This window comes from Numenius arquata, chromosome 1 (assembly GCF_964106895.1).
Source record: "Numenius arquata chromosome 1, bNumArq3.hap1.1, whole genome shotgun sequence".
Taxonomy (NCBI): Eukaryota; Metazoa; Chordata; class Aves; order Charadriiformes; family Scolopacidae; genus Numenius; species Numenius arquata.
In genome coordinates this window covers 56,467,531-56,611,709 of record NC_133576.1, presented here as the reverse complement: position 1 = coordinate 56,611,709, position 144,179 = coordinate 56,467,531, and the positions used below count along the sequence as shown (strand labels likewise).

The following is a 144,179-nucleotide window of genomic DNA, read 5'->3' as shown; positions in this document are numbered from 1 at the left end:
GTTGAGCAATTGCACTGCAGTACCTAAGAGAAATGTAATCCTCATGAAGGAGAAACATACCAAATATGTTTCCAAATTAATTTAAAGTTAAGATGTTGGTTGTGGGGTGAGAGAATACTGTGTGTATGCCAGTGCTAGCTATATATGGTACAGCTGTGATTGGAGCGCTAAAAAAAGTGGCATGTAAGTCAAGGTAACAACTGGACTAAATTCCAGAGGAGTAAGAGTTCTAGTGTGCAGCCATTGACTAACGCTAATGTTTCTAAAATACTGTAAACATGTCATACCTGAATTAAAATCTAAACACTATTAAATGTAGGTCCTTATGACCCTTCCCTTTTAGAACAGAAGGATTAGGTGAAAATAGGACTTGGTCCTTGGGTAGTGTGAAACAGATTAGTTAAATTGACAGATAATTAAGAATTATTTACCTGTATTTGTTATATGTTGAAAACTGTATCTCCTCCGTCAGCACTTTTGAGAATCAGTTCTTGGAAACAAGTAGTCTGAGCTTTTTGTTTAAAAATTTTGCTAAAATTATGGGACATCAAGTAAGCATAGTGTATGTGTTTTTAAATTGCCCTCATGCCTTCAAGGAGTTTAGGTAATAAAACATTGCGTGCCACAGTATAAATGACTTTAACCAACAGTTCAAAGATACTAAGTGAAGTAAATAAAATATATTAAATTTGGAAAGAGTGGCAAAATAGACGTGGTTTTAAAAATCCGTGCTGCACAAGGAGTTGTGCTGAGCATGACCTGAAACAATACTTTGAGTTCCATGAATGGGCCTATTTAATTGCCTTGTTTTGCATGTCTTATTTTAAGAGGTTTGTGAAACAAGTTGGAGAAATACAAATTGGAGCAAGATTTGAGAAAACAAATCTATAGCATGCTTGTGCCTTTTGGTAGAAACTGTAAAAGTGCTGGGCTGTATCTGAACTTGCTATGTGGTTTTGACCTTTGTTGCTTGGCTCTGTTCAGGGTGGTGCCTTTGTTCTTTCAGGCACCACTATTCATGTGCTGCTGTTTATACAGTTTTAAGGTAGAAAAGGGAGCGAGTTTTTTCTTTGACACGTTTGTAACAATTCTTTTATTTAAAGAGTATAACCACCGAGTAGTCCTTTTGCAAAATAATAAGCATGATTTTCCCCCTCTAATTATACAGTAATACTATAAACTGTCCCTGTATTGTATTCCTTGACCATTGACTTTCAGACAGGATTAAGACTATATGATGAATTACTGTTGAAGGGAAATTGTGGATTGTAGTCCTTTTTCTAGAGAACAAGCAGATCTTACAGGACCTGGCTAGGTTTTTTTTTGCTAGGACTTTGTCATTGATATTGTAATGTATATTTAGTGAATATTAACCACAGAACTGGGAGTTCTTTTCTAACGACTGTATTTGCAGTGAATGTTTAATAAGCAAATGTAACAAATGTTAGGAGTGGGATCTCCCAGCTGTTCTGTACCCAAATTCTCTGTGCAGAGAGAGGTTGAGATTTATTACCTAACTTTTCCTGGTTTGCAAAAGAGAATAACAATCCCAGCACGACAATGAAATAAAGTTGGAGTCCTGAATCCATCTAGTGTTCAAAAGTTTTTGTTTATCTGGAGGTTAGGTTACAATAATATTGTCTTCTGAAAAGGTAAAGCATTTCTTTTGTCACTGTGCTGTTTAGTAACGTAATTGTTAAAAATGGTTTCCTGTGAGAAGCAAGGTCTTAATTTTGGGCTCTTGTGAGCACCTCAAAATCTGAGCCGTCCTTTATATAAAATTCATTCAGGTGGAGGAAAAAAAAAGTTGGTTATTTAGTACAAGTTGTTCAGCTGCTTAATGCTTTGTTTTTTTGGTCACACATTTAACAGTTTTGTTCTTCTAATTAGGACACAAAAGTCCGCTATGATCTTGATAATATTTTTCTCTTGAAGGGTAAAGGCCTGATAGTAATTAAGTCATAATTGCATAAACTTCACATTTCTAGCTTTGCAGTTCAGTTGTACTCATGTATATGAGAAAATAAAACAAATTAAGTTAAAGAGTATCTCTTCTGTATAAAATATGCAGGTAGTGTATTCTTGGGTTTAAGTAGTAATTAACAAATGAGATGATTGAATGTGGAAGTATCAAGAGGGGAAGCATTGCTTGTGAGAACAGGGGAGGGCGGGGAAGTCTTTTGCTGTAGTACAGCTATAAACACATTTTGCAAATACTGTAATGCGGGAACAGCAGGCTAATTTGCTTTTTCAACAGTGGGAAATACATCTTTAAGCTGTCTGTAAAACAGAGTGTAAAAGCAGATCTCGCTAATCTCTGTAGTTCTTAAATTTTCCAGTATGGGTTATTCTGTTTGGTAGGCTTCTACAGTTCTGAAATTTTTTGGGGACTTCCGCAAACGTTGTGTTAGATTAGGGAGAGGAAGAAAAAAAGTCTTGTTTGGGAAAAAATGCTGGTGGAATATCAAGCCCAACACTTCTGTGTTTATTTTAGCAATAAAATTTAAGAACTTTGTGCTTAGATGCCAGTTGTGTGTTGTGTCAAGTTGAAATAGGAAAAAAAAGTCAGTCTGCACTGTGCATACATTCATTTTTGCTAGAGCAAAAAATACACATATAAATTTGATTCAATCCATTTGTGTTTCTCTGAAGTTTGAAGTTCTCTGTCACTTTGAAGCGAAACGTACCTCTATTTTTTTTAACTCTTAAATAGACTTGCATTGAGTTTGTAATACTCTATCAAATTAGATTCTGTGATTACATTCTTACGAATAATCCAATTGTATGATACAGAAATACTATGTGTATGGTTTATAAATGCAAAATGATCTTAAGGGAATTGTAATACTAAGAAAGTGTCTTTTGAAAATTATGGTGAACTATGTTTTATCAATTGAATGGGAAAAAAAAGACTGAAACGAGTTAACAAATTGTCTTTTATTCCTGCTGCTTTTTTGATAGTTGCCTTTAGATACTTGCAATATGCAGTCAAACTTTTTTTTTACTATTTTTGTTTAATGATGTGGATATGATAGCTTATCCCTAATGGTGACAGTAATAAAATACTGAACTAGAACAATTCCACAAAGTCCTATTTGCTGATATCCCAGAAAACACAGCTGCATGTGTTTTAAGAGTAAATCATATTTTGTGCATAGGTCTGTCCCAAAATAACTGGAAAAGCTGAAGCTCACTTTTTTGTTTCAGATGAGACTATAACGCATTGATCAGGTACTTTAAAAGAAGGAAACATGCAAGAATTCATTCACCTCTAGAAGACTGATATGTATATGTAAAATTGATACTACTTAATAGGCTCTGCTAGTGGATATTAGGTGTAGCAAGTTCTGCTTTGTTAGTGGTCTTCTACATATGGAAGCTCTACTGTTATTCTGCTGCGCTTCCCTGTGGCTAACAACTTAATATATGGTAGTATTATGAGATTTCTGTCATCAGCCTTTAAGATTTTTAATTCTGATTTTTATCAAGGTGTACTTCATAGGTGGGTCATACACATATGAACTCTTACTTTCTGTTACTTGCCTGAGAATAAAAATTCACTATTACTGCCTATAGGGTTTGCTTTACAGCATAAGATCATGTGTCAGTATCTTCAATATTAGTGCTTTACCAGTGTTTTTCTACAACTGGGTTCTGTATAATACTTGTTCACTCTGCATATTTAAGGCAGATAAAAGATACAGAAAAGATGTGTGTATTGTTTAGGACCTACTCTTTCTACAAGGCATAGATAGTTTATTTGGTGGTGAGTATAGGATTCTGTTGTTAATGCCACATGTTTGTGTGCTAATCGATGGAAATGCGTTGAAGGAGATCAGAAAATATTGAGAGTGGTAACTCCCTATTGTTCTATGTTTTTGTATCAGTTAAACAGTTACTTTTAAACCAGAAAGAATAAGTGTCTCTTCTTTTCATGAAGACTTCCATGTTTTGCTTACAATTTCTAAATATAAAACACTATTTCTAAAAGTTGAAATTAAAGCAATTTATTACAACTCATAATGAGTGTTGAGATGAATGTGTCAAGTGATCTAAACTTGTTGAAGTACTGAAAACACACCCTATTCAATTTCCATTCTAATTCCATTTAAACTGATAAAATAAATGAAGAAGCAAAGATCGACAAATAGGGCTGCTGCTGTGTACTAATGTGTTGTTAGTGGTAAGTGTTCCTTGCTTAAATGGGATATTACACTTCATAGCTATCAGATTGGTGTAAAAGAAGTGTATTTCAAAGGATGAAGGTCAAAGATAGTTACTGGGTTTTTGATATTACAAATCTGCAAAAACCAAATGGGCAAAATAATTTCTGAAGGCATTAAGCAGATAAGGGATGTTCTGTTTCTGTTGGTAAACTTAAATGAGAATTTAATGAGAATTTCACAATATTGAAATCTGTTCAATTTTGGAACAGTTGAGAGGAAGAAAGGGAATTCTTTTGACTTCAAATGCAATTCTACAAAAGTGTGCAGTGTGTGCTGTTTTCCCTTCTCTCTCTGTCCTGTTCAGCTCCCTTTTTGGAGTAAAAGTTTTAATTCATCAGTATAGCTGAATTGCTATGCTTAACAGCACTGGCTGATAAAATGAGAATAATCACTCCTGACTAGGTGCAGTCATAAGAACACAGATAAACTGTGACAACAGCTATAACTTAGTAACCTTTGAAATTTCTAGGTTCCAGTGTTCTTGTCGATGGATACCGCTTCACACTATTTTCAATATTCAGTGAAAGCAATCTGAAGATGTGGTAAAACTGGAGTGCTCTAATTGTTCTGTGCATCACCTGAGCTATTGCAGGTTAAGAATCCTATAGCCCTTTGTTAGTTTCTTTGGGATTCTAACCTTTTTTGCTGGCATTTGGGGGCAAGTCATTTAGGTTCTTCAAACAAGCTACGTGCTTTGTGGCCTTTTAATAATGAATGTGACATTTTTAGAAAAAATACTTTTAACATATGGCTGAATTATTATTCAGTGTTTTGGGATTAACTGTTGTGACTCTTGGTTACCTAAGGCAGTTTGGGTTTTAGCTCGTTCTGTTTCTTAGAGTTATATATAGGTTTTAAGTCCTCAAGTAACTACTGTAATCAATTGCCTTAGTCTGCTACAAACCAGTTTATCAAACTCCATCCAGTTACTTGTGTGTAAGGATGATAACATCAAGTATGAGCTAAACTAGTATTCACTTGCTAATCTGTATTTGGTAAATTATTCTTGTTTTAAATTACTCTTCTTGTAACAACTATGCTATTGTCACTATGGCATCAAATGGTGCCCTTTTAAGCTTTTGGGCTGTGTTGTTAAATAGGTGTTTCGTCAAAGTGCACAGAACAGGACTCTACTGAAAACTAAATCTGAGGAAGAGATTATCTGAACACGGTGAGGACAATGGGATGTTTTGGGATAATATTCGGGGTTGTCTTTACATGCTTGTAGCATTCTTATGCTATGGTCTGTATTCCCTTTTGGCTGTTGTTAGAAATCAGATACTGGATTTGCTAGACCTGTGGTCAAACAAGTGTAACTCTTTTTTAATGTTCTTGGAAGATTGGATCTTAGTAAGGATCAATTTTTTGAGGCAGATGACAATACTTCATATAGACTCGTATTATGTCATCAGTTCTACAAATCTTTGAATTACCTATGGTCTGTGGGTCTGACTAGTGTTAATGATCTACTTTTGGTTTAAAAAAAGATAAACCGTAGGAGCATCTAAAGATATCTAGAGAAGTTTCAGTAGCCTCCACCCCTTCTTTTAAAGGCACAGATCCTATGCTCATGAAAAACGCATAGCAATTTTTGAAAATGCTGCCTGTATTCTTGGTTGGGGAGGCTGGGGATGGATTTTTAAAAGATACTGAAAAATTTGGTGACCTAGATGTGTTGATTGGATCTTAGCTCCCTAGTCTGATTCTGTATTTAGCAGGTACTTTTTTAGCGTTACAAATAAGATTTTTACTTTCTTCATTTAAAATTTGACTTGGGAGCTGTGAGAATGCCTTTTGACTTGTGTAAAATACAGGGTGAGTCTCGAGGAAGGTGGAAGAACCACTACTAGAAGCAAATAGAGGAGGAAAAACTAACAATATCCTTCCCTAGTCATAAACTGGAAAGTGGGTAATAAGTAGGCATTTTATTTTATTTTTTCATTAAGATATTTGGAAGTACCTGTCTTAACTTTTGCTTAAGCAGCGAGTTTTATGCCTGGCTGTTCACTGCATGAATTACTGGTCTTATGATAATTTTGTTTTAAATGGGAAGATCCAGGTGTTTGTGCTCATCACTTCCAAATACTTGATTGATTGAGTGTGATAGCAAGACATTTTCCATTTTCTAATGGTGAGAAGTAGTGTATCTGCCTTCAAAAATTCCTCAAGGAATTCTAGATAAGGAATTCCTAACTGAAGTTGTTTATCTCTTAAATGATTTTTTTGCATACTGCATTAACTGCATTTATAGCATGGAATAAAGCAATGTGTTTTGGACAGATGAATAAATTGTGGGCAGATGATAATGTGAGGCTTTTACTGGTGCCTCTCTGCTTTTGCATAATTTTGTATTGTATCGGCACCAGGGTGCACTAAAATATTTTTTTCTAACACTGTCACCATTTAGAGGATGTCATCAGTAGATCACATTTTATTGTCAGGATGGAGGAATTTGAAGCTACTGAAAACTAAAGGAACTCTGAGAAAATGAGAGAATTTTTTAATCCATTCTGATGGATTAAATATTGTATGAAAGAGCCTCAAGTGGGTTAGAAGTGATTGTTTCAATGCTGGTTGTACTCAAACTGTGTACCTGGGAAGAGGATGACAAATAGTATCTATCTCCTGTTCTATATTGTTTTATTTGATGTAGTATTATGTGTCGCAAATAAGCACATGATGTCTTTGAATGGACATGCTTGCTTGGGGCTTTTTCTTCCCCGAGTGCCTCACTGTGGGGAAGTGGTGTTGAGTAGTTCTTTGATACGTGGACGTGATTTGGTAGCCTTTGAATTGGGCCTTGGCAGTCTAATTGTAGAAGGCAAAACAGAGTTAAGAAACTTAAAATCTCTTTTCTTAGAGCTATGTCTTTTACTGAGCCATGCTGTTGGTTCCAATATGCTGAAATGGGAGAGGGATATTAGAGAGAAGGGACCTTGTAAGCTAAGAGTTTTCTCTAGATTCCCAGCTTATTCAGTGTGGTGAGTAGGGGAGAGAATAGAAGCCAGTCATCCTTCCTTGATTATAGGAGGCTACCCTTTCTAATTTGTATGCTGGTACACTCCAGAGAAATCATAAGTACGCTTAGAGTTAAGCAATCAACGGAAAGGCAAAAATGTGGTGTTCTTGAGGCAATAGTCTGGCCGCTTAAGTAACTTCTTACTGAAACCTTTTCTCCTCTTCGGTTTTCCAAGTAGTAAACTTTTCCCCATCATTCTGCATCTCCACAGCAAATTAAAAAGACTAAAATCCGAAGGAGAACCTGCAATGATGACTCATTTTTACCTATTTGTTTCATGGTTTGATCAGTGTCCTGCTTGTAGGTCTGCGGTTTTTATAGCATTATATCTTAGTATTCTCTCAGTTAGACTCCAGAGTGTTCTGTCATGGCTTTTTAGACTTGACAGTCTTCTCTTTGTAATACGAAGTAGAGAATTTAAGCAGGTAATAAGTCACTTGCTATACAAATAAAATCACAAAGAGGGTATAATCCACTGGTGAGGCAAACACTGGTAACCTAGAATGTCTTGAACAGTCATTTCAGCCTGTGTGCAGCATCTTCAAGGGAAGTTAAAGTTCATCTTGTATCTCTGTTTTATTTTACGGTCCCGAAGGAAGATGGCACAGCTCCTATTGCTTCTTTGCGTATAGGAAGTTAGCCCAGTGAAATAATTGCATTCTTGGGGGCCTCTGATAGGGATTTTAAGTGAATAATCTGTTGCCTTAGTATTATTAGCATTTTGGTGATGGATCATTGAAACTATTTCAAAACAAGAGTTGCAATTGCTGATCCATCCCTGAAACAGTTCACCAAACTAACTGTTTCTGTTTTGGTATGCACAGCAGTATCAACTGCCCTGTACTACCCAGCATAACATATTTGTTTATTTAATGTACAGGGAATACAGAAGCAAAGGTATCTACGCTATCTCTTTTTTTTTTTAATAAGCTGTAAAGACATCATCTGAAAATTCCAGAGACACTTCACTTTGCACTGAAAGACAGAACAGGCAATTCACCTTTGGCAGAATAGGCATCTGAGCCAAGATTAGCAACATTAAGTTTAAGAACCATCTTAATTTAGGCACATCTGAAGGGACTGTGGATAACATAATGTTTAGAAAACTGCTAGCTGCCTTGAATTCTGGGCAGGAGCAAAGGAATATCTCAGGGCTAAGGAAGATTATGGCAAATGAAAATGTAGGCGTTAACCACAGACCAGGACACTATAGAAAAAAAAAAACAAAACAGGATAACATGAAGTTTTGCATTCCTCTTGTTGAATTTGGGAAATCCCTTCCTGTTGTTTTGTAATACCCTCAGACACATCATGCGCTATAGTTTGAGGTAACTCCAAAAGTGTCAAAGAATCACAGAGTAGATAAGGTTAGAAGGCACCTCTGGACATCCAGACCTCCTTCTCAAGCCCCATCAAGGGGGTTGTCCAAGGACTGTGTGTCCAGTCATGTTTTGAGTATCTCCAACGTAGAGACTCTGCAGCTTCTCGGAGCAGCCTGATGCAGTGTTCAGCCCTCCTCACTGTTAGAGTGTTTTCTTGTGCTCAGACAGAGCTTCCTTTGTGTCATTTCATGCCCCTTGCTGCTTCTACTCTCAGGGACACCTCCAAGAAGTATCTGATTTCATCATCTTTACACCCTCCCAGACACTTAAACATTGATAAGATCCCTCTCTGGTCACCTGTCCAAATTCCTTGGCACCCTAACGTAGTGTATAGAGAGTAGCAATGCCTGTTGACTCATAAAACCACCCTGAAGACTCAAGCGTTCCTGGAGTTACTGTTGCACCGTCTCAAGTTGAGGGTTCGTGTAGTTGCAATTCATACTGCCTCTTAAGTTTTTGATTTAAAACTTTGACTTTTCTGATTCTTAGATTTTTTTGAATTTATTATTAAAATTGCTCTAATTATTCTGTTTATGGATCTTTACTAAGAAGAGGTATTTTCAAAAGTGAAATTTCAAAATTCATTGAGTCATATTTATTAAAATAGGATATAAATACTTCAAAAATCCTGTAAGTCTTTCCAAATGACCTTGAAAAGTTATCTGCATCTATATGTCACTGAACTGGTTGCCATGCTTCATTTGGTTTGCAAATTTAAAGGAAAAAGGGTTTCTGTTCTCCAGCTTGCGAGATCAACCCTGTTAATTTTGCATGTATTCTGAAAGTGCTTTGAATGAATGAAGAGAACGTCTGAGCATTGTTTTTCTCTCAGCCCTAAGTGAGGTTCGCAGATATTCCTTATGCAGTTGTAAACAGTGTTGCTCAGCAGCTTGTAATCTGATCGCAAGACGCTACCCTATCCTTTTCAGTCTCACCAATACATGTTCAACCTGCAGCTGGTTAATTCTCTCTTCAGCGGTTCCTCTCTAATTCATTGGTAAACTCTGCTTATTGTCCATTTCCATGGATTAAGCTTCTGAATTAACAAAATGACAAGAGGAACATCACAATCTTACTGATATGATCATGATGATGAGAGCGAATGGGTTATTCTATGGCAGCATGCTCTTCATGCTGATTTTTCATCTCGGAGGTGTGAGCTGCTAAAGATTCTAGTCATGAACAAGCAGTGTTATTTTTGGTGAGATTGCCATGGTGATCAGGTAGGTTGTGGAGCACAGTGAAGAAATATCTTTTCTCAATTTATGAGCTTAAGAGAAAAGGGGAATTTGGGAACCCCCATTAAACTGAAGCTGTCAGGATTTTTCACGTCTTGCCAGTACCATTCTCCTGTTGTAAAAGCTGCAAGGAGCAGAGCACAGTAGCCCTGGTGTTATTCTGCCAGTATGAAATTGGCTGACTAATGCTTTCTAGCGTTTGAGTTTATGGAGTATACTTAGTTTGCAGGTGCTTGTGGTGCATGCCTGAGTAACTAGGTAACCTCAGTAGCCTTCTGCAAGTGTTGTGTCTTTTTTTATCACAGAACTCTCCAGCCACTGCTGGAATTGTCAGGTTTCTAAGTCAGTCTTTTATACCAGTTAACTGCCTCAGCCATTTCTACTGTCCCTCCTGAATGCACGCAGACAGAAAGAAGTAACACCTACTATTCTGATTGCAGTGTTGCGTTACGAATCTGTTTAGATGTCCATTTATTCTTGCAGTATTCTACTGTGTAATCCCTAAAGTAGGGGTTAAAGATGAATGGAACTGGATCATATGGGAAGGGATTTAATACAGCAAAAGAGCTTAATATGTATAGAAGCAATGAACTAGACTTAAGTGAGGCTGTGCTAGAGTTGCTGCGGGGGAATAACATTATGTATATTATAAAGCCGATTGTTATTGCTCTGTATAGGCAAGCTCAGCACCTGTGCTAGAGGCATAATCCTTCTAACAGTGGTTTGGTTTCTTATAATGAATGATATCCAAGTTAATGAGATCTTTATGTCTTCTCTCAAAAGTTTATAGTTTGGCCTCTAAAATGAGTATGTACAGTACTGAAATCAGTGAGGTGATTAAGTATTCTTATATATTGAGTTCTAAAGGTGAACATCATGCAGGAGCGGGACAATCTGTAGCTATTTTGAAGAAGATAGGTGATTATTTGGATCCCTCGATTTTTTATTTTTTTTTTCAGGGTGAGGCAATGTAGAGAAAAATATGAATGCTGAAGGATCTTCTATAAAAACTAGTATCTGGATGAAATGCAGGCTTGGTGCCCTTCTCCTTGGGTGCTCTGATGCAAACTGATTTGCCTACCAAATTGTAGCGGTCCAAGGAAATAGAACTAACAGAGATACCACTGCCGTACAGTTTGAGATACAAATGAAACTCAGGATTTTGCCAAAATTTGGGTTTGTGGAAAACAGTATTGCCAGTAATTAACTGGTATATAAGATCAAATATCTTTTGCTTCTCTCCAAGGCTTCCATTTCTAGTTGCAGTTTAACTAAGCTGCAAAACAGGTTCCATGATCTATATTTAAATAATATTTAACTGCTGAGGATGCTGGTCCCAAATACCAATCTTTAATTGGTTGTGTAACATTTCCCTCTTCACAGGAACACAAAGGTAGTTCCAAAGTTGAATTTGATAGCTTGAGGTTTTATAATTATAAGTAGAAATTCTAAATTTTATTAGGAAAATGTCATGATTATTAAACATTTCTTTGTAACTTGTTAATTTATTGTAGTGATACTCTTATGCAGTCCCTACTGACCACGTGGATACCATGAGTGATGCTAAGCCTTAAGAGAAATAGGTATTGTGAATGAACACTGAATCCTACTTTCTTGGCAGTTATATAAATCCAATTATCACTATTAATCTGCAGTGTTAATACAGGAAGCAGAATTTGTTAATACTTTTCATGGTAGTGAAATGTCATCATAGCATCACTCAGAAAGCAGTTTTGAAGGCTCTGATGAGAGTATGCTGGGTCTCTAGTTAGTAGAAAACAATATTAAAGACTTAATAGGTAGAGCTGTAGAGTTTTATTTTTCTTGTTGTGACAGGAAAAAAAAAAATCATGTAAGCATTTTAGAAAGCCCAAGTAATAAGAAGCTGTGACAAAAATAGATACAAATGGCTGGGGTTTTGAGGGGTTTTATCCCAGTTACCATTCTAGAAAATGCCAATTTTACTAATGAAACTTCTGCTCCCTTCAGGTAGTCCTGAAAATGACCTACTGAGTAAGAAACCGGCAGTCTTCAGCTTAAATTACATTCACATCTGTTTTAAGTCTGTATCAGTTTGCTGATCTAAGTTTTGTGGTAAAGAAATTATACCCATGCAATAACTAATGAATTGCAGTACCTCAGAAGGGAGCGGTTCCCCCACCTCATATGTATGATTTGACACACTTTCCGTGGGTAATTGCTTTTCATTTTGTAGCCCATTATCTCTCTTTTTTTTTTTTTCTCCTGTTGTGTTGAGCTTTTGTTTTGTTACAGTTCTCCTTTATTTCAGCCTTTCCTTTTTCACCAGCAGCAACTCATCTGTTCTTGATTGCAGGTCTCTCCCCTTTATTAGATCTAGCAGTAGTCTAGTATATCCATGATTCTGCATGACATGCTCTTTTGATTTAACCCCTGGTTTGTTTCATTTCACTAAGTGGAACTTCTGAAGAAGCCGTATTATGCAGGAAAGAAATGCTTGGGTAACTGATACAGGCTTCTTGATATGGTCTTAAACTTACAGAAGAAAGTTTAAGGAGTAAAAAAAACAAGAACAAAAACCCAGACAAAAACCCCAGAGCCTGATTCAGTGTTTGTGCAAAGGTGTGGGGTTTCTTAGTTCTTTGGTTTTTTTTTTTTGAGACCACTGGCTGCTCAGTGTATTATTTGCAGTTCTCAGGCTCATTTTAGGAACTATTTTTATTTTAAAGATCAAGCATATACATTTCAAGTAGTCTTTTGTTTATCTTGCAGTGTCAGTTGTATTTGTCACTAACAGTAAAGGAACCACCAGATCCACACTGTATATATGTTACTGAATCAATCCCTTTCTCTTTGTCTCAGATCTCTGCTCTAAATGGAACAAAGCCTTCATCAGTATCATGGTTATCAGCGTGAAATTTGCAAATTTGATAATTGAGTACTGTAACAGTACTTGTATCCTGTGATATATACAGGTTTGGAGATAAAATGTGAGATCTAGTAGTTTAGAATAGATGCTGACGTATATGGGAATTTCTAAGCTTAATAAAAAAAATATTCGATGTTTCTTTACCAAATGCACAAAAAAAAGGGAATTGAAACATCTAGTCTTACTAGGTTTTGGGGGGGTTTGGTGGTGTTTTTTTAGTAGACGGGTCTGGAACTACTATCTATAATTAAGGTTCCCAAAGTTTCCCCTTTAAGACCCAGCTTTTAAATTGCTTACAAGTTTTGCCAAGTGTGTCTGGGTTGGCTATTTTTTTTTCTTCTCTCCACCCTCCCTATTCTGGATGACTGCCTCAGCCTGATTATTTTATGGATTTGCATGTGGTTTGGTTCTAACTCTTATTTAATTAAAGCCAAAAGAGTTAATTGTTGAGAAAGAAGGTACTTCAGAAGAAAAAATTAAAAGGTTTCTTTTAAACACCTTCAGTGCTGTTACAATATTTAATAAGGAATGGAAGGGTCAAGTTTTCACAAATAATGGTAAAAGCCGGGCCAGAGTTCATACACTTAAAAATATAAATATATATATACACACATCTATATATAAAAGCCTGTTTGAATGTGCTTATTGCTGCTTGGAATTTAGCAGTTACTTGGATCCAAGGATGAAAAGCCTGAGGAGAGCAGAAAATTGATTGAACTTGATATGGAGACAGGGCTTAAGGTGCAGGTTAACTGTTGTGTATAGGATTTTTCTTAGATGATTTTCAGGAAATTTGGCTCTGGTGTAATAGCTTGCCTCTATTTGGGTAATTTTTATTTTTTTTTTAAATGAATGGGTGGAGGTCCAATATGGGTTTTCCAAATGTTTAAATAACTCACCATAAATGAAGAAAAGATAAACTTCCACTTTTTTGAATGCTGTAGAGTTTTTAAGCAAACAGAATGTGTCTGTTTTCTCAGAATGATTCATAATGCTTCAGTGTATTTATAATCTCCTATGAGTCTTAAATATTGAACTTAATGTAAGAATATTCTAGCTCAACTCCTAGAATAATGTTATCCCTTACACTAGGGAGGGAGGGATGGGTACTGCATGTTCATGATAGTTACCTTGTAGACATGTGTTCTTGTATAGATTTATGGGGATGCTGATCAATTGTTATGCTTTCTTTTTGCTTGCTCCAATTCACTCATCACTGTACCTTAATGATCTATCTTTAGTATCTGTAGGCACTGAATTAAACAGTACAGAGTAATGATACACCAGGTTTAAGTATGTGACATGACAAACACATCTGTAGCTGTTAAAACTAAGTGCATTTACTGCTTTTTAAAAAGTACTTCTGTCTTTCTCAATCTTTGTTCAAGCTAGTCAGTATTGCATTGGAACACAAACATTCAATTTTTTTTTAAACAACAGGTATGATTTTTATCATTGCTATTGTCATGCTACTGAAGAATATTTCATGCTACTAATTTGTTAATGCTACAGTGGAGACTTAGTCACTTCTGTTAGATACAGAGTTAGAAGACAATCTTGAATGAATTTATAATGTTGAAATATTGAATGTTAACCTAGGCTGGGTTAAGAGGAGATGTGTGAGAATCCATGTACTCTAGGTAGCTTGATCTGTGAATTGACTTTAGTCATATGAAGCTGGGATTGTCATCTAGCAAGAGAAAACAGTGGTAGGATTCTGTAAAAGCTTTGGTCTCTTCACTTGGAGTCATTGTATGAAAGTGCATTATTAATTTGACAACATAGGATCCAGATGGCAAAGCTATTCCTGAGTGTACCCTTGAGCCTGCTGTGATGGTCACTTAAAGGGAGAGCAAAACTTTTTTGGGAAAAAACATCTGCTATCTATCTTGATTGTGCAAAAGCTTCTGGACTAGAAAAAAATAAATAATTATAATAGATTTATTGCAAAGGAAAAAATATGGTTTCTTTAATAAATATGTATTTAAAAAAATAAAATAAATTAGTCTAAAAACCTATAGTAGAACAACTGCACTTTGAGCCTGGAGGAGTAGAGGTGGTAGAAATAGGGAATTGTGATCAAGTATGGATACTTGGGTTTGCTGACAATTTTATTTGGATCAGTAGCAGCTAGAATTGAGTATCTCATTGTATCCTAAAACATTTTATGATTGTCTCATGAATATTTGTGGACACTTATTTTTATTAGTTTTGGTTTTCAGTTCTCTGACCTTCTATAAACTCAAACAAAAAAGCCTAGTGTACTGTACAGGCTTCTATAACACTTACCTAAGGAAAAACAAATCCCTGCTCAAACACCATAAAACAATATTATTGTGTTTTACTCTTTCAAACACATGCTGGGCTTACCATGGTAGAGACTGTTTTAATGATGAGGCTGTGGCCAACTTCTGTTATCTTCTCTCTGAGTGGGCTGACCCCTGCAAGTACTGCTTTTACAAACCAACAAACTAAATTTTCTGTGTCTGCAAGGTTCATAAATTTTTGTTAGATTTTCTTCTTTGAATCAGAATGAGGGCTTTTTAGGTGGGGATTATTATTAATTTTTTTTACTTTTAGAAATAGATAACCCATAGGACTACATTATTTTTGATGCTACATGAAAGTTTTTCACATAGTAGAGCCCTGAATTACTTTAATTGGAAAATATGTTAGGGGGAGGGATAACAAAGGTGAAGATGTGAAAATAATTGATACCAAACTTACATAGATAATACTTAAACAACTTCACCTGAAGAATCTATGTTACATTAACTGAGAATTAATACTAATAAATAATCTTTGAAGTATCCTTAAAGTGACTGGAAGAGTAATGTGTAGATTTGAATCAAAACGCGCATAATCTGAAATCTGAGGGGAGTAATCAGTAGGGGATATATTCCTTCATATGTTTTCTCATATAAAAAGTTGGAATATTAAAAATTGTAAGGTCGTGAAACACTTTTTGCTTAGATGAAGTCAGCAAGGATATATTGATGTTCAGATGGAATCTGTTGCTGATATTATTTTACAGCTTTCTGCCTGCACTGTACTGGCCTGACAGCCATTACAGCAATCCAAAGCCAGTTATCCGTTTCATGTTTAATGAGATTTTGGGGAGATTTGATTGAAAAGATAATAGATACTCAAAAAATGGCATGTGTTTGCATATGGTGGTTTTATTTCCCCTTCTGTGTTTGAATTCAGTATTGCTTTTTTTTGTGAAGACTTTTTCTTTTTTAAAAGGCGTGCTGCATAAGTGTATGTATACTGAATACTTCTTTCCATTTATAGTATGTTAATGGTTTGAAAAATACAGTCAAACCTTTCGTAAGAGCAAAAATAAATGTTAAGCTGAGCAAAATTAATATCAGCAAAGCACCTCAACATAAAATACTGTGCTATTTTCAAGAAAAATAAAATATGTAGTATTATTGTATGACTAATGTCTAAAAATAAATACCATATGTCTTGCAAAATATCATCTGTTCTCTTGAAAAGAAACTTTGTCAATGCCTTTTGCTTACTGTACCTATTTAATGTAGTTGACTGTAGTCCCTCATTACAGTCATTGTTCTGGCTACTGATGATGTTATTTTAGAACACAATTCTTAAAAGTTCTTTTGTGTAGACAAAAATATTACCTTAAAAAAATGTTACTTTTTGGATCAAACAACATGAAAATACTAAAGGCAGATTATTTTTCTTGGGCCTGGAGAAAGTACAGGCTTAATAAAATCTTGCATGCAGAATTTCCAGTCATCCATTTCTGTTGTGGTTTATTCAGATGGATTGAGCTGTGAGTTCTATGGAAAACTTGCTAGCAATGGAGGAATACTTGAGAAAGCACCACACGATCTCAGGTGATCTTATTTGGTTATTCAATTCGTCTGGCCCTTACCTTCTCTTTCTGGAACATGTTTGTGGTGTACTGAGTTCATGTAAACAGGAGAAAGCAAGTAAGCACAGGGCTTTTCAAAATGGTAGTTTTGGGGATTGACAAGCACCTTTTCCTTTCTGCATCTTGATTTGCAGGCTTGTAGAGGTTCCCAGGTGACTACTGAGGTCTTACCTGAGTACAAAAAAGAAGCTAGTCAGCCAGAATGACACTAAAGAAAATAGATGAAATTCCGTTCCATTTCAGTTCACTGCAAAGAAGAAAAACTTGATTTTCCTTTAGATATTTTTCAAGACTAATTGAGTGTCATTAGAGAAGTTTTTAAGAGGAGGCGATGGAATGAAACTTAGAAGTACTTTCCTAGACTTCAGTTTTCTTAGCATAACAATATTGGAATAGGTTGGTGTGATATTGGGAGATAGTGCCAACAATTAAAAACTACCAAACAACGAAAAAAACACAGCAAACTTCAGGCAGTTGAATGAGCTTTTTTTTAAATGTAAATGTGTGAATACAAGAATATTCAGTATAGAAGCTCCGTTGAGACTGTTGAATAATTATCTGTTCATCCTTGAACTCTTAATGTTATTCTAGCTTGTCTTGTTAGAAATGTTCTGCAGCCCTAATAAGGATTATAGACTAAGTCCTGAGCAACCTGATTGAATGCCTTTGTCCTGCTTTGAGCAAGAGCAGCCCAGGCATCTCCTCTGGTCCCTTCCAGCCAGAGTTATTCTGTGATTCTGATCTGGTGCACCACCTCCTTCATAGCTCTGCTGCTCACTTCTGGAAACCAGTTGGTTTGTGTTTTTTTTTTTTTTTTTTCACAGGCTGGGTATCGTTATTGGTATGTCATCCAGACAAATGCTTCTTTATATATTCTCTCCTATTATTTTTCTTTATAACTATGTATACTATATAGTATGTATATATTTTTAGAAATATAGACATATGTATATAAAATTACATAGTGTATATATATGACAAGTGATGTGTTTCTGACTGCTGACATTTGGTTGATGTATCTAGAGCTTCTTGCATCTTTGCTTCTACTGTCTGACAAGTTATGTGGTGTCAAGAGTTTTCTTATATGAAAGCTGGTATTTTCAGCTTCGATTATGAGTGGTTATTGAATTGAATTACATGTTTTAAAGGTGAGGGTTTTTAATTAAGGCTGTACGTTTGAGTGTAGCTGGTTTACATGCTAATGCCAAATAACCTGAGTGTTGAAAGGCACGCTGATCTAAGTTACTTGTTGAAAGAGAAGCTCAGTGTAGGTGTAGCTTTTCTGGAAGCCAAGCCTTTAGCAAATGTTGATTCCTTCCTTCCAGCTGTAAAAACTCTTAGATAAGAGTTTTCTACTCTTTTCAGATGATGCGAGCGGTTGAAGCTCAGTACTGGGGTTACAAGCGTGAGCATAGATGCTTGTCTTACTCGTAGTGAAGATATCCTTGGCGGATTGACATCTCTGGTGTGGTCTCCTTTCTTTTCTTGTATCTACATGTGCACAGAACTAGAAAACTAGAAAGATTTTGCTGATTTGCTGTGGGGAAAATGTGTATCGCTGTCTAACTGAAATGGTGGATTGTTTTATGTTGTGGTCTAATATTGTAAGATTAGATTGGACAGTATCTCTAAAGGTGCTGTAAAACTCTACTACTGTTGTACTCCCACCACCCAAAACCTCTGTTTATATTTCACTTTTAAAGTAACTTTCTGGGAGGAATATTAAGATTTTATGGCTCCTCTGAGCTAGTCTTCTGAGCTTCGTTTTCCTTACTGCAGCAAATCTTTTTGACAAGGAGGTTGGAGGGCTAGTAGGGTGTTGGAACTGAGACCCCTCTTGTCTAATAAAAGGCAGTGGAGAGGACTAGCGTCTTGTGCTCTTATTTCCTGTTGTCTCGAGTTGCTATGTGAAATTGGTTGGTGTTAACTGAAGGCTTGTCAAGGTTTTGGCTTAATTTGTATGTGGAATTTAATAGACATTAGAACCTCTAGTGATGCAGCTGTGCTTTGCACTTCAGTTCTCTGTGGTCTTGTTACGGTTTGAGAAAACCCATAACAACTTACTGTTGTTTCCACGATTATTCTATAGCCCGATGACCCCTCCCCACCCAGAAAGGGGAATCGGGGAACACAAAGAAACACAAGGTTGAAATATAAATAGATTTAATAGAATAAAACTAAATAATTAACAACAATACTCAAGACTCAGTATTAATCCTGATAGTGATATAAGACATACAAGAATTATACTCAGCCAATTATATCAGTAGGAAGTTGTGCAGTCCCAGCAGTGGACAGCAAGCGTTGGATGCTGCGAGCACAACAGCTTCGGGAAGAAAGGAAGGCCTCGGGGGTCTGGCCACTGGGGCAAGGAGTTCTTTGGACTGCCGCCATCAAGGGAGAGAGAACCTACACAGCAAACTTTTCTAATTTATATTGAATGTGAGGTTCATGGTATGAAATAATCCTGTTGGCCAGCCTGGGTCAAATGCCTAGGCCTTGCTCCTCCTCGTCCCTGCACCTGGCAGGGCTTGAAAACACTGAAACCTTGAATCACTTATAGCCTAGCTGGCTATAAAGTAAATATTTTCATGAATTCATGAATTTCATGAACTTGCTGAGTTATGCGCAGAGTTGGTAACACGCTATGAGAAGATTTTTCTGAGGATGAAAAATAGTTGTCATTTCAAAAACTGATTTGGATTAGATCTACAAGAAAAATTGAAGAAGTAATCTTATAGTTCGTTTTTGTTTTTGTGTTTTTTTGTTTGTTTGGGTTTTTTTATTTGTACTTGAAGCTCTGAGTGAGGAGAAATGGTGTTTTGAGATCAACATGGTCATATACTTTGGGGAGAGTGGGTGCTGGGCTCCTTACTCTTCCAGTGGGTAGCTTGCTAGTGAGGATAGTGAATGCTATAGTTCTACAGCTGTGAATGAACTGGAACACACCACCAGTGGCTAATGCTTTATATTGTGGTGGCTGTGGTTTGTAGGCTTTTCCCAAGTAGTTTACATAATCTTATTATAAAGAGTATTTTCAATACTGGACAGATTTGACTTCTAATAGCAGTAGGTCTTCTGTAAAATATTCTTGATACCTTTAAATATTGTAAAGATGTTATTGAGGAAAATCTTAATTTTTAGTTTAGTGTAAATCTAGCATCACAAAGCTTATTTTTAACTAATTAGGTTAGAAATGAAAATAAATCAGACATTACGTATTAAAAGCATGTTTTCCTTGCCAAATTCAAGCTGGCACATTCTGTGTCCAAACAGTTTACATAAGCTAAGCTGGATACATTTAAATTGGACAAAGAACTGCTAAAAGGACATCAATTAAATTATATCTGGGGTTTTGTAAGAATTACATTTGCTTAGTGGGCACTTGAGTGTACCCCTGTTACAGCTGTGTTGTATTATGCCTAAACTTACAGTTTCTTAAATTCTTGAACTTTGAAAGTTTAATGCTTTGCCACTTTAATTGGATGCTTGAAACAGGGTTAAATACTACTCCTTTTCATTTTTACTAAACATTGATTTCAGCATGTTTGCTAAGGAAGCAGACACAAACAGCTTAACAAACAGGTTGAAGGAGAGCTCGCCTGTGTAGAGGGTGTGTGGGGAGGGGATTCCCCTTTTCTCCTGCAAAAGAAGAGGATGCAAACTATTTTTGATGGCACGGTGCATTTAAAAAGTGGGTGAAGATAAGAAATCTTCTGGTTTTGGAATTAAGTATTACAAAATCTCATTGCTTCAGGTTTTTGGGTGCAAATATATTTGTCTTCCTAATAATGACATTTGATATTCTCTTTTAAAATTATTACATTATTAATAAAACTATATACTGAACACAACCTTATTTAGAAAAAGTCCATCAGTATTTCTTTCAGCAGGCTTAAAATAGTTGCTTTTGTTTGCAGTGTGAAAATCTGTGAATCTTGGATGAAATATTTTGGGTGTATATGGTAGTGTGTGCTTCAGAATGCCTGAAGTTAACCACATTACATGTTCTATTTCTAGTGTTGCTTAGCTGCTACTGCTGCTTACAATATGAATTAGAAGTAAGATCATTGCATTTCACCACCACTAGAGCTAAGGGTACAAAATAATTTAAGTTCTCCGTTGGCCAAGTTCTCAGCTTGCCAAAGAACAAGTCTGTAATAGTTGGAAAATGTGCTGATGGATTCCCCCAACCCCCACTCACAATTAATTGAACTTCAAGAGCTAGAATATATTTCTGAAGTGAATTGAGAGCTTGTTATTGGAGCAGATTCAAGTACTATAAGGAGAAATTCTTCTAAGGGGAAAAAAAAAAAAAAAGAAAAAACAGGAGGCTTGCTTTTACATAAGTAAAAGAAAAGGGCTGATATACCTCCTCCTCACACCCCCAAACAAGATGAGAACGGTATTAGATTTTGCATCTCTGTTTTTAATTGCAAATTAATAAAAATGGCAGTATAATCTGCTTTCACATCTCAAGGCGATAATGACAGGCTTCATATTTTGAGAAATTGCCTCTTTTGGTGCTGGAGACAGTTGACATTTTCCTTACAGGTTTCTTCATAAAATTAAATATTGTTCTCCGATATACTGGGCAAATCTCTTACCTGCTACTTGGATTCTAGCAGATCATGGTGTGATCTGCATATCTGTAATTCATAAGATGCTATCTTTACAGTTTTGTAAATGTATCGTTTATTCAGGCTGAAGTGTTGCTTTATTTTACAAGTTTTTTCCATGTACAGCTTTCAGAAAGCAGTTGTCTATATCGGTCTTCCAGTACACAGGTGTGTGTGGGATCTGGTTTTCTCTTGGTTTTCTTGGTGCTTTTTTGTGTACTGAAAAAGTGTCATTTGTTACTGTAGTGGCTTAACCTTTTATATCAGATCTTCCAACCACGGAGGAAGATACCCATCAGACACTTTCTTCATTCTTACAGAGTTCAACTTGTGAACTTGCACTAAAAATATGCAATAAATTATCTCTTTCTTGCTTTGCCAACTTGGGATCTGTTTAAAAGTGCTAAAAAGAGTAAGCTTTGATTTGGAGGAAGCTTTTGGCTTATGTATGATTCATTTCTAGAAGGTAGAGTGGAAGAGGTGATCCAATTTATTCATATTCATTTTCAATATAGAAAAGTGATCATTTAACTGAAGTTCTAAAAAATAAATTTAATGGAAGGAAGAGTTTGGCCCCTGTCATTAGAAGTAGGTGCCTGTACGTATACATTTTCTGTGTGTGTATATATTTGTAGAGATAAAAAAGCCCATTAACTTTGTATGTCTGTATAGCTACTTGTAGGTGTATTTGCAAGGGGTTTTGGCTGTTGGTTTGCATGAGAACCAGTTACAAAACTTGCCAGTCATGTTTCTAGAAACAAACTGGCTAAACCCTCATTTTGTCAAGCTGGGTGAAGTGTAATCATGTTTTCCATCAAAAAAAAAAGTCCCAACCTAAGTACAATGTACTGTACTAGGGAGGTGGAGGGTTTGGGGGATTTTGAATGAGGGGACAAAGCAAATGAAAGAAAAGCATATTTAGATTAGAAACATTGTTTGGACTTAAAGCCCTGCGACTGCAAGAGGTGTCACATTATAACTTTTTCTTGTTGAATTTCTTGAAAAAGGCAAAGCTATTGTATACTCCTCCCAATGACAGCAGTGAGTGTCTTAAAAACTTAATCTATAAACCAGTTGATAATTTTTACTCCCTCTTTTTTTTTTCCTCCCTTGAATTAGCATGTTGGGCTGTTTTATTTTCCTCCTCCTGAAGTTAACTATTAGTTATCTTCCAGATCGAGAATACCTTTAAAATTTCTTATAAAATCTCCTGCAAGCAGGGTAAGGGAGAAGAATAACGCTGATCAGGTAACACTTGACTAAAATTTTGGAATTTTACTAAGTATGAAACTGTCATTACTCTTCATATTTTTTCTGTATACTGGCTTTCTGCAAAAAAAAAAAAAAAATAGTACATATCTGTAAGGTGACAATAACAAATTTCATGTCCATTTTACATTGCAGGCAGCTAATTAGATTTATTCTTTTAAAACAATAAGAAAGCATGGAGTGAATGTAGCCTATTTTTTAACCATTATTCAGTGTTAACAATGGAGAAGAGAAGGTGGCTTCTAAAGTTGGGTACTTAATGCAAATTCATTCTCTTGCATAAGCTACAGAGCAATAGAACATAACACTGTCATTAAAACTGACTCATAGCATTCAAGAGAAGGTGTGTTTCAAGCTTTAAAACTGCTCAGAGGATTACTGCAGTCTAGTAAATACCTTGCAGTGGGGAAAAAAGCACTTTATCTGTGATTTGTTGCAAAATGCTGTTGTGCAAATTGTCTTGAAAGTATTTTGCTTTTTAAAAAAATCTGAGCATGGCAGCAGAGAAATGGAGTTATTCTAAACTACTAAGTGTTTTGATCAGTTGAAAAATGAATGCAAATAGACTATGAAATGCATTTAACATCCATGTTTGAAATTCCAGCTCAGGATGGAGACTCTTACATTACTTGGTTGTCTTTCAACTGGGAGCAGGAGGGATGTCTCCTATACATTACAAAAATCTCTCTCAAGCAGCAGGTATTCAGCTCTGTAAATTGGTGTTTTGGTGAGTTGGGGTTGGTTTGGTTGAAGTTTTCTTGAGATACGAGCAGGTAGGAATAGGAAATGCATATCTAGCACCACAAGAGGCCTAAGTGTTAAACTTGTATTTAAATTGGTTTAGTATGCAGCCTCAGTAGCAAAGAAAATTATATCATCCAAAGAAGATGTCAAGAATTATTTCTGACTTTTTATCTGAGCAAATAGCATATCCCCCATTCTACCTGGGTTACAAAGAAAAATGGAAATTACTCTTCCAATGTTAGAAAGGCACAAAGAGAATGTTAGTGAAAAGGAATCATATGGTGCAGTTAAAACTGTAATCTTACACGTTGTCTCCCTACCTGTTGGGCAATGGCTTCTCTGGTTGCATGTGCTGGGTTGGGCATGGGGTCAGTTTGCTGCTGCTTTGTGGTGACTGCCTGTGGTGGATGATGAAATGTCTCGATATGCGCCTATTCAGTTCTGGTTTCTTGATTACCAGTATTTAGGCCTGTCATGATACGTATATGGTTTTGTACAACTTGTTTACTGCAAACGAGAGTCAGCTGTTGCATCTTTTTGCTTTGAAGAGTCTTTCACCTCGGAAGCTCCCTAGCAGCCCCCATCACTAGGTACAACTGAACTTCAGGAAGTTCTTTTTAATCCTGTGAGACATGGTATGCCCTATTACTGTTGCCAGCCCTTATTTTCTTAGGTTTTTTTTACTTTCCTTTTACAGGAAATAAATAATATTAGTTTGCCGGGAGAAGACTTCTGTGTTCAGATCTCCCAAATTACTTCTATTTCCCTTAGTGTTACAAGACTATTTGTAGAAGAAGTAACTAGATATATTAGAAACAGGAAAGTCAGTTATGCAAATATTGACTTTTGGGTGCTGTAAGTCTGTATTTTTTTTGTAAGCTAATATAAATCTCAAATCTCATGATGAGCACATTGCTCATGCCCGAAGCATCTTCTTAGATTTTTGTTTTCCTCTTTTCTATCATTCCAGAACTTCCCCGTATGCCAGCCTTTCACTGTCGTCTTCTGTGACTCCCTGGAGTAGCTTCCCCTCCTCCCTCACCCACCCTTTGTGCCCTTTGCCAGGGGCATTGCCTTTCTTCTTTTTTCCCTTTTCCTCCCCCCACACTCTCCACTCTATAATTAAACCAGAAGGCTCAAAGGACAGAGAAACACATGAAGGATGAAAATCAGGATTACGAGCTTTTTTTATTACCTTTACTTTGGTAGGCCTGCCAACATTGTTTACTGTTTAGATGCATCTCATTTTTCTCAAGACCTGTTTTTCAGGTCCTCTTTTGGGTCACTTACATATCCAGACATGCTTTTATTGCCATGGGAATCTTCCATGCAAGAAGCCGTCAGCATACCAGAGAGAAGCATTATGGGCACTTGTGAAACAGTCTGCCTGGGAGAAAGGCCACGCACCTGCCACTTCCTATTTATGTTTAAATATTTTTCCATTGATACATAACCTTCGAATCTGGATGATTCTTCACTTTAGATTATAGTGTATATATAGTGTATAGTTGTAAATACTAGTCTTTTTTTTTTTTTTTTTGAGGTAGCTTATGCCTTTCAGTAGGAAACTCTTCTCCTATTTACTTTAGAGATGTTTTTGCCAGAATAATAATGGTGACTAGGGCTGTGGGATTCTTTCATTGGGCTTTTATTTTAAATATCAAAGTTTTTGACAAAAAATACTAGTTAAGCATGGTTGTTTGGATACGTATATTTTGGTGGTATATTGGTGGTGGATGTATAGAACAAGTACAGGCTGCATGTGTGTTAAGGAAGTTTGTCTGAATGTTCATACTTTAGTTATGAGAATAGTTTTGATGTTATGTGAGATTTAAAGTATCTTTTCTTTTAACTATTAAATGGAACCACTAGGCTGAAATTGCAAGAGAAACTATTACTTTATTTTTTAGAGTCATTATGGAGGCTGGCATTGAAACAGTGTTGTTTAGTATTAAAAATAAAATTTACCACATCCTGTTCCCAGGCATGAATCAAATTGCCTCCTAATGTTTTTGAAGTTTTTTCCTGAGTCATCTGATGACTTTCATTTACCTCAAGAGTCATATTTTACCATAGCAATTCTGTTCATGCAAAGAACAGGTACCATAGCATGCTTTCAAACATTACATCTTTATAACTTATTTTAGAACAACACCCAGAGGCCTTCAACGTAGCAAAAACAGTTTCCTTATCAAAGAGCTTAACATCTAGTTAAAGACAAGACCCAAGAATGCATCTAGCAGTTGAAATAAACAGGAGAGGAAAAGTGAACATAGTAAGTGATTAAAAGTCTTTGCGATTAAGTTTCACAATAAGAGGTTTGGAGTATTTTAAGTTTGAGAAATAAAATAACAATTAGAACCTCATCTGTTCTAATGTAGAATTAGAGATACCAAGTTTAGAAATGGAAAAACATTTTTCCACTATAGCTTAAATTTGCAGTATAAGGTGAAAGGATACGCAGGAAGAAGTATTCTATGAATATCAGTAGTTTTCTCAAACTGTCTGTTTAAAGTCTCTCCAGTGCTCCAAGCCTGGTTGCAGGGTTCACATTCAGCCTTGATCCACCTCAATCCTCGAATAGTATGTATGGAATGGCAGACTAATAGCCTTTATAATTATGTTACTAGATCCTCAGTTTCCTTTCATTTTTATTGAAGGTAGTTTTTCTGCTTGTCTCCTTGTAGCAGAACTGCAATTTAAAACACAAAGGTGCCTCACGTGTTTCTTTCTGGGGCGGGCGGGGGAGAGGAAAGTTGTTTTAAATCCGCAGTCACTAGTTTTTATAATGTTTAAGCTACCAAACTCTGACCTATCCTGATTGTAGTGATTGTAGTAATTACATTTCATGCTGTATGGGATGAAAGTGAATATTTTGATCATTGAAGAGATTTTTGAGTATAAATATTCAAAAGCAGATAAAAATCAGAACAGCCCGTTTTCCCCACCACTACCCGGTTTCACTATAATTTCAACAGAACTTAAATTTTGTGTTTAGGTAAAACAAATGGTACATGAATGAATATGAATAAGTATTGCTCCCAGAGTATTTTTTCTTGGATACAGATGAACTCTTCATTAGTACCTATTCACTGATGCAGTTAGCAGTGGTGGAGATAAGCACATAATCTTGTGCAAAAGATAATATTCTGGTCTTCATTGCTTTTGCCTGACTCTAGTTTCAAGTTAATTTTTGTTGCTTTTAGATGAGATCACTAAGTTAAATTTGTGCATTTGTTTCTGTATTTTTTGTTTCATAGAATAGTTTGGGTTGGAGGGGACCTTTAAAGGTCGTCTGGTCCAACCCCCCTGCAATGAGCAGGGACATCTTCAACTATACCAGGCTGGGCGGAGTCCATCCAACCTGACCTTGAATGTTTCTAGGGATTGGGAACCACCTCACTGGGCAACCTGTGCCAGTGTTTCACCACCCTCATTGTAAAAAATTTCTTCCTTCTATCTGGTCTAAATCTATCCTCTTTTAGTGTTTTCTCCACTGGAAAGCTGTTTACATGTTTTGCAAATCGATTTGGTCACCTTAATATATCTTGTAAATATATTTGCAGTAATTTATGTAGCAGACTAAAGTTCCCCTACCTGAAGGTGTTCCAGGTGGCTCAGCATGAGGGCATCTGCCATAACACCACAAGCTGATTGCTGTGTTGCTTTACTTTCTCTGCAGTGGATTTGCACTGAACATAAAGTTTATTTCAGGATTTCCAGTTTAAAGTTCATGCTACAATTGCCCTTAGTACCTGATACATTGGTGGTGCTGCTGCTGTGGTGCTGCATTCCAGAAGACTCATCCTCATTCCAGAGTTTTCATCCTCTATTTCAAGGAAGCTTATGTTAATTCAGAGGAATTGAAGGGATTTTTTTTTTTCCTCTTTATCTGGAATGTGAATCTTTTTTTACTGACCTTCAGCTTATTATAATAGTCATAAGGTCTTAATGCAGTCTGAGCCACTTTGGAGATTAGTCTCCTTGACTTGGGTTTCACTTAAGTGATTTATTCACCTGTGTAACCTTTGTGGTTGGACTCGATGATCTCAAAGGTCCCTTCCAACCAAGAAGATTCCGTGATTCTGTAAGTTTAACGTTTTTTTTTTCAACTAGAAAATGTGGCAAAGCTCACCTTTTATTTAAATATGGTTAGTGTTCAGTTACTCTGATAATGGATGTCATAATAAAAAAAAAAACAACTATAAAGTGTGAAAATAAGCACATTCAAATATTTTCAGTATTAATTGTACTCACTGTTACCTCTGAAATCTGTAAAATATGAGGAAATATTTTGTAGTAGACTCGCACACATTGAAATAGTACCACTATCTTCAAATTCAGATAAAACTTCAAATGGAGAGATGTTTCTGTAGGTTTCAATTTCTTTGGGTTTTGTGAAGCAAGCTGCTTTGAGGTTGGTGGAGTTAGAGAGTCTTTTTTTAATTAAAGGAAGAAAAAAAAAAAGCAAACCCAAATAAAACAAAAAAGCCCCAACATTTCTCCCCAAAACCTCCACTGTACATTGTTTGCCCACCAGGTGGTTTAATCATTTGTAATGACTTTTGTGAAAGAAGAGTCGGTAATTAAAAGCATTTGAGTTGTTTCTTTAAATATGTTTCCTGCACATGTACTTGCATACTAATGTGAATTTAGTCTTGAAATGACCTGTCTTTGGGTGTTAAGACAGTTAGCTAGTAATTTAGTGGCTTCCTTTTGTCCTTTATTGAAAACTTTTGATGGCATTCTTTCCAAGGTTAACTTCGTAAAAGATAGATTGGTATTATTTAAATAAAATGCCTCTGGCTATTTGCCTGGAAAATGCATCAAGAAGAAATGATAAATAATTTTTATAGTGTAATTAGAATACAATTCTGCTCATTTGCATGTATTTATTTTCTTATCAATTTAGTATTAAATTGGGGGGGGGCTCTCCCTTCATATTTTTAGGTTTGTTCCATGTGTTTGGTATATCCTTTTAAAAAAACCAACTGATTTCTTGGTTGTTTTATTTTTTCTTTTTACATCAGATAGTGAACCAGTAATCTGTAGTTAATGATACGTTTGAAGACTACAAGGAAGAGTAGTCATTGTGGTTATTTTGATCTGCATTAGAATGCCCATAGAACGTAGTTTCAGTATTCATTTGCTATTTATAAATACTTTATATTCACCTTTACTTTTCTGTTCTTATGAGAAAGCTTCATCCCAGCCAAAGCCAGTGCAGAGAGGAACATCTGACTTGTGAATGTGAATGGGAGTTATTTTTAGAACAAGGAACAATGAAGACAAAACTGGGTTGGTTAGAGGGAGAAAGTTTGTCAGATTAGAAGAATTTCGGTCTTTTTTTGTTAGGAGAAAGTCTTTTTAAATCGCCAGTATGCTCTGTGTGTGCACATGTGAAAGATTTGGTGGCTAATCCAGTTAGGAAAAAAAGTCCTGTGATGCATTGCTAACTGGCCAGGTCTTCTGCATCTGTTGTTTTGTCTGCTGACAGCATGGCAGCAAAGGATTGCTGGTGCACAGTTAGTGGTTGCTGCTGTTGCGGAGAGGAAGCTAGCAGTGCACTTTTTGACAGTAGGTTGCCAGAGAATAGAGGGACCAGAGAGCATGATGGAAGAACTCAAGAGGCCCTTTCTTTCCACAAATACCCTGCTGAGCTCAAACTTTAGAGCAGTCCTTCAGTTGAATGGCTGCTCGGTGCTTCTGACATGTCCCCTTAAAGATAATATATTGTACTTTTCTTGGACAGGAACTCACTCCCTCTGTTCAAGGCTTTGAATGTGTTCTTTTTTATTGGGTGGTGGGTTTTTTTGGGGTAGTAAAGGAGGAAGACTTTTATGCTCAACACTTTTTTTTTTTTTTTCTTCTAAGCATGAATCTTCAAACACAAATTTGAGAATTGAGTCACAAAGGGAATCCTAATGTGTAACTCTTTGAAAATAGCTTTTTTTGGTAATTATTAAAAATGAAAAAACTATGCCTCTAATATTATTTTATACCCTGGGGGTTTAAAGGCCGTGGCAGATTGTCAAAGATAATATGGGGCTAAATAGTAAGCAGCATGACAAATGAATATAGTATATTACTGGAGACAAGTGTTCTGAGAAGAGAGAAGGAAAGATTAAAATGAAAGACCCAACTTCTAAGGAGACCACTACAAATATTGTGTCAGATAAAGAAATATTAGCTTCTTCCACAGGAAGATACTCTGTTATGAAATAAGACCTTCTTTTATCTAAAAGAAATTCTTATTTTTTTTTCCTTGCTTCCCTTTGCCTAACAGTATTTCAGTAAGCAGAAGTGTGCTTTTACTTCAACTACAAATGTTGGGTACTTCTGTTTGATAGAAGTGAACGTGTAAGTGTCAGGCTCCTTGTGCCAGATGAAACTGCAAAGGCTTTGAATTTAACCGGTTGCTGTTGAGTGTTATCCTCTGAACACTGGTTATTTTTCCTCAGAGCTGCTGCAGGTATAGTGAAGACCGCCCAGCATGCATAAGGACCAGCATAAACTGCGTAAGAAGCCTGTCACACCCACAATAGACATATTTGTTAAGGTTCTTATCAGAGAGAGAGACTAAAATGGAAGCAAAATTGTCTTTCCTGTCCTTCTGTTATGACTCATGGGAGCTGCTTTTGTGCTCAAAGCTTTGATAATCAGTCTGCTTATTTGTCACTGTGGTCTTAGAAGCATCCTGCTAAGCACCCACTCTTTTTGAGTTGGCCACAGCTGTTAGAGGAGTTCATAAATCCTGCGTTTTAACTCTGAGAAGTGAATTTAGTTCATATATCCAGGATGAGCTGAGTTTATTTTTGAATCTGTACTTGCCTACAAAAGGAAGAACACTCACAGAACAAGATAAAACAAACCAAATTGTTATTGGTGCCCTGGTCTTCAAGCTCAGTCTTCCTTTAGGAATTTAACCAAATACGTAACTTCAATAGCTGGTAGCTGATTCAACCCTTTTCCTAGTTGTGTGCTTGCTATGGGATGGGAACTTTGTTCACGTTCTTCTCCCCCTGTGCCCCTGGCCCTGCTGCCATGGAGGCATGCTGCCTTTTAGGCCAGTTATGCGACGGTAACTTCCCTTGATGTGTAACTCATTCAGATGGGTTTCCAAGTTTCATTTTATCAACAGCTATTTGGGTGGTGGCAGGGGAGGAGGAACAACAACTCCAAACCCCAACAACAGTAAAGTCAAGTTCCAGGACAATTAGCAATCTCAATAAAACCTTGCTGGAGCTGAATTTTAAAACTTGTGAGTTTGTGCAAGTAACCTTGGTGTTTTGCTTTTACATGATTTGTTCAAATTTGAGAGTTTTCTAAATTTTGTATTTATTTTCACCAGCTGTTCTTTTCACTCCTAATTATTTACTTTTTTTTTTATGAGCAAAGGAGGATAGATTGAAGCTTAGAGTATGAAAAATGGCTTGCTTAATTGCAAGTTCTTGTTTTTATTTATTCTTAAGCTTTTTCTTTTTCCAATTTCCACTTTGTGTGTTTCTTCATACTAGGAAATCTTGATGGCTCTTCCTTCAGAACCTTGTCCTGTTAGAAGTTCTACTGTCCTTCCATAACATGGAAAACCAGCAAGTGGTAGCTTTTTTCCAACGGCGGGAGTGAGACTTGCAAAACTTCACTAGCAATATGATTGTTTGGTTTTTTTTTTCTCAATTCTTAAAGTCAGAATATTACTACTAGCTTCTTTCTCACAGCTGTTAAAATACTGCGTTTGTTCTTCCTAATCTGTAATTCCTCATAATACTCCTGGTGCATTCTTCTGGATCAATAAATCCCAGAAAAAATTCTCCCATCTGTTTTCTTAACCCTGCCACTTGTATATTCTGCGATAGCACTGAATCAGGTGCTTGTAACTAACAAGAGTTTTCCAGGAGTAGAACTACATGTATAACGGGAAGGAGATAGATGCTGTAATAATGATACATCATGACTAATACAGGTGGTTAATGCTTCCTTTCATGTGTGTACCTTGTACGACAGAAGATGTGCCAGATTTTGGATTAATGCATAACCATCAAACACAGATACTTATATGGTATAAGTTCTTTACATCTGTTTACTGACCTGCTGTTTTGTTAGTGAACAGATGAAAAAGTACCCAGTCTCTAGAAATTCTTATTTGTATCTTCTCCATAAGTAAAAATAATAAATAAAAAGATTAAGTTTACTTCTTGCCTTAGGAGAGCAAGCAGGGTGTTTTACCTACTGGCAAGAAGCTTGTTTAAAAGCTAATGGATGACTTTGAAGTCAATTAGAAGTGTGTAACTGACTTCAGCAGGGTGCAAATTGCACTCTTTCTGTCTTGATATATGAAATGAAATGGATATTTGGCATACAATATACTGGTATGCAAATCTAACTGTATATTTTTAGAACAGTTTTGTTTCTCCAAATTTTGTGAAAACAAATGTCTACCTCAAGTTTTTTTTGTAATTCTCACTAAACATCTCTACCAAAATGTAACTATGTAAAAAGTGTTTTCCCCTTACCCCTGCCCAGCTATTGATGATTGTGAAATAACTAATAGGATTTTTATTTAGCACTGAGGCCTTGGAATGAGTGGTTAAGCTGGATACTTCTGTGTGGTGCTCCTGAATTCTTAATGGTCATGAAGGGAAAAGGAATTGGGAAAGAGCTACAGGTTTCCCCCACTGTTTTAATTTAAAGGCAAATGACCAGGTACCGTAATGCTGTGTTAGTCTGTATGTTCGTTCCCAGAATGTTTATACTGTTCTAGTTCTTACATATAAGCCTTACATGCTATTGCGAAACAACTACATTTGTATTAAAATCTCACAGTTATAATTCTGTATTAAGTAAAACTAATTTGTTCTTGTTCATTTCATGATGCTTCCTTTTGCTGAATTGGCTCTGCGTTTTGTAGAACGCCATGGTAACATTGAGACCATCTTGGAGATCTCTTAGTTTAATTCATAAGTTGTTGATGTGCTGTGAATCTGGCTGCCTCAGAAAGGCATGTTAGGAGAATGTGCTGTTTCCCTACTGAGAACCTTTGAGAGGTAAAGAATGGCCTTATTTCCTCTTCCGCAAGGGTTATCATTCTAGCCAGCAGGCAACTTACTAAAAAAGACCTACATGGTGCTCAGTGCAAAGAACAAAATTGTGGTTGCTATTAATAAGGTTTTCCTTCTTATTTCCAGTGTTCAGCTTGAAAGAATCCAGCTTGTCTTCACTAAGTTACAGAAAAATGTAATTCTTGCTATAGATAACTTTCTGGAAATTACTTTTTTGGTTAAAACTTCTAGATAATTTTTTTTTCCTAATTTTTATTATTACGGTTACTTACTCTGGCATTGGCAAGACTCTGTGTCATTCATCAAGTTTGAGTTGATGTTACCAGATTACCCGCAAGAACCGGTGATTTTAAAAACAGCCTTTACAAGGCCAGTGTCCTTCAAAAAGCAGAAAAATCCCAGAAAGTTCAGTGGATGCTGTTTGCTGCAGTGGGTGAGCAAGTATTTTTAGCAGTTTCTTTGCAATCATTCAGGAGCTTTTGAAGGCAAAGATCTCAAACAAGTACATGCTCTTTGTTTAAAGCTCAGATAGGTCTAGCTAGTCAGGAGTTCACTGATGTTGCAGAAGAGGACTAGTTTGAATTACTGCCCTGCTCAAGGAGATATCGCAAAAGAGCTGGGGCAAAAAGTGTTTGGGGTATGAATCCATACTACTGCTGCATGCCACTTGTCTTTTAGCTCTCCTTTTCATTTCAAGATTAGGTTCTCATAAAGTGCTCTCAGCAGAGCTGTGCACAAAGATGACTCAGGAGCTAGCACGGAAGAGATGGGTCACTCGAGTGCAGTTTTCTTTTGGGAGTCCCTTGTGTGTGCATCTGTATTACCTTTGCTGTCAGTCAAGATGCACTTCGGGGAGAATTCGAGAAGCTGATTATGTCTTTCTTTGGGCTGGTCAAAGTGCATCCCTGATGGTGAGTGAACATCGATAAGTAAGTTGACAGGCTTTTACCTTTAGGGAATTACATGTGAATGGTGCTCTAGGTGCCATGTGTCCAGGAGCACCAGTGTAACAAGCGGATCAGCTTTCTAAGGCTCTTACTTTTAATGAAATGAAATGAAAAGGGAAACTGCGTGATCTGTGGGGAAAGATGTAGTAGATTGTATTTCAGAAAGGAAGATCAGTTGCTTGCAAACCTGACTTTTACTTCTCAGTTAAAAAGCAGGATTGTGTACTGAATACACTTGCAGAAGTCTTAAAAATAGGAAAATTAAAATAGTAGATTACAAGCGGCAGGCCTGTATAGCTTTAAGAATATGAGAAATTTAGAAATTAAGAATGAGGGGAAGAGGAAATTGGATCTAAATTTCTTGTTGTGTTTCTGATACATTGTCTCATAAGCTTCTTCACTGTTTTGTCATAGATCCAAAAAGTATTGTGTACACTGTAAGGCAGAAAGACGATATATGGTAATAACATTAGCAGATAAGTAAACTAGAGACACTTGTCAATGACTAATGTTGGGAACTGGAGTAGCAGATTTGGTGATATTGAACAGTGCTAGTAGAAAACAGAATATATGTTTTCTGACTGTTCCTCTCTTTCCTGCAAGTATTTTTGCTTTTCTGAAGGTCTCTGTAGCCGTATTGCTGTCACTCAGCTGCAGTGTGGGCACAGCCAGCTGCGCCTGGGTGCCTGGCACCGGCCTGTTTCAGTAGAAAGCCGAAGCCGCTCAGTGCGGGCTCTGTTCTCATGCTGGTGGGTGCAGCTGCTTTTGCAGGAGCCCATTTATTAGTTCATCACTGTAACAAAAAAGCCTGGACAAACAGCACAAAGGCTTTTGTGAGAGGGAGGTGCCAAATGAGATAGGAGGAGAGTATATGGAAGGAAAAGGAAAGGGTATTTTAAACAATTCACAAGTGAAGAAAAAAATTAATTAAAACAGTAAGTTAAACCTCTGAAATAATCCACTAAGGAGTGGGTGACTTATTAAAAACCCCCAAAACCAACAACCCAAAACCAAACAAAAAATACTGACCATCCCTTTAATTCGGAAGTCACTGCTTTATTTTCAAAGCTTGTTTCCAAAATTCTGTGGTTGATTAACTCTGAAATTGCTTCTAAAATAACAATTCCCCCCCCAAATTGTCTCCCTGTGTCCTTTTGAAGCTAGTGTCATTGTGATTTCCCACCAGCCTTGAGTTGTCCTTTTTGTTAATGTGTGACTTGGTCAACACAGGGCTTTTGGCCAGCACCCCTAGCTTACAGTAAATTAGCAACACGACTTCCTGTTTGTGTGAGCTGAACCCAGTATTATTAGGTCACACTCACCCCTTGCATGTAAGTTAATGAAATTAATTCACTTCTATCATACTGTCTTGTTCTTGGAGCGCTGAACTGTGGAAGTGACATATTTCTGATTCATGGTGAAGCTATTTTAGCTTTTTTCCCATTTTTGAATGTGGGATGTATCCCTTTTATATTAGGGGGAAAAATGCAATCTGAATTAGCAAAACCAAGCTTTGGTGTGTTTAGTTTGTCAGACTTCTAAGATTATAGGAGAGATGTGGTGAGCTTAAAACAGATACAAAAAACTTTGTTCTTTTCCCTGTGTATAGTTGCTTGATTTGACAAATTGCTTCAGTGTTTGGGAAACATGGAAATGAAAAAAAACTTCTAAAATTTTTTTTTTTTCTGTTTATTACATTGCCATTAAATAAGCTGATCATGAAAATAATTTTCTAAATCTGATTGCTAGTCATTCTAGCACATCACTTCCTTTATTTTTTTAAACAATCAGAAAATAGTAGTAGAAGAACATTTTCTATTGTTTAGTGTTCTTTCTACCTTATCCTCTTTGTCATTAGAGTGGACAAATAATAAATTGACTAAACAGAACTTTTTATACCTAGCTGTCAACACGCACCAAACTGAGAACATAAGTAATTACAGGTGTATTTTTGCTCAATGAGGTAGTTCCTATCAACATTTCTGTTTGCTTCTGTCCTGACAAAAATAATTTTAAGTTAGTTATTATTGTAAAAGACATTTTTAGTATGGGATTGTAAGGACAGCTGTTCTGTCAGATATATGTTCTCAACAGCTAAGCTCTCTTGATCATAAAATGTAGAAGTAAATTAATTGTCTGTTATAATTGTGAGACAATACTGCTTTCTCTTACTGAAATAAAACAAAGTACTTAATTACATTATTTTTCTTCTTTCCCCAGAAAGCTACTGACTGCCTAGAAATAAAAAAGGGTTCAAGAAGTCTGGTTGATCAAGGTGGAATTTTTTTCTCCAAGAGCCTTTTCACAATTGCCTTTTGCAAAATCTTCAGAAGCTCCCTATTGTGCCATGTTTTGTGGCTTTCACCGTAAAAGGAATTTGTCTTGATGAAGATTCCTAACATTGGTAATGTGATGAATAAATTTGAGATCCTTGGGGTTGTAGGTGAAGGTAAGTAATACCTTAATAAAAAATCAATTAGAGTTTTATATAGATTTGACTTAGGCCTCTTGATGGTAATAAGTTTTCATTTGCAAAATAATACTTGTATGCAGATCTTAAGAATTATCATTTTATTCTCTTCAGCTCATTCTGGTTCTGTTCTCAGATGGAAGGAGGAGTTTGGAAGATAAAAGAAAAGGAAGAGAAATGCATCCGTTTTGAGGGTTTGGGGGTCTTTCGGTTTTTATTGTGTTTTGGTTTGTTTTGTTTTTTTAAGTTTGCTATATTGATTTCTCTTCAGTGATACTGGGAAAATGCAAGTTGCCAAAAATCTATGCAAGTATATTTAAACAAAAATATTTCAGCACTTTAAAATCCATTTACTTCCAAGCAATTTTTATAAAGTTGTTTCAGTGCACAGAAATTTGGTACAGTACCTGCATGTGCAAGTTCTGGATAATAATACTGGGAACAATATTATTTCTATAGCCAGGAGGTAACTGAGGACTGTTTATTTTGCTGCTCTTTTTTCTGCTTTGAGATGGTTTATCTCTTATCTTCTTTGTTTTAGGAGCCTATGGCGTTGTACTTAAATGCAGACACAAGGTAAGTAAATTGCTTTAAGTCAGAGGTAAATGGTTGGTATTTGGGTGAAACAGTGACTTTTGATAAGAACTGAGATGCTTTTCCTTGCAGTCAGTTATTCAGTTTTTTAATTACAATGCTGTCAGAGGAAATGGCTACATCTAGTACGAAACTTCATTTTTTTGTTGTTTAATATTTGTCTGAAATATATGAAGTATTATTGTTTCATTAATCTCAACTAAGAGGTTTAAAAAAAAAAAAGAGTTGTTTTGGAATGCAGTTTATGCTCAAGTAGTCTCAATTAGAATGTCAAATTAATTGGCAAATGCTGCTATTTAAGCACTTACCTGTCTGGCAGTGGGATCCATGTGGAATTTCTACAGCTGTTGGATAATCAAACTCCAGTAAGAAAGCACTGACTCGTATGCCTGTTGATTTTAATTTGGCAGAGGCAGAAATAAAAAAGGAAAGAAAAAAAATCTGTTTCAGACAAAAATGAAGTCTGGCAACCTGTCTACACTATTTTAACTTCTTTCTTACTTGGATGTATCTGAACTTGCTACTCATCAACAGGGAACTCTGACATGAACTACTCTGCTGTCTTTGGAGCTGCAGTTAGTCATATAACAAAATAACTTCTCTGAAGCAAAACATTTCAGAATCACAGAATGATTCATGGTTAGTGATCCAGAACATATAAATGTTTTTGTATGTAGTTCATACCTTTTTCTAGAAAAAGTTAACACCGTGCAGAGGGCCTGTGTTCCTGTGGTGGCTTTTAGCATGTACACAGAGGGACTTTTGCAGAGGACATAAAGTTATATGTGGAGTGGCTTACATTGTTATATTGATTTAAAGTTTAAAAAGGAAAAAAAAAAAAATAGAGCTTGGAAAGATCCTGTTTCAAGCTGTAGCCTTGTCGGGCTTGGCTTTGGTAAATTGGATTTTTGGGTAGTTACAGAATAATAATTCAGGGTGAATAGTTTGAGAGCACCTTGGGAGTGACAATACAGTTTATACTAGGCAGCTCTCTTCTTTCCGGAAGGTGACCTCACCAAGACTCAAAAAGTTTCTAGAATTTCCTGCATTGCTGAATGAAATTTAGGCTTTATATATCTTTAGTCATATCCTCATCCAAAATTGTTCAGTACTCTAAGAGTATAGTGTAATAGCAGGATAATGTTATCTGAGTTCCTATAAGAATACCTTTCGTATACCAGATGATGAGAAAGGAAAGACTTTCATTTTGCAGAGGGAAGGGCTTCTTCCTACAGCCTGTGTAAGGACACTATGAGGATCTAAATTTTTAGGTAATTGCACATTTTTTAATGCAACTTCAAGCTTAATCCAAACAACTGTATTGAAGTGGTATTTATTAAAACTTCTAGCAAGTGGCTTTACTAAATAAGACCTAGGGTTTCCAGTATTTGGAAACCTGAAGAAAAGATGGTGTATGTTGCTATTTTAAGCTTACTGATTTATGATTCTCCCTTAAAAAAAGCTGCACCCAACCTCTAAGAGCAGATGACTTTAGGGACTATCTGTTTTGCTAAAGAATAACTGTCTAAAAGTTAAACTTTGACATGCATCACTTTTCCCATCCTTCCGCTCACTGTTTGTCCTCTTAACTTTTTCCTTTTATGCTTTGGTGAAATATGTTGAGAGAGGCCTGTCCCCAGCTCTTTTGTAAGGCACTGCAAGTATTCAGAGCAGACAAGTCCTGCTTGTTGCCTAGATATAAATGGTTTGTTAAGAAAACATTTGATAACTGCCACAAGAGTTTAGTTCATGTGTAATTTATAGGCATCATAATAAATAGAATTATTTACCATTTCTACAATTTTGTTGGATCTAATTATTTTTTACTTGGCTTATTCCTTTTAAATATAGAGGAAAAGTTGCTATAAAGGAAGAGAGTTGGAGGGTCAGTATGAATTTGAGCTTGAAGATATGAAAAGATGCTGCCTGTTTGCTCCAGATTTTTGTTTACCTTAAGACAGAAAAGATCCAAATTATAGACAGAAATTTTAAGGCTCTGATATAAGGAGGGGAGACCTTATTTGTGTTTATAAGTACCTAAAGGGTGGGTTGAAGGATGATGGAGCCAGACTCTTTTCAATGGTTTCCAGCGATAGGACGAGGGGCAATGGGCACAAGCTGGAACATAGGAAGTTCCATTCAAATATGAAGAAAAACTTCTTTACGGTGAGGGTGGCAGAGCACTGGAACAGGCTGCCCAGGGAGGTTGTGGAGTCCCCTTCTCTAGAGATTTTCAAGACCTGCCTGGATGCAGTCCTGAGTAATGTACTCTGGGCAATCCTGCTTTAGCAGGGGAGTTGGACTAGATGATCTCTAGAGGTGCCTTCCAACTCTGACAATTCCATGATATTAATCATTGACTAGAATGAATGTAATAGAACTGAGGTTGTAAAGAAACACCCTTCTAATAGGAAGAGAAAGGGAGGAAGAAAAGGGGAGAAGATTCTAATTCCTGTGACATCAAAGATGTTATAAACTAAAAGGGTGGGTTTTAGGTGAGGCCTAAAACAGTCGATAGTTAGCTAAAAATGGGAATTTCTACCAAACCATGGTAACAAAGATTGTGCATTAAGCGAAGTTACTTGTATATAAAGGAAGAAAAGAACACATTGCAGGATGGTATATATAGTTCTCCTTGATCAAGAGCTGTTTTTTTAATATAGCCTTCCTACTTGTATAGGAAAACAGAGATTTAATTCACTTTCATGAAGTCTTAACAGAATTACCTGGAAATGCAAGGATATGTGTTTTTTTTATGTGGTTTGGCTGCTGATGGCATACTTTTTTTTATTATGGATGAAGAACTAAGAAGTTCTTCCACATGATCTGTCTCCAGGTAGCACAGTTGAACTTTGACTGTGTTACATAGTAAGCCTATTCAGCACTACATAAGTCTAGAAACAGCATAAGAACTAGATAGCGTTGCAGTATTTTTAATGTATGGTGTAGACCAGGCCATCCTCAGTCACGTTCCTTCAGCATGTACTGCTTTTCTTTTTGTGCAAAGCTAGCAATTACATCTAAGAATTTGAATGTAGAAGTACTTATATTCATCTTTATAGATAGTGGTAATATGCCAGGATCAAATTCTCAGCTGTTATAAGTCAATGTATCTCCAGTGTATTGGTGAGAGGGTAAATTTTGTGTGAAATAAGGAGCTGGCCCCTAATTACAACAGTTTTCGAACATATAATCCACTAGTGCTTCTGCAGCTTTGTACCCCAGTGCATTTCATTGGTATGTGTATATGGATTTAAATTGGAGAGAATGGCACAAGGAGCAAATACTTTGTCATTATTATATACGTTTTTTTCTTTGCCAAGGGAACATTATCAGAAAAGCTAAAGTAGCTCCTCTAGGTAGTGTATTTCAGTAAACTTTTTGTAATACTGTGAATTAAGGAGAGGTATTTATATCTGGTTTTGATCAGAGATAGACGCTAAGAGCATTATTGCTATTCAACATTTTAATGAGTGATCTGAAGTTAAATATGAAAGAACTGCTGTTAAAAGTTATGGAAAACAGACTGCAGTGGTAAGCCATATAAGATAATGCAGAGCATTTAGCATTACGTGGCAAGTGATTCAATTCAGGCAAAGCATATTTTAAATATTTATATTTCTTCATATACAATTGACATTCAAAATCAGAAGCTTCCAGCAAAATTTGAATTATACTAGGAGCATTTTGAGCACTCGGTTTTATCATTTCAACGTGAAGCTCTGAAGGCTGAGTAATGCATAGACTTTTTCCATTCTACTACCGATATACACACAAATGGTCATTTTGAGTCAGATGAGTTCAGCTAGTTCAGTATCTTAAAAGTGACTTTGTTAAAGGTAAACAACAGATTAAGAACACGGCAGGCATACTGTGATACTCCCCACAGTATTCATAGACTCTAATTGGTACAGTGCTACTGGAAAGTCATTAGGACCAGAATATGCTAGCACAGATTATGCCAGCAGTGTATTTTTTTTTTATTACCTTATCCTGTGCCTAAAGCCATCTGTCCTTTAAGTCTTCCACTTGCCTGTGTGTACTGTTTAAAGTATTAACTGATATTTTTGTGTACTATGTCAAGTATTCTGTCCTTATGCATTTTTTTATATACCATCAATTTACATTTAACTATACTTCCCCTAAAACAAGGTAAAAAGTACAGTGCCAAATCCTACCGACTTATGTCTAAGAACCATATTCTTTCATGGTTACTATTGCTATGTCATTGCCACCTCTATTTGGTTATGTCCCCAAATTTGTTGCTGATCTTTTTCTTTGATTTTTTTTTTTTTTTTTTTGTATGTAATCACAAGCAGCATTGCTAACTTTTGCTACCAATCCAGTGTGGTTTGTCTCTGTGGCAAGATTTTTTGATTTTAATCATTGCCAAGGGCAAATCTATGTGCAGCTTACCTTTGGAGGATTATTATGCCTAATGCGTCTGTTCTTCAGGTTAAAGCCCCAACTCGCTGATGTGGTTTTGTGCCAAAACTTGTGTGAAACACGTACAATGAACATGAGACATGCATTGAGCTTCTGAGGTAAATAGAGTGTGCCAGTAGTAAATGTTTGCAGTAGTCAGAGTTGATATCTGTCTTGAGTATTATGTGAGGAAAACAGAGCTACTAGGCAAGCTGTAGGGATGAAAATCATATTAACTCTTTAATAACTGTTTGTTTCAACTTCACCATTAGGCAATGAATAGCCTTTTGAATTCCTTACAGAAATCTTGTTTGAAATATTAGGTATATAGTATTTCTTTCATGGGCTTCCATACTTTGCCTCCTGGTGTTCCCTGGAGTGCAGCAATGAGAGGCAAGCTTGATTAGTGCTAGTTCACTTCAGTTCTTGCTTTTCTATACGTGTGTATAAATGACATACAATGAACATTTATAACTTTTTGCTATGCAGGGTAGATGCTGATGTAGTATTGAAAGAGTCTAAACTTTGATTATTTTTTTTTTTTATTGATGTGCTGTGACATTGTCTGTACCTGAACTTGAGCCTCTTCCATAGACCTCTCAGTTCCTTGTGGCAGGGTGGAACAGATAATCAGATTAGCATTATATATTAATGTTTTAAACGTCATTGATGTCAATGAAGTCCTGATTCATATTAAATCAAGTGGAAGATCCATATATGTACTGTTATTACTCCAAACTTCACATAGTTGTGAAGAATGGAGGGTAGAAATTAAGTTGCTGAGATCCCACAGATTGAGAAGACATCTGACTGTTTGGTCTCTCCTCCCCAAGGTGGGCTTTAATCTCTGTATTTCAAGATTGCTGCCTTTTATTTCTTCTCCATAAAGCCTTATTCCCAAGTTTCAGCTTTCCGCAGTGATTTTTTTAAAAAAGAGTTGTTTCATAAAGTATCTCTTAATAAAAAGCATTACAGCACTAATTCTGATGAAGCTGTGCAACTCTATAATGATTTACCTGCTCCAGTGGAAAAAAATTGTCTCTGTTTGGTGTTGTCCCAGTTTCACAGAAGTCTGAGTCCTGGGATTAACTAAAGTAAGCATTTGTTTTTCACACTTTTAAGGCTATATGGGATGAAAGGGTAAAGTAAGGTAGTCCCATGTCTCCTTTTAATTGCTTTTGTTGTGTTACGTTGTCTTCTGTCTGTTACTTTTGCTATAGATTTCTAAGGTATTCTGTATTTCAAGGATTTTTTTTTTTTTTTATATGAACTCTTGCTATCTTTTTTCAGTCACATGAAATGGTTTCTTTGAGATGACCTGGTCAGATTGTACAAAACATGCATTAAATTTAGTGTTTTTCATTATTCACACTGGTCAACCTGTCTATAGCCGGATCAATGGAACAGTGCTGCTCTGATGTCTGCAGTTGTGTTGTTTCCCTTTGAGTCTTTTGTGACAATCCAGAATGCTATATGAAACATCCCTTGTGTGACATTCTATTCCCTTACCTCCTTCTTTGTACTTGTTATGTTATGAATCCTGCTCAGATATGGGCAGTATTCGGTCTTCAAAATAAGCATTGCCTCCCTCCTTTCTTCGCAAAGGCTTATTTAGAAATGAAGGGCGCAGGGGAAAGATGAGAGAGAGCTTTCAGAGGGGTGAAACTAACTTGGTGTGGAGGGGGATAATAATATCTTATTTTTTCTCAGGTGTGTTGAATTTAAAGCAGTACAGTGTGAGGGTGTTACTTTTAGTGCCACAAATTGGGATGGTTTACATTGACTTGGCCATGGTATCACTGGGTAATGAAATTTCATGCAGCACAAAGCTGGGATGCAGAGATACCTGATGCTGCAGAAGATCTTCAAAACAAGAAAGGGGGAGGAAGCAAAACACTTATATACTTATATGTCACTTATATACTCTAGTAATGCAGGTAACTGAAGGAGGCGTAGGAGCCTGGGTTAAGAATAGGAACAGTGGTTCATCTTACCTTGGGAAGGATATGTGAAATGTATTACTGGTGGTTTTCCATTTAAATTAAGTCAAAGATAAGTAATTTGTTACAGTCACAGTATTTCACATCAGTATTTCTTTTAGTCACACAGCTTCTTCCAGTTTGTCACACTAATGTCTTTAGACTAACTGGACATCTGTGACACTTTTTCTTTTGTTTCTTATAGAAACTGTGTTTCTTTCTGATAGTCTTTTACATAATACGTTGCATGAATTTCCGCTATGGGTACTGGTTTGGCTAAGTGTAAAGTTGCTGCTTAGGCCACAAATAACACTTTTTCCTTGGAATATTGCCAATAAACAAATATGCTTTTTAGTAGTTGCTGCATATTCCCATCTGCAAACAGATTATATACTGTTACGCTTGTATTGATACAGGAATCATATTCAGACCTGCAGCAGTGTGTTCTGTGGCTGCCCCTAATGGCTCTTAATTGCAAGCAGCTTGTAGTCCTGTGTCTCATTCTAATGCACTTGTAAGTGAAATCTTATTTTCAAGTGTAGATATGATGAGCACACAAAGCAAGACTATCCATAGAAATTATTCTTTCTTGCAAAAAGTGGAAAATGTTATGCTGAAAATTAAAGTTTAAAAACATCACTACAGTATTTCTTAAAAGAAGCAGCAGAAGAAATTGAAATAGATGAGGATTTTAGACCTGATGTAGAGTCTTGGATCATTAGGAGAGTAGTGGTGTAAGCTAGGGAATTTATAGTTAATGCAAATTAATATATAGGAGAAGGAACAACATATGGCTAATTATAGGACTACATCTGTAGTAGTATGAACTTGCTTGAATATTGGATTACAATCTAGTCTTGTCATCGAATTGCAAATTACTGTGTAGCATAATTGATGCAAAGAAAATTGTACTTCTAAATTTTAGGCTAATTGTTTTCCTGTGAGGGAATCTTCTGGACGACTTAAACTATTGTAGGACATGTGAGCAGCTCTAAGAGCACTAGGTTAATCACTGATCTCTAGACACTCCATGTATTTAAACAAAGGTCAGTAAAATAGAGCACAGTCCAGTTTTTGAGAAGGTAATTAATGTAGATTATTAAATATACCACAGTAGAAATGGATCCAGATCATCTAGCTGGTTTTCAAAATTACTTGTAGAAGCCAACTTGATCTAAAATGTTTCTACACATTCAGGTGTCTTGAATGTACCAATTACATTAACTTATGTTCTTAATAGGTTTTGTGAATTTAAAACCTTTTGTTAAGTCAGGAGTTGTGGAAAAGGAACACTTGACAGTGTAGGTGAAATATTGACAACAGTAGCAAAAACTTTCCCAATGTTTCACTTTTTCTGAAAGGTCTAGGCTCTTCTTGGCACATGTATTTTTTTTATTTTTTTTATCAGTAAGGATTACAGTGTTTTTTTAAATAGTAAATTGTCCTTCTGAATGTCCTTGTTAAAGTACTTTAATTTTCCATGATTACTCAGTTCTGTGTAACTCCTAATTGTGGAATGCCCTTCTTAAAAGTCTAGAAAACATTCTATTCATTTTGAAAAAAATTTCCTGGAATATCTAACTTCAAGTATAGCAGTATTTACTTCTCATTCAAAGCCTGGATAACAATTGGGGCGAGGGGGAAGGAAAGTAGTGTCCATTTTTAACATTATAGCTGTTTAAAATGTGTACAGTTTCATACAAATAACTTAATAATTGCATTTAACATATCTGGTGTTTGATCTCAGCTAAAAGCTTAAGGGACTAGACAAGCCTGGCATCAGCTTATGGTGATCAAGAAATTTTGGATACAGTGGGAGGCCAGACTGAGCTGTAGAGCAGAGGCTGTTTTGTTAAGACTGCAGAGTGCTCAGTATTTCTTCAACTGATAGCAATTGTTACATGTTTGCACAGACCTGGAAGCATTCTTTATGCTATCTGTCCCTTATACATACATGACAATTCTGAAAGTCTCCAGGATATGTACTTTTGTTTTGCTGTATTTAGCTGCACCTGGACAATAAAATTCAGTGACTCTGCTGCTTGGTTTTATAAAGAATAGTGCAATTGCATGCTAGCTTCTCCTGTTCTAAAGGATATCTCTTTAAGCTTCTTCTAGTTTAATAGGAAAACCAAAACACCCTCTGGATTTGTAAAGTATTTGCATTTTTGTTGTATTATCCATGAATTATTTCAGTTTAGATTGCTAAATTAGACCAATCTTCATGCAAGACCCTTTTAAATCCTAATGCTTTACCACATAATTGCTTAATTTTGCGCATTATGAAAAAATCACTCACTTTACGGAATTCTGTTTTCATTTTTCCAGATGTGTAGCACAGTGAGGATTTGTTTCTGAACAGCACAGGTAACTCTGTTGGAAACAGAGATCAACATCGCTCTCTAGTTTATAGTTGCTTGCACCTTAAAAACTCTGATAAAGCATCTTCTGTTTCTTCCTCCATGTGAATACTAAATACTAATTTCTGTAGAGTACTGCAGCATAGAAAGGTTAGTATAACAAAATTCAGTGTAAATCTTCCAGAAGGTGAATATTTGAAGGATCTGAATTGGAATGATTGTACCTATCGATACCCATTCTTTCATGATTTCACTCACTCATACCCTCATGCCCACACCCTTACAAGTATAAAGGGTGTGTGTGTGCCTACCTGGGCAGTATCTCCAACGTGCAGGATGGAGGACAAGGGTAGCTAGCTGTCAAGTCCCAGCTACATCTCTGGAGTTCCTCTTGGTGGTGATGACAAACTAGTTCTTATGTCTTTTGTATATATTTTGTGTTTAGAAGTTGCCTGTTGCTATGGGATGGTCCTTAGCCTCAGTCTTGCTTATATCTACTTCCATGAGTCTGTTACTTTGTTTTCCTTATTTAGAATTTTTGTTTGAAATGTGTGTCTCTAATATGTTTCCCTGATGGGCTAACAGGAGAAAGGCTGGTATATATTGTAAGTTCAACCTTATTGCCATTCTGTTGCTGTTAGGATGAAGGATCCGCTCGCAAGTCAGCTGTGCTGCAACCTTCTGGGCTTGGCATAATGTTTTCCTCAATTTTACTATTGGAGCACCATCCTGGGAACAGTTTTCTCTGTTATCAGTAAAAATTTTTTTCAAAACTATTATGTTGTTTCTTCTCATGCTCGTGCATGCTTGTGTGCATAGTCTCTCAGTGCCTCCCCCAATATGCAATTCATACTCACCCTCATCTGCTACATACTTCTGCAGTAGAAATCAGGTGCAGAAATGCACCGCTGAAAAGTTTGGTTTTGTTATTTTTTCAGCTCTTAGTATAGAATTGCGCTATGTTATTGAACAGCTATCAGTTGACCATAAAATGGTTTGAGAGAGAAAGCTTAGTATGGGTGCTGCTGTATCACTTAATCTTTCAGTCCACAAACAGTCTTTATGATATTGAGAGAACTCCTTCCCAAATATGTGTTATGAAGCATATTTTTGCATACTGTTCTCATAACAGAAGATTACCACAGATTTCAGTGTGCTGAAAATTAATTGCGAAGTGGTTTTCTTAGACTTAACGTTGGCTGATCAAGGTTACCATCATGATCCATTTTCCATTTGGCTGTAGAGACTTCTTTTTTCTCATTGTGAGGTTTTCAGGTATAACAGACATAGATTACATTTATAAGTGTAATCATGCACAGAGGTGTGTAAAGATGAAATTCCATAGGACCAAAAAAACCTTCCTTGGCTGGTTAAACCTACCTCTTCTTCTGACAGTACACATCTTGACCAGGAGGCAAGCTATCTTCTTGAAATCAATTAACATTTCCAACAGGGATGGAGTAATGCCATGTTTATGCACAGAAATATGTTACAGGCAATGCCATCTGCAGAGTAAATCTGACTAGCTCCTTCTTCTACAGGATCAATAAATTTCCTGCGACTGTGTGAAAAATTCATCCAAGCAGTGCAAGTAGTGAGAACCTGGTGTCCTGTCATCCTCCCCATCCTCTCCCCACCCCCCACCCACCCCCATCAGAGCATCAGCTAGTGAAGAATGGTGTTAAGAAATGCATACAAGATTGTGTCTAGTGGAGTTGCAGCCTGGGTTCTTAACCTGCTCTAATTTTGTAAGTCTTTCATGCTTCCACTGTGATAGATGTTGCTGTAGTGCTAAGGAATCAAAACTATTTGGGGAGCAGAAGAAAATCAGTAGGAGCTTCACTAATGACCTCTAGGAAGGCTTAAGACAGACCAAATAACATCAATCCCATCAACTCTAGCAGGTTAAAAAAAAATTTAAAAAAAAGAGGGGTGGTATTTCTAGTTAAAAATTCTGGGGTGTAGTGCCCCCTTCATCTGGGTTCCCCAGATCACATAAAATAGAGACTGCAAACCAGATCTCTCAGATGACATCAATATTAGAGAAGCTAATCAAGGGAGATCAGCCTGTCTACAGTATTTCTCACTTTCTGTTCACTATGGTTCTCAATGAAATCAATAGTTTTAAATTTATGTTACTGAAGATTAGTTTCTGTTGCTTGACCAGCATCCTTTTAATTTCACATGTGTACATGTACAGAGCAGACACACACATACTTGTTTAGTTAATGGGTTACAGCAAGTGATCTCTTCTGGTCAGTTTTAGAGACTGATACTAGCCCATTCCTTCTGCTGCCTCTTAGCAGATTTTTATATGTACTAGCTGGTCCTTTTTATCTTTATGAATATGAGGAGAACTGAACACTTGTGCCTAGTATGAAATACAAATGACAATGATTCTCTTGTTTTATCAAAGTATTCAGCAGGAGTGTACAAGTCTTTAATCAAAATCTGAATAAAATCCTTGCAAGCAAAGTCTTGTGGTTATGTTTTCTCAGCTTTCACTCGTCTCTTCATCTGAAGATCATATTTCAAGAACTTTCTGAAAAATTATCCTCATTGCTAAAGCATCTTCTGTTTTTTCCCTAAGCGTGTTAGCTTGAAGGAAGGCAATCTTTTACCACTTCTAAGCTATTAAAAAAAAAAAAAAGGCGGGGGGGGAAGGAAGGGTCTATTTAATTTTGACAGCTCTATTTCTACAGTAAACAACAAGTCCCAGAATTTTTCAATGGGAGAACCATTTTCTGAAAAGATCTGGCCAGGAATCAAATTATGAGGGCATAGCTTATTCTTGCAAAGAATAAATCTGTGGAAAGATGGGAAAAAAAAAAAAAAAGGAATAATTAGGTCCAGGGAACTTTTTGTCCATGTATTTGTTGTTTTGTATAGGTTTTTTACTTCTTGATTTTCAGGTTAGGGTATGCTAGCAATTGACATTTTGCAAGGCCACCATTTCTTTTTTGAAGAGGTGGTGGTAGTTGACTATTTACACTGTACTACCTGAGTGAACCTGTGTGAGGAGATTAAATTTTTTTATTTTCTTTTTTTTTCAATGAGGATTTTACTTGGATTTAGAGGAGTTAATTATTCACTTGTTAACGTTCTTTTATATTACTCGTCACACAAAAAGCTTTGGCTATGTAATCTTTATGTAATATCATTTAAAAAAAAAAATAGTTTTCACATCCAGAATTCTGTTCTGATGAAACCAAGTCAGATTTAGTACATTTGAACACAAATGCTAGTCAACAAACTTGTTAGTGTTATTGTTTACGCTCTGTACCAGCAGAAGGCTTGCTACTATATCAGTTTACAAAGGACAGAAGGCAACCTTCTTCTGAGGAAGCTTTGTTTTTCATATCTGCATCTAGTTTAGACCAAGTACTGCAATGAAGCTCTAGGCTTACTTGTACACTTTTAGCTTTTGGATTTTTGCAGTAATCTTAAATGTTTTATATCCCCCTGATCAAATCTGAGCTAACAGTACTGTTGGTAAATATTAAAGAGAAATTTTACTAAGTAAAGTACTTGAAACCATGATTTCACAAAGAATCCTAAAGCTTTTCCAACTGTTACTTTTTCTGTCTGTTCCACTTTAATCTTTATAGTGCCTTGGAACTGAGAGAAATACAGCTCTAAGAGTTCAACAGATAATATATTTTCTAAATCTATATTTTTCTTATGACAATTTCTTATGACAATTCTTTGTGCATTTACCCAAGGATCTTATCTGAAATGTGCTCCTGGAAGCTTAATGTAAGGAAGGAGCTACTTTTAATGGGGCCTTCTTTGTAACTTATTTTAAGGTTTATTCTCACAGGTAGTACCTTCAATCATACCAGGAAAAGGAAATGCGAAGCTCATAGCATAGATATTTATAACTTTGTGAATATACTCACCAGAGAAAGTGTACTTTTTTTCTCTAATGTGCGGGTTAAAGAAGAAGGATGAGCTTCAGAAATTCTGATCTTGCTGCTGGCTATGCCAGATTGCTTTGTGGGATGTGAGAATTGACGCTGCACAGTTACGTTGGCAATGGAGATGTTCTTACTTCAGTAGCATAGTTGGGAATACTTTATTTGTATTTCTAGCTTGTGTATTACAAACACAATCCAATGGACAGTGATGAAATAGGGTAGCAGTGGAACTCAAAGAATACTAATACAGAGAAGGTAATATCTCTCTCTGAAGCTACTAGTGTTGATCACTATTTCTGAAATGTACCATAAAACCATGTGCATGCATGTAAGTTTGCGCATGTGTGGAAAAAATAAAACATATAGACAGAAGGATTACAAAGTCAAGTAACTTGGGTGGAATTAATCTCAACCACTGTTTCGGTGTGTAGGTGTTACATAACCAATCTCTCTAGTTTATATAAATTGAGAGAGTCCAACATCCAAAAAAGCAATTCATACCATCTGGAAATGGTTAAAATGGGTAACCTTCTGGCTGAGTCTTCTCTCCCTCCCCTGCTTTTACTAACTGTGGGGAAAGCCTTGACAACGCACATTGGATATGTAACTCTTAGCTGGCTAAAGCTAAATGAGATGGACTCTACCTTAGGAAATATATGAGGTTTTCTGTAGATGTATTGAGTCTTTTTCAACACAGAATATACTTGTTCTCAGTTTAAATTTAACTTTGGAGATTGCCGTTTCTATTTTAGACCTGGAGAAGGGCTTCAGTTTCTTTTGCATGCCCCAGTAGTTCTAATAAAAGAAATCTACCTTTCCCTCTCAAATACTGCCTTGCTTATATCCACGGTGATAAACTTTTTTGCACGTAATTTTCTAGACTTCTTAAATACAAAATTCATCATATAACACCATATGGATACCCACGCAGTTTTCACACAGCTGTCAGCTTCTAGTATTTGAGATGGTGTAGCTAGTAACCTGTTGCCTTCATCCCCCGTGCATACCAGAATGCCGTGGAATGAGACTCATCTGTGGTTTTAGTGGGTTTGCAGCTATTTCTGAATTCTCACCGTTCCTCTGCTTTAAGTAAAATGGAGTTACAGTAAAATTTTAGGTGTTCACAGATTCATTTGCTTATTTGTTATACTGGTTTTAATACTAACTTCTGAGTCCAGATGCCTTATCCCACTTCTCTCTTCCAGTCTGGTTTTCAGCCTGATTTTGTCTTCCTTCTTTTTCTAGTCTCTTTAGCCTAGGTACTCCCTGGCCATCAACTCTTCATTCTGTGCTTTTTTTATCCCCTCTCCCCTCATACTGTTTCCAGTGTTTGGGACAATAAACTTGGTAAGATCAAGACACTGTTTTCCTTCCCCTTTTTCCAAGAAGTATTTGTTTGTCATGTTTGGGCAAACTTTCACAGTGAACCTAAATTCTGAGTAATACCTTCTTTTTTTCTTTTTTCCAGGCTCAAAAGTGTATGTGTGTGTGCAAGATATAAAGTGGGATGTGTTAGGTAGTCTTATTGGTAGGGACAATTTTTGTTAGAATAGATTTTTTAAATCTTCCTAGAACTTGTGTGATGCTTAGGCTTTTTCTCCTTTTTGAGATACAAGAGAAAATATACTGATCTAGTCATGAGTCTTTGAATGCTGCAGAAACTGCCTGAAATAAGTTCACAAACTCACTTTCTCAATTTAGCTCCAAAACTGAAATTTCATCTGTAAAAGTGCTATTTTCATGAAGAGTTAGCTGCTGTTTCTTCATCACCTGTTAGTAGTAACAGAAGTCTTCCTTGGGTGAAGATTCCTTTATTTCCTCATGTATGCTCTGCTTCTCAGGTTAACTAAATTATCATGCAACTTGTGTAGAGGCAGCCCTCCTTTTCCTTTGACCTCTGCAACAGTGATCAGTAAAACCTGTATGTGTTTGAGGCATGAATCTTGCCTGCTGTCTTTTTTTTAAGCAGTTTGGATTGAATTTTAATCCTTAGTGCTATGCTATAAACAAGAGAAAAAAATCTCTGAAAGGAATGCAGTTTTAAATGTTTGGCAGAGCAAAATGGCAGTTTTCTTAAGAGACAAGAATTCCTCTCTTATTGTCCAAAGAATGCACTGTCTGTATAATCCTAGAGAAGAAAAGCCTTTCTTTCTCTGCAAACTTGAAAGTGGAAACTTTGAGAAGAAATGCAGTTATCCACTGAAACTTGTATCAATATACAGTCTGGAAAAAACTTCTTTTTAAAAAATAGCTAAATTGAAAGGGAAGTAGGAAAGAGCAGTGATTTAGGAATCTGTAAACCATCCTCCAGGCTGGTAGGGCAAGAGTCAGAAGTGAGGTGAACTGATCAATAAAACATCACTAAAAATGATCCTGCTCTATTGTAATGTTAAAACAATTTTTTTCTCTCCATAATACTGTTGTCTAATGGAAAAAGTAGCCAAAGAACTGAGGCTAGAAAATGCAGGTGGTGTTTCCTGTTCAAATTTATCATCCCTTCCCTAGAGAATAGCACAGCAATATTATCATTAAAGATCTTGAAGAAGTGAAAGGGATGTTTGTGAAGCTTAGTGTTACTTGAGGGAAAAGGAGATAGTATATGATGAGACGACATGGAATGGCAGATTCTTAGGGTTAGTGTAGACACCTGTGAAATGGTTCACAGCCAAATCGATCAACAACCTGAGACCAAATTACCAAAGGTGTTGGTTACATTCAGTAACATGTTTTACCTACTAAATTGCATGGACAAGACAGTGTTACCCTATTTTTTATGAGAACATTGTAGCTTGGGCTTTCCCCCAGATGTGGAAAACTTATCATTACTAATATATACTCTCTTTCAAACTAATGTGTTAAAACCAAAAATAAGCTCAACCCTGGCTCTTACTTCTGCTCCAGAACAGATCTGGAATGGCTGCTTGGTACCTGAATAGATAATTACCACCTCTGGTGGTTTCAGGCCCACTCCAGAATACAGAGGAGTTGTTGCTGCCATTTCTGCATCAGATGGAAAGTTACTTCGTGTAAGTCTACAGCATGGAAATGACAGTTGCTTCTGCTATTTTTAATTTTTTTTTTTTTTTACAGTCAGCACAATTTTTCTAAGACAATGGTAAACTGAGCAAACTAAACTTGGGAAATCCTATTCTAGCTTGCGCTCTAAAATGAAAATTTACTTAGTATTTAAAAATTGTTAAAATAGAATTAATACTGGAGGTTTTTGATGGATAGATACAAGCATTTCAGGAAAGATGGGCTCAAAAGACAAAGAGGAATGAGGTTTCCCTTTATATGAAGGAGTGTCTCAGATACACAGAAGTCTTTTCTGGGATGGATGACAGTGTAGTTGAGAGCCTGTGGTTCAGAATTAGAGGTGGGGCCAGAAACTGTGTCATTGTATTGGGACTTTTTTGTAGACCACCTGATCACGGTGAAGACATGAGCAAAAGCCTTCTTTAAACAGCTGATAAAGTTTCTGAATCACAGACCCTGGTTTTCATGGGGGACTTTAACTTCTCTGGCATCTGCTGGAAGGGCAACATGGTGGAATGTAAGTGGTACCAAAGATTTATGGAGGATGTCAGGGAAAATTTCTTGATACAGGTGGTGGAAGGACCATCCAGATTATAATAATTGGCTACAGTGGCTGTGAAATAATGGAGCATAGTATTGCGAGTAGATTGAGGGTGACAGAGCACTGGAACAGGCTGCCCAGGGAGGTTGTGGAGTCCCCTTCTTTGGAGATTTTCGAGACCCGCCTGGATGCAGTCCTGAGTAACATGCTCTAACATGCTCTGGGCAATCCTGCTTCGGCAGGGGAGTTGGACTAGATGATCTTTATGGTCCCTTCCAACTCTAAAAATTCAGTGAAATTCAGTGAAAAAAGTAACAGAGTACAGACCTCGAACGGAGAATTTTCAAGAAACAGGTAGGTGGGAGGCAGCTCTGAAAGGCAAGGGAAAGCTGGCAGTCCATTAACAGCATCCTCCAAGCACAAGAACGGTCTATCTCAGTGCTTAGGGAAAGCAAATAGACTTCTCAGGAGACAAAATTGGCTAAGCAGGAAGTTCATGATGGAGCTGCAGTGCAAAAACCCTGCATACAGGAGGCGAAAGCATAGATAAGCTACAAAGGAGGAATTTTAGAAACATTGTTTGAGTGGACCTGGGTGGCATCAGGAAAGCCAGAGCTAAGCTGGAGTTGAGTTTTGTAAGGGCAGCAAGAAGGGCTTCTGCTGCTACTTTGGTAGTGAAAGGCTGAACAAGGACAGTGTGGGCCCATTGCTGAGTAGGGCAGGCAATCTAGTGATAGCAGAGCCAAATAAAGTCTGAGGTGCTCAGTGTCTTCTTTGCCTTCGTCTTCAGCAAAATCTCTCAGGTCTCTATGCTTAGTGAAAGGGTTGAGGAAGAAGATGAATTACCAGCAGTGGGTAAGGATTGAGTTGGGAATTAGTCAAGACAACTAAGCCCATACAATTTAATAGGACAAGACAGGTGGCATCCAAAGGTACTGAGTCCTTGCAGCAGGACAGCTCTTGATTGTCCTTGGTAGGTTGTGGAGACTGGGGGAGGTACTTGATAAGAAGAGAAGGGACCAATATTTTTTTTAAATTAAAAGAAACAAACAAAAAAAACTCCACTCAAACTGGTATTACCCATGATCAGAATATCCAAATGTGCTTTCCATGCATTTCCAATACATGCTTAAGCTGAATATGTGCTTTGATTTGATTTTTTTTTTCATGTGCTGGTACACCTGGAAAGATGACACGATTAGGATACAAATTTAGGTATCTATGTGTGCACCTGTGCAAGTGTCTAAACTCCCACTGTAGTCAATGGAAATCTAGTCAAGGAATAGAGGAAAGTTCTATTCACGCTGCTTTGGGGGATGAAGGCTGCACTATAGTTGACTGAGCATAAGCTCCTACTGCTATTGGCGATACCTGGGATGCTATGCCTTACCTCTGGGATGCTATGCCTTATCTCTGGCATCTCCTCTAGGAGGTATTCATCTCTATAAATCCTCTGTCATTTCTGCCAATACTACATGAGTGTTGTAGAGATCTAGGGAATCTTAAACACTACTAGATGCCTGTGTTTAGGCTACTGAATCATGTCTTGACTGAGTGGTCAATTTAGAGCTCTTCAGCTCTGTTTGTTACAGTAGAAGCTTGAACATGCAGGTATCTGAATTTAGATGTCTTAATCTGAAAATGACTTCCACTTGAAGACTTTTGGCCTCAGGAACCTACTTGGCAAGTCTGCCTTTGATTCATAGTAGGTCTTGTTTTGCAGATTTAAAAAATGCCTGTCAGATTGCTGATAAGAAAAAAATCCAAAATTTGAAATATGAAAGTACCAGATAAAAAATAGATTGTTTCAGTTGCAGAAGGAAAGATTTAAAAATTAAAGCTTGAAGTTTAGCCAGTCATACTGAGACTATGTTGATGCTTAAAGATGGAATAATAACACTGAAGACTTTGATATTGATGCATGTTTAAAAAAAACCCAAACAAAAAACCAAACCCAAACAAAATAAAGCAAAGAAGTATTGGCCAATAAATTTTACCTACTCTTGAGTTACAAGGTGCCCAGGGAATGAGCATTACATTAGTAATAATAAAGAATAAAGAAATAAAATGTAATTATAAAAATCTTGCTGACCTTTGAATTTATGGATTCAGCATTATCTTCAGAGAAGCCGTAAGGGTCGTACAGGTTGACTTCCTCCTTTTTCACTTTGTTATCACTTGTATTCTGAGTGCCAAGATTATGCTGTAAGAAGTAATTAAATAATACTAGTATCTGTCCAATGCAGTATTATACTATTTATAAATAGCTTTATTTTGTTCTCAAATTTTTCACAATTTCCAGACTTAACAGGCAAAAATATCAAATTGAATTGGAAAAGGATTGGGGTACAAAACTGAAATGGCTATTATTACTTTTCAGAATCAGAAAAAACTTATAACCATTTACCGAATTTGGGTTCTGATTTACATCTAGGGTTGGGATTTAATAATACTTTCAAATTGTAAAATTATATAGGTTAGTGCTACAGTAAGATGAAATGAAGGATATATAATAAAAGAAAAATATGATATAATAATACTAGGTTACCATGAAAAGCCAGAATAGCTGTATTTACAGTATTTAAAAGCTACTTTTTATTCCAAATCTTTTACATTACACTATTGTACAAGTTCTTTGGGAATACTTACTTACCTCTTCGCTTGGAGAAAATTGTGAGTAAATATGAAAAACGCATTTGGAACAATGAAAGTTTCAATGCTAACCACTATCATCAGCCTAGTAGCTAGTAGAAAATACTGTATTTTAGGGTTGTAGGACTGTTTACATTCTAATGTTATAACCTTGGGTTAAAGAAACTGCTTATTCCCAATGTTCATGAAAAGCCAGCATTCAGCATAATGTAAAAGAGGATGCAGGGAGAATTTTCCCCGAGCTAACTTCAATCTAGAGAGATGAGCGCCCCTAGGCTTCCTTGGGAATCTAGGGAAGTTTCTTCTTCCATTTGCACAGAGGTGACTGAGAGCACCTTAACTTTAGTCATGCTCTGAATCACTCTGTGCACCTCTGCTGATCTGAAATGAAAGTGGGAGGGACTGGCCTGCAAGGTGAAGATTAGCCTTTGTAACTTTTGTGCAAAGTAGAGGCGTGGGTGGAAACCCATAAATTGGTACATTTCAAGTTTTTGAAGAATATAAAATGCATACGTTGTAATGCAAAATTCAGGTGTGCCTCCTAATAACTGCTCAAAGCAGAGTCAGCTACAGCAGGTTGCTCCAAATCTTGTCCTGGTGGGTTTTTAATATCTTCAAGGCTATTCAGAATACCCACAGGGAGGGGGACATTCAAGATTGGTTGAGAGGTGCCTTCCAGCCCCAACCATTCTGCAAGCCTGTAAACTTACTGCAGTCTGGAGAGCCTCTGCCACCAGCGGAGGGGGAACCCTTTGGTGAAGAAATTGAATCCATCACCTTGCACATCTCTTTTTGTCTACAGAGAGTATTCTAAGACACTGCAGTGGATTTTAAAAGTAATGTTGCAAAATTGCCAGCACCTAAAATTAGAAGTCTTGAGAAGACAGGAAGCTGTGTTCTGATCTGTTAGTATTGTCCAAATGTAGCAATGTTTTAAGGCAAAATGCAAATGGAGTCAGGACAGCGTTTGGGTGGTATCTTAAGGACCTGATTTACATGCATGTAACGATTCCTGTTACTTCTCAGAGCTTGCATTGAGAGGTAGCTTGGCCTAGGTTTAAAGACTTTTGTAATGACAAATGTTACATTTATGATATATTGGTCGATACTGATGACAGTGGTAATGTTTTATGTTCTTGTTTTGAGAGTAACTTTGAAAAAAATTTTTTTTTGTTTGTTTCATTTTAAGTGACCCATTAAAAATAAATGTTTTACTGTCTTGTCATGGTTTCATGAGCTTCTGTTGCCTCTGGGGATTGCTTAATGTTCTGTGATTTTTGCTGGAATTAAGATTATTGAAAAATCTATCCTAAACACTTAAATGTTGAAGAATATAATCATGCATATGCAAGTCAAACTGTACTACTTTGTTCAGAAGATGCATTAGCTGTGGGATATGTTTGGCAGAATTTTGTTAATTTTTTTTCCATGTGTCTTGGTTGTGACAAACTAAATTGTATGAATGTAATTATGAATCGGTAAGGATCAGATCACGGTTTCTTTCCTGCTTCTAGGTTATTTTTATAAAATGTAAATATCTATGAGTAGAGAATCCGATTGCTTTCACTTTTTCTAGCAGAAGTTGGGCATGCTTTTATCTTTAAGCCTCACGCTTGTACAAATGGAAAACATAAGCAAATCAAAGAACATGCAATACCACATCTTAATATGCTACTTGATAGATTAGCATATACCGCTGAGTGATGTACTAGATATTGCTGGAGCAGCACCGCCTGAGTAAAGGCAGCAACATTCCACTTCTCCATGGCTCGTTGTTGACTATCACTATCTCAGCTCATGTTTGTTGACTTTTATAAACACTTATTCTTTCAATTGCTTAAAAAAATCCATGCTTGAGATTCTTGTAGTCATACAGGGTGAGCCAGTAAAATTATAGCTGAATGATGTAACTTTCTAACTTATCTATTTTTCAAGAATCTTTTTGTGTACCTATGCTTTGTGTCAAATTTTCCTTGATATACAAAAGAAGGAGGGGAAAAAAATACTAACAGAAACCTTCAAAATAAAATAGGGACAAACATTTGAAGAGGTTGGTTTTGTTGGTTTTTTTATCACATGACATTTTCAAGAACATCATATAGTTTGGTAAGATATGTTTCTCTTTCCAGAGAAGAATGGTTATAATTCTAAGATGTTGAGTTATGTGGAGGATCACCTTTCTCCTTGAGTTCTCCCATCATTAACATCAAGGATTTTTCTAGAAAACAACAGAGAGACATTCCTGCACTGTTTTGGAAAAGCACTGTCATGGTGTATATATTATGTAGAGATAATGAAAAAATAGAGATACTTCTATCCTATAAATAAAACAAAATTAAATGCTTTCAAAACAGGGAGCATTTCTAGTTTGATACTGGTGACAGGAAATGCTAGGTGCTAAAATATTGTGAGGAAACCTGGGAGAGAAGTCTCTGAATGACTAGCAGAAGAGCTGTGAGAACTGGTCTGCTGCCACAAGCATACTCGCCTCTCGTCTGTGGCTAAGTGGACAGACAGTAAATCACGTTTTTTCTCCAGAGGCAATTTCCATGCATATTTTGAAGTACAGGAAAGGATTGAGTCCTAGCATGAAGTCATTCTCATCTCCAGGACTGGAGATATCTGTTCACAAGAAAAGGTTATCTCCTTCCTCCTCTCTCTCTCTATATATGTAAAACAAATGGAACAGACATGGATTAAGAAATTTTTGTCTTCCCTTTTCAAAGGTATTAGCAGGTTCGTACATGGAGGAGACCTATTTTACCCCATTTTAGACACATGTAATCATGGAGTCTGAATAATCAGTTTGTGTATGTCCTTTTGCACAAAATGTTTTCAATAATATTTATCTCTTGTTGCATACTTAACTGTAAAACAGTGCTTTTCCTATAGTTTTATAACATAGAATGTTTATAATATACATGCTGAATAAGCAGAGGTAGTACCAATGCTATGAGAGATTTGACTTGCATATTTGCAAATTGCCATTGCTACAGGATGTAAAGTGAAGTATTGAGGCCAGAAGTTTTTAGTAGAACAAGGTAATGAGATGCTTATTAATAAATGTAGCTGAGTGAAGTAAAACTTATAGCTAAGTGAACTCAAATTTTCATACTTCATGATATAAGCCAGTCGTTGAGATCAGAAAGGATATTCTGTGTTCCATAAAGACCACGGAATATTTAAGATTACTTGAGGTTTTTTCTTTCCTTGATATTCATTGAAGTCTCAAGCATTGAGTCAACTAGTAACAACTTATCTGCCTAGATCATACATTAATTGAATGTGAGAATTTTCTATTATAGGGGTTGGATACTGACCTATTGTCTAAGGAGGGTTTCTGCAATCAGACTGAACATTGTTTTCAGAGTTTCACTGTGTTTCAGAGCACAGTCTCAAAAAATCCTTTTGAAATGCAAAAAAAAAAAAAAAGATATTTTAGAGAATGACAATTCTATTTTGGAGAATTGCGCTTTGGCCTGGTTTTGAGGAGCAGAGAACCAGATCCACAGAAGAGGTCATATCTTCAAAAGGACTTTTAAGTAAAGCTTTAAGTAACAAAGTCTAAATTTGATTTGTAAAAAACCCTTCAGATTCTCACAGGAATCTGAATTTTCACTGTTGAATTCCCTCATTGCTCAAAGCTCAGCTTTTCTTTGTATCCCCAATTCTGTTCCATCTTCTCAGGGCTTCGCAATGTAGTGTCTGTTTGCTTTGCACCTAGCGCCTGTCAGTACTTTGAAAATTCAGGTTTAGCCTTCATCATCTGATGGCTCTAGCATCTGTCTCCTGATCCAGGAAGCATACTCTTACCACCCCTCCTACATGCCGCCTGAATTTGGTCCATACACAAAATGTATTCCATGTTTTCCAATCTCATTCTGCCCCATCCCTGGAAGTGTTCAAGGCCAGGCTGGATGGGGCTTTGAGCAACCTGCTCTAGTGGGAGGTGTCCCTGCCCATGGCAGGGGGGCTGGAACTCGATGATCTTTAAGGTCGCTTCCAACCTGAACCGTGCTATGATTCTTTTTAGTTTGTGTAAATTACAGTTATGTACAATGGCTGGTCAAAAGCTATGCCTGTTAGTTCATTCACAGTCTACATATGCTGGTTGTCTGCAACATCATAGAATGTATATGAGATTGAGTTCTTACTGCTTTATTCCCCCAAGGAGGACAAATTTGAGAAAACTTTTTGAAACTTTCTCATTTTAAAACTTGTGGTTTTCTGTAAAATTTGGTTGAAACTGGACATCTAGTTAAAAATTACTCATGATGATAGCAAACAGAGATAGACAAACAGGGCATTTCAGATGGATTCTTCCTTTGGAAACTAGTTTAAAACATGATTGATAAGGAGCTACTATTTTTTTATGTCACCTCATATAAACTTATTAGTTCATTTGGGGGGTTGGACTAGATGATCTCCAGTGGTCCCTTCCAACCCCATATCATTCTGTGATTCTTTTTAGATTCCTGTTCTGCCTAATGGAGCATTCTGAAACCCTACTGATTTGGAGGTGTTCCACATCATAGGGAAGTTACAGACTTTTTGACAAGCATGTACCTGATATTTAAAAATCTAGGCACAGTAATCTTCAGAGTCCCTGTATCCATTATAGCTTTGGCTTGACTGCTTCACCAGTAGCTGATTCCTAGAGAATACCATTTAGATAGGATGAGGGTCCTCCAAGAAACCTAGACAAGAAGGTCCCTCCCTAAGGAGGAATAAAATGTTACTAGTGTAACTCCTCAAAGCATCTATTGTCTAGTCTCATTTTGGTGGTGTTTCACTTCAGATTATTTACATACATTATATATATTACATAGATATTTTGTTGTGTTTTTTTTTTAAAACATCATTAATTAGTTTAATGAAATAATACAAGTGATAAAGCATTTCAAATTAAAATTTCTTAAATGTTATAGTATTTTGAACTGTTTGGATAACTTTTTCTTCCATATGTGTGTTGCTGAGGTCTTTATGTTCCTGTTCTTCATAGAGCCAGTCATGCTTTAAATACTGTGAATAGTCAAAATCCTGCAGGACATTTGATAACATCTCTTAATTAAGTCTTTGCAAAACTGTGACACAAAAGCTTTTAAAACTTAACTTCCAAAATAATCACATTCACTATACACATAAGGGACAGCAGCATATGGCAGAAAAGCCACATGGACTAGGTTTCTTGAATAGTGCAGAATCGCTGTCTGTGTGAGGCAACAGCTTCACTCCTATTTTTCTTTCGGTGTACTTAGCCATTACTTTGAGAATAAAAATACAGCTTTTCAGTGGTTGCTGAAACATCTGCAGATTTTTCTTTTCCTTCACGTGAAATAGGAATGTAGTGCTAATGGATAAATTTGGCTTATCTGCAAAGTAGTGTATGCACACTGTCTAAACATAGGCATGTTGCAGTCAGCAGAGGCTTTTGAGGGCAATTATGCTGTTCCTTTTCTGAAAAACCTTTCAAAGGCTTAATTAGCCAGAGCACCTAACAGTAGGTAGCAGAAGTCAAATAAGCTAAATTTACTTACCCTCTTAGCAGTCTTCCTTCATAGCGCTAGTAACGTTTACTATTTTTACTGGTTTTAGAGTTAATAAATATAACAATACTATAGCTTAGTAGTAACAATATAATTAGTAAAATAGTCTATTCTGTTTAGTTTATAGCATTCAATTTGTAAACTTCCTGAAACAAAAATATTTAGGAACTCTATTTGACATAAAAGCTATAGACAAGCCTTTCAGAATCACACTGAACCTGAAATGTGTATTATGTCCTCAATTCTGACATCCTTTTCTTTTCTGTTCTAAAAAAAATTAGTTGATCAAAGGGTAGTGCTTGGACCTTTATAGTATCTCAGTTGAATTTATATAAAGTATCAGCCTTCAGATTAGACCAGTGTATATGGAGGGTGGGTTTCAGTAGCAGAAAAGCAATGCAAGTCTTCTCTTAGTAGCATAGTTAGTAGCATATGCTGTTTCTGCTGAACTAAAGTCCTTCAATGCAAGGTAGATATAGTTGGGTCACTTAAATCATAACATAATGCTTCCATGTTTTTCTGACAGATGTTATGAGTAATGATTGAAAGATATTTATTTTTAAACATGCAAATCATACACACACATGTATATATGTATTTTTATAGTTGTTTGCAAACTGTTGATTTTTATTCATCAGTTGATGTTCATTTAAAAGCCTTAAAAGATACTATTCACTATGTACAGTAGTCTTTCCAGGTGCTTTTATTTTAATTGGGATCAGGTGTTTTACAGTTCATGTTTTATGACAATTTGAAGTGAAAATGGAGTAATGTTTGTGTTATTCAACACTCGGTTACGTACATGTCTTCAGGTATTCCAGAGGGGCCTCACTTTTTTTTATTGCTGTTCTTCAGTCCAGCCTTTATATGCTATTAATAGTGGGATATTTTAATTTTTTTAAAAACTGTGATGTTTGAAAAAGGTGTGTAAGCTAGATACAGCTTGTCAAGTAACTCAGGTAGCCTAATGCCCATCTGCTCACACGCCCTTACTCTGTGAGCTTTAAAGCTTCTTCCCCATCATGTTGCTAAAATTCAGGTGCTGCATCATTGTATGAACAGACGTGCACTAGTCATGTCAGGTTGGCTATATTTTGGCCATATGCTAAATGCGTTCGGGCTCACACAACGAGAGAAATGTCTTCATTTAAGAGAAAAATGTGACCTATCATCATCAGGTTTGATGAGAATAGAGAATGCTAGAGGAATGAAAAGGCAGGTAGGTGTTATCATCCATGACTGTATAATAAGCACAGATTAACACTTTCAAATGCAATTAGTGATTATGGTTTGGGATTGGCTTCCCTTAAGAGGACAACTATTTTTTTAAAGAGGCACAGAGAATTTACTTTCCTAAAATCGTATTCTTTGTGGATATTTGAACTTTGAAACCCAAAAACTTTTGGCAACGAAAATTACAGATCTCATTGTAAGACTTAGCTATGTGCCTGTACAGTATGTTTATTTCAGCCCACAAAGATAAGCACCCACACTTATGCTCTGGTCAGATAAAGGATTGTTTGGCTTTCAGAATAACTAAGTAGCAAGAGTCTCAGGATCAACTCTTCTGAAAATTTAATTGATATCTGGTATAAGGTATTTAAATATGAGGTTTTGGCATTTAACTTTGGCTTTTTCATACTAGGTTTCCTAATTGTGACATATCTGCTACATAAGGTTTTATATTGCATTCGGCCTGATCGCTGAGATATTTACCAGAATTTTAATTAATTTTGATTTGCATTATGAATTTTCTCTGAATGCTGTTTTTAATTTATCTGATGCTCGGGGTGGGGAGGGGGGGAAACAAGAGAAAACACACAATAGATCTTGCTCATTTCCCTTTCTTTGCTTTTGTTTTACAGGAGACACATGAAATTGTGGCTATCAAGAAATTCAAAGACAGCGAAGGTAACCTTTTGTGCTGCATAATCTTTCATGTCAATAACTACATTGTTAATCTCTGCAGTTAAAATAAGAAGTCTCATATATCAAGGCTTGATTTTAAAATGATAATTATTTATTAGCTCTGTGAATATTCAAGACACTTGATCCTTCATACCTGCCTAGGAACTGCATTATACTCTCCAACTAGATAACTGTTCTTGGTGCATCTCAATATCACCGAGATTGTGGTGCCATACATGGTAGTAAGATCTGCCACTTGGGAGACTGGATGTGATCATAAAATGGCAAAAACTCCTCTTGTAGTAGTGGCTAGCAGAGTCTTTGGGCTTTATCATCCTTCATCTGCGGGAGGGGATTTAAATGTTTGGGGGACTTGAAGGGGTAAATGGAGGAGACTGAGAGAAGTCTCTGTGAAGTTCAGAGGTACAAAGAGGAACTGGGGAGCTCTCAGGCACTCATGGGAGGATTTGAGGGATCTGGGTGGTGAGGCAGCAGCTCTGCCCTTCCTTCAGCAGGCTCTACTCTCCACAGGAAACTTGCTCTTTGCCCCCTCACAGCAGCCTCCCTGTACTCTCTGGTATTTCTGAGTTTGCTGAGAGAAGGAAGAGCTAACTCCCACAAGGCTTACTGTTGCTGGCAAAGTGGGTGGCAGAAGGCTGGACACATGGAAATTTTTGCCAGTGCTGCACACACCTATTCCTCATCCAGTAGTAATAAAACCAAAGATCTGTACAAAGCAAGACTGACTTTCTGACCTGCGCTTATTGGGGGACAGTGAATCCAACTATTCTATCACAGGCAAAACTGGCAATCGATCAGGAGAGCAACTGTCTACCTTGCGTACATCAGAACTAGCCCTGATCCCTAATGGGCTAGCACAAACAGAAGGAGAAGCCAAGTATGAAGTAATAAGAGGAGTCATCCCGGCGCGGTGCAGCTATGATTTGCTGTATACCAAAGCTTTAGCTAAAAGCTATGTGGTTTAAAGAAACAGCAGCCACTTTATTTTAGAAAAGTTTTCTTTTTGTTATTGTTGTAGGTGGCCATGGAGATGTAGTTGGTTACAAGGACTGTAATTTTCAGAGTCAGTTAGGCACAGCAGAGTCAAATTTGTGTCTGTTGTTTTATGCAGTGCAGACCCTTTGCTTTGCAGCTGATTTTGCCGGACACTTGAAGAATGTATTTGGTGAATCTTTCAGCTCTGCTATTCAGAGATCTGTTTTAAATCTCCATTAAAGAGTGTAAGAGGTAATTGTGGTGACCGTCTTGACCAGGTCATGATAGTACTTCAGAATTGGTTTTTGGAACTTAATATGGCTATTCAGTACAGATCCTGGGCAATGAATCTCAGTATTAAACCCTAAACAGGATTATTATGCTAGCTGGTCTACCAAAAAATGAAAACAAAAAATGTGACATTGCCATTAGGTATGGCTTTTCAGGAGTATTATCTAATATCAGTTTACATGAATGATGACTGCTTTTCTGAGTTGTAGCTTGTTGTTTACAAGTTTCTGGAAATAAGACAGAAGTTCTTTTGATGGATTTGATTCAGCCCATTTCACATCTGTCTCGTTAATATGGTAGTTCATTACAAATCTGAATACACTGTAATTGTTTCTATTGCCATTTTTGCTTCACTGAATTTTTGCTGTTTGACATATGCATGCTAAATACGCTGCAAAGAAAGTGTCTAGTTATGAAATTATGTAATCAGGCTGATGCAAGCCAACACCGAGCACTCAGTTTTAAAATGAAATGATTTAGATTGCTCTAAATTATATATTTTTTTAATCAAAACATTTGTGATGATAGTATTTTGTTTTCTTCTTCCCTCCTGCTACACTTCAATAATTTTTTTTTTCTCTGATGATAATTACATGTGTTTGCATGACCTGTGTTATTCTCTCTTCCCTGCAAACCTGTTTCTGCCTTTTGCTTGCTTGGAAAAACAATTTCTCTTCCTTGTTTCTTCTTCCTCTGTCTCTGACTGTTTTTGTGGTACATGACTTGCAAATGTGATTTAGCTTTGAATTCATGCGGTCATATTCCATTTAATATTCCTCGGTTGTGGATAACATTTCTAAGAGATTAAGAACCTTGCTTCTACATATGCATGGACAAATTTACTGAATTAATGGATTTCATTTTACTAAATGAAAAATAGAACCTAATATAATCTTGTTTACTTGACGTTTTGTGGTAGTATCCTCTAAAACCGTCAGTTCAGGGCCCCTTGATGATAAGCAGTGTACAAAGCTTTAGTAAAACACTCCACCTTTCATGAACAACTTTCAGACAACTGAATTGTCAAAACAACAGCAAAATCAGAGTGACTCCTCAGAATCAGTCTCAAGGTTTCGTTGAATCAATATTTGCTCTCCTGCTCTCTGTGGCCACTACAATGGTCTACACTGCTCAATTTCCATTAAAAGCCTTGTAGGGAAACTTACCAGGCTTACAGATATGTACTTTAGTCTTAAAATGTATCGTAGCTTTTGGAGAATAAAATTATTTTAGAATCAAATAGATTTCTTAGGCATTGTTCAAACATGAGCTTTGCATTCCAGTGTTTCTGCTGAGGACGTACTAACCTTGCCAGTACTTCATGTGGGTGACATATTTGAGGGGTGGAGGATGCGTCCGTACACATACATGCATATTTTTTGAAGCATATTAGTGCTCTTCATAATGAAAAAGATAGAAATGCAAATGATTTGTTTCTTACGATTTTTTCTGCTACTGAAAACCTAGATGGTAGTGATGGGAAGTCTGTGAGGGGTTGTATAAAGATAGCACAGTTCCCCAGTTACCTCTCTTCTGGTGCAGAAGCATCCAGGCAGCAGAGAGAGTCCACACCAGAAAATAAGCCTTCACTGAATTTCACTGAATTTTTTTTAAAGTTGGAAGGGACCGTATAGATCATCTAGTCCAATTCCCCTGCTGAAGCAGGATTGCTTAGAGAATGCTACTTTTTCGCTGTAATATCTAGAAACAGAGAATTTAATTATGGGTTCAAAGTAAAGATGTGTAACCCTTATTACTTGGGGGTTTTGTTTTGTTTTATAGTAAGTTTTACTCTGTCACTTTTACTTTGCGCTCTAGAAAATGAAGAAGTCAAAGAAACCACTTTACGAGAGCTTAAAATGCTTCGCACTTTGAAACAGGAGAACATAGTGGAGCTGAAGGAAGCCTTCAGAAGAAGAGGAAAATTATACTTAGTTTTTGAATATGTGGAAAAAGTGAGTTGAGTTTGTACTATCCTTGTCACAGTTAAATCATCAGTGTACTCAAAGTCTTTAAAATTACATTTATTTTTAGAAATTAAGCTATTTAAGCTTAAGCTCTATAAAGAGGAACAGCATAAACTTTAATACAATCTGAAATATTGTAATTGGACATTTATTGTGGAAAGCAACACTGATAACTTTACTATTGTTTTTACTTTGTGTGTTGATCTTTAAAAAAAGTAAAAATGCTTCCATATATGAACAAACTTGTTCAAATTGTGTAGATTGGAATATATATAATTTGCAGAAAAAATTCAATGCAGACTCTATAGTCCATTTAATTGTAAAGCTGATTAACTGTCTTGTGCTATATTGTATAATGAATCTTGACGTAGTCTTTCAAAACAAGATCATAGACTTTTGACCTTGGAACCTGTTTCAACTTTCTCCATCTTTCCTTGTTAAAAATAGGATTTGTTTGTATATTTCTGTAACAAGGCCACTATCAATAGTTGCTTAGAGGGATTTGGCAAAGATGACTGTCAATTATTTCCAATCCTGACCTCATTTGAAACAATTCCAAAATTTCCTTAGATTGGCCTACTACTGCCAAGCATCCTGGTCTGTTTCCAGAGAGAAACAACCTAGAAAGATTGGTCTTTCATTATTTTTGCAACCTTCATGGTAAAGGTAGACCTTCCCTCTATATTTTAACCATTTAACATTTCTTTGTGAAAATCATTCCATAGTATTCAGATACACATAGTAAAAATAAATGCAAGCTTAATTATATGTTATCTCTGTAGCTTTCATGAGATATTGTTCCTTTGATTGAAATTTTCATTTAATATCCTGCCAATGTGATGTTGTGTTCTAGCTGAGTGCTAGTCCTGTTCAGTCAATTGTCTCTTGTGTAAAGATTCCTCACCCTAGATACTGTGTCTCCTTTACCTCAGTTTACAATTTATTATGTTGTATAACTTTATTGCATAATGCGAGGTGACCTATATTTCCCCACAGTAGAAATCAGTTTTGTTTTCCACCAGCAGATCAGTAACTTCTTATGTGGTGGATCTTACTTAGATCTTAATATGCAAAGCTTGACTTGTTCCGCCCATGTTCCTTGTAATTGTTCCAGGCACATAGAATGTCTTTGATCACAAACCAACTTAGAACATACATTTAATTTTGTATTATAGTTGACTTGGCTAAGCTCGACACAGTTGTGGGTTGGAAGAGCAGCATAAGTAAAAGACATTTAATTGATCTGATAAGGTGTATACTTTAAAAATTGGTAATGTTGGTAAAAACACGAGGCTGCAATATCTAACATTATTTGCATCAGAATAAAAGAATATAGTGATAAAAGTAGACATCATGTATAGTCTGTGCCTAATGTAATTTCTATATTAGTGGTCACCTTTATTTTCAGTTAAACTTTGCAGTCTGTGAGTGTTTCCTGTTTTCAGATATGTCAAATAGTTTCCACAATAGTTTACACGAAGACCAGGATGATTTCTATATTTTTGGATGAGGGAAGAGTAGAAGGAATTAAACTAAATGTATTATACTAGGCTAATTTTTGTTTTAACTGGTGATGAGCACCTTGTGTCCTCTAGGGAATTTTAGCTCTGCAATACTCAAATCCAGATTACTTAAATTCACATTTAGTCTAATCTCCTTTATTCATCATCTCCTTAGTTAATGTCTTCATATAGGATTATGTCTCACTGTGCCGATGCTACTATTTTTGTTCGAACTTGTAATACTAACTTCTTGACTGACTTATCCAGATCCACAGGCTTCTATGTGGACAAGAGTCTAACTAAAATCAATATGGTTCCTTAACAGAAAATTCCTTTTCTTGGATCTGAAATGTATTTCTAAAGAAACTTACACTCAAGCACATAAGTTCTGGTATTTATTCACAGATTGCAAAACTTAGAAAAGTTTTCAAATATTATCAAAGTCTCCATTTGTTTTGTCTTATATTTCACTGAATTTCACTGAATTTTTTTAGAGTTGGAAGGGACCATATAGATCATCTAGTCCAACTCCCCTGCTGAAGCAGGATTGCTTAGAGAATGAGCAGGATTGCTTAGAGAATGGCAGGATTGCTTAGAGAATGAATTTGTGTTCATTAAAATATCTTACAAGAGAAACCTCAAAAATTTTATTACACAGCTAAAGAAAATGCTTGTCAAAGACAAGGTAAATTTATTTTAAATGAAATCTACAAATGCTCAAATCCATAATTAAATGAGTTGTGTAAGGCAATATAGGCAAATACTTATTTCTATTTCAGTATTCAGTAAATAAGACACCTCACTTCAAGTGAGCTGCTGCTGCCCATTATTCATTCAGGATTCAGAGTACAAACTCCATTGTACTTCTAATTGTGCAAAATTGGAGACATTTGCTAGCATAATGGGAATCTAAATGTCCTTTTTCAAAAAAGAAATTTACTAGTGTAAACAATTAGTTTATTTTCTTGTCTAGGTATATCCACAAAACAGTTAACGTGGCCATAGTTACAGTAGTGCAAATATGTCTAAGATCAATACAGCTGACACATAGCTATAGGATACTCCCTAGGTTACTTTTTATGCCCCTCTGAGGCATTTTTACATCTGTTACTTCATTTGCACTAACAGGCTTGTGTTGCTTTAACTATACCCATTCACATACAGACATGGTTTGTGATTAATCATAGCCCTGCTAGGTTAAAGCAGCAGAACTAGTTTTACAATGAAGAAAGCAGTATATTAAAGCACAGTTGGATACTTACAAAATGCTGCGCTCTTCTAAACTTTTCATACAGTCACACTGGCCTGGTGTTTCTCTTTAAGCAACTTTATGTAAGTAAATGATGTTTTAGAAATTTTAGGATAAGTGGATTGATGATTTTAAGGATTTGTGGTATATTTGTGATTCACCTTTAAGGATTATTGTCATCACATTTCTATAGACTGAAAACGGCTAGTAGTATGCTTATGATTAAAACATACTCCATGAATGTTAAATGACTGATTTTGCATAGCCGGGCTCACTGGCCTAAGTATGTTGCTTCAGGATGCTGAAAGCATGTTAACTTCTAGCAACTACAGTATAACTCTTTTAAATAACATCTTTTAAACATTTAGAATATGCTTGAATTGCTAGAAGAAATGCCAAATGGAGTTCCACCAGAAAAAGTGAAAAGCTATATCTACCAGCTAATTAAAGCAATTCATTGGTGCCATAAGAATGATATTGTTCATAGAGGTAAGTGTGTAGTTCTTCCCATGGAAATAAGCCCTGGGTAGGAATTTGCTTTCTAAAGGGAAAGATGTTACAGCTTGAAGTAATTTGCATTTAACATAAATGTAAGCAATTGCTTTATATCAACAGAAAAAAAAAAATCAGTAAATTTGGCTGGGTCTTAAGTCTGCTGCATGACTTCAGGTTGTTTTAAAAGTAAGTTCATCTACATACAAAGCTTGTTGTCCACCATCTTTGGAGTATGAATAAAGATTGTATCATATGCACAGCAAAGTGACACTGCTGTACAAACATTGCCAAAGGAAAAGGAATTTTTTTAAACATTTCATAGTGCTCAGTCATTTCACTTTTGAATCTGGTAATAGAATATTAGTAGAAAAATAACCCAGAAGTTAAAGCCTGGTCCCCTGTGTTTTACTCCTGCTTAAGGTGGTTCCTTCCAACTTCTGTGAGTTCAGCTCTGTATATTTACTGCCCCCCCTAAACATCAAGCTCTTAGGGTACATATCTTGACATGTGACTTTATCTAGTTTTATGTCTTTTATCCTGATTTAATAAAATTATATTTTGCTTTGTGGCTTTGCACAAGTAACATTTCTAATTAATGTTTCCAGTAACTTAAAATTCTCATACAATATGCTATTTGTATTTCAGACTGATCAAACAGAAGGAAAATACTTTGTAGTTTTTTATTTTTTATAATTTGAAAAATATACCATATTCAGATAGCGTGATATCCGTATTAGAATAAAAAAAATGGGCTTAAAACTAGAGAGCACACTTTTTCTAAACAAGTGGCAAGAGGTGATCAAGAAAATCATCATAACTGAAAATGTTGGGCACAGCACACTTAACATTTTATTGGTTAACTGAGTAATTAAATGTCAGTTCATTTTATTATTTTGCAATCTGCAGTATTCTGCATATTGGTTTGCTGCCCAGGAATACCTGTAAGCACCTTTTATCTTCCTGTGTTTTGTTGGGAAACACTTTAAAAGACTTCAAAAGGCAGAAAATTAATTCTGCGTGTTCACAGACTGAATTGCTGGAAGCTGTTTCAGCAGTGGCTTTTGCAACGCTTTGTTTATGATTGCATGAGTATCTCTAAACACATTATAATGAAATAATATTTGTTGACGAAGTTCAAAATTAAAATGAGAACCTAACAGTGGTTTTTTCCCCCTCTCTCACTCTGATACTCCAGATATCAAGCCAGAGAATCTCTTAATAAGCCACAATGATGTTCTGAAGCTATGTGACTTTGGTAAGTTAAATAGTTAAATGCCTACTTCTTACCTTTTTAAAGAAAATCTCTTGCAGTGGAGTTTTACCTTATGAGAATTCTACAGTGTGTACTGTTTAAAACCCATTTAGTGTCGGCTCTAAGGCTTTGAAGAATCAGCACACAAGCACAAGGCCCATGTGAGTAATCCCCAGAAGACAACAGGGTAGAGTGTACACTGTTCCAACAATCTGTATTTTTATTCTAAATGCTACATAAACACAGAATAAAATATTGTTCTCCCTAGAAATCTTACAGTTTGGCTTGGTAAATCAATTCTGTAGTGCTACCCAAGGGCACTTTTCAGTGAGAGCAGTTTGAAAGCTGCCATTTCAAACCTCTGCAATTTTGAATGAAAAGAAGAACTGCTAAAAAAATAGATTGAAGTAGTTTTTTAGGAACACAAAAAAGGCATTTTTCATTTGCAGTGCTGCTTATTTCTTTTAATCCTGAAGGCATTTTTGCTTAAGCATTCAGAAACAATAACCATTCTAGGAAAAGCCTTAGGAGATTTGGTCCATATGAGTGCTTTGAATTACGGGCAATTTATTCTGCAGTGTAAGGAACCACATAGCTCCTACAGAACACCAGGGTGCTGCTGCACGGTGCCCTTGATGCCTTCACCTTTTTGGTATCCACAGGCCTCCCATCAGCACCGCTGCGGCTCTGTCTGCGCCCAGGTTGTCCTGGCAGCGTTGCCCCTCTCCTGGGCAGCATCTTTCCCTTACCCCACGCTTATTTTGAGGGCCTTGCCCTGGGGTCGGAGGGGCCAGGGCTCTCCCAGCAGACACCTCATTCCCTCTCCACCCCTTTACCCCCTGCCCCAGATTTGGGTGGTCAGGGGACCCAGTTGCTGCCTTGTACAGAGATTAACAACCAATTAGCAGGCAACACCTGCCCCTGACCAACATGTGCTCTGATTGGGGCTAAAAGTATCGCAAGCAGGAACAGCCAATAGGGGCGTGAGTGGATCCTGATGGGAACTGGTCTTCCTTCCCCGGCCATGGGGAAGAGCCTTTGCTGGCCCTTGCCCACCCTCCCTCATTTTTTTGGGGTATGTCCCCCCTGAAAGTAACATTCACCATGGGAGTTGGCAGATGCCACCAGCTAACAAATTTTTGTGCATGCAAACTTTTGTTAACATCCTCTGTGCAGCAGTGTTACAGGAAAATAAGCAGACGGACAAATGGTACAATCACATTTTGGACAACAGTTTTCTCACTAGATAAAGATGATATGAATTCTTTGCACAGTGATGTTCTGCTTCATTGGCTTGCCCATGCCATACTCTCCAGGCGCATTCTCTTTTTGCTCTTGGAAAAGACATGCAATCACAATGTACTCATGATGCTCAGTACAACCTTAAGGAAGGCACAAACTAACTTATGGGAAATTCTGTTGTTCCTATTGTTCATGTGGGTTAGTTTGAATTTTGATCCATGTTTTAGATTTAGTTGGATTTAAAATTACAAGCAACCGATATAATTTGGGATCAATTTTAATTTTTTAGCCTTTTGCTAATTGACATTATTGCTAGTAGCTTAAGCTATTACTGTAAAATGTCTGTCAGAACAGGATTAGCCACAAGCATTTCCTGAACATGTACAGATTTGGATGTAATAATTTGATTTTTAACATGAAAAGGAGGTTGTAGCAAGGTTGGGTGTTGGTCTGTTTTCCCAAGTAACAAGCAATGGGAGGAGAGGAAACGGCCTCAAGTTGTGCCAGTGGAGATTTAGTTTGGATATTAGGAAAAATTTCTTCACCGAAGGGGCTGTCAAGCACTGGAACAGGCTGCCTAGGGAGGTGGTTGAATCACCGTCCCTGGAGCTATTTAAAAGACATGTAGATGTAGTGCTGAGGGATGTGGTTTAGTAGTAACTTGGCAGTGCTAGGTTTACAATTGGAATTGATGATCTTAAAGGTCTTTCCCAACCTAAATGATTCTATGATTCTGTGATTTCATGTCTGCTGTCTGCCTACCTAACTTAAATCATGTTTTGGAACGCAAGTACTTGTCACATATAGTACCACATTCCTCATGTGATAACAAATGCGAAGAAAAGGTTTGTTCATCCATCCCAATGCAAATATTGAAGTAATTGGGTGTTTCTGAATAGCCCAGTGGACAAAACAGTTTTAATAGAAAATTTCATAAATTTCTAACAAGATAGTTCTTCATAATCCTTGTGCCATGTGTTCTGTACATACTGTGCTAGATAAAAATGAGATTGAATGTGGTGCTTGCCTGGACACATGTTGTGTGGGTGTCATTTCTGCCAATAGAAGTGGAAAAAGAGAACCGTACAGAATGCCGATTACAGCAGAAGCATCTGACTGTTGGAAGTAGTTAGGCTTTCTGACTAGAGTGTTTGCTGTTTCAGCACCAGAGCTTCAAAATTACTTGTTTTAGCAATCTCTTAATCTCTGTATGATGCGTAAGCATAGAAATCGTGAAACACAGGACTGGAAAAGACCTCAAGAAATTCTCTAGTTCTTCCACCTACTCAAAGAAAGGATTAAGCATGTCTGTGTCATTCTTGACAGGTGTTTGCTTAGCTTATTCTTAAACTTCTGAATAATAGAGGTTCCCTAGTGTTTCTAGGCACGTATTTAAGTACTTGCATGTCATTAACATTAGAATGCTTTACTTTGTGTCTAACTTCAATTTGCCTTATTTCTTTATAAGAAAGCGACAACCTTCTTTTTTTCCTCACGCCTTTTTGTTTGACATCTCTCCTACCGTGTTCCGAGTTGTTTAAAGTCCTTTCTTGAAATCTCTTATTTTGCTTGTTCTCCCTCCTTGCATCATGATGCATTTGCAAACTCTATTGCTTTCATAGTTGCTCTTATCCAAATTGCCTTCTGTCTTCATGTTCTAATTTATTCCTTCTCACTGTTCGGAGTTTGGTCTAATCTTCTCCCTGCTTCTCTTATTTTTGTATCAAAAAATTCTTCTCAGTACTTCAGAACAATTTGGAGCAAGGAACAATAGGCTAACTGCACCATGACAAAAGAAAAGTAATTGTGCCCCTAGAAGGGTATTATGCTTTCGTGACTTAATAATCCTGTCATCGTTCACCATGGTGTCATAGAGTCAGAGCAGTAGCGAATCCGTGAAATGGTTTCTTACATCACCCAACAATATATAGATGACACTGAAGCCCATGATGATAATTCTTCTTTCTGTCTTGCCACGTCAAATCCGTGCTGCATCTAGTCTGTAAAGTTGGGGGCTGATTTTTCAGACTACGTTAGCTACTGATGATCTGTGGACATAGTAGCTGCTGACCAAGTTCTAGTAGACTGGCCTGGAGGGGAGGAATATGCACCCTTGACTTGTTGATTCTTCTCTTTCACATGGGCTCGTGGGCTGCCAGGCTTGTGCATTACCTTAGCACATGCGTTTATTTGCATTATGTGACATCTTCCCCCTGCCCTGTCTTGTTTGGGACTGACTTCCCACTGTTTGAGTGTCCCATTTCTTCAGTGTAGCTGCTGGTAATCTTCCCTCTCTTCCTTAAACATGTGAATGAATTCAGCCTTCCAATATCTGAAGGGAGCCTACAGGAGAGCCGGAGAGGGACTCTTTGTCAGGAAATGTAGTGACAGGACAAGGGGTAATGGTTTTAAATTGGAAGAGGGGAGATTTAGATTAGATATTAGGAGGAAATCCTTTACTGTGAGGGTGGTGAGGCACTGGAACAGGCTGCCCAGGGAAGTTGTGGATGCCCCATCCCTGGAAGTGTTTAAGGCCAGGCTGGATGGGGCTTTGAGCAACCTGGTCTAGTGGGAGGTGTCCCTGCCCATGGCAGGGGGGTTGGAACTCGATGATCTTTAAGGTCCCTTCCAACTGTAACCATTCTATGATTCTATGAATTTTTCACTCACAAGATTAATCAGATGTGTCATGCAATTTGAAACAGAAACAGAGCTGCCTAAGCAATTCTAAATATAGTAATGGTTAGAAATTTACCCAAATCCAATGTTACGTGTAATAAAAAATTCCTTTCCAGCTTTTCTTCAGCAACGTCAGTAATGTTCATTAGGCTTTATGAGAACAGACCAGAATTATTATTATTTTGGGACAACTTTGAAATGTCTGTTCCTCATCACATATGCCTTTTAGTTTACTAAGTCTTGATGGTAGAGGTATCTTGCAAAAAGTAACAGCTGTAACCTATGTCAGTAACAAATTTATCATTGTTTTCTCTCAAATCACTATTCTAATAATAATAATCTGCATCCAAACCTTTACTTAACTTGGAGTAAATTAGTGTTCCACAGGAGTGAGTGGGGCTAGGCTCCTTCACTAAGCTGCCAAATGACATATGCTTTCAGAATACTGAAAAAAAATCTTTAAAAAATTACAACCTTACAAACATAGTCGTGTGGGAAAAGCAATTTTGGCAGCTTCTGCATAAGAACTCAGATATGAAGAAAAATGACTATTGCATTTAAGTAGCACTTATTGATTCTGAAAATGAAATTGTGCCTTTATACCTCTGAGACACTTTGGAATTTTTATTCTTTCTTCATCATTCATGCTATAATGAAAAGACTTATAGTGATTTCACCGAAGTGAATTTTGGACAAAGTTTTAATGCCACATCCTAATAAGAAAGCATTTTGAAAATGTTTCTTCTGCATTTCAGTCCCAAAAATTTGTCTCAGTTTGAGCTTACACATCTGGAGTCTTGCTGCTGAGATCTGTCTGTCCTGTCTCACCTCATTATTAAACATTTGTTTGAAAACAGTAAGACACTTGATACTTTTCTGAAAACAGTGCCAGCATCTGCCCTAGAGTACTTCTACGTGAAGAATCCAGTAACATCATTACTGTGGTGCTCGGCTGGCTTTTTATAAGTGGAGGAGGATGAAAACAAAAATCTAAATTATTCCTACATCTGGGTTTTCCACTGTATACACTCTTTTCTCAGTCAGTGGTCACAATTGTTATGCCTTAGGACAGAAGTTTTGGTACAATTGCAGGTAAGTATACATTTTGGTTTTATTCTTAACAAAATGATGTGGAGGAGGAGGTTAATTTGGATGTGGCTTCTGATCCTAGTTCACAAGGAAGCCTTGTTACAAATGCAATCCTAAAGCAGATGGGAAGCTGACACGTGGAGTGAGCCAAATGCAGTTATAAAACAGTTTGGTTGCTCTGTGGTAGATACCTGCCTTTTGTAGTTTTGAAGAGATGACTTCGTTCCTTGCCAGGAGTGTCCTTAGATGAGAATAATACGTAGTTGCTTGACCAGTTTAAAAAATGGAATGCAGTCAGACTGTAGTAGTTAGGATCAGTGACTGGAAAGGTCCATTCCCCATGCATATGTTATGTTTCTAACGTTATGAATCTTCTTCCATGAACAGCATCTCAGTGAAAATCAGTGGCAATGGTTCAATAGCTTGCATAGCATAGTGACAGATAACTTTTATCAATCAGTTTTGATTATGGCAAAGCACCAAGAATAATCACAGCCTTCTGAGAAGAGTACACAAGTAAAGTAGTCATTAAAGTAGACATGCTGACTTTCACTGTTGTATCAATAAAAACTTATATTTCAGTAGACAAGCAATTTTTGTAGAAATTCTGCACTGGGGGTTGTAAACAATTTGCCTCGATTTAAATAGGTGTAATCTCTTACTGCCAAAATCAGTGGTGATATGCTTATTGTATTTAAAAGTTAAATTAAAAAAATAAAATATTATAATCTTCCACACTCTTTCTTTGACAGGCTTTGCTCGTAATCTCTCTGAAGGAAGCAATGCTAACTATACAGAATATGTGGCTACCAGATGGTACCGCTCACCTGAACTCTTGCTCGGGTAAGTACATTTTGTAGAGCTGCCATGACAAATCTTGACTGATTCTTAGCATTTTTTCAAGCACCTTTGGTAAGATTTACCGATGGAGAACTGTGGTTGATTTAAAGGGAAGATGTCAAGAGGCTTCCCAGTATTCATTAATTTTTGTTCATTTCCAGTAAGTTTGCATGAATCATTGACATGTTGACCTGTCTTGAGCTGAGCAGTGCTTAACTGATTAAAATATAAAGCTGAATTATCACAGATGTACTTCAGATTCCCACCCCTCATTCCCTTCAAAAGAGGTTTCCATGGTAGTCCTGTAGCCTGAAATGTTCCATCAGCCTTGTGGTGAATGTTGCATTGCAATGGCAATGCAGCCTTCACCACGTTACACTCCTTTTTCTCTTCATCCTTTGGATCAAAACTGTGATTTGGTTGTTTCCCAGCTACCCTTTACCAGCACTGCTGAAGTGGCTCAGAAGGATAGTGCTGGCTTTTTAACTAGTCAGGAAGAATTTATTGACGGAGGCTGTATGAATCATTTTAATAAAGCACTGAGAAGTTAGTGTTGGTAAGGAATTGGTAGCCACAGGATGAATCAAAGAAGTACTTGGTCACCCCTAAGATTCTTTAAGCAAAATGTTTCATGCTGCTGAGAAACAAGTCTTTCTTGGAAGCTTTGATTAATGCTGAACTAGACATTTCTTGAATAGGTAAGGCATTAGATAGTAATTGTTCTGTCAATAAAGTCATCCCTGTATTCCCAGAGCTGTGCTAATCTTAACCAAATTGGTATAGGCAGTTGCATTGTTATGTGCAGAATAGTATGTTAAAGTTGCCACTAAAAACCTCAAAGCTCAGTTTTTCGTATTTTGGAGTAAACAGATATTATTAAGCTTTCAGCAAAGTGTGTGTGTGTGTATGTAAGTGTAAAAAAAGACTTGGAAAGAAAGCACCGATTGTTGCCTTTTTAGTAACATAACATTTTAGTCTTTGTATGTAGTAGTAATGAGGATTTAAGAGGAAGAACATGAAAAGCTTGACAGAGGTAGTATTAGTCTGACTTGCCGTTTTCGAAACTGTTTTGTTACCAAAGGAAATTTAGCAGGAATCACTGGAATCGTTTGTAATTGACTAAATTTGTTTGATTAGCTTGTAGAGAAGGGGAGGGGGTACGTGTATTTAATGCACATGACTTCAACTTTGCTGGTGTATGTTTTTAATGCCAAGTTTTTCTGGCATAAAGTGATGTCTGTTTCTTGGCAATGCTGTTCTATTTCCCAGACACTCATCTTACCCATTCCCCCTTTTCCTTGAGTTTACCAGCATCTAATATTCAAAAGTCTTCACAGGATTATTAAATACATACATTTTAACAAATACAGTTTTACTTTCTCAATTTTTAAAATGTGTCCCAGAGAGGTTTCTGTTTTGCAGTAGAGTTCAAGACTTACATTTCAGGAGAGGAAAGAAATCACTGCCTAATTATTCACAAAACATCCAAAATCTACTCACTTTGGAGAGCCTCAGGTAACTGTTAGTGGAGTACTCTGTACCCTTTGATGACAAAATATTGCTAAAAGCCAGAAGATTATAAGGCATACCAAATTACTAGATGAAAACGTGTTTTGAAGAATCTAATTTGTGCAGGAATAGATTATAGTACTTCTGATTTGTGGTCTCTCAGTCCTGTAGGACTTATTTCATTTGTCCAGCCACATCAGTCTTGCATGTTTGCCTGTTGTGATCTGATGAGACTGCTCCTGATAATCAACAGGAGTCTTGAGGATGCCTTTTCAAACAAAAAAGTTGCCGTTTACTCTGCCACTGTCTTAAGAAATGGGTGTTTTGTGATTTGCTTCTGTTTGACTACAGAGGAAATAGTGGAAACTTCTTAAACTGTTATTCATCTTCCTTTGTTCTTGTGAGCAAGGAAAGGTAATGGTCCCTGGCTCAAAGGAGTTTTAGCCCATTCCTCAGTTGTAACCCTAGATTGTTCTCCAGTGCACCACCCTACAGCAGCCTTTTCCCCATTTCACATTTCAGTGAAGAAACATGCCTATTAAAGGGGTTGCAGATAAAGATGTGCTTGTTTTTCTGTCATAATAAAGAGGTAGGTTTTCTAGTTGCACTCTCACAAACTGTTTTGCTTGAGGAGCCTCAGTTTTTCAGTACAGGCACAGAATATCTTAAGAGCAAATCCTTGGCTCTGGAGTCTGTTCTCGTCTGTGCTGCCTTTTGCAGCGTGGAGAAAAACTTCCTTGGCTTTCAGACCTGACCTGATGTGTGGATTGGACTAGCAGCATCGCAGAAAGGACAACCATTGAGTCTCTAAGCAAATCCACAAGTAGACACTATGCAAGATTAGTGAGGGAATTATGAACCCACGGAGCTATTGTGGTAGTAGTACTTCAGGAGTTTTGGCATGCTCTGCTTTGCCACTGGTTATTCCTTGTCAGCAGTCAATTCTAATGGGGTAAACTGATTTTGTGATGATTGTTTGTGAAAGAACTGCAGTCTCACGTCAGATTCTGAAAAGAAATGGTTCTTGAAATTTTGGTGTCCTACTTCAGTTTTCCTAGCTACTGTTTGCTACTTGCACTAGGCATCTCAGTGGGCCTGTAGCTTCACTCAGGCTATTGTCCAGCTAGAAACACTTTCTCACCTGCACCTAAGTAAATCATCACAAGGGCGACAGGGTCCTCTGACCAAGCGTCCTCCCATAAAGTGAAGTAACTAATCATGAGTAATCCATGGGGAAAAGTCAGATTTTTTTTTTTTTTTTTTCTTTAGTCTGAGGGTGTTCTCTCTCTAAACATCTTTAATCATCATCATAAGGAAGGAGGGAAGGGAACAGATTTAGGATAGGATTTCTCACCTGCAACTCCGGGTGCTGTCTTATTCCAGAAATAGGCAAGCCAGCTGTAACTTAAAAATCTCTTGAAGCAGAGGTTGAGTTGTTGGATTACAAGTTTCAAAAAGAAGAGACTCAGTGAAATATGTTTTCAGTTTAGTCTTTGTTCCAGCCTTTATTCTTTTTATATACTTTTTCTTTGACATGAGGAGATTCTCCAGTCATTCTGCTCAAAGCATAAACATCCAAAAGAGATTCTTGGAATAAGTTGGATGTTTACAAGATTTTTTTTTTTGTACAAATTCACCAAGGAAGAACTCAAGCATACAGAAAAGGAGTTGCTTTGGTCTATAGTAGGAACAATGAAAAGCTGAAAGTATGTAATGCGTTAGCTTTTGCACAGTTGAGGTAGGCAGCTAAAAAGCTTGCTGAGAAACAGAACCTTAGAGTGAAAATCAGAAACTGTCCAAAAGGATTCTGTTTCTTCAATGTTCCTGCCTTTAGATTGAATGTTGCAATAGTCTACCACTCTCTTCTTATTATACAAACTGCCATTCTCTACATTCCGATTTTTCTGTCCTACATTTCTTACAAACCATCCTTAAGCCCATGATCTCCTGACTAGAGTATCCATATTGCCTCGTCTTCCAGTAAATACCCTTGCGTGTAGTCTCAAGAAAAGCTGGTATAGCCCATGCTGGTGTAACATTTGCACCACTAAGTTTTGTTTCTGATTAATTCCTTACACCTCTTCATTGCTAGCCTTGCTTCTTTTGTCATTAGCAGTTTAAAATACCAGGTGCCATCCTGCCCACCATACAACATTGTTTGCACACACATAGATCATCCATCAGAATTTCACCAAACCAGGAATTACTTATTTTATGATGCTTTCATTGCTTCCTCACCTGTGTTTTTTAAGAAATAGTTTTCAGGAGCATTCTGTTTTCTCTCCAATTAAAATTTCTCTGTGTGAATGCTGAAACAAAGATTTCTTATAATGTCTGTTCTCCCAGCGGCCAGACCCAGTATATCCCCCTTAATAGGACAATGGAAAAAGGAATGTAATGTGGAAATAGAGCACAGTCATTAATCCCTGGAGAGAAGAGTAGGTAGTGCTAGTTTAACTTGGAATGATAACTGCTTCACAGTCAGAAAGATTATACTTGTATGTAAGATTTTTCGCAAAGGTAACCAGATCCTTGAGGGTACTTGAGAATTCCTCTCCTGCCTTTTCAAGCAGTGATACAGTAGGCAATACAGAGCAGAAACAGAGGGCTTGGTATTTGAGATAGTTTCTTCAATATCAATTTTTATTTTGTGTTGCAAGGAAGCGGGCCGCGGGAAATACTGCCAATAAATTGGAACAGCTCAGTAAGAAGACAGTGCCAGTGGGTAAAACAACATTGTACATTCGCTTTACAGAGCCCCTTATGGAAAGGCTGTGGATATGTGGTCTGTAGGCTGTATCCTGGGAGAGCTGAGTGACGGGCAGCCCTTGTTTCCTGGCGAGAGTGAGATTGACCAACTCTTTACCATTCAGAAGGTGCTAGGCCCACTGCCAGCTGAGCAGATGAAGCTCTTCTACAGCAACCCACGCTTCCATGGCTTGCGGGTAAGAGAAAGCTTTGTTCTTTTTTTTTTTTTTTTTTTAATTTACTCATGCTGTATTCATATTATAGTCATTGTTGCCATGAAGGTTCTTTTCATTTACATGGTGCGTTGTCTATTGCGTGTATTTCTGTGTAAGTATAGGATAGTTAGGCATTCATAATTCAAAGTAAAATTCTGATTACACCAGTATTGCGTTTTATAAATATGTTCAACTTACTGTTAAAAGTTGATTAAAGATTTCATTTAATTTCTTTGACTTTTTTGGCATGCAAGTTAGCATTTATACCCAGTTTAGCATTGCCCTGCCAGGTTTGCTCTGTGAGGTTTAGTGGCATAGCTCTGTCAGTTCAGAGTGTGGAAAATTAATGCCTGCTGTCTTAAGGCTACTGTGTTGGAAAAATCTGGGCCATAGATGCCACTATCAAGGCAGAAGAGCTTTTGGCCTTATATTCCTGGGGAGTTTACATCAGCCATATAAGTAAAAAAACTCTTCCTACTGATACAGCATTGTTCCCCTTTCAGGGGTTTGCCAATATCATGTAACGACAGAGACTCACTAGTGTGGAGAAGCCGCTCATGTTGGGACATGCAATATGGCAAAATCCCAGAAGCCATATATAAGTAATATCTCTGTTCTCTTTAACAGTACCCAGTCATTGATTGTACTCATGTTTCCTTATAATTCAGATTTGGTTGTAATTTTTTATTAATGAATGTTGCTTAGAAAGTTGAATTTATGGGTTTGATAAGTGGTCTAAAATCGTTAGTGTAAAATCCTATGAAGAGACATACGAAGGTTTTAGGAGACCTGATTTGTGCTACAGACTCGAGATTTGAAAAGAGAAAATTTAGAGAATGAGAAAGGGAAAGAGGAGGAACCTAGTTGTCTTAAAGCATGTTAAAGGTTGCCATAAATTAGCTGCTGATGATAAGACAAGAAATAGTTGACTTAAGGTGTTAGGATAATTATTTTAGCTACAAGGATAGCTAAGTCCTAAGGGGTTTTGTTGAAGTTTGTAGACCCTCCATCAGTGGAGGGTTTAAAAAAAAACTATTAGGCAAGCATTTCTTGCAAGGTCCTATGTGTATTTGATGCTGTTTAGAACAGTGAGCTGGATGGGATTTTCTGTTTAAAAAAAAACTATACCCCTTTTCAGGAAAGTGATGATTTAAAAGTTGGAAGCAAAATAAACAGCCTCTTCAACATTATTTTACTGCTGTTCTAGTTGTGCAGTGTAATCTTATTTGGATAAATGCTCTGCAATGTCTTAGGATGAGAATGAACTATCTTTTGTAGCTTTAAAACAGAATGGACCTAATGTGATTAGCACAGGGTTCAGAATTATGAGTCTCTGTTCTCATCCTGGATCATGTTTTATTACTTGGCCTCAGACATGTTGCTGCTGCCTAGGCCCTATCTGTAAAGTCAGGATACTAATGATGACAACAATGATGAATGCCTTCTAATAGAGAGTAGTTTTTGTATGCTGAAGTAAAGTCTGAATGATGGCTTAAACATGAAAAATACTAAAGAAAATGTTGGTTTGAAATGTGATATTCATTAGTTCATTCATGGGAAAAATTTATTCCACGCTATAAAATAACATTAAAAGTACATTTTTTCTGAATGTAGTATAGTGCTTAATAGTGGAAAATCTCCTGTTGCATAGCAGGTAGAAGGTATGCTGTGATCATGCAAATTATTATTTACAAGCTGGATCTGGTGCTGGGTGTTCACAAGATAGAAACTAGCCCATAATGTGAAATTGTTTATCCATATGCTTAGGCTTTGTGAATTTCTACATTGCCATAACTGTGAGTAAATTCTGTGTGTAGCCCAGAGTTGAAAAAATTCTATTATGAACACTCCAGCACCGTGTGCACATGTATACAGATCCACTTTTGCATATTTTTTCCTCTTTTTTTCCTGTTAATTTCCTCCATGCATATATATATATATACACACACACAGAGTTTTTCTCACTCCTGAGGTTTAGATAGTGTTTAGTGATCTCTCTTCAGTCCTTTTGAAGCAGAAAAATTCCATAGTGTGTTGAAGGCCCAAGGAAATAAAATAATACGGTATCAGAAAGTACCAATAGGCTCATGCCTTCGTGGAAAATGTAAGCAGTAATGTATGGATGTAAATATTGTTCTACAAATAAGTTATAAATAGGCTGGAGAATTTGAATAATCCCAGTGAGTAGCCATCTCATATTACTGCTTTGCAGTAATTTTTCATGTTTCCCTGATTATTCCAGATGTAAAATTTTCTTTATGATGGTCACTCTACATGAAGGTAAGAATATTTTGCCATTCGGTTCATGTAAAAAGTGGAGGAAACAAGGAAGCCTTGGTTCACTTAAGTTACTGTCTAATATCAACATAAAAGACTTGGACTTAAAAAAATTCTCAATCATTAGGAAACCACTTCAAAAGAAGGCAATGTAAAAAGAAAAATACAGAGACTATTTAGGAACAAACACATTCAAACTAATGTTCTTTCATTTTCCTTCAAAGCTCACATAATGTAACTTATGAAAAGTAATGCCAGTACAAACGATGGGTAGTAATTCATAGTGGTCTAACACTTATACAGTGTGCATGCAGTGCATTTTGCTTCCCAATAAAATGCGTTTTTGGAAATGGTTATTTGTAGTGGGTTGCTCTTTAAAGCATAGGTTTGAAGCTAGTATTTAATCTGAGGAAGGTGAACATGTAAATATATGCACCTAACTGTAACGATCCTTACCTAGATGTGAGAGCTGAAAAATATACAAGTGAAAGTAAAGGAATAAAAGTCTTTAAGACTTCTATTCCTTGACATTTTAGACCAAACGTATAGTTCTGATATGCTTTTATACTGTAGCAAACTTCCACTTAAAATGTTTGTTTATCTTTGTGTTTATTTTTTGTTGCAGTTGTCTGCCTTAATCACTGACTTGAATTTTATTGTTTTCTTGTATTTTCAGTGATTTTTAACTATAATTCAGTAATTTATGTGGGTTTATTTTATGTATGACTTGAGCCCATTTAGACATACACTGATAGCTTTTAAGTACCAGTAGACGAGAACACTGCATGCTTCCTATTGTCAGTATTCTTGCTTTGATGTGTTAGCTTAGGAGGACTTTTTAGAAAATACATAGGATGTGGATGGGATCAAGCCAGGCTACAACTGAAACACTTGCATAGTATTAGGCAAATTCCACAACTCTGGGAACTGCTAACGAAGTGTCTGGATCTCAGTTGTGTCATTTTGGATAAACAAAATGACACAATAATGCCTATAGGCTGCCTGATTGTTGGTTTGGTTTGGTCTTTTCCAGAGGCTTCTCTGATATTCAAAGGCGTAATTTTCTCTAAAATCGGCATAAGTTGGATCCATGAGGTTTTTTATGCAAACACTGGCATATATGCTTAGGTTTTAAATTTGAAGTTACCTCACTGAAATCAGTTTATCTATTTGCTGTCAGTTTGACGCATGCCGCGGTCTGGAAATGGGTCACTGTTGTCCATTTCTTTTCAACTCATTATACTTGATGTTACGTTATAGCAATGAAATATTGAGCAAATCTTCTTTCATTTGATAAAAAGAAAAGATTCTGTCTTCATTTTATTTGACTACTGTCTTGTAAACAAGGCAAGCAAAAAACCCCAATTCTGTGCTTTGTTTTTTCTTTCAAATCATCCCTGCCTGTCCTGTTCTTCTTTCCAGACAGGACTAGTTTCAAATACTACCTTCATCGGGTTTTGTCTAGACACTGGTTGACAAAAGATGCCCTTCAGCAGGGTGCACTGCTTGTGATGGTGTTGCCAGTTCTTACTACAGCATGACCACAGGAGTAATCCTGAACTTCCTGAACTTTAAACCTTTGGGGTTTTGATGTTTTTAACTAAAAACATTTTGGAATTGTCTGTTAATCTTTGGTACTTAATTAGTACAGTATTTGCGCTCTCAAATTCTCTCAAAGCTATTTTTAATCCTTATTTTAAATATATATTACCTATGTTATTTCTTAATCTATTTTAAACCTCCCACCTCTTGTCAATCATAATGCCACAAAAACATTTATAAATCTAAGTTGTTATTACTCATTTGACAGAGGTTCCTGGTAGACTGCCCTACTAATCAAGAATACTTTCTTCGGCTGACTAGATGTGTATCGTACATCAACAGTTATTTGTTTCATTATAATGTTTCGTAACGTTTCATAAACCATGAACTTTTTCAGTGCATGTGATTCCCATTAATTACATGCCTTTATTTACTGTATAGTTTCTATTTTTTGAAACACTGTATTCACATAGACCATGTTTACATTCTCAGTATATTTATGCTATATTATTTTTACAGTTTCCAGCAGTCAATCATCCACAGTCTTTAGAGAGAAGATACTTGGGAATTTTAAGTGGTGTATTGCTTGATCTTATGAAGGTAGGAAAATATATGTTATTTTCTGACTGTAATATGTAGGGAAAGATGTTTGTTGTTTCCTAATATAATACGTCTTAAAAGCACTTGTGAACTTCCTTTTGAGATATTTTGATATCACCATTGTTTGTAGCAAGGCTTGATATTTCCTAGTAATCAGGAAGATATCCCTTGCACATGCCTGGAGAGTCTGTTCAAATTTGACTGGTTTGATAAACAATATGTAGTTCAGACAAAAGAATCACCATTGTTGGCAGCAATATGCATTCACACTGACATACATTCAGATGCACAGGTTGCCTTAGTAATGCTGGAGTATGAACTCTCAACCTGTAACAAATTTAGATAAATCCACAGAGTGTTAAACTAACCTGAGTTGTTCATTTGTTGTTGGATAAGCAGGAGGATGTGGACAGTTGTCAAAGACAAAGTAGACACACAGTAATTTTTATTTTTATTTTTATTTTACCTGAGCCCTTAATCCGCTTGCTATCACACACCTCTACACAGCATGCATGTTAAGTTAGTCTTCAGTCCTGTTTTGGAACAATTCAGCTAGTTAACCATGGCCAAACTAGGATATGGTTCTGAGATAATTTCTTACAGGGGATCAGGAGAAGCTGGCTCCCCTCAAAGTGGCCAAACACTGTAAAGCATTGTGCTGTGCATTTGTGCCATATTCCTGGGTATGCAACACATATTGTTGTCCTTATTATTGTACTATAAAAACATCACTGTTGTAAGCTGCAGTGCAATCCTCCCATTATTTCATCCACAGTAAGCTGAAAAGAAAAAGTCTTAGTGTCAAAAATTAGGTTTAGAATCACAGGGTACCACCTAAGAATTAAAGGCAATCTGGGGCAAATATGAAGTGTGGATATGGCTAATCAACTCTAAATGAGTTGTGTGGTCCCAAGCCCATCTGCACCAGTTGTCTTGGAAACCAGAGGTCGTCTGCTTTGGGGGTATACTTGGGTGTTTACTTGCTTTTAGCAGTATTGATGTAGCCAGCAGAAATCCACCAAATTTGCTCTACTCTTTTTTCTTTAATACAACCAGTTCAAATCCCTTTCATTTAATCTCCTTGCCTTATGAAGAAAGCCAGCATAGCTTTTATCTTGTTTTCATGGAGTCCACAAAATTAGATAACCTGGTGCATATAATTACTTGTTTTGGTATTATACATTCAGATAAACTTTTTTTCTGGCGTCATAGTTAGCTGTAGCTCAAGTTGTAGTAGCATATGTTACAGAACAGATATTTCAGGATCATTCTTCAGACTATTTTCACACCTGCTGGGGCAGGGTTTATTTTCATTTTATCCTAATTTTTATGTTATATCTCAAAGTCTTTTGTGTTCTTTCACTGTGATTTAAAAGTTACGAAGTTGTGAAATGAAACACTTGAATTTTAGGGAAACACACGTTTCCAAATAATTTCATTCCACTTTAAATAATTCTTTCAACTTTCCTGTGTGTGTTTCTCCCTACAAGGTGAGAAAGGTCAGGGATTCTGCAGAGGGGATATTTTGTGTTTGGCCTACATTACTTAATTCAGGAGTTGGAAAGTTGTTAAAAAATGAGCAAAAGACAACTAGAACAGAACAGAAAAGGTTCGTGGTTAAGTTGCATGCTACAAATGCTGCACATATTTTGCTGTATGTCTGTCTCTTCTCCAGATGCTGGACAGTCTGTCACATGTCCACACTTGGTCTGTTCCTCATTATCTGCATTCCCAGGGACCTCAAGTCTGATTACTAGATTAGTGAATAACCCACACTTCAGTTTATGTCAGCTAAAGTAGTGAGTTCTCGATATCTATTTAGAGAGTATTTCTGGACTAGATTAACGAAGAGACACACATTTGTCCCCGTTGCTCTGTTGCTCCTCTCCTCCCCTCTCCACAAATCATGCTGTTTTGCAAGTCTGCATTTGGGAGTTAGGAGCTGGTTTTGCATGTGATGACTTGGGCAAAAGAGACGTTGAGTATTTCAGTCTCTTTCATATCATTTGTCGTTCAGTTGGCTCCCCCATTCAGCAGCAGATATGCATTTTCTCTGAGCTTCTGTTTGCTACTAGAATACTTGTAGAACCCCTTCTTTTTACTCTTTATATTCTTCACTTGCCTTAGGTCCAGCTGGACTTCGGCCTTTTGAAGTGGCCTATCGTTTGTGCTAATGCAGTGCTTTTATATTCCTTTTTATCCTGGCCTTGACTCTACTTATAGACTCGTTTTGCATTTTTGTTCTGTACAAAACATAGGTTTTGTAATTGTTTATTTTGTATCATATGTGGTTTAATGCAACATGAAATTATTCTAGGAGTTACATTTAATTACAGAAACTCTGGAGATTAAAAAACTATTCCAGTAAAATTCTTTATTTTCTATGTATTTTTACTAATGAAAATACAGATACTAACATTTAAATCTTGGGATTTGTTTTCCAAAGAACTTACTGAAGTTAGATCCAGCCGATAGATATTTGACAGAACAATGTTTGAACCATCCTTCATTCCAAACCCAAAGACTCTTGGATCGCTGTGGAAGCTCACCTTCACGGTCAGCTAAGAGAAAACCTTACCATGTAGACAGCAACACCTTGTCTAACAGGTAAATGTAGTCGTGTCACTGTCATCACTGACATCTGCTCTGCCAATGAGTGAGTTGCTATCATGCTTACAACATCACCTTCAAGAAGAGAAAAGTTGTCATTTGACAATATAGGCACATTGAGCCATGTATACTGTTCCATGTTGCCTCACTGAATCAAGGAAGTAGACAGAGTTTTACTGTATTAAAGCTGAAGTTTTTGCTAACTTTCTGCATCAGGCTGAATGCTTCTTGAAAAGAAACCAAAGGCAACGTTCAAGCCATTTCTACATATGAAAAAGGAAAAATAAGTTGGCTTAACCATGTTAAAAAAATGTTAGCCTTTTTCTTGAACAACAGTAGGAATTTTGTGGCTTGGAAGATGCCTGAGATTCCAAAGTAATGCTTTTTTCTTTGGAATGCTACCACTACTGTACATGTGCAAATCTGTCTAATGTTTTGATATTTGAAAGTTCAAAATTCACACAGATTTTTAGCAGCTAGATGTCCTGAAAATTATGTGGGGTGATCATGTTCCAAATAGTGGATGAGCAGAATTTTGTCTGCATTTGCAGTTATGGATCAAGTCGAGTCTACTTGATCTTAAAGCAGAGTGTATTTGCTCAGTGACTGCCTTGCATGTAAATTGAGAGAAGCCACTTGATTTTAATGCATCAACAGCTAGGTTTACTGGTGGATAAAATGCTTCAGTACAAAAAGCCTCATGGTGTTCCTCTGACAAAAGCTTTCCTAAGGGTCGCCCTCTGAAGTATGCAGAATGATAGTGGCTTTTAATCCTAGACAAGTTTTTCTTTAGCTCTTTCTGTGAGATGCAAAAAATTACTCCTCATTTTAAGCTTTGTGATGATGACATTTACAATCTATACTTTTTGGGCAATAGACACCAAAAAGTTTTAGCTGCCCTAATAGATATTTAAGATAGAAGTTTTACCATTAGAGATGTGTTGTCGGAAAAGAAAGCCATGGGAAACTTCTTGTCTAATACAAAGGCTTGCCTAGCCGCTTGATTTAAAATTGCTAGGTACTTTATATCTCTATGTTTTTAAAAAAATATGCTACCTTTTAACTAAAAAATATTTCAAACTGCCATTAAAATTGCTAAATTTCTAGAAACTGTAATAAGGTACATAATTAGATCACTGAAAGTGGCTAGTACAAAAATCTTAAGTATAAAAATGGCTAGTATTATCCAATTATAATTAGCCACAAGATCAACAAAGGTACAGACTCATCTGTACAGTGAGCTCTTGCTTTAACCCTCATTAACATATCTGAGTTACATTATCATAGATTTGATACAGAAATAAGTTAACATTTTATAGCCAGCCTAGGTCCATCAAGGCTAATAAGTGCAGCTGCAGCACTGTTCAGTCTGCTGCTAGTTTGCAGTGCCAGCATAAGTCCAGAAGCAGAACTGGTTTTATGCCAGAAAACCCGAGATAATAAATCCTGCTCAAATAAATTCAGGCTGAGTGTTTGCAGAACCAATTCGTATCTCAGTCACCTAATCCCAAAACCAGGAGAGCTGGAAAGTAGAGTAGAGGTGAAGGACATCACCAAGTAGCTCTGCACCCAAGTCAGTCTGGTTGCAGAGCATCTTGGGTGCAGCTTTGGGGATGAGCTAGTGTGCTAAGAACTGGGATAGTGCCAAGTTCCACAAAAGCTGGAGTTCCTGTGGTAAACCTGGGTTTGGTCTTGCAGGACTTGCTCTGCTGCACTGAGCTTAGGCTTACTCCATCTGGATGTCTTTACCAGCACAATATCCTCTTTCCCTCTCATCTCTCCTCCCCTACCCCTCTAAATCAGACATAGATGGCCTGGAGCATTGATTGTATCGGATTTTTTTGACAAAGCTGACATACTTTATTGTTCCACCTTCACTTTGATATGCCAGGTGTATTTAAGATTTTTTCCAATGGTTATACAGCTAATTTTCATAATGTACTGCTTACATTATTGATGTGCACATATTTTACTCACACACATGCATAAATGTGTAAATATATGTTGGAATTTCTATGATTGGATTTTATATCTTTTTTTTTTTTTTATCAGCTAAATCCATTAACCAAAGCTGAGTTTGTTCATCAGGATATAACCAGCAAGAAACAACAATGTACCAACACTTGCACGTCTGTTATTTTAGTAGAGCTTCTGATGCCTAGTTGGCAGTATTTGATCTTAATGCAGTTAAATTTTGTGGTTTTAAATGGAAACTCCCTTCTGAAATGAATGTACTTTTGTTGAAGTTATTAATACCACATTACATATTCATGTATATTAATGCTTCTTTATGCATTTTGATGTAGAAATCAAGCCAGCAAAAGTTCTGCTTTGCAGTCACACCACAGATCAAACAGCAAGGATATCCAGACACTAGGGGTTGGCGGGCCAAGAGAAGAGGGTCTTCCAGCAAATGAAAGCTTTTTAAATGGAAACCTTCCTGGAGCTGCACATAGTCCAATGCATGCAAAAAAATCAAGCAACACACCTGGATCTGGCAACAAGGATCTAGCCAATAATAACATGCCACATCTCCTTAGCCCAAAGGAAACAAAGTCAAAAACAGAATTTGATTTTAACGTGGACCCCAAAAGTTCTGATGGTCCAGGCACAAAGTACCTGAAGTCTAACACTAGATCTCAGCAGAACCGGCACTCATTTATGGAAACTTCTCAGAACAAAACTGGGACACTGCAACCCGGCGATAAGCACAGTCGCCACAGCTATATCGATACTATCCCACAGTCTTCTAAGAGTCCTTCATATCGGACAAAGTCAAAGAGCCATGGGGTTCTGACAGACTCGAAATCCGTGGGCAACCTTTCTGAGGCCAGGGCCCAAGCTGCAGAACCAAACAGCAGTAGGTATTTTCCATCCAGCTGTATGGACTTGAACTCTCCTACCAGTCCAACTGCTCCCCGCCACGGTGATAACAGAACTTTGCTCAGTCCATCCGGGAGGAATAACCGCAGCGAGGGTACCCTGGATACCCGAAGACCATCGACAAGACACTCCAAAACAATGGAGGAGTTAAAACTGCCAGATCACATGGATGGAAGCCATTCCCACTCTCTGTCTGCTCCACACGAATCTTTTTCCTATGGTCTAGGTTATACCAGTCCTTTCTCTTCACAGCAGCGCCCTCATAGACACTCTATGTATGTGAGCCGGGACAGAGTGAGGTCAAAGGGCTCAGAGGGTGGCTTAAGCATAGGGCAAGGGATGGCAGCCAGAGCAAACAGCCTGCAACTGTTATCTCCACAGGTGCAGCATAAGTCACTCACAAGATCTGTTGGCTCGTCACGAGAAGACTGTACAGAAGATACTAATAGGGTTAGTTCAAAATATTGCTCTTATGCAAGGCTTGCCTTCCTCTCTTTACTTCATAGGGGACAGTCTCCTGCTTTCTCTCTTCTGCTTGTTTATTTGCAGTTATTTGTTTATTTGTGGTGTTGTAAGACAAGGGATGTTGGGGTTTTTTTCAGCAGGGCTAAATATTTAAAGTGCAAAATAAGAGGATATTTTAAAAATAATTTTTAACAATGGACTATGAATACCGTTCTCTTAAAGTGCTGAAATGTGAGAACAGAAAAATTTGTCTCTGAAGTTAAACTTTCATTACTAGTTCCTAGTCTTTGGTTGCATTGTCTGATGTAATTTTCATCATATTGTTTTGCTTAATTAACCTTCTCATGTGTGTTTTTATTTAGCTTTTCTTTTATGTCCTTCTGTTATGAATGCTAATATTAATTATTGAAGTGAGCTTTTCACTCGCTTATAGCAGGACATTATTGCTGAAATGCCATAATTTACTAGAGGAGTATAGAAACTTGCAATATTTCTCTTGGTTAGTATGATAAAAAACTAGGGTATTTTAGAGATTTTATGTTGGAGAAGCCACCGTAAATGGACTCCTTACAGTGATTACTGTCATTAGATACCTTGTTGTGTTTTAATGTGAGCATCATTTAATGAGTAGAGAAAGGGCCAGTTGGGTGTTGATTTACATTCTTTACACAACACTTCTGAATTATCTGATATTTTACACATTAGGTGTGTAAAGATGACTGCATTTGTCCCCAGATCTTTCTATTGCTACACCATTGATCCAAGTTGGAGCAAAACAGTGCAGAGACAAGTACAAAAATGAGTGTTTGTTTCTCTATGTGTACATTTGTGATAAAATGACTTCTAAGGAGAGAACATCTAGTTCAGATTTGTTGACAAATTGAGGGAAATCAAAGAGCTGCAAATATTATTTAAGGTCTAAAAATTATGCTTTTCTGTGAGAGACTAGAAAACTCTGCCTACTTAATTTATGTAAGAAATATGTGTGGCTGACTTGATATTGGTCTACAAGTACCATAAAAAAGTTTTCAGGTAGCTAGTGGTTGCCTCTTTAGTCCAGTAGGGGAAAAAAGGTATAATACGTTTTTTCTTACTTACCACATCTCCTTCATTCAGAATTATGTGTGTTCACACATGAGATCTCATCAAAAAAGGAGAAATACAATGTAATTTTAAAAAAAAAAGTTGCTTAGAAGGGATTACAGCAGCTCCATTTCAAAACCAGTTTTTTTTTTCCTTTGTGTAGTTGTTTTTCTCTCTCATACTCTTTGTTACTTATTCTTCAGAATGTTGCTGTAGAAGGCCAATAACACCAACATTTGAGTTTTTGATAAGAAAAGCTCATGCTGTTTTGTATTCTTCAGAGCTCTGGGATCTTTTTCTGCGTTATGTAGCAGACGTTAATTTGATATGTAATTTTAATTTTATTTCATATTATGTAAAGGCAGATTGTCTTTTGACAATTGGCTGACAATATTTTAAATAGAAAAGTTGATGTGTATCTTAATGCTTATGGTTTTGTTCATTTTGTTTTGGTTTGGAATGCATAATCATGAAGAACTTGCCTTTATCTCTTACGGTCAGCGTTTCTAAACTTTAAGCCTGCAATTAATGCTTTTAAATCTGTATTTCAACCATCAGAAGTCTGAAATGAAAAATACTCTTCTGAAAGGAATGGCAAGTCTCTAAATTCGCAAAGCTGTTTTTGTATGGTTATACTACTTTCAGTAACAAATCAGAATTAAATTCTCAATCTTATGCCTCATAAAGGCATTGTCACAAAGAAGTCATTCTTTGGCTTCTTCCTATCCCATTTTTTGTTGGGCCTTTTTTGCTACATTCTGCATTAGAAATCAGAAAATTTAACTTCCCTCAGGATTACTGAACTGAAAAAATCAGGGATAAGTGTTCTCAGAGATTCTTCATTGTTTTCCTGTTATTTTTTTTGTATTCGGTTCTGCTGGTTCTCTCTCGGTGCTTATATTTTCCATGTTTCTAGGTTCTTATTGATTTTCTTTTTAGCTCTACCAAGTCTTTTTAAAGAAAACCATTCTTACTTTTCTAGGCTTTAAAAAAAAAAAGAACAAAAGAAAAAAGATTCACATGCAGTGTTAGTTTTGGGGCTTTTTAAGTCTCAGTAAAACACTTGTTTTAAGGGTCCTTTTTATTTTAAATTAAACATACACAAAAGGGAGTAAGCAGAAGAAAATCAAGTACAAGTTGCTATTACTGTCTCATATTTGTAACATAACTGCTGACAAAGAAGAGGTATGTTAAACGAAGTAATTTAATCAAATGCTTCAGCCTCTTGTAAATTTTAGAAGAATCAAACTGTGATTTAAAGCATTGCTTTAGCTCCATTTCTTATCTTGGTACAGTTTCAAGGGTTGTTTAATCTGTGACAGTGAGGCCAGATCTTCATTAATAAAAGGCAAAATAGATTTTGCAAATCATTTATATACTGTATTGAAATTCTAATTTTTAATTCTGGTTGGTTTTTTTGTGATTTTTTTTTTTTTGGTTTTTTTCACCTTTGTCCTTCTTGGACATTCTAGATTTCAATTCATATAGGGGTTTCAGTACAGTGTCCTGTGGGGTCTTGTAGAGAACATTTAATTTTATCTGTTTACTCTGTACTGTGGGAAAAATTGCAGCATCTGGTTCATTTAAGAGTGGAGCTAAGTCATATTTGGTGGCAAATGACATGCATATATGGATGTTTCTAAGGGCACACTTGAGCTTTTGCTTGAAATACCTTCCAGGAAGTACTGTATTCAGAAAAACAGAGTAACTTAGAGGTAATAGTGGTGATATTATTTTTGCTGTCCTGTCTGAATTAACTATTTAGGTTATAGATTTCTAAGTTCACAGACTACCTCTTATTTTGCATACAGTAGATTTTGTGACTGTTGACACCTCTAGGTACTACTGTGAAACAGCCGATAAGAGATAGTGCTTTGGTGTTGCAAATAATCTGCATTTCCTGTTTGCTTTTTAAAATTTGCCACTAGTAGAGTGACCAGATTCCATCAGAATTTAATTTAACAAGGCCTCCAGTAAAAGATTCCTCCAGAGATGTTACAACTGTATTTCATTCATGGCAAAAATCTGAGGGTCTGAAACATGCTCAAATCATTAAAGTTACAACTAAAAGGAAAAAATTTGTTAATGCCATTTTGGAAAAAGCAAGCAAGCAGAAAACCCAAATAATTACTAATTACATAGTCTGTGATTTGATATTGGCAGTTATTAATAACATGAAAGGAAAATTGTGTGTGGTTAAGTTTGGGATTTCTTGCTTATGTATGTTGGTTAAAAACTGCAAATCAGTTTATAGTCTTTCATTTGAAATAGTTGATTCTTCTTTTGTTTAGGGTGGAGCATATCATGATCCACATACAGAAGATGGAGCATCTACTAAGGAAAATAGAATTCTGTATAATGACCCTGTTCCGAGAAGAGTTGGCAGCTTTTACAGAGGTAATTTTATGGTGGATCTTTCAAAATTAAACAAGAATTTTAACATGGAATATAAATTAAAAATTAAGTAGTGGAAATGGATACGGAGAACTAACATAAAGAACTAAAAAAGTTTATTGGAAAAAGAATTGTTGGCCTACTTTCAGAGACTGGGTTGATCTACTAGGTTGTATGCAGTAACTGTATTAGTATCACATTATCTATTTGCAAATGATAACTCACTTTGGAAAGTATATCCAGTGCAGTACCTCGTAAAGAACAAGATAATTTATCAGGGGGAGTTGAAAAAAAAAAAAACACCTATTACTGGAGTAAACATGTCTAATGTTTTTAATTCATATTTTGAATTCTTACTCACATTATATCTAAACACCTCTGTACTTGTAACACATTGACATACTTACTGATCTATTTCAGATACTGTGGTGCATGGAACTCTAATGCTAGTTTTTCATTGCTTGAAACCTATATTCATTTCTTTTGTTCTGACTTACTAAATATCAGGGTTTCCTACAAGTCAAAGCACACTTACATAATCCCAGTTCAGAATAAGTAATAACACAGGACTGTGTAGGTGCATATATATGTACATACGTATATGTGTGTGTGCACATACACACAGATAGATATTGTTCTATTATGGTACATGAAAGATGGTGATTTCTGAGCAGCTGCCTCATGGCTAAACCTGGGTAATCCTTTAGAAAAAGACAAGGATGATAAGAAGCTAATTACTGTCCTGCAAGTGTTAGGAGGCTTGTGGGGCTCTCCTGAACCTTAAGAAGTCCCAATCAGCTAAAATTCGATTATGAATCACCTAATAACCTTCAGTAGAGTCACAAATCTCCCTCTGATCCTCTTCAGATTGTTTAGTTGGCTGGTGACCTGATTTAGACATGTTAAAATCTACCAATCCTTGCAAGCGTCCCATTGAAATATTAAAACCTGTGAGCAATATTGAAGTTTGTACTGTTTTGAGCAGTGCTTTTGAGTATAAGGTTTTATAGCATGTGCAACAGAGAATACTTAAGAATCCTCAATCCTGAATTGCTTTTATTAATCCTTAAAACACTTGTAAAATTAGACATAGATTATCCTTCTTTTTTTATACATAGTAAAACAGAATTTCCAAGGAAGAATGACTTTCCATAAGTCGCGTGCTAAGGAAACTGTAGGTCTGGGGTTGCATTCAGTTCCTTATTATAAACTAGAGGTTTCTTCCTCTTTAATTATATCTGTGAAACTAATATATTTTAGTTCACAGACTTAATTATTGCATTTGAAAAATGATATTGTATCTAAATCATATACAGATAATAGTATATACAAAAGCTGTCGAAAGAAAAAGTTGCTATGAAAAAGTAAAATCATATTAATATAATTCTTCAATACTGACTTAATACAAAGGTTTTTAGCATGTACTACAGCTTGAACAAAAACTTACAGATTAAATTTTGATAAATAGTGTAATGTGATGCTGCAGTAGTGCTGCAACTGGTGTCTGATCAATTTTTAGTCCAGTGCAGGTATTTCTGGTGATCTTCATGATTCTAATAAACTTATGTTCTAGGCATGTATAACCTATTTTGAAAATCACAGTATGTCCATTTGAAAAATATATAATATCTGTCTTTGATCCTTTCATTTTTAGGGAGTAATATCTTACTTTTTCTTATATTAAAATCCAAAGTAATTTTTTTCACGATAGGTAGTATTTTTTTTTAAGGTATAATTGAAGACAAAGTGTAAGATATTTTGGGTCTTTAATAACAGTTTTCCAACCTTTTATTCTGTTTCCTGTTTTTAAATATCGATCGCACTTGTGGCTCCCTACAATGTTGTCAAATCTAATAACAACTTACCCAAGTTCTGATGATGGTCTCATTTTACAACTAACATTACCTTACAAGTATCACAAAACAACAGCTTTCCAGACTGTAAAAAAAAGTATGTTTTTTTTCAGTCATACATAAAGTACAACTGTGTGTTCACTGTCTTGTTTCTGTAAAAGAGGTAGAGAGGAAGCAGACAACTGAACTGTGATTTTTGGTAGAGATCGTTATACATTGTTTGCTGTTTCTCTGTTCAGTTCCATCTCCGCGTCCAGAGAGTACGTACATAGAAAATAATGTGTCAAACAGAGCCTCTGTGTTACCAGCAGACAGCAGCACGGTGGCAAACCACTCAAAGAGGCAAACCACCTTTGACACCTGGTGAGTTGTTATTTACACAGATGTGTAGAGAATGGCAGGAAAAAAAAAGTATTTTTAACAGGAGGGAAAACCCACCACTTTTTTTTTTTTTTCTTCAAAATTTGCAATTGTCTGTATGTGCTTAATTGCTTCCTCTGACTATACTGACACAGCATTGCATGTTTGCTGTCCCCTTTTGAGCAACAAGAAATACTTCATTACACCATCACACCGAATGCATTAAAGATTATATACTTTTGTCCAGACTTCCCTGATTTTTCTTTTCCCGCTATTAGTCTTTGGTTAAAGATAATACAAAGTGCTTTTGTGCATGTAGTATGGATAGCAAGGCCCTAGCTTCATCTGTGGATTCCAGAAGCATGAATTGTCAGACAAATGGAAAAAAATCAAAATGCATGTTTCCGTATATAACATAGGACTGTTTTAATGAAGAATATAATATTCGCCCTACAATGGGGACTGCTGCTCTTTTTGCTTATGCACCACAGAAGGAAATGAGTACGTTCTATGGGAAAATGGACTAAGCAACATCTTAATGGTGTATATTGATTTAAAAGATTAAAAGCATCACATGGCTCCATTATATAATATAGAACAATTAACTATGATTATGCTAATAGAATGGCAGCATATGCATAGTTTTGCAGGACTTAAAGGGAAATACCTTAATTTTTTTGCTCTGAGAGCTGTTCAGCTCTAAAATACTCTTAATCTTCTACTTTGTTCAATCACAATAAAGCACACTGAATAAAAATTAGCAAATGGAGCTTCAAAGGATTGGTGCAAGGAATGAACTTTATGTATTCACATCATTTCAACTATGCATCGTACCACTATCTGAAACACTGCTTTCTGAAAGTGCGATAAAATCATGCTATCTAAAGAACTGTTTCTGTGATTTGTTGATTTAATGTGTTTTCACATGAACAACCTGTGAATTATTTGCTTTAAAATGAAAGAGGGTGGAAGGGGTGGGGAAGAAAAACAACTGGTATTTCAGCTTGTGTTCAGGTTATATACCCTTGTCAGTAATAGAAAATGTTTACTCCAGAACCCTTGTCACCTGCTCTGATTAGAGTCTGCTTCCTGTCCTTCAGTAGCTCCATCTACATCCATTTTGTGGAAGTTAGCTGAGGAATCCGGTCTTTTATGTAAAAAGGTGGTACTTATGTTGTGACTTATGTGGCTAAAGAAGGTATTTATTCCTACTGTTGAACCCTATTTTGTTGTCGTTCATATCTGAATCTTTCTATCTTGCATATGACACAAGCCAACTGGAATCGTGTTTTGCTTTATATATAATTCAGCAATATATTACCTTTTATTATGTGGTCACTGCAAAGAAACATGTAATGTTATTTTAACTTGGAACTGAAATAATAGCATATGTTATTAGAGCTGGTTGGGAATTTTTTGACCAAGTATTTTTTTTGCTTATAATGCCAAATTATTGAAACCAAAACTTTTCAAAGGAACAGACTGATATCCACTAACCATTTCTTGGGAAGATTCTTCAGCTCCAGGATGGAATTGCCAGTCAAAACCAGAGATAAACTCAAAATAACACATATTCTGGGTTCAGCATTATTTTTTGGAATGTGAGGAACTCGAGTGCAGGGCCTTTGTTCTTCGTTATTTTAACCAGAGGCTTGAACCAAGATCTTAGATCTACCAAGTGAACGCCCTGAACCAGAAGTTAGAGATTATTCTGGAGCGCATTTTCTGTTTCCCTCAATATATTCTCTTGAAGCTGTTTCATCTTGTTGAAATGGTGAAAGGACCACAGAGATGCTGAGTATGGCCTAGTGAATAAAGCCCTTCATTAACTTTGAGACGGTTAAATTTAAGTCCTTACTCCAATTAATGTACTCAAATATTTTCACAAAGTGGAACAGCTCCTTTGAGAGAAGAACCCACAGAAGAATAAGCATTTCTTCTTGTGAAATGGGAGGAGTAGCAGTGTCCGCAACACCAAGTTACTGCTATTTTGGCATGCATTTCTCTTTCTCTTTGCTTTTCCTGCTCCCTATTTTCCTGAAATGTTTCCTGCCCAGCTCTACATGTTAACTCTGTGCAAGTTGTCCTGGCAATGGTCTAATGTTGTTGCAAAATTGTTCTGTGCCATAAATCAGCTTAATCAGATTCCTGAGTGATGTAGAGTCTATGTTCCTCTACTTAATTATCTGTATAGAAGTTGTGTATACACTTATGAAAATGTTGAAAGCTCTAACGGAATGTGATTCTGCTTACATCAATTTAATGATGAAGTAAATATTTGATGTTTGACTGACATACGTAACTGGTACATGACAATTCATCTTGAATTATGAGTGACATGTATTCCACCTGGACTTGCCACTACTGTAAAGTATTGCTTCTCTCATACTACTGCTCTGTGTTGCCTTTCTTCTGTCAAAGATTTTGTGAATGTTTGCTAGACTGAATTGTCACAGATGTTCCCTTGTCTTTGTGTGCATTTCTTCACTCTGTCCCCACTGCCCTGCCTCTAAAAATAAAGATGTTATAAACTCGACTTTTGTCATCAGGTTTTACTCTTAAATTACTAGATCATTTCTGAACTTCAGACAACTTGATTTGGAAAAAGGCAAATTTTTCATCCTTCTAGAAAATCTTCTTTTTGCCAGAGTTTAATTTCATGTAAATGACCTTGAACTTGCTCGATTTTTCCTTTTTGATACAAGAGTATCAGATTATTCTCTTTCACTTGTGTGAGCTTTGTCTTGAGCTGGGCAAAAGCAGTAGGTATAGGCAAGATGCTTAACCTTATTCTGCCAGTGTGTCAAAATGTTGGCCTGAGTTATCTTTAACATTGTTATAGTTCTAAATTTCTCTTTGGAATAACCTTCAACTTGCAGTACTTTATCTCGCTTTGTTTTGGAAGTGTTTGCATTGAATGCTTACAAGGTATCTGGGGGCTTCTGGAAAGCTTTGTTGTTTAGATCTTTTATGTCCATTTAAATGTATTCTTTCTATGACATGTTTTCTCTAGCATGTGCCATACATTCCTGCAAAAATAATAAGAAGAGGAAATAGATAATATTTATTTTTGTATGTATATACGCGACACACAAAAATGCAAAAAAAGAACATCCTATTCTTAGGAGTGTCAAAGGCTTACAGTTATCTATCTACCTGTAATTTTCAAGACTCCAAAATAATACAGTATTTTGTAAACATGACATGATTAGGTATTCATATTGCTGTATCAGTGTAACAGTGTAGTCACACTTAATGTTCCTGAAACTAGAAGGTTACCGATATCTGAGCAAGCTAGTTTAAAGCTTGTTCAGCTGTGTGTGCAGTACAACTGTTGCTGCATTGTAAATACTTTCCAGTTCCATTACAGAATTCTTGAATTTGTCCAAAAAAGTCAGGAAATTACAAATTTGTGACTTGCAAGCTTAAAAATCACCTGTGTTACACTGGTTGAGGCTTTAGGAATCTGCTTTGCACAGCTTGAAGATGTTCACTTTCCTAATGGTGTAGCTTTCTCGCTGGCGTTTCCTGCACAAGACACTTGCATGTGCATTGTCATCCAATGTGTTTGCATCTGAGCCTCCCTACCAGTCTTTGCTAGTAACCAGTGCCTCTTCCCTGACCCTTCCCCAGCCATCAGTGTTCTTGTTTTGTACTAAAAATTAGATGATACAGTCTAATGTCATTTGCAAGGAAGCTTTCCAGAATTTATAGTCATCAATATTCTGTCCAAAAAAATAAGCCTACTGAAGTATATGCTTTATAAGTTTATGAAACCAACCACTTCCAAATTGTTATTGTTACTGGTGTTGAATGATACCCGGGTGGGAGAAGAGGGGAGTGGGTGTAAAATGTATTTGTGTATATATACATTATCTGTGTGTGTGTCCCCCGACACATACATATGTGTATACTTTTTTTAGCGATGCCATAACCTCAGGCGATCTAGTGGCTTTCCTGGCTTCTGGGTGGTATTCTGTATATAAAATAATAGATCTGGGGTTTATTCCGGTTAATAAATCCTCCTTTTCCACATGAAAAAAATGATACTTGCAGCTCCAAACAAAGTTCAGATTTCATCTCTGATGTTTAAGCTTTCAGTGCCAGGCTTTTAGAACAAGAAGTTTTACCATGGGCTTCAGTTTGTGGGGTTGAGATTCTTACCTTAAGTAAACCATCTATTTGAGGTGCTTCACTAATTTCTGACATTTTTTTACCTTCATTTATGATAACTCTATAACTGCCAAGGTTTTTACTTTAAGCAAAACCAAGAACTAACTTGGAGAGTTCATGTTTCTTTATTTATCTCCTGAAAAAAACTTCAGACATTTCAGTAACTCCTTCATTAGACAAAAATCCTTACTTGTGTAATTGTGAGCAGTTCAGTAAAGGGAGTAGTATACTGGCAGTTAAAGAGGATTTTCAAGCCAGGCTGCCTGCTGAGATTAGGGTTGCCGAAGAATAACTGAAACAAGCATGAAGAACTGCCTCCCCAAAAGAGCTGTCTGCAATACAAATCTCTCTATGGCAGCATGAATGCAGCATGCTTCATATTTATTCTTTTTAGTTAATATTAAAGCACATCACCTTGCTTGCCTCATGCATGTTTGCTGCTGTACCTCATTGTACCTGCAGGAAGTTGGATACCTTTCCTGCCCAGGGGCAATAAATGCTAGTGATAAATCACAGAATTTTTGTTTATACCTATGCCTTCTCCAAATGTCTCAGACCAGAAAAACCGATGTGATCTCCATTTTGTGTCCTAAACATGCAAAAGGCACACAAAGATAAAATAACAAAGAACAACACGTTTTGCCTCTGGTTGCTGCTTGAGGGTGAGCTCTCTGAGTGGGGGCTCTTCTCTAGGGCTCATCTTACTTGCTAGTAAAAGAGATGCTGCATAACAGATTCTGGTGTAACCGTTTGCTTTCAAGAGCTGGGAGCTTTATGCAAAATACCAAGATAATTGCAGTTACATTGTAAGAGTTCAGTATTGAGTACCTATACCATACAGATTTTTTTCTGATAATCCTAATTTTTTCCTGTACAGTCCATTGTCTGAAAATAATCTTTCGGGATGCCTAAAATATCCCAGCATTTCATTTCATCGATCAAAATGTTCTGCTCTATTTTTACTCAGTACAAAATCCTGGTGTTGAAGCTTCCTGCTATAATGCTATATATGTTCGCTCTCTTCACATAATGAGCATGTGTTTTGAAGCAGTTGCTTTTCAAGGTCAATGCTTTTTCAGACAACTATACTGCAATATGAGTCATAGGAGTTAATGACATAAACCAGTCGGTATAAAACCACTGGCTTTTGGGTAAGCAGCAATTGAAAATGAGCAGACTTCTCAGCCCCTCATTTTTATTCTCTGTCTGGTCACTATAGTCATAAAGAGGAAATGATGGTACAGAATTTCACTTCTCCCCTCTCTGCTCATCTGCTTTAGGAAGCAGTTTTCTCATCCAGGTTCACTGGGCCAAAGAAAAGAATTTACACATGAGTGAATCTCTGTCTAAAAATCTGGCAAAAATTGTCCTAAGCTCTATTCTGAAGATTAAGTTCACCTTTGAAAATACAGCATCTCAATTTTGGAATAGACTTTGGAACAGAAAAGCCATAGCCAGATGTTGAAAGATTTTAAGGGAAAATATAGAGTAACCACATGGGGAACTTCCTTATGATCCAATGCTGGTTCCTCAGTGGGTAGCATAGTCGCTGGGTTGGTAATTTGTACCTGGGCTGTGGTTTGGTGTACGTTTGCAGATATGGATGCACAGTAGCTCCTTTGGGGAAAGCTCGAAAGATTCTCAGCCCCATTCACGGGACTTTCAGAATACAAGCAGGATACTTGGGGAGCATGGTTTTCTCCAAGTTTTTTAACAAATTAAGTAAAAATCATTTAGTAAAATAATTTGGTAGGTGTTTTGTCTGGGTTAAGTCAGTCTCGGTAGTTCACCAAATCTGTAAAGCTGTCAGCAGTCTTTACCCTGGGCTTTCCCCTTGGTGCTTTAAGTGATTAATACAAGACTGCCACTGCTGTTACACAGTGGTACCAAATACAGGGATGTGACAGAAACAGGGATCCTTAGCAATCCAGTATATTTAAAATATGTCTTATAAATGTAATTAGTATATTGAACTAAAGATTTTTCTTTCCTGTAGCATTGTAATTTTCACATTAAATCTATGTTTTTGTGCACTCGAATGTGTTCCCTAGATCTAAGTTTCAAAAATCTAAATTAGGAAAATTTCCACCATCCGCTCTGCCTATAAATCTTTTTCTAAGCTCATTCTCTTAATTGACAGTTGCACTTTATTACAGCATTTAAACACTGCATGCATTTCTACTTAGGACCAGGTAGCATTTCAAGCTTGAGGTGGTTTTGTGTTCCTGCAGTTGAGGAATTGACGAAACCACCTATCAAGTGAAAATACTAATCAATAAGGAGGATGACTCCAGTGATTCCTACCCCAGTTATGTGTTTCACATTTGCTTGGGAAAAAATATCAGCTTGGCATGTAGTAGCAGCTGAATCACCAGCTGATAGCATAGCATTTAAAGCCAGAATTAGAAGCCAAAGATAAGTATAGCAGACAGCTAAGTGTTGCTACATTACAGTTACTCCAAGAAAAGCTGCTCCTGTTCGTCATCCAGAATCCTTAGAACTGTTGCTTTCCTTCAGGTTTTCATTTAGACAGTGGAATAATTTCATTTTCGTTTTCGTACAACTTAAGACTGAGAAAGGACTATTAAATCACCCAGTATGATTTTTCTGTATGTTTGTTGCCCTAAAATGTCAACTGTTCTCTGGGCTCCACGCTCAGTAACATACCTGACTAATGTGTATCTCCCAGAAAAGCATGTGGTCCTGATTTGAAATGTCAAAGATGGGAAATCCACTTTCATTAAAGAATTTGTTCTGGCAGTCAATGATTCCAATTGCTAAAATCAGTGCCTTATTTCTAATATGATGTCTCTGGCTTCATCATCCACCTACTTGTTCTTGTTAAGTCTTTGCCCTTTACTTTAAAGACCCTTCTAGTAGTCTGTAATTTATTCCTGGATAAGTACTTGTGCGCCACAGTCAAGGAAACAAAATGTTGGGGCTGGTTTGGCTGGTTTTTAACATACTAAAGAGATAGAAATCTCTGACTCTTTTAATGTAGGACATTCTTTCTCTCTCTGCAATTATTTCTGTGACACTTCCCTGCATCATTTCCAATTTTCAAACTATTCTAAAGGGCACTAGAACTACATTGTTATGTCTCACCAATGTCCTACATAAACCATCTTTTTATCCCATATCAGTACTTCACATACCTAGTTTACTGTGTATACTTAAGGTAACATGTTATTTGTCAGCTGTAGTTAATTCAGCTGTGTAGACAAGTTACAAGGTGGAAATTCGGTCTTCAGGCAAGTCACCTATCCCACTTTCGGGTCATCTTCTTTTGCCAGCACTGTCTCACCCAAGCATAACAAACTAACTGAAGTTTTTAAGTTGAAATGGACAACAGTAGATCCCCAGATTCCCTGGTGATAAATTTGGAACCATGTCAGCAAAGGTCAGGAAGTTGATTGAAATTGGTTCTCTCTGGTGAACTTTGCAACTCCCGGCTCTCCAGCGAGCAGTGGATAAACTGGACCTGTGCTTTTATACCGCATCACCATTTGTATGTTCTCTCAAATATGATTTTCATTTTTCTAAAAGACTTTGTGTGTGATATTTTGGATTGAATATTAAATTCTGGCTTAAAGAAAACCACACAAAAGACACGCATGCTTTCCTTTTCCCTAAATAACTATTCACTGGTTTGAGCTAATCATTTTACCCTAACACTGTGTTCCTCCTACCCCATTTAATAAGACTATTTGTCTAGCATTTGTATAGTAACCCTTGAACCAATGAATGCTAAAACGTTAAGATTTTTTTTTGCTTTAATCAATAATTTGCATTATTTTGCATAAGATCTCATTATGACACAAAATTTACATAATATCAAAATAAAATCTCTCTTACAATACCTTATTTCATGTTTAGGAAAAGTCCTGAAAATCTTAACAGTCATTCAGAACAGCTCAAGGAGAAGGAAAAGCAAGGTTTTTTCAGGGCAATAAAAAAGAAAAAGAAGAAAGCTCAAACTGTAAGTATGCGGTATTTCTAAAAGAAAATGTTTATTGCTTTTGATTTATACCATTTTAATATGCTAGGTTAGTACAGTACCTTTGTATTATTTGTGATCATGCCCGCATGTATCTATTTGTTCTTTTATTTTTTCCATTATATGAAAGTCAAATTCTTTCCCTGCTCAGGGTTTATTTATGTGCCTTTTCAAATATTTCTTCACCTGCTAGTCCTGTGCATCTTTGTTTTCATTCAGATGCTTTGAGAGCCAGTTTTGGTGCAAGTTTTAAGCTGATGTTGCAGCAAATTCTTTTGCAGGATATTGAGATACCATTCCAAGACTAGCAAATGCATTATTGTGTGTCCTCAGAGCTTGAATAATTTCAGACACCTGTGAGGAGGAGATCAAACTGTTATAAATAAGAATTCTTTCCAGGTTTTTTTCACGGCAGTGTCTTGATAAGAGCCTCTGTCTTCTTGCTATACCCTGTGGGAATAAGGATGATGTGTCCTAACCATTCTTAACATTATACATTTTACTGGAGGAATGGATTGTGGCTTTTGTTATTGTTATTTAATATAAGACTTTGGTGTCTTACACATTTTTACATTTTCATCTAGTTTATGGGAGGGAGAAAGAACTTTCTTTTATCAGAGGGTAGGGGTATATTAACATTTCACAAAGTTTTAGAATGGAAATCTCCCTAAGAACTGAAGTAACCTAAATGTCATCTCAACTTATTCTTGAATGACAGTTCTGGAAACAGTAAAATCTTTAAAATTCCTTTTCTGTGAAGCTCCAATGTTTCTCTAAGTGTAACTGCGGTTATAGTTTTGAAGGTTCTCAGAATGGATTAAGCCACCCTACTGGTGAAGGGAAGTAATTAAATCAAAATATCTACTGTCATAGAGTGAGGTGGCATGACTGGATGCTGGTGGAGGGCAGATCTGTTAAAAACCAGGGAAAGGAGTGATAAGCAGACAATTATTTTTTTTTATAGTGTCTTTGAACTGTATGGAACATGTGCATGTGTGTGTTAACTGGCACTCAAAAATGCACCTTGCCTTCCTGCTGGGCAGGTTTTAGAGAAGTGACATCTACCTCTCCTTCCTGAATTTGTTGATCCTCATGGCTGTACCCAGTTCAAATATGGTAATTTGCATTACACAGCTGAACAAAATGTCTAGATTATAACTCTGCCATTATTTGATATCAAAATGTCCATGAAAGGATAGCACATTTAAGGCCATTGGTTCCAGTGATGCATTTTCCAAAAAAAAAAAGTATTAAATGTGCACTGTTCTAGTCTACTCCGATTCCAGCCACTCAGACGTGGTGGCAGGGAACACTTTAAAAGCCCAGTGGATAGATGGTGTATCAACTGCTTCCAGAATAAAATGTGTGAAGGAAATACAGACTGGATTGTGTGGCGTTTCAAAATTCAGCACTTTCTGAAACATCTAAATCACAAGTACCTTGATCTATAGCTACCAAAAACATCACTGATTACAAGACAGGACAGATTTATACATAATCCTTACTCTTCTTCTTAAGAGTGAGAAAAAAAGGATGGAGAGGGAGGGGAAAGAGGTTTTGCATAAGGGAAAATTATGTTGGTAGCTAGGGTTAGTATCTCACAGGAAGATGAATGTTAGTGAAATAAGGTAGTGATAAAACTCTTGCATCCTCAGCTAGAAATTTGCTGACATCAACTTAATTTTTGGACCCAACCAGAGACTGAAAAACCCCTTTTCATTTCTACTTGCAGCTGTTTAACAAGACAGTATCCAGGGATAGACTGTACACACCGATGTGTGTAGAAGTGTCTGGTTCAGACACTGTTCTTTGTTCTTCGTCTGTTAGTTGAGGACAGCCACCTAACAAACATTGGGATGTTCATTAGCATCTCCCAGCACAAACAAAAATTATTACCTCCATTTCAGCGCCAAGTCTGACTTCAGTACCAAAAGCTAACAGCACTGTAATACTAGCTTTTCAACTACATGAATAATGTTTTCTCTGAATTCATATTAAAAATCTAACAGATAGCTTGTGACTACCTAAGTTTTTTTCTCAGGCTTATAATTCTTCTAGAGTCCTAGAAGTACGAAATTCCACTTACTTACTCTAACACAGACTTCCTGCGGCAAATAACAAACTACACCTGAGAACTGTCACAACACTGAGAAGTGCATCATAGCTAGCTACTATTTATTTCTGATATCCTTTAGCAAGTCTCATTTTGCTGGTGCTCATCATAAGAGTCATAAAAGATACCTGAAGTTGGATTGAAGACATCTTCTTAATAATGTAATTCTCAAAATATCTAATAGCCCAGAACTGATCCCAATTCCTGACACTTCCTCCTGCAGAGTTGTTCCTATTAATCATTCTCCCCAGAGTTCTCCGGGGGCAGTTCCTCATGGGATAATAATCATTACTGCCTGCTGTGGAAATTCTTCGTGATATTGTTTTTGCAGAGCTGTTCTTATCCATTTTCCTTTTCATCTTGTTTGAAGTCTTTCAATAACGTAGCAAAAGGTTTTGATGATTGCTAGAGTCACATTTTTTCTGTCATCTGCCACCAAACAATTTGATATCCATGAGGGTTGCGCACAGTGTCAATAGGCACTATTTTCAGAGGAGCCTGAGTTTTGCAGGTATTGGCACATACTGCAAGCTGTGGGTCTGAAGAAATCATCTGTTTTGGAATAAACAGTTGCAGGTGACCATTTCTCCTAGCAATGCTTTGATGCCTTTTTAGTTTACTGAACTTCACACAGGAAATTCTTCTGACTGTAAAGTTCTTAAACAAGCTATGCTAATTTGTGACTCTGTCCTTCATTAACTTGGATGGAATCTAGCAACTGAGAAAGCTGTTTGAAAACCCTCCCTGTTGGTAGTGCATCCATCATTGTCTTTAGTTATATAATCGTTATATTGTATTATAAATTTTTCTTTTGGTGGGCAGAATAATGCTAGACACAGGACATGTATCCTATGCTTGTTTGTACCTGAGCAGGGGAGATACAGACCCATTCATAATCTTAATGCTAGATAGTTCCGTTTGTTGTTTGTGCATCCATTGGTATGCTCTTTGGTTGTATTATAGAAATTAAAACAAAACAGCCAGTACCCTTGCAGTTATACATGAAGTTGTTGAAGGCATATTTTTGTCAGAACTGAAATAATTCATCTTGGAGCCCTCGCTTTTTTTACAAGTTAAAAATAGAATACTTTTATTTCTTCTAGAGGTAGCTATCAACTGCTCATCCTGGAACCGATTGCTATTAGTGTATCTTTGATATTTTATTTATATAAAAATAAGAAATGTCATACCCCTCTAGGTCATTGTCATAAGTAACAAATGATTGCCAGAATTACGGGATTTGATCCACAACTCAGTAAAGTCAACAAGACCTACCATTGTTTCCAAAGGGCTTTGAAACACACTCTGCATTCCTAATGAACATGGGTATAAGAATAGGTGTACTGATCTTTTACATGCTTTGTATGCATTGAGTTCCTTGAATTTTTTCCATATGCTTTTTTCGTTCAATCACTTTTGTATTTCCCCAAAGCAAATTATAGGATTGGTACCATATATTGTCAGAATTTAAAAAAAAAAAAAAAAATAAAGAGAAGTAATATAGTAAGGACAGATCTCTTGAATTGAAATACTATGCATTTAGTTTTTGTATCTTATATTGCAGACAGACTCAACCAACGGGGAGAATCCAAGCATCAAGAAATCCCTCTTTCCTCTTTTTAATTCAAAGAATAATTTAAAGCATAGTTCTTCTTTGAAAAAGCTTCCTGTAGTCACTCTACCCATGGTATTAATTTTTAAGTACAGTAGCACTGTAAAATGCTCCAGTAAACTTGTTTTACTGACTACAGCAGCATGTGTTTTATTTTCATGGGATCACTTTCTCTTCATGCCAGTTAAGTATCTTGGGCCAGTTCAATAAATTTAAGCAAAATTGGCAGTCTGTTGAAATAGATTGTGCCTAAAAAATATGGTTTCAATATTTGATATACTGAAAATGTAACATACGCAGTTCCAGAGAGAATGAGCCCTGGGACTAATACTAAAGGAGGAAAATAGCGGTGAAATCATGTATGTTTAATTTTAAACTGTTTCATTCTATTTCAATCAGGAAAAAAATTAACCTGATTTCTTTTGTAGCTGTATTGGAAATACGTTTGTTTTTTTTTATGCAAACTGCTTCTTTATATATAAATGTAGTTAATTAAATATTAACAACAGATTATCTGAAAACTAAATTTTAGCTCATGCTTCTGCTGTATTTTTGTTTGTCCTGATCGTTCATGATAAAAGACAGCTTGCATTAAAAATAGGTTAAATTTTAACTGTCCTTTTTTGACTTATATGTAGAGTTTTATCTCAAGAATTCTCAGTTTTAAATTATTCTTCTGCCATAAATTTTGTTGGATTTTCAGCTTGTTTTGGGGGGGAGGTTGGGGAGTTTCTTAATTTTTGCTTTACTTTGGGATATTTGTGGAGGAGGAGAAAGACGGGGAAAAGAAAAGGTTTCATTTTGTGATGGCAAAATCAGCCAGACATCAGTTTAGAGAGATTTTGGTCTGCTTCACTCAAGAACAAATTTATAGAACTGATCCATGGTCTTAACTGCAGTATGGAATGCTTTTTAAATGAAGATGAGGCTCAACAATTTTTAATTTTTTTTTTATTTTTTGAAGCCTTGTTTAACTGCTCTCTCTTACAGCAAATAACACTAACAGCATGCGAATGCTTTAAGGGCTAAGGGTATAGCAAATCTGCATGATATCCACAGCCACTTGCTCTTACTCTGGGGAAAAATATGAAAAGGTCATTGCAATTCTGCTGCAGTAATGGGCTTTACTTGCATTCTGTAATTAACTGGGGGAAATGATTTACAGCTGTTCTTAAGAATATATTAGGAAACCAATATTTAATATTTTGTTGCAGATGCCTAGCACTGATGGTCAGGATCTCTTGGCACTACAGAAAGCCATTCATTCCTCTAATCACCAGAGTGGCAGGCAGAAGGATTGGCATCCTGAGAAGATGACAGAAATCCAGCCACATGTAAGTGGCATTATCAATTCCCTGTATTTTAACATCACTGAGGTATCTTGACAGCTTTTTCTCTGGTGAACAGAAAAATTGCATTTGACGTTATTTCCCAACCTCTCCATTCTCCACTCACTGAATGTAAAAAATCACGTGCCTGCAGTCCTGCATAATTCTTTGAAAATCTAGACATGAATGACAAGGAGAAGAAGAGAGACTAAACGTCCCTGTGTCAATCTTTGAGCCTTTCAAAATATTGGTTATGTTTTTGTATTAGAGGCAAGCAACATTTCGGTGCATGTCTATGGTAGCTATGCAGCACTGTAGGAAAGCCCTCAAGTTAGCTCTGCATGGAAAGGTGCATCCTGAAGACACACTGCTACTTGACACATTTGGTATTTGATGGGGCCACCAGAGCATTGTGACCACGTTACAGTGTGGCTGTGCCTCAGCTGGCGCAGACTGCTGTTTAAGCAGGCTACATTACTGGAACATAGCACTGCACAACTTTATTTTCTCCGGTTCTAAAACCAGCTTGGGAGGCAAGCTTTGGGAGGGAGCTTCAGTGCCATGCTCTGTTGCCATTACAACATTGAAAGCTGAAGAACAGGGTTTTTTGCAGCTGCAGTGTTTGAAGAAACAAGTTGCTCTGTAAGCTGGGGAGTTTAATGAGGCTGTTTTCATACCACTATGTGTACTCGGGCTTCTCCAGTTCTTGCTACCCATGTCTTCATTTTCCTTCAGCCTGCTCACCAGTTAAAGAAGCTGTGAGGGACTAGAGTAGCTTATCACCCAGCTTGCCAGCAAACAAAATACCCCACTGCTGAGTTCTACCAGTCCTTATTTCAGTGCAGATGGTTACCCAAGACTTTCTCTAACCCCCAAATGACGTTCACACAATTTTTAGGAACTTTGTATTTCTGATACCTGTGCTTCAGAAAATGTGGCAGAGGTTTTAAAGTTAATAGCAGGAGCAGTGACAGGTGGACAGCTCGTGCAATTGTCTGTGCCTTTTCATAGGAAACAAGGTTAAAAGAGTCAATGGGAACTTTTTGCATACTCATAGCTTGGAATTAAATATTTCAAATCAATACAAACTAAAAGTGAAGAAGTCCTGTGAAGTTCAAGATGTTCCATTTAGGATATGACAGTTTTATTATAAGAAGTGTGGTATGATGGAGAGCAGAAGGTCAAGTGCTTTTCCCCGTGTCTTTCAGAGCCAGCCATTAAAATCTCTTCGAAAGCTCTTACACCTCTCCTCTTCAAATCATCCTGTCCCTGCCGAGCCTCGCTTCCAGCCCTTACCAAGTCAGCCAGCCAAAGCTTCTTTTTCTGAAGTGCGAATTCACCCCATGAGTCAAAGCTCCGGCAGCGGCGGCAGCAACGTGCGGCAAGAGCCTCAGCCGAAAAGCAGGCCAACGCTGCAGATAGCGAGCCAGCTGGAACCTACCTGGCACGTCGCCCCGGTGAACAGGAACGCGAGCGATGGGCCTCCCTACTCGGACCAGCTGCCTTCCAAGAGCGGACAGAACGGGCACACGTACAACCGAACAAACCGATCACGAATGCCAAATCTGAATGATTTAAAAGAGACAGCCTTGTAATTGCACTCCAGACAATAGGCCAGTTCGGGTGGAGATCAGCGTAGGGGAGTGGTGGTGGTTCTGGTGATGGTAAGACTGCATTTTCAGCTTTATAAAGGTGTGCAATATGTACATGTGGAGCTATGCTGTTTGGCACCACAGTGAGAGTCAGGGATTATACAGTATAACCAGTTGAATGATGAATTACCAGTCATCAGAAATGTTGCTGGATGCCAGGCAGAGTGTGCCGGTCAGGGAGAAAAATGCATTGCCGTTTTCTCTCACTTACATTCCAGCTTAGCGCACATCTCTGTCTGAAAGCGGGGAGACTTCTGGTATGTATTGGCACTTATAAGGGTGAAAACATTCATGTCTAGACCTATGCCCTTACTACATTTTTTGCTGCCTAGTTAAAACAGTGGGGTTTATGTGATAAAAGTGTATCCCAGTTAAGGGTTTAAAGTTAAATTGTATGTCTTAAATTTGTTTTTTAAACTTCCATATTTGATAGGATTTGTAATATTTATTTATGATGACCTAATATCGTACTGTTATAATCATATCTTTTATGTTATAATGTAAAGTTATTTTGAGCTGTTTGAAACATTGTGAAGCAGTGCAACAGCTACAGTAGTTTCTATAAAAAACTAACAGTGACATTTATATATTGCATCAGGAGTATTTTATTCTATATATAAATATATATAAATGGAAAATAACTGTCTGTTTTTTAAATATACTCATTTAAAAGAAAAGTATTGTTATGACACTATCTGCCATATTTTTATACATTTGTGATATAAAGTGCAGTATTATACTTCTAATAAAAGGAAGTTGAATGTGGATATAAATGTGACTGTAACAGTATGAATCTTGCTCAGCTATGAGAGCCCGGTATTATAGGCATTATTGGTAACAAACAAAAGACAACATTCAATTCCAAGCTTTATTATGGGCTATTTTGTTGGAAGTATTGGCTAAATGTAAGAGACTGCAGAACTGTACAGTAATGTAAATGTGGTATGTTCTCCCCTGTGTCCTTAGCTTTCCTAGTAATATCGATGGGATTTCTGCATCTGCATCAAGAGCACAGAGCCCCAGTACCAAATTTTTGTTTCTTCTAAAGAGATAAAGTGCCCCGTGACTACAAGCTAAAGCAGGTGCTCTTCCACTTAATAGCAGGGGTGAAAACCAAAGAAACACAGCATGAATTGCAAGTGAAATGCCAAACTTACGCATAGCATGGCACTGCAGATCATGGTATAAGCTTTTATGCATATGTGTATTTTACATCTTGTTTAGCAATCTATTAACTAATAAGATAAACACTGTATTTAAATTTAAACTACTCTTGCACTTTTTATTATACTTCAGGATGTGTTTAAAGCTACAAATCTGATATTTGGATATTGAGGGAGAAGGTTGCCATGCAACTTAATTTCTCCTTAGGTCTTACTATCCAAATATTCCCATACACAGTTCAGTTACCAGTCTCAGCAAAATACTAGATCTTGGGTTCCAGTCTCCTGTACAAGATTGTTAAAACTGCCTTTACGTTGGTGAATGTCGAGTGTAGCAAATACACAACCCGATTCCTCTGTTGCTACCAGCAAAGTATATCAAAGGTGAGCCAGTAGGAGTCAAAAGAGTTATGCCAGTCTAAAGTTTGTGCAATAAGAGGAGAGTCAGGCCTGTAGTGTCAGAACAATACAATCTTTCCTTTTTAAACACATTAGTTCAACTCTCTCATTACTCTGCAGCATAGTTCGTTTTCTAGATGCTGTCCTCATAAGACACTTGTACTTGCAAATACGTTGTCTTTTCCAAAATGAGATTAACCTGAATGTAAATTCGATGATTTAGCCATATACGTAGTTAACAGAAGCAGCAGCCAGGCAGTAAGAGCTGAACTTCCTATTTGGATAACAATGCAAACTGGGCGTGCTGTCCAGCCCCTCTCGAGTCATACCAAAGTTCTAACAATGGCAAATTTGGCACCACTACTCTAAAAATATTTGTCAGAAAGTCCATTATGGAAGGATGTTGCATTAGGTTTGTCCAGGGCAAAAAGTAATTGTCAAAATTGTCAATTGCCTGCAAGAAATGTGCATGTGATTTTCTATAGATACATATGATATAGGATACCTAGATATATATGATATATACTGTGTTGATATGTCATATATATAGCATATATAATTAGAGCAGACATGAAATGGTATTCAGTTTTTGATGAGTTCAGTGGGCATCCAGGAAAGACATTGTGATATTTACTAGTCATCACTGTCAGAGTTTAGCAGCATATTTTAGCAATGTCTTTTGGATTCACCAGTTGGTCACAACTAGGTTAGTCCCGTTCTCTGCTTTGAAATGGGCTGATGCCACTGAAATCCCTCGCAAAAGCAGTGTCCAAGGGCTCTAAGCTCTAAGTGGGGCTCTAAGCAGTACGATTTGAATGTCTCCAAGGGAGCGTTCAGACAGGACTCTTCTGTACTTAGTGGATATGTATCCTTTTGCCTCTGCAAGACTTTTAGCTTGCTGGTAAGAGCTTCACGCTGGGGATGATGATGCTGGGCTGCCTGTGGCTGTTCTGATTTCTAGCAAGGAAAAATGTTTCCAAAGGATTTTCTGTCTCAGTACCCATTAAATTAAATCAGGGTAATCTCTGACTGTACATATAGCTGTTTAAAGTAGTTAGCAAAGCTTCAAGGGTGACCCAAGGAATGTTCAAGTATTTGGTGGCCCATATTTACAGAAAATTGTTTCTACTTCATACTGCATTTTCTTCTCACATTCAACAAACCGTAGTAGATTTCAGTTGAATACTAAATTGTGTTGAACGTATGTAGTATTTTCTTCCTTCTGTTGGAAAGAACTTCCAGCAGCTTGGCCAGCTGGTGCTGGGAAAAAATTGTGTATTTTTAACCTGGTCTAACTTCCCAATATTTAGAATATTGCTAATGTAATTTTGCCAAGGCTTCCAAAGGAGTCTTATTATAGTGACTGAGATTTGCTGACTCAATAAAGGGGAAGAGAATTACAGAGCAAACAATTTTGTAAGTGTGAGCTTTCCTCTTCACTGGTCTGTGAGTCTTGTGCTACATGTTCTATAGAGTTACTTAGTATAAAGTATCGTAGTTAAACTGCATTTTATTCTTTGGCAATCTGTTTTGCCTTATGGCGTCGTTAATGATGTGAATAGAAAAGAAACTAAGTTTCAGAAATGAATTATAGTCATTTTGCAGAATTTAAGCTGCCTAAACTTGTCTGTGTTTTCACTATAGCTCTTGAGCTGTTGTTAACTGAAAAGAAGCACCTTAAGCTCATCTTAACTGAAATTGTATATGTGTTTAAGCTGTCCTTTAGAACGGCCATGTAAATGTATTAACTTGAAACAACATGTTTTTTCAACTGACCTGACCACAGAGAACAGTCCCTTAGAGTTATTTTAATGCTTTTTGTTCCATTCATCGCAGTCCAAGATTCATTGCTCCTCTGAGAGGTTGCCAGCACGGAGCACCAGGCAGAGGTCTTGGCAGGAAGTCAGTGATCCCAAATTGAATCCTTTCTTCCTAAAACATTCCCCATCCCACAGGGCTTGGGGCTGACACCAAGCTTTCATTTCTGACACCGTCAGACCCACCTAAATGTGTGGGTCCTGACACCACTCTATTTACAGATACTCACTCCTTTAGATAAATATTAAAGCAGGCTTCAAACTTCTGAACTTACAAGACACCCTCAAGTCATCCTTAGGCTTGTTGCCTTTCTCTGCTACACCAACTTGTTTCTGGGAGCAAAGCTGGAGTGATTCTTCAAGAAGCAGCATCCTGTGATAGGCTTTTGGCCATACCTTGACATTGCGGTTAGGTCTCTTAACAGATGAATCTTACAGGTTTAAAAAGCTACATCCCTACTTCATTTCCTTTTTTCTTCAGAAGCTGCTGTTGCCATGAGCTGAGTAGACTCCTGTGTTCACCCAGAAAAAGCTATGACTTCTTAACAATTCAGTGCTGTAGACCTCCCTTAAAGGAATGGGAACACAGATTATATAGTTCTGAAAGCACTGTCGTGATCTCTTCAGCTAAGGCAAAACCCAGGCGCTTTTGAGGGGAGCCAAGCTCGAGAAGCGTTTGGCGTTTTTATTCATGTTTCAGCTTTCTGTTGTCTTATAATGATTTGGTAGTGAGACATGCTTCAAAAATACCTGCATGTAATTAATTCTGTATGTGTTGAACACTGTCAGAGTAGAGCTGGGAGAATATTTGAATCCCAGTTGCACATAGAGTATGAAAAGGATAGCCATATAAAATATACTGCAAATTGTGGGGTGGCAATGAATGTTTATTTTTTTCCATTCCAGCTAACATACATAATATATCTATTAATGGGATTATATCATGACCCATGCATCTGGGCTGTTGTTCTTGTAAGTAGGCCCACCATTCAAAATAGGATGGGAGCGTCACAGAGGATGATTGGAAAGGTGAAGTGCCCTATTTAACTGTTTTTAAATGACCTTCAAATCAGGACACTATTTAAGAACAGGTGCCTTTCCCTACACAGCTCTCTAATGGTGTCATGATATTAACCATTCATTAACTGGGTTTGTAGTGAATGAGGAGAAAAGCCATTTAACTTCTGGCCTTTGTTCAAAAGGGAGCGATTTGTGTAAACCCTTCCTTTTAATACAACACAGCCTGGCAGGTCTAGATGTTGACTCCTTTTTCAAAGGGTCAAACAGCAGCAGTGCATCAATGCTCAGGCTCATCAGGCAAGTGAAGGCTTGTGCACATCACTTGGTTCAGGTGTTATACTGAAACAAGTTTTTTCATTCTGCAATCTTGAAGCAAATTTCATGAAAATTAAGCAAAGCAAATTTTATAGGAGATCCTCTTTCAATTGGAAGACAAAAGCTGTGGTAGGTCATCTGTTCTCTCAGTGGACTGTCTTAACAGCTACTGCGTGAGGCAGCATAGGTAAATCTGATTGATTAGGTCTGAATTTTACTTGCTCCAAGGTCTGCTTGGATGCTTATTTGTTACCTTGTGTACAGCCAATTGTTTGGTGCAAAAGTTGGCTTTATTTGACACACTAAGTGGAAGGTGCATGAGAAGTGCGAGAGGAGCAGCCCTGCTATGTTTTGATGCTTTCGTTCCCCCAAATTAGATTGCTTCTCAGGCTCTTTTAGAATGTAACTCAAAATATGCAGCCAGGAAAAAGCGACTCTTAAGATGTGGGCCAAGGGTCTGAACATGGAATTTGTGACTTAGGCTAAGAGTGACTCTACACATCTCTTGTCTTCTCTGCAAGTCAATCTACCTCCTCTCTCTTGCAGAATGGGGTCAAGGTTTGGTTTGTTTGTTCTGAGTTTATTATTAACTCCAAATTTTGAAGAGACATATAAAAAGATTCTTCCTCTAGGTACTGTTAGCAACCAAGTAATAAAATCTTGATGGGCCTTCATCTGATATACTTCTGAAACCTCCAAGCCATCTGAGCTCTCCCTCTAAAATCCCAATGCCATCCTTTGCACTGCTTTGCAGTCTTCCCTTGCCCTTCCCCTTGTGGTTCTCAAATATTGCAGTTGCCTTGTTCTTCGTTGTTTCTCTAGTGCAGATTATCAGGGAGTTAGAGGCCTTATCTACTACTCCACCCTGTTTGCTGTTTTATTCAAACAGCTATCCTTAGACTTGCTCAGGATTTTCTTCACTTTAATTTTCCATTTCATCTGGGTGACACACCTTCCCTCGTTGTGCCCCCACCAAGACACGCTGCCTACCAGGCGCTTTGTTCCACCAAGTCTCTGTGTTCACAGGGCATTGTTTCTCTGGATCCGTCCTGAGTTCTGAGAAATGCAAGGTGGCATCTTCATTGTACAGGCGTAGAAATGCATTGTGAAGTGACTGCTTTCCTAGAGCTTTCCGTTAGCAACGTTAAAGCATGTTCATAGCACAAGATGGAAGCCGCTATTCAAGTTTCCTATAGGATGTGAACCTCTTGGTGTAAACTTCTTGACATGTAAATCCAATGGCAGAGCTTTTAACTGTTTAGTAACAAGGCAAAACTTTAAGTGTAGGTAACTATCTTGATTTTCCTTTTCTTCTTACTTTTTTTTTTTTTGCTAGTGCACATCTTAGACTTGTACTACTGAAGGATATGTCTAAGCGAAAGGAGTAACATCCATATACATTTGGGTTATATGGAACAATAAGCTAAAATCTTCCATGAAACCATAATTTTGTTGGAAACTCTATGCAGGCATTTTAAAATCTGGTTAATCTGCTGAAGACTTCCAGGACTGCTTAGATCTCCACTGTGAAATGCTGAATTCTGAATTTATGTCATATGGGAGAAGGAAGGAAGGACGAGGTTGAGATAAATGTGATCTTTTTCACAATTTGCCAGTACAGACTATTCCAAAAATAACAGGCTGGGGAGGTAGCTTTCAAAACTTCTAAATTTATGGATAAGATTCCCCAATGTTTTTTAACAGCTACTAGAAATCTAATGCGCACAAACTTCTAAATCTACCATGCTTTCTGTTGTGGAAGGGATGTGATGTGGTGTTAACCTTTTTAATCCTGGAATACAAATTGATTTTAAAATGTGTTGAATATTTAAGGATGACTTCATGCAAGTTAATAAACCATTTGTAAAGTGTTTGTATACAACCCTTTGTATCATGTTGTTGGTACACCTTACCAAATTTTTTTTGGGCATGTATTCCATTCTTAACTTCTGTACAATTTCTATTGTTGCTGTAAATATTCTAAAAGAGAAAAAAAAAAATCCTGTGGTAACCTTAATTATCAGCATGGAAATGGTTAATTTTTACTGAGCACAATGTATTTTTGAATGGGCCTTCCAAAATATGTCTTTAATAAAAATGCAAATTTTGCACTAGAACACTGGCATTGGTCAACGATTCATCTTATTTCTGACACGTCTCCTCCAGAGCCTCCCCATACATCAGCGTGGCTCAGATGAGCAGGACGGGCCAGAACCACAACAGGGCTCCTCTGCCTGACAGGTCCTTGCTCTCTCACCGTCTGAGAAGCCAGTTTGTATCTGTCCACAAGCCTAACATTTCCACAGCAGCATGGACAAAATAGCTCTGAAGCACCTTGTTGCCCACCGTTCCTGTCATCTGATTGCAGGCACTGGGGGATTTTCTTCCTGTCAGGTCAAAAATCTCTTTTGTTCTCTTTTCTGAACAGCATCAACCCATCAATCCCCTCAGCAGGCACTACCTAGAAATTAAAAGACCCTGAAAGTTTCCAGCCCTGAAATTCTCTTTGCTGCAGAAGGGGATCCACCATTTGGGTAGCATGTTGGCATTTCAGCCAGCACACAAGCTGAAACTCTTGTAGGCAAACGTTCAGGTGTCAGCAGTACAGTTTTTGATGGGTTCCTCTTTAATGTGTCCTGGCCATGACTTTTTTTTGTTATTGTGTGCAGCTTTAAAAAACTTTTAAATATTTCTCTGCTGGTCCCTCATTCTTCAGGGTAATTGGAAACAAACTGAGGAGCAGGGACCACTTTTCCTTGGCCTCCCTTCTTTTCCTTTCCTCTCCAGCATCAGACTTGCTGGAAAACAGGACTTGCAGTCTGTTCACATCATTCCAAAACAACCACCTGATGGGTCGTGCCACAGCCACAGCTACTGTGAGACCAGGCTGTTGCCTGATGCCTTCACGGAGCTGTGCCCATCACCTCCCAGACTGGCCTGAGCTTGTGGCTTTTGCTTCCCCCAGGACAAGTGGCCCAGCATCTAAACAGTCCTAGGCAGAAATGCATTTGAAATGCCTGTTCCCTTGAGGCACCTGGCACTCTGTGGACTTGATTTTACTCCTACAACCTCGCTTTGCTCTTATTCTTTCAATGATCTCATTATAGTGACGCCCAGGCACTCAGTGCCCTTTTCTGTGCTCCTTGCAGGGCTCTACAAAATGAAGTGGCCACCTCCTTGAAGACGTCAGGCACCTCACCTCAGTAGCCCCAGTGCAGTCAGCGTTGGTCCCCCATGGGATGGGGAGCAGAGCGGGTGTGAGCATTTTTCTCTGACAGCTGTGAAGGGATAATTCCTGCATGTACCCATTAAGAGAAAGGGGCTGTTGATTTACAAATGGTAAGGCCTGAGGCAATCCCTTATCATATAGTTTAGGTTGGGCAAGTTTGACTTCTCAGCACAGTTCCCTCACTTCTCTCCGTAAGTATCCCAGACTAAAAATTCATGTCACAAAGTGGAAGGCAGCTCTTGGTCCTGCCTCCTGTTTCAAACCGTGTTTGCAAAGCCATGTGTTGGTCTCCCTACCTCTGTAGGTAAGGACCTGCAGGATTTTCACTCTTAGAAGATGCTTTTTCAGCACTGCTTTGCATCATCTCCTGCAGCCTCAGTTGCTGGCTCAGTTCTGATTAATTGTCAGTGGAGGCATCTGTGCTGGTAAATTAGAATGATATTGATATGCTAGGAGAAGTTAGACTTGATGAGGAAAACCTTTCTATTTTTGTAATTGTATTTTGGCTGGGTTTATCCTGCTTTCATAGTGCCTTAGGTCACACTATTTCTCCAACATGCTGCGTTTTTGCAGAGGTGGAAGTCAAGTGCAATTCTGAAAGCATTTTAGGACCACTTAATTAATTAAGCCTCTCAGCACCCCTCTTTTTAGATAAGAGGCAGAGGTTAAGTGAATTTCCAAAGGTCGATTAGCAAGCGAGCTAGAATCAGAACAGAAACTCCCTCTTTAGCAGGAACCATTTAGACATCGCAGATGAAAGCCAGAAGTAGGTCCCTTCTCCGTGCAAGCTGGAGAGGTGAACTGCAGGGAAAGGACAGGGCAAGGCAAGAAGCAAATGAACTGTGAAATTCAGTGTATGCCAGATAGTTCCACCTTATTTATCGCTGTACATTTCAATCTGGAAAAAGGGTCTAGTGATTTCTTTGAAGCTGGGAGGCTGGAAGAGGGATAGCACAAGTCCCTTCTACCTAGACAGTCTTCTCTTCCTCCAGGGCTTTATTATATCCCATGCGTAGGATCAGTCATGTGAAGATACATAATTTAGTGTGCTGCCTTGGTGTACAATGGCATGTGGTCCATCCACTCAGACTGTGGATTAAGCTTGCTGCAGGGTGCCTTTCCAAAGCCAGACAATTTGCAAAACCTTGGACTGTGCATGGGAGCTCTTCACAGGCCAGTCACAGCCAAGGCTGGTGGTTACAGTCAAGATTAACTCCTTTGGGGTGCTGTAGATAATCATCGGCTGGTGCCCAGTCTGTCCTTTCACCCCTCCAACCCCATCCCACCACTCCTCTGTTGTGCAACAGAACAACAGCACCAAGCCTAGTCACCATCCACCAGGACGTGGAGCAGAGCTACCTGTGCTGCTTTTGGGCAAGGGACAGCAGTGTGATAACGTGATGGCAACTGTGGCCAGGGACTGGAAATGCTTCAGCTTTCAGTGTAGGTGTTACTAACACAAGAGCTCTGACTGCTGGTGGACAGCCCTTGTCTCCCTGTTGTTTTATGTGCAGGGCCTCCAGGAGGATGGTGACGTAGTAACAGCCATTTCAGAAGGTGGGGCTTGGTCTTTTCTACATCTCCATAGACTTCAGACTGTTGGGTGTAGTGGAACAGAAGCTTTCAGATTTGCCAGAACAGCATGTTTTCCTGACAGTTGTTGTCTCTATATACAGGAAAAAACAAGGCAGAAACATCTGCCCCCCTGAATGAATAAAATGTGACGAATTGCACAGACATCTGAAGGCTTTTCTCATGTTTTTGGTTACATCTCACTTGGTTTTAGCTGCATCTCATCTCCTGCCCTGCACACCACACATTTACTTCTCTGCCCATAGGGGTAAGAAGAGAGCACGAGAGGCAGATGCCCTGCCTTGGTGCCGCTGTCTTTGTGCCTCTCCTCCCTCCACTGAGGCAGTTCAGGTGCCGATGCCACGACTCTTTGGGATGGATGCATGGACTGCTGAAAAAAAGGGAAAAGGCCTCTGGTGCCTGCCAGGTTTCTGCTGCAGACGCATGGGAAGCCAAACAGTGACTTCTGCCCCAGAGCGCCCCACAACCCTCCCACACGGGAGCTGCAGGGTCCATGGTTCCTTCCTGGGGCGTGCTGGGTTCCAGCTCCTGGGCCACAAGCCATAACACCCGGGCAGTCTCCCTGGGGAGATGGGTACACCATCACAGCTGCCACACACCCCAAATTCCTCAGGCACTCAGCACCCGCTTGGGAACGGGCTATGGAGATTGAGACAGTAAATGAGAATGAGTCCCTGTTCCTGTGCCCAAACACCCACGGGGAGTGATGTGTCCTGGGCTGCCAAGGATGTGGCAGGGCAAAACTGGAGAGGACATGGAGGGGGGTTCGGCCACCCAGTGCACCAGGGACTGATGCCTGTCCCAAAAACAGCCACAGCAGCTCAGGCCAGGGTGATCTGACACAAGGGGAAGTGAGGTGATTTGAGAGTGTGAGATACAGGTGGGGCCTTCATACTGGGGACTGGCCAGATCTGCCCCTGATCCTGTCTCAGGGATGGCAACGACTGGCAGTAGAAACATGAGGGTGAGATCTGCCGTGGTGCGAGAACCCTCCTTGGCCCCAGTGGGGCAGAGAGGGGTTGCTCAGGCATGTGGACAAATAATTAAGCACAGACCTGCCCTCCCCAAGAGAGCCCAAGCCCTGCCTTTGGGTGCTATCTGCATTTGCTTTGGCCTCCACAGCACGCCATGACAATGATTTCCCCAAACATCCAGGGAGGGCCAGAAGCACCACATCTCATGGGATCAAAGCCATGGCCATGAACCATCTCGACTTGCCCAATATGTGCCCCATAAAGACCCATCAGCTTCACAGCAGGGTTTAGCTTTATCACCAAGTGTGGTGCAAAGCAACGTTTTATTCAAGACAGCCCTTCCCTTTGCTGCTGGACATTTACACCACAGGACCATGGCCGCAGCAGGTGTCAGTGGTGAGGTGGAGTGGCTGCGCAAGTGGACATCTACCCCCAGCGACGGCACTCAGCCACACTTGCCCAGACACTCGAGGAGCTCCATGCGGATGGCGATGCGCACGTGCCAGCCCAGCGGGATGAGGCGGATGTAGCGGGCCACGATGGGCGGCCGCAGCAGGTTCTGCACCGAGGACGAGCGGTCCGAGTTGCCATAGAAAACCTGGGGAGAGAGGTGTGGGTGGGCGGTTAGGGGGCTGGAAATCCTGCCCCATGAGTTTGGGGTGTTTGTGCAGAGCAGAGGAGGAGGGTCCCTCTCCCCCAACCCCAAAATAAAAACTTGAAAAATATCAGGACACAGATAATTTTTGTCACACTGTGTGGATTTTCTGAGTAAGTCCCTTTCCTCCCACCATTCCTCCACTTTTTCTAGTTAGGCTAGATTTAATTTCATCCTGTTTTCTCTCATTCACCTTCTTCCAGCAAGGCTCTATGTGTTCAAAGTCAGCATGACTGGCCTTCACTGTTTGAAGTTCACAAGTTAGGCCCCCAGACACGCAAATATAGAAAAAAAAATGTATTTGGGGACCCCTTCCTGCAGCCATGCTGCCATGTCTCCTACTGCCATGACCTGTTTTTCGGGTAATGCTCAGCATCTCCTCAGGGCTGCAGGAACCCTGCAAAGCCATCAGAGCCTCCCATGCTGAGATGGGGCCATCCCCATAGATGGACACTGAGGATGCCTAGAAGGCAGCAGCTGTGGCATCCCTCAGCCCAGCTGGGCCGCATGGGGGGCACAGGCACCACTGTAGGGTCCCCCCAATGCAATTTTTTGCTTCAAAGAAGTCACTAAGAAGTACAGCATGAAAACAGCTCAGTGGGTAGTGACTTAAGGAGTTCAGAATTTTGTCTCAGGGTTTTTTCTGTATCAGCATTGTGCCTGGACTTAAGGCAAAAGGAGGAGTCCCCATTTTGCAGTGTCCAGACACGGCTGAGGTTGTTTGGTCCCAGCCAAGAAAGGAGTTTTATCATGGAGGACCCACTTCCCCTGCGATGCCAGCTAATACCTCCATCCTGCCGAGTTCATTCTATACGCCACCATCATCATTAGCAACAAAATGCATTTTATCCTTCTGTGGGCTGGTCAGCATGGCACTTGTTCTTACCACAGAATGGGGGAACATCCTCCTCCATGCCCCTAGATATGGGGTGAGTGCTGGGCTCCATCCACCCTGCTGCTCCCACAGGAACCCCTCTTGGGGCACCTCCCTGCTGAGACCCGATGTTTTCATATCACCAAATGTGGCCCCCTCCTCCCATCAGTGGCCAAAGTGAAAAGTCCACCAACCCGGTTGTTCCCGGTCTGATCCTTGTAGTAAACCCAGTTGAGGTTTTCATCGGTGCGGTACTGCACGCTGTACTTGGTCATCCACTCATCAGCATCGCAGCGCCCTTGCGTCAGGATCCCTGAGATCACCTTCACCTCCTTCAGGTCGATCTGCAGCCACTGCCCATTGTCCTGGTACTTGGAGAGCCATGCGCACCTGGGGGGACACCGCCGGCCCCACTACATCTTCCATGGCTGCCCTCCCATCCTGCCCCTCCTGCCCCTCCTGCCCCCAGGCTGCTGGGGGACCTCCAGTCTCCCACACCCACCCGCCCATGAGACCCCTCAGGGAGGCATTTTTGGACTCACCCGAAGCCTTGGCCATTGAGGCGGGCCTTGTTGGCTGTCCAGGAGGAGTACCAGCCCGTGTACTGCTCAGGGTTGGAGCAGCTTATCTGGTCAGGGGTGACGGCGCCAGACTCGAAGCCCAGGGGCTTGTGGTAGGGGCATTCTGCAGAACAAGGGAAACAACATGCTCCCATAAGGCCACGAGTGGCTGGCTTTGTTTCCTGGTTGTGATTTCATGCTCACTGTCAACACCCTCTGTGGCTTTGCTGCTCCCTGTCCTCCCTGTCCCAGGATGCTGGGGAAGCTCTTAAACCTGGACCACAACCCCTGCAGTATTTGCTTCCCAGGAGCCATGGGACATCTTCATTTCTAACTCTTCTCTTGTATGAATTTCTGACTCTTCTCTCACTCAAACTTCCTGAACCCGTGCTGCCTGCAGTATTTTTGGGGGGAAGGTTTTATTTAGATGTTGCAGTTCGAATCACCTTCTCTCAAGCACCTGGAAGCAGATCCAGACTGGATCCATTGACCTGTATACAGCCTTCAGGCTGTCAGCCTTTGCGTGGTCCTTGAGAAATGCCTGGCACAGCTTTTCTTGCTGGGCCTTATCTCCTTCCACTTCTCCATTCCCTTTTCTTGATTTATAGCTATGCCTGCATGGAAAAATTGACGAGCCTGCTCTGATCATCCCTCCACAAGCACCCTCAGATCTTCTGCATTTTCTGCTATGGAGACTATCTTTGTATCTGGAGATGGTCTTATGGAAATTTTGGGATTTGTCTTATGGAAAACCTGTGGGTACTCTGATGCCAGTGAGGTGTGGTGCTTGGCCCTGCCGTAGGCTCAGGGACCTCCATCTGAGATTTTTGCATTCAGACCTTCAGGCTACCAAACGTGACTCCACAGCTGTCTTCTGCAACAGCAAGGGAAGTTCAGCAAAACTCTCACTGGCTGCAAAACCACTAGGGGCAGAAATACTCAATCACCGTTAAAACTTTCTGTGGTGGGTCCTCACACAGTACTGTGGAAGGCAAGCCTTTGGTGATGCCTGCATGCCACCTGGACTTAGTTGGGGGTTTTTTGGGTTAAGATCATATTTTTATGTGAGCAAGTTATCACTGTGTACCCAGATACACATAAAGAAGGTGCTCACAAGCGTCAGATGGGAATTGCCTGGGCAAACATCTATATCATGGGCAGCTTTTTTCTAATTCTGCAGCCTGCACGTGTGGTCTCCCAAGGGCGACTCTGTCACATTTTCCAGTTCAGTATAGTTCATTCCATGGGTTTCAGCAATAAAGGAGCAAGCAAAGCTCTGTGCAGCTTCACATGTGGGTAGGACATTTCCTCACTTTAGCCATGCCTGACCAACAGTGTGATGTCTTGTGTTAAACGTGATGCACCCCGCATGGGGACTATCAGCAGGTGCCCAGGGCCCAGCGTGACCACGGCCTCCCTGGTGCAACGCCCCAGCACTGCGATGGCATGGTCGATGTCTCATTAGCAAGCTCTACTAGGTCGATATCGTGTGCATCAATATCTCATTAACATACCTTGTTCAGCTGGTACCTCATTAACATGTTTTTCCCCATGAAAACACATAGCCACTGTCCCACCTTCCTCCAGGCACGGAAACATCCCACTTTTCCACCACATTAAAAACCCTTCCTCCCCTCGTGCAAGAGGGGGCCAGGCTGGTGTGGCCCCACATGTTTACTACTCAGCAGGCTTACCTCGAACAACATGTAACTTTACTTTTAGCAACACTAATCCACAGACCACACAATCATAATGCAATTAGCAGGTCACCTTCTGGCGTGTCCGGCTGTGCCCTGCACAGACAGGGACCAGCAAAAGAGATGCCCGGAGTCCACCTGGCCAAACCAGCTAAGCCATTTAATGCCATTACTGCCAACCTGGAGAAAACTCGTGCAGGGGTTGTGAGGCCAACTGCTCCCCTCTGGCCATGCCAGAGACAGCACTGCAACACCTCAGCATGGCTGCTCTGCAAACCGTCCCCGAGCAGCGGAACCGCCAGGCCACACTGCTGTGACTGGGCTGGGGGAGGAGAATGCAAAGCCCCCCCAGCCTGGGGAGAGAGACAGCTGGGAGACATGGTGACAACATTCTTTAGTCAAGGAAGATGCCTTCATTACTCAGCTACATAATGCTAATGCATGAGAGCACCCCTCACACCTAACATGGCCAGGAAAACTAGAGCTGTTCGTCTCACGCATGTGCCCCTCAGCAATGGACAGATTAACCAAACCTGCCATGTCTTCTTTCCTTCCTTTCCCTTTCAAAGGGCAATGGTTTTAAATGGAAAGAAGGTAGGTTTAGATTGGACATAAGGAAGAAATCTTTTACAATGAGGACAGTGAGCCACTGGAGCAGGTTACCCAAAGAAGCTGTGGATGCCCTGTCACTGGAATTGTTCAAGGTCCGGTTGGACAGGGCTTTGAGCAACCTGGTCCTTGCCCACGGCAGGAAAGTTGGACTAGATGATCTTCAAAGGTCCCTTTCAACACAAACCATGCTGTGATTCTGTGATTCCTTGACACAAGCGACAGCAGGGCAATACCAGGCTGTAGCAAGGCTTCAGATGTAGAATTGTATGCTGTTAAGGTTAAACAGCAAGAAAACATGCAATAAGACCAGGCTGGCACCCCATGCATAGGTGCTGATAGGGAGCCACTATGAGAAGAAGAACTTCCAAAGGGGTTGGTTGGGGATGTCTGCTGGGCCAGCTGTGACTCAGCATTGCTATGAGACTCAGCATTGCTATGAGGCTCTGCAGTGCATGTGAGTGTGCTGATGCTGCTCCTTGCACATGACACCAGGGCTGCAGGAAGCAGGGGGATCCTACCTGGCGACTTGGAGTGGGCAGTAATCTCCATTTGTCCAAAATACAGCTCCATGCAAAGCGATAGAGTTAGAGGTGGAGGATGTGCGTGTGTAGGGTGGGGAACCTTCCAAATGGAGAGAGGCTCAGACAAGGATACAAGGACTGCAGGGACCTGCCCATCACAGGTGGGCTTCATGATGATGCTGTGACCAAAAGAGTCGTGGTGGCCAGCCCTTTGAAAGGGATTGTTGAGCTTGGGCAGGGCCAGCTCAGACTCATGTTTTGTATAGTGCATATGGGTTTCTTTCATACGAGACTAGAGGGAAACCCTCACAACAAGAGATATAAAGTGTAATTTCTGGAGCTCCTATAAGTGATTTTTCTGCACCACAGGGGTTGTCTCCAGCAAATGCTTTCATCCTCTTCATACCTGTCCCAGCAGACAGCCCTGTGGAGATACCAGCTGCAGAAACTGGAAGGACAGAACCTGAGAAGCCATGACTTGTTACTGGAGATATTTGGGGCCTCTCTGCCCTGGAGGCAAGATACAACCTATGCATGGCGGATGAATCCTCTCCTTGTAGTTTCTCTGAGCATGGAAGAAGCCTAAGGGCAACGCTCAAGCTGAGTGAGCCCCAGGTGGACATGGCCTTCACAGGAGCAGGGTGCATGGAGGGAGAGCTCAGGGGAAGCAGATGGCCTGGCAAGGATGACTGGAAAGCCTCTGCGCTTGTCAGCTGCTTCACACTGTGGGAGGGAAACCTTCAGGTCCAGTACAAACGTGGGATAGAAACACCTGGGGGGTTTCCCCTCTCATTTCTGTTTGCATGTGCTTGCACATTCTGCCAATTTGTGAATACACATTTTTATTTGCTTTCTAGCCTGTCCTGGCTTCCACTCAGAGCTCTTCCAGTGTAACTCATTTAACCTCCTCCTTCTTTAGGGCAGCCATGCCAAACGCTGAGCACTGGGGTGACCGTTTCCTCCATATATCGCCTCTGGGGAACCCGGGGGCAGCAAAACACACCTCAAGTTGTCGCACAGTCTCTTGCAGGAGCTGGGAAGAGGTGGTTGCTAGTGGCCATGAGGCAGGTACCAGTTTCGGCACCCAGCTCCAGAGGGGGTGAACACCTCTGAGCATCTGCATGACAGAGGCCTGAACAAGAGTGCAGCTTCTGTGGGACACATGAGCTACACCTGAGGATCAGCTGGGCACCAATAAAACCTTGCTGGGGTAACATATCAGGGAAAATGTGGCAGTTGCAGAAAATAATGAGGAAAGAGCTTGATCAGAAACCCATAAAACATGGTCTGTGAGGAACAGCTGTTGCTGGGCAGTGGCAGCCTGGAGAAAACTCAAAGGAAACACGATTGTGGTCTTTTACTGTTTGAAAATATGCTGCAAAGAAAGAATAAACTGTTTTCCTTGACCTCTGGGAGATGTCACAGACTAAACTGCAGCAAGGGAGAATCAGCCTATGTGGTACAAAAGGTTTCCTACAGCAAACCCTGCACACAGTGGTAGCTGTCCCTGGCAGTTTCTGGGAGCACCAGTGCTAGGGGCTGTAGGGACAGGGCAGGCAAGCGCCCACCAGCACTGGCCAGCCTGCACCACCCTGGGTGACCTCCCAAGGCCCTGGCACAGCCCCCCCTGCTGCTGCCCCTCTGCCCGATGGTGCTGGGTCACCTCACACCTCCCACCAGCGCAGCTCTACCAGCCCCACCAGCAGATGGGTTTGGAAAAAGTACTGCTGTAACATGTCACCTCTGCAATACAGGGTACAATGGGGGAAGCTGCTGAATATCACCAGACAAACATGGCTAAAAGCACACTGGCCCATTACCTGGCATGCACTCTAAGCTGTTAGTCCCACTGGACCACACTGAGTTAGGACCTCCTTGGCAATTGCATTTGCAAGCCTTGCTGTGCCACAGCTCCAGTCTCTCATCCTAAAGGGAATGCAAAGAAACAATAATAAATCAACATAGTCATCAATGACAGGTACATGAGGCTAAATCTGAGTCCCGAAGCTTAAACAGATACTCACGCCCACCCAGGCTGCTGCACCTTCTCTGAGCCCCTTTCTTTGTGCCAGCCTGGCACAAAACGTGGGATGACTGCCCCTTGGATTTAGAGGTCAGAGCACATGCCTGGGCTTGGAGTCCCAGGTATCTTCCCTCCTTCCACCCTGAAGCACCAGTGCTGAGCCCCCAGCATTTACCCAGCAGCCAGACCAGACGGAAAGACTTACCTCTCCCGGGGAGAGGGCCAGCACAGCTGGGGCAGCGGGCATGGAGGGAAGAAGAGAGAGAGAGATCAGAAATGATGATGCTGCAAGCAAACCTCAGGAAATGCAATGAACATCTACTCCTGAGCTGGGTACAAATAAATCGAGGAAGGATTGACAAATCCACTGCATTTCCCCAAGCTGACTGCCAGAGCGAAGCAAGAGAACGTGGGCAGAAACAGGGCACTGCATGTGCCCATGACAGTGTTTCTTTTTGATGCCTTTGGCATCTCTTTTTTCTGATCAGATATGCCTGAAACATCCTGAGGAGAAACCCTCTCAACCTCTGCTTTATAGCTAATTTTGCCCGTATCCCTTTTTGCCATCTTACTGCCCCACAGTTTCCCTTTCCTGTTTTACCCTGAAAACGTGTGAGCTGATGAACCCCATGGGTGAAATCCCAGCCTGGAACCACCGCAAATCTCCACTGCCTTCCACGGAGATGGGACACCCTGCAAGGTGCCTGGCCTGAGATCACTTGCTCTGGATGGGATGGAGGAAAATGAAATGTAAATAGGTCTTCCCAATCCATCTTACATACAAGACTTCCTTTTTTTTTTTCTTTCTTAGAGAAAACCAGTGCTTGTGGCTGTGGAGGAAGAGCTGCTATTTTTGTAACATCTGACCTGTTTTATCTCCAGCCTGTCACTAAGCAATGGCTTTTTTTATGAGCCCTTTCCTTGCTGAAAAGGCTCTCTGCTTCCCACTGAATCCCAAAGCAGACTATGTTAATAGCATTTGGACTGGCAGAACAGTGCCCAGGCAACTATGAAAACAAAATAATTTAAAAAAAAATAGTCTTGTGACTGCTGATAACTCATCAACACAAATGAAATATCAAACATCATGGTTTCAATACCAGTAGGGAATCTGCAAGCCACTAAGGTCCAAGCTATTGAGCAGGTAAAAACTTGTATACAGGAGCCATGAGAAACCCACCATCTCCAAACAGAGGTTTTGTGAATAGGAAAAGAGGAGCTTTTCATCAAATGAATTAGACTCTGAATTATTCACTGAAATCTAGTTATGATTTATTCATTCATACACTGTCACTTTGCTGAGCCTAGGAAGCTCCAGCTAATGCTGGGAATTCACATCCCGCATTTCTATAGCAAGTTTCATCTCAAAAGACTCACAAACACTGTGCAATTATAATCAGCTGAAATATAAACTATATACAAAGCTCTGTTTATTACTGAAATGCAACTGCTCCTTGGATGTAACACTGAGCCTGAATATATCAAGACTCTGAATGAAAGACCAAAGCAAAGAACAAAATAATAAAGAAATTTTAAAAAATAATAAATCCTTTCTTTAATGCAGAGAAGGTGTCCTTTGCTTCAATGTCCCAGGGCAGCATTTCTGGCACCAGGAACTTACTGCATTAACCCAAGGCATTGGCCCTGGCAGAAGAAAACATCAGTCTACAATAAAAAGATGTGGCTTTTAGTCTGCCCCAAGAAGGAGGCAGGGGGGCACTCAGACCCCATCAAGCTCAGCAGGAAAATGTGGGTGCACATCTCCAGATCTGGCCTCTTGGAAAGCACAGTCTGGGGGCCATGCACAACACCACGCTCCACCTTTCCCAGCACAGACGTTACCCAGCCAAGTCCCCTGACTTCTTGTGCAACAAGAAAACCAAGGTAGAAAATGCAAGCCCAAGGCCACGCAGCACATTGCCACCCCACGGCATGAGGGTGATTTAAGTTAATGTCATCAGATCAATACACTACAAACCAAGACATTATCAACTATCAAAACTGTACTGCCTTTACCAATAAAAGGATTGTAGCGCGGGTCCTACCTGCTTGATGCTCTGTTTGATGCCAATGCTGGACTGGCACCAGCACCAGGGGCATGGGAGCTGGGTTGGTGGGAGCCTCTCCTGCCCCTCCAGCCCGTGCCACAGTGGCCTTTCCCAGCAGGATGGGTGCCCCGGTCCGGGAGCACCGGCTGCAAGGAGTAGCTTCATTACCCTGGGATTTGGGAGCCTGGCTCCCCAGCCAGCACAGCCCACCATGCGTCCCCACCACCCAGGTCTGAGCTCACAGGGCTGCAGCCTCGTCTCCTCCAGTTTGCAGGTGTTCAAGTTTCATTTAGAGATGTGTGTTCTCTATGTGTTTCTTAACCTCTTTATTTTCATCTTTGGAAGACTGATTCTTGTGGAAAACCTTTTGTGTGTTGTTTTGTGTTTTCCTCCCAGCATTTAAACGCACTTTCACATGGCAATGACCTGACAAGTAGGTGGAGCCATTCAGAGGTGAAAGCAAAGGTGCCTGCACCTCTTTGCATACATACTTGCCTTGGCTCCCCTGCAGCACCCAAGAACTTTAGGGGCTACAAAGAAAACCTGGTAAACAAACTAGCAAATGAATATACTTCATACAGGAATAAAATATTTCTCTTTTCCAGTGCATACCAGCAGCCCACTTACATGTGTGTCGGGTACAATTGCCCAGCGTGAGGAAAACTGTATTGCGGTGAAGCTTACTCTTGTGCACCATGTGCCTGCAGTGGGGAAAGGGGATGTGAATTACCAGGTTGATGAGGTTGATGTAGGGGTATTGCTTTGGGTCCATGCTGAGCCCTTCAGCACAGCTCTTGAGTCCCTGCCAGGGTATTTCAGAGCCAAGATCAGTTTGGCACCTCATTGAGAGACGCAGCTGGGAACCCAATGGTTGTGAGTGAAACAACAGATCAAAAAGGAATAGTTTTCAGGTGGGTGGGTCTACAGTAGCACCTACTCAACCACTGGGAATAAAACCTCCTACCCTGGCCACCCTGGTGTTGCTTGAGTGGCTGCACCCAGCCAGCAATGTCTGCTCCTGAGCTACAAGAGTGGCTTTTAGGGTTTTTAGGCATGTCAGCCAGGGGATATCACTGCAAATCAAGCAAGGTGGTGAATTTCAAGCACAAAAGCCCTTTTCCTAATGTGACCTGTTATTGGGTCAGCCCTGCGGCACACAGTGGTGCAAAGGCAGTGCCCAGGGCAGGGACACTGGCATGCCACCCCTCTGGCTGTCCCTGGTGGCCTCCCCCCACATCACCGCATGGCTCGCTGGCTTAAACATCTCAAACGGGAGGTCAGCTTTGCCTTTCTGAGCTAAAAGAGGCTAAAGGCTCGCACAGGGGAGCAGCAGGCTTGGCTTGGGGTAGGCATGGCAGCAGATGGGCCAAACGTCCCACCTGGGCAGCATGGCCTGATAACCTCTGGTGTCAGGAGAGGAAAGGAGAGGAAAAGATGCCCTTGTCTGCAGTCGGCCGGAAAAAGTAGTAATTGATATATCGGTGTGTTTATAGCCGTGACGGGCCCTGTCCTACAAAGGAAATGAAGAGTAAAGCTGGCTGCCAATAGTCTAAAAATGTGATGGGCAGCATGCTTTTATAGCGAGAGTGTTTGCCTTCAAGGAAGGTTACAAAGATAATTGGTAATTGTAGGTCAGACAGAACGAATTGCTGCAATTCGTGGGAGAGTCATCAGTCCTGCACAGCCGCCGGGGGCTGTTGTTTTAAAAGTATAAGACTGAAAAAAAACCCAACCCAACATTAAAAAGGAAAGAGCCCTATTTACAGCCCTCGCAGTGCCCCAGGACATTCAGCAAACCATCAGTTCAGTGAAATAAATTATTATCTGTGCGTGTTTGTGAGAGGCAGGAAGATATGGCATGTGCCTTTCTTGTCTCTCCACCCTTCCACCCTTCAGCGGGGTGCATCCAATGCACCACTGTACACAAATGCCACCCCCTAGGGCAGGATTTGGCTTGGGCAAGCACCAGGGGATGATTTTGTGCTGGAGCAGCCATCCTGGTGGGGCTGGGCTGGAGCATGGACCCCAGGGCAGCCCCTCTTGGTACCCGCTTCTGGGCAGGATGGAGGGGAGAGAAATCCTAAGGACTGGCCCAGGTTTGGGGGATAAGGAAAAAAGGCAGTGCTGGGATGCTGGGATGGGGAGGACACAGGTTTCCTGATGTGGAGGTGAGATAAAGCAGCAGCCACAGCTCAGGACTAGCTGGAAAAAAGAAGGGGCAAGTTGTAGCACGGAGGCTCAGTTGCTGGCATTTTAATGACAGGAGCAGGTAACTGCATGTCTCAGAAAGTTTGAGGTCATTAAGAAATTGGTCAAACAAGAGAAAGAAAGCAGGAAGGTAAGTGTGGGCAGAAGTAACTGCCAAAGGCTGAGCACATTTTGATAAGGTCAACTCTGAGAAATCATATCGAATATCCTGACCGTAGAGCCACGACAGCAAATCATCTTTTTTTAGAGTGGCTAGAATTAATGACAGATGTACAAGCATGAGAAAGCACATTATAAAATAAAATAAATCAGAGAAATAAAATATAACACAGAATAAATGTCAATCACTCGATTTACCGGAATAAGTTCACATAAACCTGATCATTGCAGGCGAAGTATGTGGAAAATGTTAATGACTTTGTTTATTGACTTTATGATTTAGGTGGTCCAGAAGCTTCAGCTGGAAAATAGATAATTTTGCCTATCACCTCTGCAAGCAAGATCTCAGCTTAACAAAGCTCAGAGAGATGAGAAAAATTATTTTCTCTCTGCTTCTCTCAGTGGAGTGCATTCCCTCCATGATGCAGTGCTTTCCCAGTGTGGTGGCTCCTGCTGCATAGATTGTCACCTGCACATGTGGGCCATCGGGCAGGGGAAAGGAAAACAGCTTAAAAAACAGAAAAATGTGACAGGAGCCCCAGAAAAGCTGTCACAGAAATGAAAGAGTTGACTGGAATGAATGGCACTGGTTTTATCACATTTTTTGAAAGGCACAGAGTTGCAAGTGCCTGTTTTCCTTGAGTGCCACATTAGGGAGCGTCAGGAAGCAGAGTCAGGTGAGGTGGTCTGTAAGCAACACGGAGGGTCGAGACACTGAAAAAAGCATTGTAGTACCTCTGTACCCATTGGGTGCTAGTTTGTGGGTTGCTATATTATTAACCTGGGCTATTTTTACATCCCAGCCCTGGAAATCGTGCCAGGCAAGCGAGGTGACTCACATCAGGCTGCACCAGCCTCAGTAGCAAGGTGCATTTGGGGAAGCTGCCACATCCCAGGCCACCATCGCACCTGGCATTTTCCCCATCTCTTCTTGCCCCTGCGCCAGTGGCGACAGCCTCAGGGACCCCAGCTGCAGTCATGGCCAGTCCCCAGGTCCCCTTGGGAAGCATAGCCCCCTCGCCCAGCATAGCCCCCTCGCCCAGTCGCTTGGTGGTGGCTTTTATTATTTTTCCCCCAGGGCTTTTTCCATGGCCAAGCTAAGCAGGCTCTGCTGTGGCCTGTTGTGCAAACAGTGCCCTTATTTCTAAAAAGCGCAGGCTTTAAGTGGTCCTTGGGAGCTATGCTGGCAGGCAGAGACCTCCAGGGCATATGCAGATCTGTGTCCATCAAAAGATTTTTGGGAGCCAGGCTGGCCTGGTGAAAGCAGGGTGTTCATCCAGAGGCTCCTACCTCCTAAAGCCGCACTGAGCCAAATGCTCAGCCTGTTTCCCCTGTAGATGATATTCTGGCCCTGGCACCCCCCAGGAGGGCACCACCACCCCGGAACAGATCAGCCTGCGAGGACTCATCTCTGTGGGTCACTGGCAGCCACGGCCAAAGCCAGAGACTGAGGGCAAGAGGACCAGCACCTGCATCAGCCTGCAGAGGGGAGAAGGGCTCGTACTTCATGCTAAGCTCCTCTCTCGTGCTTTAACACAGATGCTGTTTTCCTCATTCATTTTGTGGGGATTTTCCATGGTTTCATTATTTCCATTTCCATTTCATTTTTTTTTATTTGAATGATTTTTATTTCGTTTCCATTTTTATTCATTTGTATCGTGTCTCATTTAATATTTACTGTTATTTATCTTAAAGTGATAAAAAACCATATTTAAATAATGACAATTATACCTATTTAATTCATATTCATTTCTCCTTTATGCCTGCTGTCTCCATAATGTTTCTACAAAATTTTTTATGTTGTGAAAATATTTGAAAAAAAACATAAATAATTTGGAAAAAAATCAACCTTTTCCCCTTTTCTTCTTAGGAGATGTATAATTATGTTTTTTTCCCAAAGTGTTCCTAGTGTTCCTTTGAAAATTTTTGGCAATTTCTGATCTTATTGACATGTTTGTTCCTTCCCGCTTAGAGCTACGCAGAACATTGCCTGCATCGTAATTTCGCTAGATGTATCGATTATGCCAAAGGGTGGCACTAAAGATGTTATTTACTGTGATCTGAAGGCAGGTTTGGGTCTTTGGTTTTGGTGTTGTGTTTTTGGTTTTGTTTTTTTTTTTTCAAAGCTGCGAAAAACAGAGAGGGGAAAAAAAGAAATCCACTCTTTTAAACTGCTGAGACGTGCTTATTCCCCGATGGGTAGAGAGCACAGGTGAAGCAATGTGGCGCAGGCACGTCGCATTCAATGTCTTAAAAGCATATTCATGTTCATGTCAATCCAGGGCTCGGGGTGCTCCCCCTCACCATATGGAGGGGGCCCGGCAGCTGCTGCGGCTCTCCTTGCCAGAGCATGCCTGCTCCACCATATGCTGCTGCTGCTGCGCTGGTGTCCCCGGCAAACAGGAGCCCAGCCAAGGCGCGGGGGCTGGGGGTGCTCCTCTAAGCCACTTGCTCTGCCGGAGAAAATAAGCTAAGGAGCTTAGCGCAGCATTGGTGCACGTGGCTCAGAGGACTGACCTAGTGGCACCTTCTCCGCGGTGGGAGAGGCAGGAGTGAGAGGGGGACCTCGGGAAAGGGGCGCTGCTTGCTCTTTATCCAGAAGACACTTGGCCCACAATGCAGACAAAAACAGTAAACTAAGAAAACCAGTAAATTAAGAAAATGAATTAAATACCGAAAGAGTGATGCCTGGAAAGTGATCCCGCAAGTAATTTTTCACTCCAGGCTCTCCAAAAATATCCTGATGAGTGGGTGTCTATTAAAAGCAAGCTATGTCTGGGATTCAGAGCAAGGTATGAACTCATTCCAAGGGCTAATTGCAGTTATGCCACCCATTGGGAAAAAAAAATGCTGGGTAAAACCAGCCTTCTGAGAAGCTCAGGCACCAGTAACCTTCCCACGTGAAACAAAGAAGGAGAGCAAAGACAGGAGAACACACAAATATTTGCTGGAAGACTAAAAGGAAGACCTATGAATTAGACAAAGCAGGGTATAGCTAAGCATAACAGGATGAGATGAAGGCATGGCTAGTTGAGGAACACTTTCTTATCCATAAAATCTGGTAGACCAAAATATTAAATGGAAAAAGAGAAGGATAGGAAAAAAACGAGACAAAGCAAAACACTGAGAATTCAAGTCCATGGGTGAAAAGCTGGACTGTCTGATACATCTGTCCCACACTCTGGCAGATCATAGCCTATCCATACATTAATGTTGGTAGATACTGCCCAGCACTTAGCAAGAGCAACCTCAGCCTTGTGTAAGATAATAACAGCTTTGCCATTGGCTTTGATGAAGCCAGAAGTTCAAACACATCCCAGAAAATCATCTCCTCATTCCACAGCTGGGTTAGTTAAAGTGGAAGGAGACCATGACCCTGAATTTTCTGGCTTCTTCTAGCTCCTGCTTACCTGCTATTATTGCTACTTTTCTGAAAAGTAAATTTAAGAAAGCCTCAAAATTGAGAAAGCCTCAAAATTGATAAATAATTTTCCCATTTTCTTAACTTATGATTGCTATTTGTTCCTAAAGTGCCATTGGAAGTCTTTTCCAGGACAAAGTACCTGAAAGAGCCTTTACAAAAAGGCAGATCTCCATCAGCAGTGTCTCGCTGCTACAGAAAATGAACAGTTTTTGATTAATCAAGAGTTTTGATTAATGAAGGACCAGTCTTTCATGTTATACTGTACCTCATTTTTCAAATCAGCATTATTATTTACTCACTGGCTCAGCTGCACTACAATTTTCTTTGCAAATTCATATTTTGACAAATTATATGGCAATTTTTTTACACTGCAATTACTTTGTGAAACAGAGTTTTACTACTGAATATTCATAGAGCTGTAAGAACGCTGCTCACTCATGTACATAAATTACACATCTCCTCCACAATTTTGCCTTTCCCCAAATTATTATGCTTCCATGAGAATGTAGAGAAGAGCTTGCTCTGTACCCCACAGCCCCTGGCAGAAGAAAGAAGCATGGATGAAACAAGAAATACAAAGAGGGACACCTGAAAGTGCCTCTCAGGAGGCAAAGTGCATACCTTTGTACCAGAAAAGAAGAGACAGCAGGACGCTTCCCATCTTGAACTGCATCTTTTCCTTCCTCTCTCAGGAATAGCTCCTTACTGTGCTTCTCAGCTTGCTGGGAAGGCATGAGATTAACTTAAGCATTGCCTAAGCACCTTACTCTCCTCCATTCTCATGATTTTATCAAGCACCATCAAGCCAACCACAGAATTATTACTGTCAAGCTCCATCCTAGAGGATGTGTCATGCATAACAGTTTTTAAAAGGTAAAATGTACTGAGGTACTGATACTCTGAGTGTAAATCTGATTGTGTATACAGACATACGTCCAAATAAACAAGGATATACCTACCCAGAAACCACATATACCCTCTATACAAATGCAGATGTCTAATGCTTATAAAATATATGTAGTAATTATTTTCTATTGTATGCAGTATGTATTCATTATCTTCCACCCCAATTATTTACCTCTACGCTGTCAATGCCTTTCCTAATAATAGCTGTGTATAGAAATCTGCCCTGGCCATACTGCTCTTTCAGTCACCTAATTACAAGGTGCTGAAAACTGTGATTAGTAAATCAAACAGAAATAGCACATTTCAGTTGTTTACTTGCTGAGCTGTAAAAATCTCAAACCAAAAAAGTAAACCTCCCTTTGCTAACAGTTCTACCTATAGTATCCTCTCAACCAGTTTACATCAAAGAGAATTATACATTTGATTTTAAAATGACTGAAAAATTCAAGACATCCGACTGCTAGTGATTCCAGTGGATCTTGTACCCATTCCTCCAATCTCCAATCCAAGTTAATTATGTGCAATTAGCAGTGAATTTTTAATGGAGGTTTTTGAAAGCAACTGCTTCAGAAGCAGCTTGCTTTGTTTCAAAAGATCTCAGATTGTATGCACAATAGAATAGATTAAAGGGAATAGATTAAAGTGCTGCACAGATCACATGGGCGGCTGTTGAATTAAGCTAGAACCGTCTCTAGTCTTCTGGTCTACGTCCATTCAAAAAATGCTGTGCAAACAAGGATGCTGACTTTTCAGAAACAGTCCCCTGTTTCTGAAATTTCTGAAACCCACAAATTTGAGATGCATTGTAAATTGGATGTCAGGTACAGCATCCCTCTGCAGTCTCATCTCCAGCGCCGAAGCATCCCAGCCTTGTTAGGGCATGTGACATGGATGGGACAAGCCTCCTGCCAAGGAGGCTTGCTGCTTTGCTCAGACTCAAGCAGTTTAACCTCCTCAACCCAATACTTTTCCCACTTTAGTCTACCTTCAGGAAGAGGGGGTGTTATTGCAGGCAGACCCCTGCATGGGCACAGCCATCCTGCTTCATGGACCTGGGCCAGTTCACCCCAGTCACTGGGGAGCACTAACGCATGGTGGGGCGAGCAAGCAGGGTGGCTCGTCCCAGGCACCAGGAAGGGGGTCATTTTCCTGAGGGCAGGAGAATGCTCCTGATTTTTTCTCAGAGGCCTCACACACATATGCAGTGCCCCTCTCAGAGCAGTGAGGCCCACCAGAAGGTCCAGCCTGGGGGTGAACAAGCATCAACCTCATTGAGGGTACCAGGGTTGCCTCTGGGCATCTGCCGCGGCGTGGCATCTCGCTCCAGGCTCTACACAGTATCTGGGCAAGGCTCTCTCTCTTCTTGTCTTTGCTGTCTGGTCTAAAATGGGCTGCCACAGAGACAGAGATTTCCAGAGCTGCTGAAGATACTCAGATGTCTATTCCCTCTCTGCACTGATGAGCGCTTGGTACCTAAATCCCATGGTCTTGAAAATCCCAGCTTAAAAATCCCTAAATACCTTCATCCACATATCTCTTGGAAAACCAGGGCTTCAGCCTCTCACCTTACAGTTTCATAAGCACAGGTTACTAGGAGGCAGAGCTGCCCACCCAGAGAGAAATCACGTACCGTAATTTAAAAAAAAAGTGAAACCAAATTCTCCCCCATCAGCCCAAGCAGTTTAAAATCAGCTCAGTTTATGGTCAGCTCCACTCATCAAATAGGTCTTGATTTTGTGCAATAGCTCAGGGATCATGTAAGAAATAGTGCAGCTATTATCAAAGAACATTTCATCCAAAGGGACACTGTCAAGACTGGTAGCTCCCCAGTTATAAAATTCCCCACCCCCACCAGAAACAAGGGCAGCTTTTTGTTTAAAAATGTGTCTGTAGCATTCAAAAACCAAAAATGGTTGACAAGAAGAGTAGAAGAGCCTTAAAATTGAAGTTTCTGTGTAAATACTGTGCAGTTCAGACCCTCTGTTTCTAATGTTGTTGATGGTCCTCCATCTTAACAACTGTAAACAGCAAAACCCTGCTGCCACCGCAGAGAGCATTACTAAATGAATCATGTAGTTAATTCATAGCAAGCATACAAATACTTTCAGGTACAGAAGACAGAAAAGATTTTAAAACCAGTACACAATCCAGCACCAGAAACAGCTAAATTTTCCCTTTATAAAACAACAACAACAAAATTTAAAATGATAAAAACTAGACTGGTATTGATTGTGGAACAAACCTGTGCCTCATACAAACAGTTTAAAGCAGGACAGTTTGATGACATCCACAGTGCTATGTAAAACAGGGGCAGAAACTGGTCAGGCAGGTTTGCTTGTTTGGCTGCACATCTCTTCCAGGTTCAGCTCGTGTCCCATTGGCCCCAAGACATTTTTCTATGCTTTTACAGCCCTCAGATATTTTGGTGTGTTTTCTTCCCCCAGATAATGGGGAATAACACAAAAGCCACCCTGCACCACCAGGGTGCTTTTACTGCATGAAGCTGAGAGTACAGCTTATGTTTTCAGGGGCGTGATGCGAAGGTGCGTGGATACACAGAGGTGCGAAGTGCCTGGGATGGCAGGAGGGGGATCCAAGCTGAGTGGAGGCTGTTTGACACCGTACCCAGGGGTGCTCCCTGGCACGTGTCCTTCTTCAGCTGGATTAGCTGGCTTGAACCACAATTTTACCAACAGTTTGTTAAGAATTAAACAGCATGGATGACCAGAGGCCAGTGCTGCAGTCCATACCTTGGCCTTGCTTTGTTAGCAGACAACCGACATAGCTGGCCACCATTTCAGGAGCCCTATGCCAGCATCTTATGCAGACTTACTGCTTTCTGCCTGTAGCTTTCTCCTTACGGGAAATGAATTTGCTTCTGAGCACAGCAGAGCTGTGCATCCATGAGCTCTCAAAACACACCCATGGGCACGGAGGCTTCCCTGGTGTTTGCCCGACCTGCAGCGTGTACAAGCGTGTGCCCTCGGTGGGGAAGCAGGACGTAAAAGTGCTCAGGTGCGAGAGGGAAGTGCAATTCCACGTAGTGATTTCGTGTTTCTCCCGCAGTCAGAGTGCCAGACAGCTAAATTGGTCCAGTGTGTATGGATTCATGCATCTGCGAACTGAACGCACATGATGTGCAATGTCTCAGCACAAATGCGTGACTGGCACGCTTTCATTTTCACACAGTTAGGGAACGTTCACATTTATACATGTACGTGTGAACCACAGGCATCTCTCAGAAGTAGGATACAGACGAGCCGAGGGAGCAAGACTGCTTGAAATGGGTGATCTGTGATGGTCTACACACGCTGAAGATCTGGCTCTTGAAATAAAATGTTCTTTCAAGGTGTTTGAAGTGTTAGCTTAAGTCCTCTTCTGAAAAGGAGCCTTTTTGCTAAATGCAACAAAACACAATGCAGCTAGTTGCCTGGTGCTGGCCATCAGGATCAGGCCTGTAAGGCATATACGTGGGGGAGCTGTGGCTGTCATTGGCAGGGCAGGCACCGTGGGATCACCACCGCAATTAGATGGGAAGTACCTACACTGAAGGCTTGCATACACTGCATTAGGAGAAGTCTGGCTATAGCTGATTCAGCTTTGAGCCTGCATCCTTGAAGGAGGCCGACTGTGAAGGAGGCTGACAAGTGGAATACAACACTTTGGCTTCACCTCCCGTAGGCTGCACACACGCCACTAACCAAGCTAAGAAGAGAAAATCGGACCTGCGTATGTCTGCACTTTCGGGCTGCAGGATGCCCTTAGTGACATTACAGTGTTTAATTTTATGACCTTATCCTGCTAGGTCTCACTATGTGATATATGGGTGCTTTCTACCCAAAAGAGCTTTTACAACCTAGCCCAGATATCCCTGCATCACACCGCAATCTCTAACTGCAGCTTGCCCATACCCCAGAGTGTTTCTTTAGTAAGAGCAAGCACTGACAAATGTTAATAGCTTTCTTAAGATGATGATGATTAAGGTAAGTTTCTTAATAAGATCCTGATTAAAGTAAGTTAAGCCAATTTCTCTCTTTCATCTTTAAGATAGGCAAATCACACCCTCCTGCTCTGATCCTGCAAAGAGACTCAAGAGCAAACTCCAGCTCAGCGGAGTTAAGAGACTCTCATCCTCCTCCCCCTGCAGAGATGTCTTGGCCCCAGCACTTGTTAGGGCTCCCACACACAGACAGATGCCATGGCAGTATCCATGCCCAGAGGTTACCCTTTAGTAAAGGCTTGCACGTGCAAAATGAGATAACACATTATGATTCAAAAGTTAAACTGCTCCGAGGCAAGCTGAGATGTCTCTTTCTTTCCCGATTAATAAAAACAATACACACAGTACAGGGGAAAACAAGGAGGGAGTTAACCATGCCTGCTAGCCGTGGGCTGTGAAAAGCGCTGGCCTTTCCCCAACGCCCAACTCCTTCTCCAGACACAGAGGTGAAAGCAGCAGTGCTCCCATCTGCCCCAGTGAGACGTCTCCTTGGGGATGCATCGGGCTGCAGCTTTTACCACCACCACTGGCCACTTGTGCTTGGGAGGAGGCACAGGCCGTGGCTTCTCCCTGCTGCCGCCATGGCTGCCTCTGGTCTCTGTGGTCTCCTTGGTTAGACAGCCAAAGGACCACAGTCAGGCGGGGATCCCTCCCCGCGCTGGTGGGGAAAGGCTCCTCTTGAGGACGAAGCCTCTGACCCGCAGCAGGTAGAAGCCACTGCACTTCACCACAGCAGCCAGCCCAGGTCTAAGCTGCACCCATGAGAAGGGGCCCAGAGGAAGATGCAAAATGGCCTCTGATGCCCCATAGATCAGGCAGGCTTAAAAGGAGGGGCAACACTTTTATTAAACTTCCAGCTGCCCGTTCCCCCACCCGGGCAACCTGTGGCTCAGCAAGGTCTTGGCACAGTGAGGCCCACAACCCTCCCCTCTGCACCAGAGGCATGGGGGCTACCAGCCACGACAAAATGGTGCCTGGGGAGTACTATATAGTGAGCGACCAAATTAAAACACAGTAAATCCTGCCCGTGCCGGGCAGAAGGGCGGAGAGCCCGTCTTGAGGGAGGGAAAAAAAAATAAATAAGCAATCCGAGAGTTATAGCTTAAAAGGAAATGACGAGTAGGTCAAGGAACAAAAGCAGGATCGGCGTTGGTTCCACTGGGGCTCGAACCCAGGACCTTCTGCGTGTAAAGCAGACGTGATAACCACTACACTATGGAACCGCACGTTCAATCCCTTTCGTGGCACTGCACTTATTCATGAGAAGCTGGCGCCTCTCTCCCTCTGTCACCTCTACTGCGGTGCGGCGCGCGGCGCGCGCCCCGCTCCCCACCCCCGCGCGCCGCACCCGCCCACCCCGCCCGCCGCACCTCAGTGGGCGGGCAGCCGTTGGGCGGTTGGGCCGCCAGCAGGGGGCTCCCCGCGCTCGCGCTCCCCGCTTCACCTCCCCCCGGGACGGCGGCATTTCATCCTGCGGAGCTCGGCCTGTGGGGGGTAGGTGTCCTTGTGTTTTTGTCACGCCAGGCAAGAACTGCCTCGTTTGTTCCGTTAGGTTTTACCGGGGGCTCGCATTTTGCGCTGCTCGCATTACCTCCGCCCTCACCCTACCACATCCTCTCATCCCGAAGGGAGTGGCTTGTCGAAGGTACAAATTAAGGCACCTGTGCAGGGTTGACAGGACTCTGGTTAAAAGTTGCAAACCGAAACTATTATTTGGACTATAAAAGATAGCTTTGTTAATTTTCAGAAGCTTGTGGTGCCAATAAGCAAAAGAGTGTATTTTTTGTAGCTAAATATAGTTGGCTTCCTTCTTGAATAATATTTTGCAGATGGTTTACTGTTACAAGGTAGAAAATTCTTTTTGTCATTAGAAGCAATTTCGTAAGGATAAGGTGAAAATAGAGATGAAAAAAAAATATTTCAGTAGACTTTGCAGCCCCCCTACCATGGCACCTCGTAGTAGTTGGCAGTTCCCATTCTTTAAAAACACAGTAAAAAATAACTTAAAAAAATCTTTGTACATTCTGATCACTAGTGCGTGAGTCAGATCTGTGTTACCCCCCCTAACCTGGAAAGCCTGATTCAACCCAGAGCCACCTTTTGGGAAGGGACAGTCTGGTAGGCTTGAGGCTTCCAGACATAGGTTTTGCACTGTCTGTGGAACTTACGGTTTACCAGACCAACAAAATGGAGATCAAACTGTCATTAGGCAACTTTTTGGCCCAT

At 38.9% G+C, this 144,179-nt stretch overlaps 2 protein-coding genes and 1 non-coding gene across 4 annotated transcripts; 1 reads left to right on the top strand and 2 right to left on the bottom strand.

Annotated features, from left to right (window-relative positions):
* The first annotated feature begins 35,697 nt into the window (after positions 1–35,697).
* On the top strand, positions 35,698–111,699 carry CDKL5 (cyclin dependent kinase like 5). Its single transcript, XM_074151517.1, is given in 17 exon segments — positions 35,698–35,761; positions 36,324–36,358; positions 62,698–62,743; positions 65,846–65,982; positions 69,114–69,234; positions 70,436–70,495; positions 76,255–76,345; positions 80,607–80,796; positions 85,153–85,233; positions 87,680–87,840; positions 90,150–91,107; positions 94,203–94,305; positions 94,546–94,671; positions 96,761–96,884; positions 104,931–105,033; positions 109,991–110,110; positions 111,313–111,699. Coding segments are annotated over 17 exon segments (2,907 nt in total).
* Positions 111,700–122,711: 11,012 nt separating this feature from the next.
* Positions 122,712–137,798, bottom strand: RS1 (retinoschisin 1). Of its 2 annotated transcripts, none has more exons than XM_074157154.1 (6): positions 137,670–137,798; positions 129,414–129,449; positions 129,006–129,111; positions 124,338–124,479; positions 123,990–124,185; positions 122,712–122,864 (listed from the first exon to the last, which is right to left on the bottom strand). In XM_074157154.1, exons 1-6 carry the CDS (start codon positions 137,718–137,720, stop codon positions 122,712–122,714), a joined length of 684 nt encoding a protein of 227 aa, XP_074013255.1. In that variant the 5' UTR covers positions 137,721–137,798. The 2 variants fall into 2 exon arrangements, with proteins under 2 accessions (XP_074013255.1, XP_074013264.1); XM_074157163.1 differs by having other exon boundaries at positions 129,414–129,439; positions 137,669–137,720.
* Positions 137,799–143,103: 5,305 nt separating this feature from the next.
* TRNAV-UAC (transfer RNA valine (anticodon UAC)) lies at positions 143,104–143,176 on the bottom strand. Its single transcript has one exon. It is a non-coding gene; the product is annotated as a tRNA-Val (tRNA).
* Positions 143,177–144,179: the final 1,003 nt, after the last annotated feature.

Bases quoted from the DNA above. Each gene is read 5' to 3' on its own strand.
- RS1 (XM_074157154.1), bottom strand. From the start codon at position 137,720: ATGCAGTTCAAGATGGGAAGCGTCCTGCTGTCTCTTCTTTTCTGGTAC. The intron at 124,186-124,337 runs GTGAGTCCAAAA...GTGTCCCCCCAG, and splicing joins CTCAATGGCCAAGGCTTCGG to GTGCGCATGGCTCTCCAAGT. The intron at 122,865-123,989 runs GTTGGTGGACTT...CTCTCTCCCCAG, and splicing joins ATCAGACCGGGAACAACCGG to GTTTTCTATGGCAACTCGGA.